The 144,179-nt window shown below is 47.2% G+C and overlaps 3 protein-coding genes and 10 non-coding genes across 13 annotated transcripts in view; 11 read left to right on the top strand and 2 right to left on the bottom strand.

Annotated features, from left to right (window-relative positions):
- Positions 1-30,659: 30,659 nt before the first annotated feature.
- LOC125944310 (ataxin-8-like) lies at positions 30,660-32,065 on the top strand (the record flags this gene model as incomplete). Its single annotated transcript, XM_049664673.1, has 2 exons — positions 30,660-30,674; positions 31,724-32,065. Coding segments are annotated over exons 1-2 (357 nt in total), but the record flags the coding sequence as incomplete, so codon positions are not given.
- An 11,681-nt stretch (positions 32,066-43,746) lies between these two features.
- LOC125944515 (transcription factor Adf-1-like) lies at positions 43,747-51,829 on the bottom strand. Its single transcript, XM_049665013.1, has 4 exons — positions 51,641-51,829; positions 50,516-50,681; positions 48,239-48,858; positions 43,747-43,878 (listed from the first exon to the last, which is right to left on the bottom strand). Exons 1-4 carry the CDS (start codon positions 51,807-51,809, stop codon positions 43,862-43,864), a joined length of 972 nt encoding a protein of 323 aa, XP_049520970.1. The 5' UTR covers positions 51,810-51,829; the 3' UTR covers positions 43,747-43,861.
- Positions 51,830-59,581: 7,752 nt separating this feature from the next.
- Positions 59,582-95,307, bottom strand: LOC119445644 (glutamine synthetase 2 cytoplasmic-like). Its single transcript, XM_037709919.2, has 6 exons — positions 95,067-95,307; positions 93,151-93,318; positions 72,602-72,754; positions 70,953-71,080; positions 63,237-63,439; positions 59,582-59,986 (listed from the first exon to the last, which is right to left on the bottom strand). Exons 1-6 carry the CDS (start codon positions 95,218-95,220, stop codon positions 59,701-59,703), a joined length of 1,092 nt encoding a protein of 363 aa, XP_037565847.1. The 5' UTR covers positions 95,221-95,307; the 3' UTR covers positions 59,582-59,700.
- A 35,711-nt stretch (positions 95,308-131,018) lies between these two features.
- Positions 131,019-131,090, top strand: Trnaa-cgc (transfer RNA alanine (anticodon CGC)). The gene has a single exon. It is a non-coding gene; the product is annotated as a tRNA-Ala (tRNA).
- A 10,061-nt stretch (positions 131,091-141,151) lies between these two features.
- Positions 141,152-141,223, top strand: Trnaa-cgc (transfer RNA alanine (anticodon CGC)). The gene has a single exon. It is a non-coding gene; the product is annotated as a tRNA-Ala (tRNA).
- A 301-nt stretch (positions 141,224-141,524) lies between these two features.
- Positions 141,525-141,596, top strand: Trnaa-cgc (transfer RNA alanine (anticodon CGC)). Its single transcript has one exon. It is a non-coding gene; the product is annotated as a tRNA-Ala (tRNA).
- A 301-nt stretch (positions 141,597-141,897) lies between these two features.
- Positions 141,898-141,969, top strand: Trnaa-cgc (transfer RNA alanine (anticodon CGC)). Its single transcript has one exon. It is a non-coding gene; the product is annotated as a tRNA-Ala (tRNA).
- Positions 141,970-142,270: 301 nt separating this feature from the next.
- Positions 142,271-142,342, top strand: Trnaa-cgc (transfer RNA alanine (anticodon CGC)). Its single transcript has one exon. It is a non-coding gene; the product is annotated as a tRNA-Ala (tRNA).
- Positions 142,343-142,643: 301 nt separating this feature from the next.
- On the top strand, positions 142,644-142,715 carry Trnaa-cgc (transfer RNA alanine (anticodon CGC)). The gene has a single exon. It is a non-coding gene; the product is annotated as a tRNA-Ala (tRNA).
- A 302-nt stretch (positions 142,716-143,017) lies between these two features.
- Positions 143,018-143,089, top strand: Trnaa-cgc (transfer RNA alanine (anticodon CGC)). Its single transcript has one exon. It is a non-coding gene; the product is annotated as a tRNA-Ala (tRNA).
- Positions 143,090-143,390: 301 nt separating this feature from the next.
- On the top strand, positions 143,391-143,462 carry Trnaa-cgc (transfer RNA alanine (anticodon CGC)). Its single transcript has one exon. It is a non-coding gene; the product is annotated as a tRNA-Ala (tRNA).
- Positions 143,463-143,762: 300 nt separating this feature from the next.
- On the top strand, positions 143,763-143,834 carry Trnaa-cgc (transfer RNA alanine (anticodon CGC)). The gene has a single exon. It is a non-coding gene; the product is annotated as a tRNA-Ala (tRNA).
- A 300-nt stretch (positions 143,835-144,134) lies between these two features.
- Positions 144,135-144,179, top strand: part of Trnaa-cgc (transfer RNA alanine (anticodon CGC)) — a 72-nt gene continuing 27 nt past the window's right edge. The window contains exon 1 of the tRNA in view: positions 144,135-144,179. This exon is cut by the window's right edge and continues 27 nt beyond it. This is a non-coding gene — a tRNA (tRNA-Ala).

Below are 144,179 nucleotides of genomic sequence, written 5' to 3'. Positions count from 1 at the left end.
CTTACAGTTTCTTAGGCGAAACGTCAAATTTGCGTCACGTTACGAAAGCAAAACGGGGCCATCGACGCCATTTTGTAAGCGTCACGCCTACGTCACGCCTCTGACGAAAATGGCGGAATGTCCAGAATAGAGCCTCAGGAAGCTGCACAGTTTCGTATTCATAAAATGCGTCCATTGGGGACGTATTGGATGCATCATTTTCAACAACTAGTGTTCTGCTCCACGAGATGCAGTCGCGCTTCAATCGCACCACCACAATTGATGTCGCTGCTCATTGGCTTGGAACAGCATTTCAACCTCACCTTTCGCGACCATGTGAATTGACCTTGGTTACACGGTTACACCACCACCGCCCGTACTTCGGCCGGCCGCATGCTGCTGACTGCACTGTCATTAGACAGTTTCAGTTGGGTGTCCGCAACCACCCATGTACGCAGCGCAGCGCTCGAGGTCGTGCGTACGTAGCGAAGCGCGGGCACTCAAAACGGCAATAGTTGGCCGGACGCAAAGTTGAGGAGTGCATTGCTGACTTGCACGTAGTGTGCTAGTCAGGGCCGCCATAAGCCAGCTTCTGAACTGTGCAGCCAATATGAGCCACCACGAAGTCAAACCACAAGCAAGTCAAGCCACAATTGCCTATCTGGCACAAAAATCTCGCAGAGTCACGCGTTTCGAGAATGGCAATGTAATCCGGGCACTCCGGGTGCGACTGTTGTCACAACAAATCCGCGCAAGGGCGCGGCCTCACCTCGATGACGTATCACCATTTCTTTTTTCCCCTTCCTCTCTGTTTGGCGGCGTTAGAATGGAGAACACGCTGGGCTGGTGGTGACTAGCACAACTGTGGCTGCTGTTAAGGGATCGATGGTGTTCCTAAATAAACGCATCACTGTTTGATGATCCAAATGTAATCTCACTATCAGGGAGGGAGCCGTCTACCTGACTGGAGCAGTATTTTTTTATTTGGGGTGATGCTACGCTGCGCTCCGCAATACCCCAACGACCGCCGCTGCGCGTCGGTGCCCGGCACCGGCGGCTTCCGCCGCGGCACCGGCAAAACAGAGAGACAAAAAAGAAGAAAATGGTGATACCACGCAAAAATCTTATTTGCCAAGGCGGGAATGGAACCCGCGTACCCCCGGTTTCAAAGCGAGCATCGTAACAACTAGGCCACACAGCCACACTTCCAGCGTATGCATTCGTGCGTTTAACCATATGATTGCGTTCGAGCGTCGTTACGCTCATCGAGGTGAGGCCCCGCCCCTGCGCAGACTTATTGTGAAAACAGTCGCACCCATGCAATTCAGGCCGGAGCCACATCGAAAACCGCGCTCTCAAGGACACATGAGAGGGCGTCCCGCAGAGCCCGCAGCAGAGGCTACACAGCTTTTGAAAAAACTGTGGGCGCACGCAAGAGATCCTGCGTGCTCCTGCGTATACTGCGTACGTGACGTGCACTGTCGCCTCCGCGGGTTTCCTGCTTACACAGAGCTGTTGCGGACGCCCAACAAAAATGTCTATTGCATAAGCACCTGTAGCACCTGCTGCGTTCGAGGCGAGTTTTTCACCCTCGCCAGAAACCGCCGTGGTTCCTGCGCGCGGCCAGTTTTGCATTTTGTAGCGTTAGCTACACTGGCCTAGCCAAGCCCGTTTCGCGCGGCACATGAAGAGCCGTGCTGCGCATATGCGCAAGGGTCAGTGATGTCACACGGCTTGCGCACCGGAGCCACCGGAGCCGGCACCTCTCGCGCACTCCGCCGCGCGCGACTCACCGCCGCCGGTCTGCGCATTCCAAAGGAGTGACGTCGTAGCCATGGTAGACGCACTGGCGCCGGCGCGCGCTCGCTGTGCAGTCGTCGTCTGACATTGCGCTGGAGGCGCTGCGCTTCTGACTGGCGTTTGCCAGTGTGGTATAGCCATGGAGAAGGAGAGCGCAAATGCTGCTCAACAGCGCAGAAGAACGGAGAAGCTTGACTCATCGGGATCCCGAAGTAGTTGCCTGGCAATTAGCGGTTGAGCGTAGGAGACAACCAGGAAAGCTAAGAATAATCAGCTGAACCTTTGCTAACGCTACGTATATCCTGGCATAGCCGAGCTAAGCCACTGCAACTTTTTTTCCTATGCCCTTAAGAGGAAGCTTTAGCTAGGGGCCTCTTATCGAAATACATGGGAAAAGAGAAATTGTTTTTCTCGACAAACACTGCACCAAATTTGATGAGGTTTGTTGCATTTGAAAAAATATAAATCTAGTTCGCTGTTGTATACAATTTTTTTTGAGGCCATCAATTTTTAAATTGTAATTGACTAAAATCACAAATTTTCAGAAAACGAAACTATATAGGTTACAACTCTAACTCAGCCATGAAATATTTTATCCCAATCTGTAAATTTCATCTAACAGTACATATAAAGCGGACAAAATTGTATGTTATACATGGCTTTCAAAACACACCACTAATTTGGGAGTAGCACTTTTGCAAAACCCCCGTAAAGAATGTAGCAAAGTCAGCTAAGATTAGGTTCACATCTCAAATTTGTCCGCTTTGAATGCGCTAATGGATGCAGTTTCCGGAACTGCGATATCCATTCTAGCTGCAGAGCTACAAATTTGTGAACATTGTGGTTCCAGTTTTTTAAATTTACCAATTTTTCAAAAATTGAATAAAACCATTGAGGCCCTATATGGAAATTACGCTTCCAAGTCACCAGAAGTTAACTTTCTCTCTCAAATGCAACAAATTTTATTAAAATCTGCCCAATATTTATCACAGAAAAGTGTTTCTGCGTTTTACATGTATTCGAATAGGCGGCATCGGAGTTGGTCCCGAGCTAAACTTCCTCTACATACTACCATTAACAACATCTAGGTGGTGTTAATATTCCTAGTAGGTGTGCCGTCACCGCAGCGCTTGAAACTTTATCGCAACTCTGCGAAGCATATACAGATGCCCTATTCAAGGGGACTCACAGCGGCATTTGGTTTCGATTATGGAAAATACAGGTTTTCCGGCTCAAAGTGATCCAACGCCAGTCGATTTAGTCCCAGTGCCAGTGACTTTAATCCAAGCAGAACGTCCTTTAATAACCTTCAAATTACGAGGCAAACAATATTCTTTGAAAATGTTGGAGGTTTTAAAAGCTTTGTTAAAAAGAAAAAAAAAGCAAGATGGAAAAACAAATACTTGGCTTACTACCTTCTTGCGCCGCTGACGAAGTCAGTGCCTCACGTCGAGACATGACATAGCGCATGAACGACTTTTTGTGCTCGTGTGCCTTCCAATACGCAATACCAGGCGCTTGCTTCGTCAGGGCGCGAGACATTCAGTTTTTGCTCGCGTTCGCAGATCCCGTAAAATCTTATCCCTATCATCATAATTATCATCATCATCATCATCATCAGCCTGTATTTTATGTCCACTGCAGGACGAAGGCCTCTCCCTGCGATCTCCAATTACCCCTGCCTTGCACTAGCGTATTCCAACTTGCGCCTGCAAATTTCCTAACTTCATCATCCCACCTGGTTTTCTGCCATCCTTGACTGCGCTTCCCTTCTCTTGGTATTCATTCTGTAACCCTAATGGTCCATCGGTTATCCATCCTACGCATTACATGGCCGCCCAGCTCCATTTCTTCCGCTTAATGTCAACTAGAATATCGGCTATCCCCGTTTGTTCTCTGATCCACACCGCTCTCTTCCTGTCTCTTAACATTAGTACTAAGATTTTTCGTTCCATCGCTCTTTGTGCGGCCTTAACTTGTTCTCGAGCTTCTTTGTTAACCTCCAAGTTTCTGCCCCATATGTTAGCACCGGTAGAATGCAATGATTGTACACTTTTCTTTTCAGCGACAGTGGTAAGCTCCCAGTCAGGATTTGGCAATGCCTGTCGTATGCACTCCAACCCAATTTTATTCTTCTGTAAATTTACTTCTCGTGATCAGGGTCCCCGTGAGTAATTGACCTTGATAAACGTACTCCTTTACAGACTCTAGGGGCTGACTGGTGATCCTCAATTCTTGTTCCCTTGCAAGGCTTACGAACATCATCTTTGTCTTTTGCATATTAATCTTTAACCCCAATTTTACCCCTTTTCGGTCAAGGTCCTCAATCATTTGTTGTAATTCGTCCCCATTGTTGGCTGAATAGGACACTGTCATCTCCAAACCGAAGGTTGCTGAGATATTCGCCGTTGATCCTCACTCCTAAGCTGAATGGCTTAAGTCTAATGGCTTGAATACTTCTAAGCATGCAGTGAATTGAATTGGAGAGATTGTGTCCCCTTGCCTGACCCCTTTCTTGATAGGTAACTGTCTACTTTTCTTTTCTTTCCTTTTCAACTTTTTTTCTTTTCTACTTTTCTTTCTACCCCACCGTTTTTACTGAACCGCGTGAACCGGCAACAGAAGCTGCCGAAACGAAAACAGAAATAGAGCTTAGCGCTGGAATGATGTATGAACACGGCAGTCATGACTTAACGCAATCCTCCCAGAGCCTACATTGCCTAAAGAAAGACAGCCTTTGAGATAGCCTACATATCTTGTAGCAGCAATGAGCATTGGGTTTTCATAAACCGGCGTTCCCGAATTTTGTCAGTGTTGACGTGGTCTTCGGGACGGGGAAGTCCTTAAGACAAAAATAGGTCAAGTATAGCCATGTAGCCAACTCTGAATTTTCGACACCAAGCCACATAAAAAGTAGCCCAATTTGGCTATTACTAGCCCAATCTGGCAACCCTGGCGGGAATTCCAGTAATGCGCCAGAGTCAACAGCGCAAACGCACATTCATACAAATACGCGCATACAATACGCGCTTTCAGCGACATGAATTCCAATATTTATTAACCAATTTTGTAACATAATGGTTGTGCTTAACAGTTTCGGCGGTTTGCAAGTGTATGAAAGTTTTCTGCTTTGCTTCTTTGAGGAACTATTTTCTTTATCGAGGTAACGCAGTACACCGTCCAGCCGCGTACTGAACGCTCGGAAATGTGAAAATTCAAGCGTCGCAAACGTCGCGCCCTGCGTGCGCGCACAGTTTTCTTCATTTGGATTTTCAGATGAAATATGTAATACGTGAAGCAACCGGTGCGAAGGGAACTTACACAATTGTCACTGTTTGGGCATCTTGACAAACCGTAGACGGCATGTCGTCCCATTATTTAAACATTTGTACCTTTTTCTGCGCTACGATTTGTCACCGGCAAAGCATAGCAGCGCAGATTGTTCTTGGTGGCTAAGCAGCTTCCCAGCACATTGGCCAGCACCTCGTCTGTGTTACAGAACAGACCTTGGCCTTCATGCAAAGTAAGAACACTACTTCGCAGATGTCGGGCAAACTTTTTGTTCATTCTATTTTGCGCTGAGGGCTAACAACCAAACGAAACACACTATTAAAAAAACATGTTCATCACTTTCTCTGCCATCTTGCTCATATTTAACATGGAGGCAATGCCGTTTTCTAACACACAGCCTGGGTACTGGCCCCTTACAATAGACGCCGATTAATCCAGGATGTGTCCGATCATCGGTCATTGGTCACTGCTTGTAGGGACGTTTGTCTTGTGCTCGCACTGTTAGTATGAAAAGTGTGTGAAAGATAAGTGCGTCAACTTTCTGTGAAAGAAATACACGTTAACGAGAAAAATACCGTTATTTTATTGACGTCTCGGCCGGTAGCCCGGCCTTCATCGGAATGAACGGGAATACAGAAGACGTTCGGTACCAAAGTGTCGGAAAGGAAAAAGGCACGTGGAAAGGACATTTGGCTCCAAATAAAATATAAGGGGACAATCTAAAGAGAAAAATAAACAACACATTTTTTCAAATAGGGGCTAACTCATGGACAGAGCACATACATTGATGGCTGCGATCAGTCACGGGCGAGCAAACGTGTTATATATATATATATATATTATATATATATAATATTAATATATAATATATATATTATATATCATCAGCCCATACTTATGTACACCGCAGGACGAAGGCCTCTCCCTGCGATCTCCAGTTACCCCTGTCTTGCACTAGCCTATTCCAACTTGCGCCTACAAAATTCCTGACTTCATCAACCTTTCTGCCGTCGAGGACGGCAGAAAACATCTAGTTTTTTGCCGTCGTCGACTGCACTTCCCCTCTCTTGGTATTCATTCTGGAACTCTAATCGTCCACCGGTTATCATTACGTGGCCTGCCCAGCTCCATTTTTTCCTCTTAATGCCAACTAGAATATCGGCTATTGCCGATATATATATATATATATATATATATAATATATATATATATATATATATCACCCGTTATCTCCGGTCTGCCGCAAGGCACTGTCCTAGGACCACTACTCTTCTTAATACATTAACGACTTACCGAAAGGCTGTTCTTCGAACATTCGTTTGTTCGCTGATGATCGCGTATATATCGTCCTATTACTAATGACGCTGATTCTCGTTCACTCCAGTCCGACCTTAATATCATTGAAACATGGTGTAATAACTGGCTAATGTCTCTCAACGTCAAGAAAACGTCACTACTTACTTTCCACCGTCGCCAATCATTTATTTCAGCTAAATACGTTATCGCTGGTGCTGAAATATGCGCCGTCACTTCTTATAAGTCCCTAGGTGTTAACCTATCAGTAACCTCGGTTGGTCTTTCACATATTTGCAACATTAGCAATGATGCCAATCGTGTTCTATGTTTCCTGCGCCGTAATCTCGTCTTGGTCCCCCTTCAGTAAACTACATAACATTTGTTCGACCCAAATTTGAATACGCATGCTCAGTGTGGGACCCATAGCAATCTAACCTGGCAACAGCACTAGAATCTATACAGAATCGCGCAGCAGGTTCATTCACTCCGATTCCTCTTACCACACTAGCGTCACTAAACTTGTCATCTCTGAACCTTCAACCCACGAGCACCACCGCAAAACAGCAAGGCTATGGCTCTTTTACAAGTTTATCACTCGTTGCCTCAACAGACCGACATCATACCTGCGCATCGAACTTCATCCCGTTCATAGCCATTCAAAGGCTGTTTTATCGCCCCCCCCCTCCCCCCCACCCCCCCCAGCTCGCATCGCCGCTCATCTTAACGCTTTCTTCGTACAGACAGCGAAAGACTGCATCATCTACCTGCCGAAGCGGTGAACCAATCCAATAATTCATCGTTCAAGGCATTCATCGAAAATGTAACCTACTAGCTATGCCCCACCCCTCATTAAAACCCCGAAAGGGGTATTTGACGGTACTAATAATAATATATATATATATATATATATATATATATATATACAGGGTGTTTTTACCTAGAGATGGGAAATTGCATGAAATTTTAAGGGCGTAGAATGGGTTTCGTTCACGGTTTTTCAGAAAATCAGGAAAAATTGAAACAATGACGATGGCGCACAGAGTTATGAAAAGCCCCGCACATTTATCTCTTTAACACTAAGAGGAATTTAATTTTTACATTATTCCTTCACACAAGTTTCAGCAGAGCTTCCAGGTTCAAAATCTAGGCATGATTTCACGTCAAGGCATTGATTTCACATGAAAGCGTCAAGACCGAGATTTGTATCAATCTGTGTCCGATTCATTACCGCGTGACGCGTCAACGTATCGGTTCGAGTACACAGTTTTTGCACGCGATCCCCTGCTAACCTGTTGCGTAGCGTGGTGTGCACATTTCGAAACTCGGACCAGTTTCTGTCACATGTCGCAGACGAAGGAGGAATCTGCAGTATGTGACAGGCGAGGGGGCTTAAGGGTTGCAAGGAAAGTCGTTGCAACCACGTGTATGGATTCAGGTGCTTCGCAGACTTCCAAACTCATTCTTTTGACCAAATTCCCTTGCAAAAGCCTTTTAAAAAGAAAGTTCCGAGGGGAAGCTCTGTTTTTTTTCCACTTTTATCCTGCTTGAAAAAAAATGAAAATAAAACCTGTTTTTTTCCCCACATTTTCAATGTTTTTTTTTTTTTTTTTAACCACCTCTAGTTTCACTAAACTTCCACCATAGGCGTATCTACTGCATGGACAGGGGGAGCACTTGCACCTCCACTCTCAGAAGGGGTGGGGGCAAGTCACATAACTTGAACCATAGTCGTATATACAGGAAAGGCAGGAGGGGCAAGCCATTCGGTGGACGCTTCTTGCCGAATCTGACAGTGTCATCTGTCCTATACGTCAGAGCGCGAATGTGCATGATAGCAGCACATTCGAGTCCGCGAGCTTTAACATAACAATCAGCTAGCGCAAGACAGGGGTAGCTGCAGATCGCACGGAGAGGCCTTCGGCCTGCTGTGAAGATAAATATAGGCTGATGATGAAGCTTAACTCGAGTTTTAACATGAAGTCCAGGGACTGTGTGTGTGCCTCCTTCTAGTCCTGCGTCTTGGTTGTCGCTGGTCCATTTTTCGCTTAGAACATGATCGACTAGCCATTTCCCGTCAATTCAACGACGGACGAATCTTTTGCCCCTGTGGTTCTGCTTCGCCGCATAGTAGCCGAACAATACCGCCCCAGGAAAAAAAGTTCTGCCTGCGGAATAAAACAAAAATGGACAGGCATATAGAGGGAAACCGAGGGTACATACCACTAGAGTGAAATTAGCGAATGGTTTCTCGCGGCGCTGTAGTCAGCATTATAAATATCCCCCATGCATTTCAAACGGGCCTACAGAAGTGTCACTGGAAAAAATACAGCTTGCGCAATCAAACTAGACGCGACGTATAGCGTGAGACTGTTGTCTGGATTATGTACCTAAAGTTCAATTTGTGAAAAAGGAGGCAATGCTCAGCAATCGATTCTTAAAAAATGCTTCCCATAGTTACACCGACCGCAACTCCCCAGAGTCGGCTTCGCTGCAGTAGTCGAAGTGCCGGATGCCTGGCCTTGCGTAAAAGTAAAATCAAAACAACGAAGACTGCTGGTGCTACCCGTTTCCACAGGGCGCAGCTGCCGCCACGGTTGTCACAGCTGGCACCTTCGTGGGAAGCCACGAAGCTGTTCGGTTCCACACGCGCACGAGAGTGGCTTACATTAATGTTCCTTGCGCCCACTGGATCAACGCGCGCATTCCATGTCGGTCTGCCAGTAGGAACTCTCGGCAGAAGGTTCAGTGGGGTCGGACGGTATCGACACCACAGTATCCCGCACGACTTGTTTCGACGGCTCCAATCTCTTCCATTGCGAGTGTGCATGTATTTGGCCCACATTGTTCCTTACAACCGTTTTGTGAACGCTCGCGTTCCATTTTGGACTTCATGTAGGAAAAACTTTAAAAGAAGGTTGACTGGACGAGTCGCACGGTACGGTAATCACAAAGTCCTGCTCGGTTTTACCAATAATCTTTCGGCGATTTTCCAATGTGGCAACGGTCGTCGAAGTTACCGCTCCGGCTGAGGTTCCACGCATATCTAGCTCGACAGAAGAACGAGCAGGCTGTGCAGCATGTCTGGTTTCTGGGGTCGGTTGCTGAAACGTGGACTTGGCACGCTTAGCACTTGGAGCGCCGAGTGAAAACACGCCTTGCTCTCCAGAAATAGCCGGGCTGATCTTAGCGGTTACGATGCAGCTCGAAGGAGCACTGGCCACATGAGCCACATGAGTGCGCCACTCCGGCAGAGTGACAGTCGATTTCCATGTGATAGTTCCACACAGGCTCCACGCTTCCTCGCGATCGAACTCAAGAATTTTCACGGCTTCTTCCGCCGCCGTTGTTAGCGTAAACACGCAAAAAGGCCAGATCAAAACCTCCTTGTGCTTCGGATACACTGAGTAGATGCTAATGTCTTTCATTAGAGAGGCAGGAATGCCTCGCAGCTTCAGGAGATGCACACCACGGCCAAAGTTTGACGTTTGCCGCGGACACACACTGGCAGACAGGAATTGAACGAACTGCGCTTCATTCTTTGTGTGAACAAATGTGTCGACCCCTCGAAACACCTCAGGCACATCGAAGTCGGGCAACAGATTGAACGCCTCGATGAGGAAATACAGGAGGCTTTTGAACGGGAAAGAATGCCAACTTTCCTTCGTAGGCATCGCGGCACGGCAGTGTTGGTTGAAATAACGGCAAATATTTGGCTTTTCCAGCGTATAGCACATAATGGCCACGAAATTCTCTTTCTTCATCACATTCCATCGATGCGAAGGGTTCTGTTTAAACCTCACCTCGTGCAAGGCATCAGCTTCTTTCCACGCCGCTCGGTAAGCCGCTCCTGCTGCACGTTCGAAGCTCAGGACCTCTTTCGCTTGGTCGTAATCGAGTCTGCATGCCTCTTCGAAGTAGTACCGCAGTCCTTCATGCTTCGGTGAGTCGCTGTAGTGGCCCATGACAAACGCCCTATGGCACTCGCACGCGAACACATCAACCAAACCGCGCGTCGCCCTCAGGCACGGTGCCCGCAAGTGTCTATAGTTTCGTTATCAGCGCGCGCCGCGTTGCGGCGGCTCTGACCCCCACATATGTTCCCTCGGCCTCTCCATTTCTCTCCACGTGTTTCTCTCTCCTCCTCCCACGGCGACAGTCGATCCGCATGCCTTTCTGATTGTGTCAGACGCCAGCCGTGGATATTAGTCGTCCTGCCCGCGATGCGATAGCTGCGATATGGTACGCAAGATCAGTATTTACCTGGGCTAGTTCGTTCATAGATAAGACGAAGTTTGAACAGCTCAACCGAAAAACAAAGGACTAAAGAATAAAGAAGCGTCATTGTCTGTCTTCCTTAGTCCTTTGTTTTAAGTTCAGCTGTTCAAAACTCGTTTTTGGTATGCAAGCTACGCTTCACGTTCAGAAGCTTGGCACACCGCTTCTTTACTACACTGTAACAAGTATAGTGCTTCCTTACGCGCAGCGCTACGTACAAATTACAGCATTAGGGCTGTATTCCGAAAAAAAAAAGAAAACATCGCTGGCTCGCTGCATCGTATTTGCGCGTCACGGAAGCTGTCGGGAGAAAGAAGGGGATAAAAAGAATGAGTGAAGGGTGAGAGCATGGAGGAAGGAATACACTAGGAGGGAGCGTCACCTGACACTCTTGCAGCCTAGTCGTAAAATACATATTGTAGAGGGTACGGAGGGCCGGCGTCCGAGGAGGTTGGCTTGCCGAGGCTAGCGGAATCATGTGACGCCCCCTCCTAGTTTTCTTCCCCTTCCTACATGGCTGAGAGTAAGTAGAGTGTACTAGAATACAAGCGCGCGTCGTCTGCTACTGAGTGTGTTATTGCGCGCCTTTTGTGTATAAAATAATTGGTTTTCACAGTGAAATCTGCAAGAAAATGATTCACTTATGTTGAGATAGTGCATAAAAGTGCGACGTTTCTTGCTGCGTTGAGTAAATTTCAAAAGCGGTCATTTGTATCATCTGTTAACACGCGATGAGGGCACGGTGCGCTGCGCTCGCAGTCACGATTGTTCTCCGAGTTGCTGTAATTTCCTGATACCTTTAAGGCGCGAAGTGAGGACTGCGGGTGATATTCGTAAATACCAAGCTCGTGAGACTCCGGGACAGAGTGAAAGTGAGAAAGTGAGTGAAAGTGTTCCTGCACAGAAGAAAACAAGCAGGATGGGCACCACTTGTTTGGCGTCGAATTGTAAGTTCGGCTACAAACATGCAAGCCACGGGCCAATATATCATTGATTTCGATGCTCTGAGAACCTGAACTTTCCGAGAGCCGTGAGCTTTCCCTTCACCGTGCTGACAAAATGCTTCAACCGCAGTGCCAGCGCCACTTCATGGAGCATATCATCCAGCGTATGACCGGCAGGACGATTGCGCAGATTGCGATTGCGTATGTGCGGCTAATGAGTGACAGTGTTCCTTCGATGCTACCTGATGCGGCGGCTTACATATTGAAGAAAATCCCTAGAAAAAGAACAAGCAAGGCTCCGACGGGATCCGACGAGACAGCGTGCCAAACTGACACGCGTACACTTCAATCAAATAGGTTGCGAATTAAAATGTCGCGTGTTCTACAGGTAGACAAGTGAAGAAATGAACCTGCTCAAACAAGGCCGACGAAACGATTCTGTGTGTGAAAATTCACCTTGAAGTGAGGCCGCAGTTTACAACAAAATGACTGGCAGATGCCCTCCCGCTGGCATTTTGGTTTTCCTTTCGCCACCTCAAGCATTCATGAGTCATCTGTTGCAAGCAGCATAAAATCTAAATTACGAACAGCATCATCAAGCTAATATACTGCTCGCCTGCACTTTCTTGTGACGACCAAGAACTTGGCTCCTGAGCGTACTCATGAAAAGAAAAAGCAGCTTACGCTGCACTACATGTATTGTGAGCGCTGTGATGCAGCACATGTTTCATTTAAAGCTATAGTTGCAGTATTCTCTGGCGTTTCTCCGTGTTACGCAGCGACAAGGACAACACTGAAGAGCGGTGGGACGCAGCTCTACGCAGTCTCACATTAGATGAACAGCTATGGGCAGTCCAACGGGCCCGCGAAGCGGCCGATAGGCTAGGCCTTTCGGTCCCAACGTGGGAGCGGCCCGCTTCGGGCTTGGAAACTAGCGCGACCCAATGGACCATAATAAAGTTTTTCCATCCATCCATCTATAGCTGCAGTAAAAGCGTTGTGCTGCTGGGTAGCGTGTGTGCCCAAAAATTACTGATATAATTATTGCATTCAAGTATACTTATATGTCACCAGCACGAGTCTAAAACTATTATTTTTCATACTACAAGCTACTCCTCTCATCATACGTCATCGAACAACGTAAGATGTTTTTTTAATCAAGAATATGCAAGTTTATTTTTATTGTCAAGAAATTTGTTAAATTATTATGCAAGCGTGTCTCCTTTATAATAGCCCCAATACAGGCAATTACAGGATTATTCTTTTGCGAATTTCAATATTTATGTCATTATATTTTACATCCCTTCAAGCCAAATCATTTCTCTGGCGCATTCCGTGGTACAAGAATTCACCCTGTGCGAATTGCCGTTCGCATATAGCCCCTACATACCATATATCTGTTCCGAAAGTAAACCATCGCATTTCTTGCTTTAGAAGAACTGACAGAAGGGGATGCAGTATATTCAGGAGTGCTAATTCAGGAGTACTTGGCAGACCAACATGAGTGGTTTCCTTCAGATATATTGAAGTGAAAGCACCACTACATGGTTCATTATGCAAGCATGCTGCTCCATTTTGGGCCATTAGTGAATGTTGAATTAGTGAATTCAAGAACTGCCTACGGTTGGCCCAAATCTTCAAAGCCATCTTCAAGACACTAGCTGAAGAACACCAGCTACTGCAGACATTTATGTACTCTGAATATTTTGGATCCGATATTTCTTTCAACTCCTGCATTCCATTTTGTGCTGCGGACTACAGTGCATGGATGCAAGAATTTCTTGCCCATCTAGATTTGTTGCCAGCATATTCTCTTATAATCCAGGCAGTTCTATGTAGGCATATTCTGTGCCTACATAGAAAGTAGGCAGCAGAATATGCAGTCAAAGATGTGGTGCCATATCTCTCAGATGGCAGCATTGTTTTGGCGAAATCAATGTCATAAGTGTGCAGAACAAAACAATTTTCTTTGTCATGAAACAATTTCATGCCAGCTTTTTGTTCCACCTCCACTGCTATAGCGTATGCGAGACATATAAGTACAATGAGTTAGACATTGATTACCTTGCTGACTTTTATCCCCGCCTCTTTATGAAACCCTCACCAAGAAAGTCGTCGTGCTCAGGCACAAGGTGCCTTTCCGACATGGAGAGTGTGCAACACAAATTGATTGTGGCTCTGCCAAACAGACGCAGCGAGGATGCGAAAAGTGATGGCCAAACTTGTGGACGTTGCATGGTGTCGAGTGTTGCAGCCACTTCACTTTTCTGACAGAACAGGATCCCTTGGAGGTCGTCAAACCAGTACAAGCCCAGAAGTTGATCATTTACTTCACGGAAAAAGGCGTCTTTTGTCTCTTGCAAGGTCATGAATGATAAATTTTAAGAACCTGCTGGTCTACATCGAACTATGTGACATCATCGTACTACGTCTACATCGAACTATGCCTCTTTTGAACACTGCGCACATCTCTTGATAAAAAAAGCGTCCAACATCAATGTCCCGACGCAAGATGGTCCGTTTGATAATGGATCATGTGCAAAAGGTTTGCCCAAGGCAACTACGGAAAAACCTTGTCATTATTACAAAAAAAAAGTTGTGAACACCTATCCTGATTCCTTCAAGGACATTTTCGAAGGTGCCTTATACCTCTGTCGCACGAGCACGCAAAAGAACTTTTACGTAAGCGGGCTTTTACCAAGTTGAAATACTTTTTAATGAAGACGTGTTGCGCAGCAGACACACGGCACGGATGATTTATTTTAATGTTTCCTTCTGGACACACTACCGAAAGTGTGGTGCTAGCGCACGAAACAAAATCGGCCAAAATAGACAGTGATGCAGCGCGAAATGCAAAGTGACAACTTATTGTATTACACGTTTTTAAAATAAATTTAACAACTCCAGATCAAGAAACGTTAACTTAAAGATTATTTATGTAAGCATCAATACGTGACATCCCCGACCCGTTCAACATGCTTAATTCTTTATTCAAACAAAACTCGCAGCGCCATTGGCATTATTGCGAGGGGCATAATACAGAACAAAACAAATCAACAGAGTTTTGGCTCACAACCTCAGCCGGTAACAAATTCCACTCCGATATGGTCCTCGGAAAGAAAGAAAACTTAAAAAGGTTAGTCCTGGGGGCATACTCCCGAACTTTGAACACATGGTCTGTTCGGGTGGATAAGTAATATGGAGGACGCAGATATGACGAGGCCTTGATTCCAGTTTGATCATTATATATAGTGTAAAAAAGCTTGAGACAAAGATTCTTGCGGCGTTCGCTTAGAGGAGTCCATCCTAGATTTCTTTTTCATTCCGTTGCACTATCAAACCGATTGTACCGCCCCAGGACATACCTTGCAGCACTAGACTGTATGCGTTCCAACGCTTTCATTCGTACAGAGTGGGCATAGGCCCACGGGCTTACGAGAGCATAGAAGAAAATTAACATTACTGGGTTCACTATACCTTCTGGGAGACATAAATTCATTTTTATGATGAATCTAGGCGACAGAAGAATATGCACTTGCTTATTTTCTTTAATATACAATATTTTCTGGCACCCACTGTTTTCGAGGCTACTCCTTTTAGATCGTAAAAGAGATCGAGAAACTCCGCTTCCAGAAAAGACCGTTTCTGAAAAAGAGATGCCTTCCTTTCGTATGTCTGCGGGCTAAACTCCCTTTCGGGAGAAGTCTTTTTGCTCAAAAGACTTTCGAGTGCCCTTGTGACAGGGGTGTTAATCAGGAGCGGCTACGAATCTCTGCTCAACCAGCTAGCATGCAGTCTGGACAACGTAAAAAGGAAGGACAGTCATTCTTGTGACAAGCCTGCTACGCATGATGTTCAAGAGAGGCAAAGCAATAGATGCAAGTAAAAGGTGATGTCAGCTGCGGATGAAGATACACAGAAAAGAGAAAAAGCTTCTCTTCAGACAATATTTAAGTCGGGAGTTCCATATGAAGACGACGTGCATGTACTTAAGGGCTCAACACAGACGCGTCAACAGCGAGAGATCAAGGCTGGTACATCGATTCTGGAGCTGAAGCAAAGCTGCCCTTATCTGTACACTCCCCGTAGTCTTCAAGGCCACTTTCAGGCACTGCCTGATAGAGTGCAATCGACTAATAACGATATCAAGAACGAAAAATCCGGTCGTTTTAACCGATCATCGCTATATCGGGACTGCCGCAAAAGAAGCTGCGGAACATACCTTTGTACCAACGAAACCAAATTTGCCTTTTTGTGATAAAAAAAAAATTGCGTTGTAGAAAGTAGGCTGTGAAAAATAAAACTTTACTTATACCTCTAAATAGCGTTTCAATTGTTAGGCGCGCTGAAAGAGAAATCCGCACTTGCTTTCGCGGAAGTTTCAGGTTCACAAAGGCGGTGTGAATCGCGTCCTGCTGCTGCGCGAACACTGGTGGCTATTATTGAGCGTGCATGAAATCAACTGCCGCTGCCGTAGTCGCCTCCGTCGCGCAACGCCGCCGTCTGACGCGACAACGATCACCTCGTCGGAGATCTGTTCGCAGAACGAGGCAGCACTATCTGCACTCCATCGAAGCGCCACGTATTTCATCGTCAGTAGCGACGTGCTCCCAGAGTTGGGTAATGTCAGCGGCTTCCACCATGCTGGTTTCATCCATGGGGGGTTTCGCCCTGCTGCAGAAAGCCCGCCTTTTCCGTTGATCAGCATGACTACTGGTTCTAGCCTTCAAGGCTTCATGATCGTGGCTGGCGCTCCCGGTTTTCACAATCATTGGTCTCATCGACTGCGCGAGCTCGTACTTCCTGTGAGTCTTGCAAAACTTGCAGCTTCGTCTCAAGCGACACAGCTATGCACTTTGACAGCGCGCCTATACAGCTGCTCCCGCAGTGCATTTGCGCGCTTGCTGAGGGAGAGCGAGAGATTGTAGAAAGAGAGCGCAGGCGCTGCTCGCTTGTCGCTTTTATTTATTTATTTTTTTACAGCGAAGCTGTCTTTTTCTCTTCTCTCCTTTGCATACTTCTCTGAACGTTCGAGCGACCGCCGGTAGAGTACCGCCGGCGATGCGGACGCGAAGAAGCTAGGGCCATCTTGTGGCACGCTGCGCCAACTTGCGATTCTTTCCGTGGCTTTCGCAATCGGCGCGCGGACAGGGCCACCAGGGCGCGCTGCGCGGTAAAGGCGGCAAATATCAACTCACGTAGGCAGACTTTTCGCCTCGTCTCGGTCAAGGGGAAGTTAGCAACGGAAATTTCATGATTACTCTGCGTGGAAAACGCCGCCCAGCTGGCAAGATTTCTATTGGTATATTCGATATGCGTTGAATAATATTTCGTTATTTACTGTCTTTTTTCTCATAGCCCTAATGCATAAGTTGATACTCTGAAGCCAACTAATTGTTATAGCCGATATATCATTATATGTGGTATTCTTATAAGTCGTCTGCCCTGTATAGACCTCAGTGAGGTGCAGCGACTTCTCAACAACAATAAGGAGACTGCTATTGTGCACTTCTCTGAAAAGTAACGCTGCAACAACGAAACAATCATGACTGCATGGAATTCAGATGTACCAGCATCGAGGCAATTAACTTTGCTTGGAATGTTGCTCCGCATAATTTCCCGGTTTTGGGAAGAGCAGGAAGGCCTGCTGCTGAGGAGAGAGGTCAGTCTGTTTGAACGCTGATGGGCATTAATGTGTGGCCAAAAAAGATACGCCTCTAACGTGCATACTGCAGATAGGAAAGCATCACTTCGCTGCTGCCTGCCTTTTCTTACCTTAAAATGCTGATGTCTGGCGTTTCTATGTGCTTTCAGGCTCACCTGACTCCCAACGAATAAGAGAAAGGACCCGACGCGCTCCTTTGTTTCCATGCATCATTGCATCAGGTACGTTTAGCATTCTCTGTGCAAGAAAAATTAACGTTTATTCTTTAAGTAAGAACCTAGAAATTAGTATTAAAATTATCCTGCCCATACACGGTACCTTTTTGCATGGTGCTGATAGCAAGGCCCAATTTCGGCGAATTTCTTGTGCATTGTTGAGCAAAGGAGTACCAGCAGAACGCTGTTCAATTATGGCGATTTCGATATTAAAAAGATTCCTTGCGCAATGCGTGCTTCGTAACTGCGTTATGCAGAAAAGCTTCCTTGCACAATGCGTGCTTCGTAACTGCGTTATGCAGGTTCCAAAAACATATTTATTTTAGAAAGTACGATTTAGAACAGTGAAACGAATAGGCTTAAATGGGAGTCATCTTGAATAAATCAGAACACTTATTTTCATGGACTATTATTAACATAAACCGAACAAACTTTTATTATTGGTTTCAGCATTCGATCGAAGGTTTCAGACATGAAGCACAACCTCAGTTATTTCTGTTGTGCCAGTTAATTTCTCCGTCTTACATAAAAAATGTGGAAAAAGGCATAGCTGTCTCCTGCTTATGTTTTATGTGATAAGTACGTAGACCTAGATGCTCTGAGAGCTGCTTTTCTTTGGATTTTGGCTACATTTACAACCGCTACACCATGGCACATAGGGCCAGCGTCGGCTCTGTGTCTAGCAACACTGCATAAACGATGATCGCTTAATGGCTATCCTAAAATTACGAGCATGCTAAACTTTGGTGATTTCAGTGTGTTTATGACAAGACTGATTGCAATGCATGTGGCTTGTCTTGGAGAGCTGTTGGAGGGAGTCTATTTGTCCGGACATGGTAGCAGGCAGTTGACATTACTCGGAGCATAGTTAATGGAGTTTCAAAGTTACAGGCTCCTTAATACCACTATGACTGTGAAGCTTGAACTACAATGTCATGGATTATTTCAGTTTTTGGTAAATTTGGAATAACAAATTGGGAATTAATGAGCTTCTACTGTTGAACATGTCTCTCATTTTGTGTGCTGTCCAGGAGACGACATTTGGTCTTCAGAGGAATACATGGTCTTTATTGATCGCCATGCTGTGGCAGCAGCCTAGGATTTCGATGGGGCCTCCTCGATGCTCCTTGCGAGCTACTTTTGCCTGCCATTTGCTGCGCTGACAAAGTCTGCTTAACCCTTGAGTTAGTCCAAAGGAATAAGCTTCAATTCAGTTCATTCACATGAAGATTAGATTTTTGAACTTTGGAAGGGTTGAGTTAGTGCTGCCCATTGGATCAGTATAGCAGGGAAAGTAAATATAAATGAACTTTGGTGTACTTTTGTTTCACATCTTTGCCATGTTTGGCATTTAACTATGAAGTACTTGATCATGGCTGTGGTGATGTGCAGATTCAGTACCTAACCGTACAGGCATCACTTTCACTCTCCCCTTGTTCATGTACACATTTTCATATTCATTTCTGTAAAAAAACAACCAGCTTTGAACGCTCCGTGCAATTTATTGCTTCACTTCTATTCATAGTTACTCACACATTATAGTTACATTTAGTACTTGCATTACCATCTCAGCCAGAGCCACCACCTCCCCTGTTGATCGTTGCAAGAATTGCTGATATGCAGTAACTCTAAACGCCAGACAAATAGTAATCCACTGTAAAGCAACACTTCTTTGTCACATGCCGCCTGGGGTAGAATTTGGTTATGCTAACCAACAACCGTCTGTTCAGAGCTTACTTAGGCCGTGCTCGCAAAGAACATGGTAAATGAGCCAATGTTCTGAATTAGATGTTTACATCGAACGTTGCAGTTATTTCCTTTATTAAGCATTATACAGGTTGTTGTTAATGCAAGCCTAATGCAATGTGCGCATATTTTAAGCGAAGCTTTATAGGCTTGCAAGTGTCGGCGGTATTGGTGGTGGCGATGTCACGCTGAAAAGTGGGCCGATCCTGGCGTTGGTGCAGAAAGGGTGCAAGCTCAATGGCACATACCAGGGACAAAAAAAGAGAGAGAGACAGACAGATAAAGAAAGGAAGAAAGTAAGAAAGAGAGAGCGAAAAAATAGAGAGAGAAAGAGAAAGAAAGTTACCAGGAAGGTCATAGAAAGAAAAAGAGAAAGAGAGAGGGAGAGAAAGAAAGAAATAGAGTTAGAAGAAAAATTCCTAGAGAGACAGAAAGAGAAAGAAAGTCACCACGAAGGTCAGAGAAAGAAAGAAAGAAAGAGAGAGAGAGAATGGAAGAAAGAGAGAAACAGAAAGAGAGAGAGATAAAGAAATAAAGATGGAGCAAGAAGGATAGATAGAGAGAAAGAAAGAAAATCACCACGAAGGTCAGATACACAAACGACCAAGCTTCGCTTACCCCGATTTTCTCGACAGGGTAAGGGCTGGCGATTGTTTTCTCTGTATTTTCCCGTGCACTGGTTATTTCTTGTATTTACGCTTTTACGTAAGTAGAGTGCTGTATCGAATCTGTCTGCTGCGGCTAAGAGATTGCGCCAGAATAGCGCGCCTTCGTCCATTCGCTGATGACTTCAACGGTAAGGTGTGAGGTGAACGCCTTCGCCGATACGACAATTGGAAACAAAGCGGTGCATGAGCGGAAGTCTGTCTGCAGCGACTGCTCTGAAAAGCGCCCACGCATCAATACAATGTGCCGCACACCACATTGTGCTCGCCAGCCACGCTACTCACAGAGTTCTCTTAACAATGAGCGGCGCAACCGGTGGAAGTACTTCGTCTGCCGCTGCTGCTAAATGAGCTGCCCGAGCAGACGCTCAGCGACACCAACGTCAGAATCCACAGGTTCGCGCCGCCAAAGCAGTAGTTAAGCACCACCACCGAGAAGACCCAGGAGTGAGCGGCGCCAAAGTAGATTCTAGGCGCACCTGCGTTCAAATATCGCATTACGGAGTATCGTAATCGTCGGTGAATCTTTTTTTCCTCCCTCTGGTTTGCTTGCATGTTGTTACATTCATTGCTCGTGCTATTTTTCCCACTCAAACAGAGCACACTCTATGTGTTAAACCCGGACCTTGACCGCAAGGAAAAAAAGAAAGAAAAAAGAAAAAAAGAAAGCCATACGGAGTGGACAGAAAAGCTCCTGGTTTGTTCTATAGGCACACCGGGATGTCTAGGTGAACACATCTTTTGTCATTGGTTTCCGTCTTTAGTTTCTTTTTCAAAGCAGCTCACTTGGGAAGTTTAGCTGCATGTGTAAAGAGTCTTGATTGCGGCGAACGTGTACGGACACTATGCAAAGCATTGTTGCAGAAACATTGTATGGAACAGGTGGTACAGCAGCAGTGTTGTACACGTTCCTCTAAAACAGGAATGAAAGCTCGTTCCTGATCCCTTCCCATTCTTGGACCGAGTTCCCATTACAAGTTCCTTTAATGCGAAAGGAACACGTTCCAGTTACACTTCGAACATTGGAACGTGTCGTTGCATTAACGTTACATTTGATTTTTTTTAATGTTAAAATATAGTGTCAAATAATCCTGAGGCGAAATAAAGTGAGCAATTTAAAACTCACATCGAACTACAAATATTATCCAAATTTGAACATCGCCGGCAGCAGATTATCTGGAGATAAAAAGAATCGAAAGAAACGCTCCTAGACGAATGTTTTTCAGGGATCACCAGACACACTCCGGACATGTCTAACTGTAACTTTGGTGCTCGTCTATTACAAGTGCAACACATATGACACTTTCCACTTCGGTCTTCAAATGCGCAGTCAGGATACTGAGTTTCGGATCTGCATATAGAAAGTTACTCACATGCACCCATATCCTCCTGAGACCCGAACACAACAACGGATCATAATTGCTCTTCAAGGTGGTTTTTATTGTCTACCGTTATGTGATGAAATTGAAAAACAAATTTTAATGTTTGAATACCACGGATAGATGCCAAAAGTTCCGTTTCCTTGTACGTGGAAAAAATGACTGTCTCCATTATCTCCTTATGTTTGCTGTGGTAAAACTGCATTTAATTGTTTAAACGCTGAGATGAAGATGGAACTACGTGTAGTACTTTGCCATGTTGCTACCACGTCCGGTATTTTCACGCAACCTAAGTGACTTCGAAACACGCCTGGAGGTTGCTTTCGGCCGGCTGGGACGACACAGAGGTCTAGATCAATTGAGTGTGAAATTTCTCGAAAGCGGATGACAAGAAAAGGAGCACATCACTTCTTTACAGTTACACATGCACCGTACTTCATACCCAGAATGAATATCTTGCGTAATCACATCCGAGTGAATTTCGAAAAAATGTTGAAGACAATGTGCAATTTATTCAAGGGGTCTTAGAAGGATATAATTAAATTTCTTACACAAGAAACCGCATCGAAAGGAACAATACATAGGCGTTTAATAAATGTTGATTTAATATTGTAGTATGAGTGGAAAAAATCCTCAGAATACATATTCGCAATTTAGTGAAGACCGTTGTTTTAGAACTCAGCAAGAGTTGCATCGCGATGTAGCTGTCTGACAGGCCGGCATTGAGGAACGAAGCTACAGGAGGGAGCGTCACGTGGCAATCTTGAAGCGTAAGTCATGAAACTATATAACGGAGAACTCACGAAAGAAATGCAGCATAGTCCCGTGGCAGGCAAGCGTTAGTTCTTTGCGACTCACGGGCTCGCCCATCCTCCCTGCGTGATGTGCTGCGTACGTCTGTTCAATGCCGTGGAACGTTTACAGAAGGAACGCCGTTCCCTCTGCCGTTCCTTCGTAACGCAACGAGTTACCGTTACAGTTCCCCCAACCCTTAAGGCTCTGTTATACTCCGACGTTCACAACACGCGCGCGCGCGCCGGGGTTCGTTTCGTCGCGTCACGTCGGCGATGCTACGCCAGGCGCAAATCCGCCTGCCCTATTGACCCTTTTTGCGGAGCAGTTTGTTTTAGAGAAACGAGATGGCGCTCGCGGCGTCGCGCCATACCTCTCCTCAGCGACCGTGCACGAATACGAAACCATTACCGTATTCGTGCACGGTCGCTTGCTTCTGTGCGATCAGCTGTCGGAAATGCAACCGAGTTATCGCTAACACACTGTGCTCCAATCATGCTAGATTGAATCATGTGGATTGAAGACGTGTGCAGTAGTTGGCTGCAAAAATAGTGACTGGCATGTTAAGGAATAGAATGAATCTGTGTGGCCAAGTTCGCGGACCGCTGCTGCAACCGTCCGAACGTGTTACCGGCACTTCGTGATGTATGGCTTTCCTCGAGGATACAGAAATTTGCTCATCCGTCAGCCTTCTAGCGCTAACCTTCAAAGAAAGGGCTTCATCCCCAGAACGTCGGCAAGAGTGAATACCACTCGTTAAACAATGACAGAGGGAGTAGCGCGCTTCCTGTCATAGTAAGTTTCGCGCACGTTATCTATACACATCTGTCCCAAATGGCAGGAAAACTTAGGCCCACTCTATCGCCGACGTATCAAGAATAAGTGAATGGGCGCACACTTAAATATATGCGCACTGTATACGCACAATAAATGACGGACTACACCTATGGCGCACGAATGGTCGAAGCTGAATGTTTCGTGATGGTCCACAAAAGTAAGCGAGTTACTAGCTGTAATATATATTTGCTACAAGGTATTACAATGTACAAAACAGCTACGTTTCATACCTTGTGCGCAGCAAGAACAAATCTATCGGAACTGAGCACACCCGCGAGCGATTAGGCAGAAAATAATCAGATAGTGGCCGCATCAAGGAACTTCTCTGAGTCAGAAACTGACAAGCCACTGCTTCAAAATATTTTCCGAATAAAGAACAAAGAGCAAAACACACTAATCCTGACTGAATTCATAATCGGAAAGCCTGGATAGCTTGGAATACATATTTAACCCCGCTTTTAGAACAAGCACCATATACGCTGCTTGCGCCGTTTGGAAATAGCTTAATCAGCTCCGAAAGCACTTTTGCGTGTTCTCTGAAGCTGTGATCAAAACTTCGTGTCGCCTACCTAGTCACCGTCTACGGTATCTCCGAAAACAGAGGTTTTCTAAGCCGCGCCGGCGTCATACACTTCCATTGTAAACAAGGAGGCAACGGAGGCAGTTGAGGCAAGCAATGGACGCGTCACCACGTGATCAAACATGGCGGCGCCCACGGGATCGCCGCGAAAACGGTCAATAGTCCAACGCGACGCGGCCCGACTATAGTGCCTGGAATATACTTACAAGTATATTCCAGGCACTATAGCCCGACGCAGCGGCCGCAGCCAAAGCAGCGCATGCTCAGTAGAGTAGAGCGCCGCGCGGAAAGCGAGCACGGCGTGGGAAGAAACGCGGACGCGGTGCAGTCTGGGTAACGTCGTCGGCGCGAAATGCAGCATGCTGCCTTTCACGCCGGCTGCCGCTGGGCCGCGCCGACGAACGCTGGTTGCGTCGGTCGCGCCTCGCGTCAGACCAACGCGTCCTATAAAAAGACTATTTAGGAGGCGTTGGTCAGACTATAGAGTGCTCGCGTTTTGCTAGCGTAGCGTCGCTGCGCCCAGCGTGTACGCGCGTCGACGTTACGTCGGAGTATATCGAGCCCGTTAATGGAACGGTGGCGTTCCTCCATTCCTCCCGAAAGGAACTATACTCCATCTCACAAGCCGGGGTCAGCACTGTAGAAGCTACACAAATTCTCACCCAATAGAAAGAGCGAATGCCCCTCGAGATGTGCTCGTCCGCGCCGCGTCATCTGCCCAGGGTCTGCTTGCCATCCTGTTACATGCTCCATGGTTGGTTGATTGACGCAAAAATGTTTTGATGCCGTGACCATAAGTTGCGTTTACATGCATGCGACCGCAGGGCTTCGCTTTACCTGTACGCTTTCCCTGCAGTTACCTCGAAGCCTGATTTGCAAGTAATAAGGACGAACGCCCTGATAAATGTTCACCTGCTGCACAGCGTCTGCTCGGCGTCTATACTTGGCGTTTGCTCCCTACCATCATCCAGTTCCATGCAAGAGCCGGGGTAGTAAATTAACTATGCAGTGAACAATTAGGCCTTTCTAGCGTTCCGCGTCGTCAATGCATCACCACTGCTAATGCTGTGTCGCCATCTGCTAACTGGAAATCACACCAGCTTTAGGGGCGGCGCTGTGTATGAAGTCCTATCAGCGTGAAAACAAACAGCCCATCTCAATAATTACGACAGAACATACCTAAAATTTTCACCTTAGCTTGAGAGGAGTCTGAGCGATGACGGATTTTGCCACTTGTTTCCTGCTGACAGGGCGGAGAGCCAGTAACACGCGCTACTTCGGATCGAAGCGGAGGGTCGGCGTTCTATGGGTGCTGCCATGTTGCTATAAGGGATCACGGATAGGGTGGCTATTACGGTTACCTGTGGTAACTGCCACAGTAATGCTTGGTATACGGCGCACATCCGCGTCGTATAGCCTGCTTGCTATCCTAACATGTCATATATAGCTGTACCGTATCATGTAGCGAGGGAAAATAAAACACTAGTTTAGCCAATAATCAGCCAGTTACGCCATAAACTATATACCGCTGCGCAAGGATATTGCCTGTGTACGCCTTATACCTTCGGCAGTGCTGACAACGGCTTGTGAGATGAAGTATAGTGCCAGGAACGCCGTTCCTTGGAACGCCGTTCCGTACAACACTGTACAGGAGTCGAGTTGAGAAAACATTTCACTTATGATAAATATTTTGAAGATAATCTTTTTAGGAGCGAAGCTCCTTATAGCGGCACCCGTTCCGTCCCCGTCATAGTAGTAGTAGTGTGTAACCAGTCTGAGAAAAATGAGAAAAAAATTCCGAAGTTGTGTCCGTAGCGCGGAATCGAACCAGGGACCCCTCGCTTCCGAGCGCGCGGCGTTAGCCCACTACGCCACGAAGCGCACATAGACACACGCACCACGATGGCAATAAATACCCAACATTAACGAAAGGCCGCGTTTCTAGCGCGTTTCTAACGCGTTTGTGCTAGCGCGTTACGGCCCGTGTAAGAAGCTGGTGTAAGACGCTGTGGCCTCTCCGCCTTACCTTCAACGCGTTTCGAACGCGCTGCCCAAGGCGGTGGCAAGTCAAGTTCAAGTCGAGGATCGTTTATGAATACGGGGGTATACTCTCTCAGCAGTCATGTGATGGCGTCGGCAAACGCGGTGCACGTTCCGGCATGTGTAAATGGCTGCGTAAGACGCTGTGGCCGCTCCCCCTTACTAGAGAGTACTGCACGTTTCTAACGCGTTTGTGCTAGCGTCCCCTTAAGCGGGAGATCCGATGATTCCCTCCGGAGCTTCGCCCACTCATCATCATTCACCCCGTGGATATGCTGTGATTTTTATTTTTTCCTGAGCAAACAGCATCCTTACCTCGTTCAGTGGATAGCAATTGCACTGGTGTACTACAAAGAATCGAGAAAAAAATCTAACATTACATATTAAAATTTTAACAATTGGTCACTTTGCTATTTCTAAAAGATAGAAGGCATTCATATTTAGAAAATAATTGACTGAAAAAAATTTCGAGGACACTTAAACTTCGCCTTTAAAAGTGGAACGTGATAGCATTCAAAGATCCCTGACAGCTACTCACACTTCCCGGCAACTGCAGCTTATGTAACCGTCATGTTTACTGGGAAACGCTGGTGGCGAATGCTATGCACTAACTTGCTGGCAGAAACGGGGCCTCTTGTGTGTGCCGATCTTCTGTTATTGTTTAGCACTTTTAGCATTTCAGTATGAGAAGATTTAACAAAAAAGGCATGCGATGTCCGTCTTTTGCTTCATGACATCTGTTTGTCGGCTGTCATACTCAAATTTCAGAGGAATAACTTTCTAAAGAATGTAAGACAAGGTATGAATCTCTTTAATCATAGACGAACTTTAGTGCCGTATAGAATATTTTTCGCTCACGGGACAACTACCTTGGCTATGACGCAGACACCATATTGTCTGCGACACGGGCGGTTAACGATATCGCGTTAAAAAATGAACTGGTCCTGCTAGCTGACTAGAGCAGAAGTATAACTTTTGATTTGCACGTTGGATGGCTCCGATTTTGCCACACTTTGTCGCCATGAACGAGTTTTAACACATGAAGACTCAGTCTACATATACTCACGCCATGGAGCCAGCAACACGCAGTGGCAGTTCCATGTTGCCAGCATAGCGTAGTTGGTCACCCGACTACCTTCATTTCCCGCGGTACTAGGTTCAAAGAAGACTGAGGCTAGATCTATTTACTCTTTATTGATTGATCTTTCTTGCTTGCATTGGTACCTACGGTTGTTTACTTTACTTTGTTAGCTGTTCGGAACTTCTCTATTTAGCCATGTAATGATGAGAATCATCGTTTTGTGCTGTTTAGGTGCGGCGACATCTTGACATGTCAACAGAGCTCACTGCCATAATCTAACGCCACTATCGTTTTTCACTAGGAGTATCAGCAAGTACTGATCATTTTCATTAAATGAGCATTGGAGAATAAAACATTTTGTCAGCTTCTCTCTTCTCCTTTGTACTAAATCATCTGCTGTATTAAAGGCATAGCAGCCTGCAAAGCTGACAGCTGTGTCATATTGAAAGTAACGAGTTCTATGTCGTAAAAGTGTACGAAATGAGCACGAAAACACTGAACTTTCTATTTTTAAGTGCGTCTTGTAAATTCTACTGTAAAAAATGTGACTCAAAATGACATGATCACGTTGATCTTACAGGACGACGTAAGTTTCACGCTAGTTGGCTGTAAAAAGTTTGCATATTTTCACAGCACAGGGCCTGTGATAGCGTAATATTACGCTATCATCACCACTGGCTCTGAAATAAAAAAAAAACGGCCCAGGGTTCTTCTTTCAGGAAAAATTTGGCAGCCAAATATGACGGATACATTCCTGCTATATTAACAGACCTTTTCTTACAGTGTAGAATAATGAAACAACGCATAAAGTCAAGTACAAACAAGGCGTCCTACTTATGCTTTGAACATAAGAAGTGCTAACTAGTATACCCTTCAAGCGCTGCGCGTGCTCGATTAGTTCTTTTGCGCGTATATAGCGTTTTATTATTTATAGAAAATATAATTTTTCAGATTCAAGTTTAGCGCCCTGTCATGCAGCTGCCACTGTGCTATCGTCCCTTGTTGCACTTTTAAATTTAAGTGAACTAGCCTGTCTTGCCATGTTGGCCTTCTTTTCCCGTCTTTGTGGTTATCTTAACGTATTGTTTTATTAGTAATGCCGCATCAACTAGCCCAGCCACAACGTTTAGTTTATCTCTCCACAAGCCCCATGCTGACAACAGCGCATTAGAAGGAGTGAGTTCTTAACTAACACTTTAAGATCAATTTGTACCTCTTTGAAGTCCCTTCACATATATGCACTTTCCCTGTAAAGCGTCCCATGTGGCATACCTCTCTTTAGCTTCGAGAGTTGGCGACTGCCTTCAGTCACTGCATAGGAGGGAAAGTACGTAGGAGGGAAATGCACCGTAGCGGCGTGCGCAAGACGCAATTATCTGAAGATGCGGAAATGGCTCTTCTTTGCGCACACCTACTTCAGGACGAGTGGGAATTGCAGGATTATTGGGAATGTGACGTGCGATCCGCCAGATAGATTTTCCCCCTTGTCGGATCAGTACTAAGCTGCAAACAACATATCGTGCTTTGCTCAATCGATTAATTGGGAAGCTTCCCCGGCTAGACGTGTCGAAGCGGCAGTATTGCCCTCAGTAGAGTTCTGTCCTCGCATTCAAGTGCTGATAGAACATACGCTTATCTAGCTGGCGGCACCTCTGCCGCCAGTTAGATGTGTTTTATCAGCACTTGCATGCGAGGACGCAAAAGAACTGCGATACATATTACCCTCTTCTGTAATGCCCAATTTCTGGCTGCCATTTATTCTTTGCTTCCAGAGAATAACACGAGAGCGAGGTGGGAGTCACTGCTATCCAGCTCTGCCCTCCGGGACCAGCTCAGGCTGGTCCCGGAGGGCACACTGCACTGTTCTTCTTCCAGTGCAGTGTGATACCTGAGCTGGTTTATCTGACACTGCGAAACGTTCTTAGAGAGAGAGAGAGAGAGAGAGAGAGAGACAAACAAAAGTGGCCACTTCAATTTCATGCAGACTTTCTACCGCTGTTTTATGAGTTCCCGAATTGGCTGCTTAGAATCTAGTAACAATAATACAAATTACGAGTGGTCCCTTGTGCTACAACTAAGACGACTTGAAGGCGAAATCCCGAGCGCTCCTAACTCAACGACATGACAACCACTTTTTTTACTGAGTCATCTTCACTGTGAACCCATATCTTGCAAAGTCAATTTTGCAAGTCATCTTTTACTCGCCAAACTCATGTCGTGACTCAGCACTTTTTTGCCAAGTCATCATCACTCAAATACCATAATTTAAGGTCATTTTTGCAAGTCATGTTTTTTTGCAAGTGACCCTTCCTATGATTAACCAAACTCGAACCATGACTCACCACTTTTTTTGCTTAGTCACTCTCAGTCCGACTTTCAAATCTCATATTTTTTACAAGTCATTCCCCCACTCTTAATTCACTCTTGATTCATACTATCACTGCTTGGTTCACCACATTCACGCTATCATCTCGGTTTTACTTCTATCATACTTGGTTTGCTCTATTACTCCAAGTTTCCAATTTTCGTCACTCTTTATTCATCCTATCACCACTTGATTTATCTTCATTCACTCTTAATTCGCTCTCATTACCTCTTCGTTATCATAGTTCACTCTATCTCATCCTCACCTTTCGTTTGACTCTAGCTAGATCACCCAACTAAACCCTTTAAATCCACCATCAATTCACCCTTCATTCACCATCACTTCACTCTTAATTCACCTCATTCACCTCTCTGTATACCCATTTTTTATCATTATCATTACCATCATTAGCCTTAGTATCATTTGTTTTCCGGTCTTGACCAACTTTCGCGTTTTTGACCCATTTTCCCACTTTGTCTTGCTAACCAAAATTAATATAATGACTGTCATGATTATTTATCGATAGTCATATTTCTCAAGTAATTTCCTATAGATTTGTATATAATGTTAGGGGGTTTGTAATTACGTTAAGGAGTTATCAATGTGTTGTACATATTTTCCCATTTTTGGAACCACTTTTTCAAGGTCACCTCAAAACAAGGCATAAAATTAAGAAGCTTTCGCTTTAATAATAATAATAATAATAATAATAATAATAATAATAATAATAATAATAATAATAATAATAATAATAATAATAATAATAATAATAACGTTTATATGGGTACCACAAAAGGAACAGCCGCGAGGATTTCGCTCCAGCGGGCTGGTTTAATTTTGTTCTACAGTACAAGAAAAATAATTACGACACATATGAAATGACCAAATGAACAACCCAAGAAAACCATGAGCAATATTTCAGTAGCACAAATCACAGTAGACTCACAGGCGGAGGTTGTAGATAGGACACGCATTGCAAGGCAGCTGACAGGAAAACATTATAAGAAAAAATTGAAAACAATTTCACGTATCTGTTAACGTCAGTTGACAGGCTAGTGCCATTTAAAATCAGTGCTGAGTGGCTTCACTAAAACTAAGCACGGTGAATTTTCAAAGATGTCGACATTAGGAGAATGTAGTTATAACATGTTCTCAGAAGTTGAAATACGGTACAGTTATTGCACGAGTTATAAACATATTCCAGACTATAGCGGCTGAACTATAATAAAATTTACTCTCTCTCTACTGAAAAAGTGCTACGAGTCCTCTTGGTCTTTAGTGCGAGCATTAGACACGAAATTGGAGCAACAAATTTTTCCCCGTAGGATCTTGTGGAGAAATGCAAGGTCTCGTTTAATGCGCCTAAAGCAAACGCGTTGGCGTTAAGGCTGGAGCAGAACTGGAAGCCTATGGAAGAAATACGGTGCGCATAGGCTAATAAAAACTTTATTTGCTCCTTCTAAACACTGAAACTATTAGTGTTGCTAAGGCCGTTCCATAAAATTGCACGGAACGGCCTCGGTTAGCCGTGGCGTATTCCAACACAACACGGCGAACAGTCATGTATAAGTTGAGAAAGCAATCGGGATTTCTAAACTCTCTCGACGATAGGCAGATAGTATCTAGGCACTTGAACACTGAGGACCTTAATGCGTGGAGAAAACACGTGAACGGGGCGTCAAAAAGGATGCAATGTCACTGATCTCGGCATGACATTTTCACAGGTGTGGACAAATACAAGCGGGTGTGTTTGTTTTGGCTTTGTTTAAGACAATTACGCTTTACAGACACTATTAATTAAATGCGGTGATGTCATGTTTCTAAAAGGTCATAGTCGCAAACACAAGTGACTGGCTTGAATATCTCGAGCTTATCCACGTGACTAAAAGAAATTGTTTATCAATCGCCAACTAATGACGGGGAAATGAGAGAGCATGCTTTCGTGGATCACTATAGCAGACTACTAAGTAAAATATTAAGCGATACGCAGGCGTTTAAATGTGGTTATTTGCCTCTGATGCCTAAATTCGATGACAATCTTAAGAAAGCCATTGAGATGCCGATTTTTGTAACAAAAATTGAAAAGTGGGCGACCTTAGCGCTAGAAAATTGCCTAGACCAGGTAGACTTTAGGCAAAGATTTATAAACTTTCCAAGGTTGAAGTGACAGAGGCTTTGTATCGCGCCATAACCAAATGATATGAATGAAAATGGATGCCTCCTTCCTACCGACACACATGTGGTACGCATGCCTAAATATGGTGGCCCCTATAAACCTTCAATCAATAAAAACCTACCCATCAATAGGTGTAGCTAATATGATTATAGAATAAATATGATTTGACCAACGCCTTAAGCATCTGGTCAAATTCCTAGCATGTACTCATCGGACATGTACCATAAAATGTGGGACTATATTCACAAATATACGCACATAGCGCAGTGTATACTTGAATGCTGTGATGGGATGGAAGACCATGTAGCCTGCTACAACTCGATTTGGCCAAAGCATTCGACAGTGTGTCATAGGAGATCCTGTTTTTGCTTCGAGAGTGCGTGAATGTAGCATCAGCTGTTTGGACGAGGTGAAAGTGGTTTACGATGGTTGTACAACAAACCTAATGAATAAGTCGACAGTCGCTTTCTTCTTCTTCTTCTTCTTCTTCTTCTTCTTCTTCTTCTTCTTCTTCTTCTTCTTCTTCTTCATCATCATCATCATCATCATCATCATCAGCAGCAGCAGCAGCAGCAGCAGCAGCAGCAGCAGCAGCAGCAGCAGCAGCAGCAGCAGCAGCAGCAGCAGCAGCAGCAGCAGCAGCAGCAGCAGCAGCAGCAGCAGCAGCAGCAGCAGCAGCAGCAGCAGCAGCAGCAGCAGCAGCAGCAGCAGCAGCAGCAGCAGCAGCAGCAGCAGCAGCAGCAGCAGCAGCAGCAGCAGCAGCAGCAGCAGCAGCAGCAGCAGCAGCAGCAGCAGCAGCAGCAGCAGCAGCAGCAGCAGCAGCAGCAGCAGCAGCAGCAGCAGCAGCAGCAGCAGCAGCAGCAGCAGCAGCAGCAGCAGCAGCAGCAGCAGCAGCAGCAGCAGCAGCAGCAGCAGCAGCAGCAGCAGCAGCAGCAGCAGCAGCAGCAGCAGCAGCAGCAGCAGCAGCAGCAGCAGCAGCAGCAGCAGCAGCAGCAGCAGCAGCAGCAGCAGCAGCAGCAGCAGCAGCAGCAGCAGCAGCAGCAGCAGCAGCAGCAGCAGCAGCAGCAGCAGCAGCAGCAGCAGCAGCAGCAGCAGCAGCAGCAGCAGCAGCAGCAGCAGCAGCAGCAGCAGCAGCAGCAGCAGCAGCAGCAGCAGCAGCAGCAGCAGCAGCAGCACGCCGCCGATCTTTTATGTCCACTGCAGGACGAAGGACTCTCCCTGCGATCTCCAATTACCCCAGTCGCTTTAGCATAAGCTAAAGCGGACGAAGGTGAAAACCTGTGTGCTCACGAGACATTCATTAAATTACTTGACATTCTAAATCGAATGCGTTACTTCCTATTGCTTTTCTCCCACAAAGCTCATGGGTTCCACTTCCATCAGTGGTCGTGGGTTTCACTCCCACCAAAGGTCATGCCCTCCAGTGCCTTAATTTTGCCTTTAATAATGTAGAGCTAATTCAGCCACTCGAACCCTTTGTTAGTGGCACCATGGGGGCACTAACACATGGTGGCACATGTCGTAGGGTGCCCCCGTGAATCATTCGAATGCGTTCTTACTTCCTATTATTTGTTTTCTCTCACCAAAGGTCGATGGTGTGAGTGCCTTAATTAACTCTATCTTCATTAACTGTGCCTCAATTAACTTCGCCTTAGCACCAAAGGTCGTAGGTTCGACTATCACTGGTAGCAGCATCAATTTTAGTGCCATTGAATTTTCCGGATGGTCAAATTTTTGACCCATGAGCCATCTAAGGCTTTAGCCTTAATAAGAGGCTTAGCCCACTAATTCCATTATGGTATAGCATAAAACAAGGCTGTCCGACATCGGCCTTGGTTTTCGCAATTTCCTTAGAACTTTTTGTTCAAACTTCCTTCATGATCATAGTATTAGCAGATACAGATTTTTTGGAAGGGAAATTAATGCATTATCTTATGCTGACGAGTTAACAGTGTTCTGTCGCGATAAGGAAAGTGTTGGAAAAGCAATAAAGGAACCCCGAGCTTTTTGTAGTGATTCTTGGCACACCATAAGTTGGCCAAAAGGTTTTTGGCACCGGAACTGGCAAGATATGCCAAAATTGTTTTGCAAAATGCAGTGGAATTTATTACCCGGCATTTATCGTGGGGTTCCACTCAGTAACAACTGCCAGCCAGTAGAATACTGGACGAATGAGAGCGACAGAATTAAACAGCAAACAGACAAGTGGGGAGGCGGCCATTTTTCGGTTTTTGTGAGGGCCAAGGTATGTAATACGATTTTAGCCGGAAAAGTGTTTTACTTCTTGCAGGTACTGTGCATGAACCGATCTTCGGTTCAAAAAATACATACCGTTTGCAAAACTTATTTGGTGTTCGGTATGGAAACGCACGGGCAGATGTAACTTATTTCACTCATCACGTAATTATTATTATTATTATTATTATTATTATTATTATTATTTGGTTTGAGTACATATAACACAAGGACACGAAGGAAATAGGGAGGGAGCAAGCTGACAACTGCCACCGAGAGGGGCACAATGCCTGCCTACTTTTTCAGGGGGAGGGAATACAGGAATTTAAAACATGAGGGAATAAAAGAGGAGTTGAAGAGATAACGCGGACAGACAGAACAAAACACAATAAAATTGTCGCAGTTTCACCTGAAAGGCGAAGCATCAATTGCGATAGCAAACTTGTAGAGAGCTATACGGAGTAATGATATTAGCTTTACCAGCTGTATAAACTTGGACATGCAGCAGCATCGGCAACACGCAGAACTGTTGTCGACGCCATCGGCGTTTTGCCCGCGTTCGCTCAAAATGCGTGCGGCGTTGGTGACTGTTGCCGGAGCCTCTGATATAAATAGGCACTTGGTGCCGCAGTTAAACGTCGCCTCCCTTCCCTCCCACTCCCCCACGGCCTCTCGCACGTCGGAAGAAGGCGCGTTTGCTCTACATACATGGTGATTGTAAAGGAGAACAGAGACGCCTACTTCTGCAGCCCTTAAGCGAGCACGGCGCAGAACGCGCGTTTGTTCTCCGCCGTGCGTTCACTCCCCGTGAAAGACGCGCCCCTCGCGCCCTTTCACTCGCACATACAGCGTTCGGCGCGCGGCGACGATTTCTTCTCCAAATGACGTCATACGGAACCTCACGGCGACGGCGACGGCGACGGCGACGCCGACGGCAGAAATCTGCTTTTGAGTGTCCATATAATTGCTATCGCAATAAAAGGCGAAGCATCAATTGCGATAGCAAATTTGTAGAGAGCTATACGGAGTAATGATATTAGCTTTATCAGCTGTATAAACTTGGACATGCAGCAGCACCGGCAACACGCAGAACTGTTGTCGACGCCCTCGGCATTTTGCCCGCGTTCGCTCAAAATGCGTGCGGCGTTGGTGACTGTTGCCGGAGCCTCTGATATAAATAGGCACTTGGTGCCGCAGCTAAACGTCGCCTCCCTTCCCTCCCCCCCTCCCCCACGGCCTTTCGCGTGTCGGAAGAAGGCGCGTTTGCTCTACATATATGGTGATTGTAAAGGAGGAAAGAGACGCCTACTTCTGCAGCCCTTAAGGGAGCACGGTGCAGAACGCGCGTTTGTTCTCCGCCGTGCGTTCACTCCCCGTCAAAGCGCGCGCCCCTCGCGCCCTTTCACTCGCACATACAGCGTTCGGCGCCCGGCGACGATTTCATCTCCATTGACGTCATACGGAACCTCACGGCGACGGCGACGACGACAGCGACGCCGACGGCAGAAATCTGCTTTTGAGTGTCCATATAATTGCTATCGCAATAAAATAATGACTATACACGGGAGGTCAAGTCAGTGTCTTTAAGAAAAGTTAGCAGGGCTCGATGGGCCTGGTCACGTCGGAGAGCGTACCCTCTTGGAAAGAGGCAATCGTTAAGGGTCGCACATTGCAGTCCAATAAGTCCATATTCCTTAATTAGCAATGCGCGCTGCTCAACGAATGCGGGACACTCTAAAACGAGATGTTCAAGTGTCTCACAGGAGCCACAAAATGTACACGACGGGCTGTCCACACGTCCTTGTTGATATAGGCGTTCGCGCACCAACACAGACCCAACCCTTAACTTATAGAGCAGTGCTCTAGCACCACGGGGCAAGCCTCGACCACGAACACGGGGTGGGAACGATCCGTCTGCAACACGCCGGTCTGGGTGCTGCTTTAGGAGGTGTCGGCGTATCAGAAGACGAGCGTTTTCAAGCATGCAGGAAATGTCAGGGCAGTCACATTCGTGGTGGGCACAACTTGAAGCGAGGCGATCAGCCTCTTCATTTCCAGAGATGCCCACGTGCGAGGGTATCCACTGGGCAATGAGGGACACTCCACAGGAAGTAATGTTGCCAGAAGTTTCTTGAATACTGCATAAAATCGGGGTATTGGCATCTTGTCTCAGTCTGCTGAGGGCAGCACAGGAGTCTGTAAGGATGACGAACTTCAATGCATTAAACTCTTCATGTACGTACTTCAGAGCAACATCAATCGCAGCCAGTTCGGCAGTTGTTGATGAGGTTGGATGTAGTATTTTAAACACCCGTCTGATGCCAGTCGAAGGGCAGAAGAAAGCTGCAGAAGCGCCTTGGGCGTCGCTGTGTACAGATGCGTCCGTGAATACTCTAATATAGCCTCCAAATTTTATTGCGATAGCAATTATATGGACACTCAAAAGCAGATTTCTGCCGTCGGCGTTGCCGTCGTCGTCGCCGTGAGGTTCCGTATGACGTCAATGGAGATGAAATCGTCGCCGCGCGCCGAACGCTGTATGTGCGAGTGAAAGGCCGCGAGGGGCACGCGCATTCACGGGGAGTGAACGCACGGCGGAGAACAAACGCGCGTTCTGCGCCGTGCTCGCTTAAGGGCTGCAGAAGTAGGCGTCTCTTTCCTCCTTTACAATCACCATATATGTAGAGCAAACGCGTCTTCTTCCGACGCGCGAGAGGCCGTGGGGGAGGGAAGGGAGGCGACGTTTAGCTGCGGCACCAAGTGCCTATTTATCTCAGAGGCTCCGGCAACAGTCACCAACGCCGCACGCATTTTGAGCGAACGCGGGCAAAACGCCGACGGCGTCGACAACAGTTCTGCGTGTTGCCGGTGCTGCTGCATGTCCAAGTTTATACAGCTGATAAAGCTAATATCATTGATCCATATAGCTCTCTACAAATTTGCTATCGCAACTGATGCTTCGCCTTTCAGGTGAAACTGCGACACCTTTTTTCAAATAGGTTGGACTGGGCCAATTAAAATAGTGCCGAAACAGGCTGGCTAGACTTTTTGTGTATTTCGGGAATTGACAGATGAATGGGGAAGGAATATTTTTTGTGCGTCATCACGTAACGGCGGACGCAGTTTAACGCATTTGTTTTTAAGCCACTTGTTTGAAGATTTGTTTTCTTTCGTGACCGAACTGATGGCTTTCTGCGCACGACGATCCAAGTTAGACCGCGCGATGCTTTGCCTGATTTAGTCGTGTCGTCGTACGCTATCACACCAATGACACCAAGTGGCTATCTGTGTGATGTTGTCACGGCAATTTGTATTTTAAACGCAGAGGTTTCGTGAGGCTACTTAATTGTAGTGTGAAGAAAAAAAATTATATAAGAATTTTATTCATGTTTTTGTACCTATATAGTGTAGATTTCTATCTACTACTTAGGACCTTAACGTGATGTTTTCAAAAGACTGAGAAATATGCCTGTAAGTGCTAACGCAAAATTTGTCTTTTTCAAGTTGCACACCGACACACTGCCGCTTAAGCCGTGACTAAAGAACAAAGGTTTGTTTGTCCCAAATCACATCAGCTGCCTAAAGCGCGAGACACACGATGCGATTTTGCGTGCGATCCGTCGTACGACGCGCCGCAGTACGACTTGCCGCATACGACGATTCGGGACACATGATGCGAACGAGCGTGCGGCGCGTCGTTCGCTGATGCTCCGCCCACATTGTCACTCTTTCATTGTTGCTTGACCAATTTTGGTGCTCATCGTATTGACGTCAGAAACAAGACTGATACAAGGTTGTTTTGCTAGTTGAAAACAATATGAATGGCTTCTTTTTGTGAACGATGATCCGTTTTGCCATGGTTATTCACAATAAAGAATAGTTTGGGAGTCCAACATAACTATGTCCTAAAGTTAGACGAATTCACATAAAGGTACCGGCAACTGTGGTCTACTCGCAGCGCGCGAAAACTAGCGGAAACCCTGTTGTTTCGCGAGTTGTGTTGGTCGTGTGTTCAGCGTGCTGTGCGTATTCCCGCAATGCTGCACCTCGACCGCCGCAGAAGACTGCTCCTACTTAAAATGAAGGTTCTTCTGATTCAGAAGAAACGGAGAGAGAAGCGAAAGTGGTGGGTGCGACCGTCATGGAGAGAACGGCACACCGAAAGCGAGTATTTTACGACGGTGAGTAGCGTTCTCTTCAGTTATTGTAACCGTAAAAGCAGGATTAGGCAACCGCATTTTTCGGCATTACATTTTTTACAGATAATGAATAATTTAGGCAACGCGATACTGATGGAATAGTTAAGTGCCGTCATTGCTGCATGCCTGACAAGTGTAACTTTACTATCGAGGATGTTGCCTTGACATTAAGAATGCTTGCACTGCACCAACTTAGATTTCCGTACCAAGATACATTTAACATGCAGAAATGCTGTCGTCAAACAACCGTTGGACCGATTCTACTGAAGTTTCGTTTGAAGGTGAAGTTACAGAAAGCACAATTTTGATGTAGGGCCTCATACTAAGAAAAATTGCCACAAATTGGCAAGTCTAAAAAAAAGGTGAAACACGAAGTTTACGAATCCGTAACGCTGCACCGAAAACGGATGTCGGAGCTCTGTGAGCTGTGTACCGTTTACGCAAGGTTCTTGCAATGCTTATGAGGGTTTTTCAAAAGGCCTACAAATTAGTGGTAAATTTGAGAGTGGTGTATAATATACATCACCTTTGCCCATTTCAGATGTCTCTTCACATGTATTTAATACGTTTATATCTTGATTTGCTTCTAAGTTAAAGTTAAACACTGTAGTGTTTTTTGCAATTTTTTGGAATATTTGTAAAATAAATTGATGACCTAAGTAAAAAACCTCATTCCAACATTTACAAAATTTTTCTTTTCGTGCAACAGACCTCGTAAAGTTCCGTGTTGTGTATGTCTAAAAAAAACGTATTTCCATTTCCATGTAGTTGCACTGCACCTCCCTAGCTAAAGCCATCACTTGAAATACTGTGCTGTTTGTTAAGACAACTTGCTGCAATCTCTAAAAAGAGAAACGGAATTAATGCGCATCTCTCTTCCTCAGATGCAAAGAATGCGTAACGGAGACGTAGAGTACTTTAAAAAGTACTACCGTATGACGCCACATCAAATTGACTTCCTTCTAAGCCTCTTGCGCGAAGACCTTGAGAGGAAGCATGTCATCAGAGAGCCGATATGCCCTGCTGAGCGACTGGCCATGACACTAAGGTAATGTATACCACATTTGTGTAAGGTGTTGCATTGTATAAAGTTTTATGTCCCTTTCAACCACTGCAGTGTTCATTCAGTTGATTAGGGCCTCTATTTGCATGTAATACAATGAAACAATAATAAAAACAGAATATGTTGACAGGTTAGTTGGTGGCTATAAGTAATAAATTGTACTGCAAACAGGACGACACTGATAGGAGACAGGACAAGGCACTAATCTCAACGAACATATCTATTACGTCATACTCCTGCTTATAAAACAAACCTAAGGAGCATGCTGAGAGGAATTATCATGAAGGACAGATTGAGAGCAAATCATACAAAATATACTGATAAGAAAAATTCTGTGTTATGCAGAACATGACAGAAGCAGTAAGGACAGGCGTGCATGCATGTCATCCCTTTGGTTGCGCGACACAATTGTATGAAGCAACAGAGTGATTAATTGGGCTAGTTGGTGCACATTCATTGTTATTACGCTATGTGCAGCACATACTAACAGGGGCAAGAGGGACACTGACTGGGAATAAAGACAGAAACTGACACAATAAAGCCATTATTTCCGGAATGTTTGCATGGTGTCATTAGAGCCAACTAGATTTTAGGTGTCAAGGTTGTGCAGCCGTGTATCACAAAGGAATAAAAGAGACCAGATTGTAAAAAGAAACATTCCAAGTTTGTAAAATGTACTGTTTTTGTAGTTTATAAAATTCCCTTGACATGTCACAATGCATCCATGGGACAAACTGGCCACTGTAGGCATGAGCACCTGAAAGAGCACGAGTGGCCTCTACCAACAGGAACTGGCTCGCATTAGTACAACACTGCAATATATGCACGTGTCAAGCTGTTATTAAAGAGACTGTGATATTGAAAAGGAGCCAGGATACCACTGGTCAAGAATTATGAGCATTTTTAAAAGGCTTATTTTATATGTTGTGCTTAACCAGTAACAAACAATTTTGAAATTGTCTGCAACAAGCTTTCAAACCTGCCATTCTCACCCCTGTTGCAGGTACCTATCATCTGGTGACGTCATGCAGGATATAGCCCTTTCATTCCGAGTGGGCATATCAACGGCACGACTGGCTGTCCGAGTCACATGCAGAGCACTTTGGAGCAGACCGCAGCCGCTATACATGCCGGTTGGTATACCTGTTAAATTTGTTACAGGCAATTGCTTCCAATGTTCAAGCTCTAGTTGCACTTAAGAAAAAAACAATTCGACCTCATGGTCGTACACCTCAAAATAGTGCAAGCTGTGCTTTTGCCAAAGTGCTCAGCACACCTTTTATTATGTGAACTAGTTGTCCTTTTCACTTTACAATCTTTATGCAAGGCTAAGTGCTGGGCGAATTGGTACATATTGAACAAGGAATTAAACAGCGAACTAGATTCATACACAGAAACAAGAAGTGCACAGGACGATGCTGAACTATCAACTGACTTTATTATGTACGAAAACCCGCACGCTTCGTACCAAGTGCATGCACCAGCACAAGAAACCGCAAAACCACTTTTTTCCCTGTCATGGGCACATGCAATCAAAATCATATTTCTATGTGTGAGCACTCCTTTTCAGTCACGATTGTGAGCGACGGTACACTAAAGGCTCAATCACACCGGCGACTTGAGGAGGTCGCGCGACCATTTGCGATTCGCGACCAAAAAGCGACCGATGTTCACACTGGCAAGCCCAGCTGAACGCGACCCGCAAGTCGCAATCCCGGAGATTATCGTTTTGAGCGAGAATTCTAGGAATCTACGCAGTTCACACGCACTTCACTGGCACTGTGTAAATTGGTTTCGCATTCCGGCAACAGCCACAGATTTTGATTCGAGCGAACAGAAAGATGTCCCTGTGCTGATGTGCTGTGCCATGGTGTCAGCTGTGGCAGCGAGGAAGCCTCCGAAAAAAACGCGATGCTGGTAGGTGCGCCCATGCCTCCGCTCGCATGAAGTGGCCGGCCACGCAAGCCACCTCCTGCCCGAACTTTGTGCACATGACGAGTATTATCGAGAGCAAGTTGTCATTTGCAATTTGCATTGCGTGGGATTCGGTACATAATATTAAAGCGAAGCCGTTCACCTGCTGTTCACCTTTGGGTGGCGTGCTCATCTAACGAATGGCAGCTGGAAAAAGGGTTTGTGTTGTGCTTTCTTTTCCAGCTGGTTTAGTTTCCAGCGAATGCGACCGCATACATTTGACACGTTGCTGCAACTGCTGCGTCCCAACATCACAAGTCTGCATATGGTGGCATGGACAACGCTGGATAAAAACCCATAACATCACTTTCAGCGCAGCGCCGATTGGTTAAGCAGCTTTGCGACCACGGTTGCGCGACTGAAAAATTGAGCAGCGAGCGACTGGCCTAAAATGGTCGCTTTTCGAGAAAAGCGACCATTTGTGACTGACTGAGCCTTAATACAAAGGTCACTGTGCTTCCTAATCTGAAAATATTTAAAAAATCTCCCTTGGCGTTCACGTTCTTCTCGTGCCAAGAATCGTTGTGGAGCTAAACAGAATAACAGAACCACATCTCCTGCAATTATGGGCTAAATGACCATCTGTTCATTTCATCGAGTTTAGCATGGTGCCAAGTTGGGCCATACAGCGCACTCACCAACAGTTGTAGCTTGAAGAAATTGCAGTGTTGACTTGTGCAACATGCCCACAGGGCATTCTGTATTGTGTTTGTGTTTAGAATATACAGTCGAGCCCCAATATATTGAATCTGAAGGGGATCACAAAAAAAGTTTTATATTAGGTAATTCGATATGTAGAAGAAAACTTTTATACAGGGGATTTTTGAGCTGTTCAATATACACATAATTCGTTATGTGGATTCAATCTACCTGGGTTCGACTGTAGTGGCAATCGGTCACCTGGCATGCATGGTGAATCTTAAAATGGTGTTTCTAAGCTTGCAGTGCACTGACAAAGTACTACCCTTCACTGTAAAAGCTGCTTCATGCTCTAAATTGTTTTTTTTAACATACAGAAACCCAATACTGCCACTTGGCTACATGTCGCTGAGGGGTTCAGGCACACCTGGCAGTTTCCAAACTGCCTTGGAGCTGTCGACGGCAAACATGTACATATCAAGTGCCCTGGGAAATCTGGAAGCATGTACTTTAACTACAAGGTGTGTATAATTTTGCAATATGCAACAAGTTAAAGCAATGCTTCAGGCCAGTTGGTTTGTGATGAAAAAACTCGTGGAACTCATGTACAACTATTCATATTCTGCCTTGAATAATAACACAGTGAACACAACAGGCAAGGAACCAGCTTGCAGTGCATAAGGAATTCTTTAAATAAAGGTCAGATAAGATGTGAATGTAGAAATCGGCAAGAAGTGCCAGAAAAGTTTGATTTAACATTTCAAATGTTTGCTTTCCGCTGTTCGTACGCTCTCCGTGATAGCGCGTATCCCCCGCGCACTTTCGCTCGCGCATATGGCACGCGGCGACGATTTTATCGCCCTTGGACTTTATACGGAACCTCACGGTGACGGCAGAAATCCAGTTGAAGTGTCCATATAATTGCTATCGCAATAATAAAAATGTGCTTGTTTATCATCTTTGACGCAGAAGTACTTTAGTTGGTCCTGCCTCAGGTTTTTCAAAGCTCTGAGATGGTCTTCCACTAACCTTGCCGCTCATTTTTCCTTCGTGGAAGCTTCTACATCCTTATGCACATTCCACGCACACAATACCCGAGACTTGTAGCTCCTCACTGCAGAAACCGACAGCTCAGATTTGTGGCACGCAGCGGCTTAGCTCAGTGCTTGGATGATGAGAATATAGGGGGTGGTTCCTGGGCGCGCATGAGCTGATCCTACACTTGTTGGTGTGTTATGCTGCTACTTGCTTTGTAAATATATTCTTGCGCACGTCTCTCCACGACAGTAGTCCGGTACACTCTCGTGGTTACTTGTTTATTGCAGGGCACTTACTCCATTGTCCTTCTTGCTGTGGCTGACAGCAATTACAAGTTTGTTGTTGTGGACGTGGGTGCCTATGGCAAACAGAGTGACGGGGGAGTGCTGGAGCAGTCCATATTTGGGAGACTACTTGACGAAGGAAAGCTGCAGCTTCCCCGGGACCTGCCACTGCCGAATACAACCCTGCCGGCTCCTTGCGTTTTCATTGGCGATGAGGCCTTCCAGCTCAGAACTGATTTTATGAGGCCATACCCTGGGCGAGTATTGGAGGCTCGCAAGAGAATATTCAACTACCGCCTGAGCAGAGCCAGGCAAGTTGGAATGCTTACTATGCTGCTTTTGTAAGAACTGAAAGCTCATGATTTACCACAAACATTTTTTTTACATCACGCAGAAGGTGCGTCGAGAATGCATTTGGCATCCTGGTGACCCGCTGGAGAATTCTGGAGAGAGCAATGGGAGAATGTCCTGAAAACGCAGAGGAGACGGTGAAGGCACTGTGCGTGCTACACAACTTCCTGATGGATGCCCGCACAGGGAGTGATGACTTTTACTGTGGGCCCGACTATGCCGACTCTGTAAGCCCACAGGGTCAACGGCAGAGTGGCCAGTGGCGGCAGTTAGTTGTACAGCCACCCATGCAGGTGGCCCGCACCAAGGCCCATAACTTTGCCTGCATGGCACGATATGTGAGAGATATATATCTGCAGTACTTCAACAGCGCTGCGGGGCGTGTGCCTTGGCAAGATGCTGTGGTTTGAACGTGCAATGCATTGCTGGTACCGCTGCGCCATTTTCGCCGAGAGGCGAACCCTGTTGTATGAGGGGGTACTCAAAAGTAACCGGGATTGTTTTTAAAAAGCTATGTAGTTATTTACTTTTCACAAAACAACCTTACCACCTTCAAAGTACTCTCCATTACACTTATTACATTTGTCCAATCTGAGATTCCATTTTTTGAAACATTTTTCAAACTCGTCTGTTTAGATGGTTGACAGCTCCTTTTTTTCCCCCTTCATCTCTTCTACATCGTGAAATTGCGGTCCTTTCATGTTCTGCTTTCACAAGAGGACAAAAAAAAGACAGTCGCACAGAGCAAGGTCAGTTGAGTAGGCGGCATGTGGCAAGGGAGTCGTGCTATTTTTTGCCAAAATTGCCGCACTGAGATGGCTGCATGAGCTGGTGCATTGTCGTCGTTATAAACACTGTTCCCCGACTTCCACAAATGAGGCCTTTTCTGTTGCACGCTGTTATGCAATCTCTTCAGTACTTCTAAATAAAAAGCTCAAGTAACATGACTCCCTTACACACTTGACCTAGCTCTGTGCGACATTTTTTGTTTCCTAGAATGAAGAAAAACACGAAAGGACTGTGATTGCACGACGCAGAAGAGGTGAAGAAAAAGAACAAGAAAGGGAGCTATCAACCATCAAAACAGACGAGTTTGAAAAATGTTTCAAAAAATGGAATCTCAGATTGGACAAATGTAATAAGTGTAATGGAGAGTATTTTGAAGGTGGTAAGGTTGTTGTTTGAAAAATAAATAACTATATAGCTTTTGAAAAACAATTCGGTTACTTTTGGGTACCCACTCGTATTTCACCAAACTATGATAAATCTGCACTCACCCTGCGCCGAAAGGGTTGTTCGGGCTGTGGAAAACGGAACTTAGTCCTCAAGTGCCGTATCTCCGTACCATTGAAAGCGGCATGGCCTGGACCATTAGCGGTGTTAACTCTGGTGGACTGGGTCAAGCCTCCCCAATTAAGGTTCGATCGTACCGCTGTTTTATCCTTGGGCTGTTGTCTATTTTCAATACATTCCACCCCACCGAATGCAGGTTGCTTAGGCAACATGTCAGCATCGCTTTTCAGGCAGCAGCGAGCGATTGCGCTGGCACCGAGCCAGAACCCACGCTCTTCCCCTGCAAGTTCTTGACTCCATATGGTGCACAATACCGTCCTTTCCTGTAAGCACTGATAGAACTCTGCCCAGCTTCCATAGTAGCGGACGTGTGCTGTTATCGTGCACAAGCACCATGTCAGTTTATCTGGGTTTGTGTCCATATAAGAGGTCGTGCTTATGACCGCTACGACTTCACAGCAAACATTAGAGAGGGCCTCGGTGTTGAGACTGCTGCGCCCAAGTGAACGTGTGAATGCATATTTTGTCAATCTGATGAGCGCCCCCACCAGCCTCCCCATCAGGGATCTCTATCTGCAATGAACTTCCTTTTGACCTTCGCCCTGACGATGCCACAGGCGTTCATGCTGCTCAATTCAGTAGGCCAACTGCTTCAGCTTGTTTGTTCTTGCTGAAGGGCATCATATCATGCGTGTTTCCTCTTCCACAAGTCTTGAAAAAGCAGCTTTGCGACAAGTGTAATTGGCGTTGAATACTCCAAAGGATTGTACACCCTTGCAAATGTCTGAAGCGCGATGCACTTGTTAAAAGGCTTGTTCGCTGCGAAGTCGGATGCTTCATGTGCAGTCAGGATAATCTGGTCACCTTCCCGTTCCCAAGGTATGCGATTTCGGGAATCTCCAGTTTCTTCTTTAACAGCAACCTTGTTGCACAGAAAGCATTTGCACAAAGCATCTGAATTGGAGGTGCACTTGCACAGTTCTGTGCTTGCTTCAGAGAACATTTTGCGCATTTCACTGTACACTGTTGCAGCTTTATTCACATTCGGAAGTCCCACGATGAGGTCGTCTACACGAAAGGCTTTTTCCAGCAAAGCCAGTTTCCGGATATCGTTCTTGACAAACCGCTAGGTGATGGCGAATGGTAGCTGCTAGCAAAAAAGGACTGGATGAGGCTCGGAATGGGACCCACGTCATCCTCGTCACCACAGGTGGAGATGGGTCACCATCTGAGGACAACCGGTCAATCTAGAGGAATCGCAGCATGTTGTAAACTTCCGGGCAAATAAGCATCTGCACTTTTTGATATCCGCAATTGGAACGACTGGGTGACATAGGAAGACGAGTAGCAGCTGCACTATGTCAATGCCTGGCTTTATACCCTTGAACATGATATCGTTCGAGCAGGGATGACCAAGCGCGTGCAAAGCAGCTTTGTCGTGACAGCATCTCGACGGACAACTGCATGATGCGGCATATAGTAGCACTTTTTCAACTTCCCCTGCGTGTTCTTTGTTAAAATACGCTCAGACTGCCGTGTCTTAGTGCTTCAGGAGCGGAGACTTGTGAAAATTTATTGACTTGGGCTTGCAAACGGCGCTCGACTAATCTTCGAGTTTCACTGCCTCAAGGTATCCCTGGAGCTTGTATCATCAGCGGTGCCTGGTAGCGTCCATCAAACTTTGTGATACTGTCTTCAAATATTATAAGTTCTGCATGAGCCTTGCCATTTTACACTGTAGATGGGTTAATTCCAATGACACCGAGACGCCAGGTTGCAGAAGGATCGCAGTCGGGAAGAGGAGTCGTGCTGCAAGTTAATGACAAAGCACTCGTAGGTGTTGAACCTTCTTTGAGTTCCGCCATTCCCTGAACTGGACGTTGCATTCACGTTGCAGGTGAAGAGTCGCTAACCTCATTTTCTGCTGAGATGCAAGATGTAGTGACTGTCGGCATTCAGTAGAGGAAAGTCCAGACTTGGGGCACTCATTGCCGTCGATTGCTTTGCAAGCTCCCAAAGAACAATGCTCTGGACACCGGATGCCTTTAGGTTGTATTCGGCCGCTGCCACAAGTTCTTCCTTGTAAGCGTAGTCGAATGTTTCCTTGTAAAGGCAGCTAACACGAGTCCAACTGGGAGGCATTGGGAACAAAGGCTGCAATTCGTCAGTCAGGAGCGTAATTGTTTTCATGATGCTGGCCTTGACAACGCCATGGTTCTTGCTTAGCTGCTCCACGGATGCCATTGAGGTTAAAACTTGGAAGAGCGATGACTGGGGGATTTTGGCACTAACAGACATGTCGCTTAATAAAGACCCTAGCCCAAGCATTTATTCTCATGCACATGCCATTCCTCTTGTTCCCCCTGTTGCCGCCTGTCGGCAATGATGTTCAATAGTGCTGCAGGTTGCCACGACAAGGTGGCCTCCTGTATGTTCAGACCAGTACCTTGGTGAATGGACGTGAGATCACGCGCTATAGACATTAGGACCCTTTTGGGACAAACAGCAGATTTATATATCGATGCTTTGTCATTACATTCCACAAGTTGTACCACTATAGATTAAATGCGCGATTCAAATTTGACAGCGCTTTATTGTTTAGAAGAAAAAAAGATTACAAGACAAAGAGAGGCGCAATATGGATGGTACCTACTGCAAGTTTTCAACTCCTGAACGCAATGCTTGTGCTACATGTTGTGTCATCTCAATAATTTATTCTGTTAAATGATATTTTTCTTGTGCTTCAAGCAAGTTACACTTCAAAGTTGTAAATTCGAGAGCATAATTTGATAGTATAGATACTTTTTGTATTATTATATTTTCTACCTTGTTACTTTAACAGTGTGATCTCTACTGTGTTTATATTTGATGCGATTTCTAATTTTGTCTCTGCTGCTGTGAACCCTTGTAATGGGGCCAGCGGGCTCATCAGGCTGCCAAATGGCAGCTTTTATTCGGCGCTCCTACCTCTGTGGGACAAAATAAATGGACTGATTGATGAATGGACCCGAGTTTTAAATATTTAAATGCATACAATTGTAAACACTGCAAGCGCAGCTACCTGTCATGTTTCGCTAGAAATGGAATCTGATCAAGTGCCTTGCATATAAACCAGCCATGTGCAGCTTTCTGTCTCAATCCATTTTTTGTAGTGTTCTGGCAATTAGTTCACAAAGATGTTTTCCTTGACCATCCCACACTTCTACTTTGGAAAGGCATTGATAGAAAAGTAGCTCAGACTTCTGTGCCTGAAAATGCAACAGTCGCATATTCTACCGAGGCTCATCACCACGTCGATCACAAAGCGCCACCATCTGTGAAAGTTGTGAATTGTCACCACTGCCATGCAGCTGCAGTAGTTTTAGTGCGATAGCAATTATATGGATACTTCAACAGGATTTCTGCCGGCGGCGTCGCCATCAGGTTCCGTATAAAGTCCCAGGGCAATAAAATCGTCGCCGCGCGCCATAAGTGCACTATCTTGGAAAGCAAATGCGACTCCCATCGCGCGAAAGGCCGTGGGGGTATGGGAGGGAGGGAGGGAGGGAGGGAGGCGGGGTGACGCTGTGTTGCGGCACCAAATGCTTATCTTGCCACCGTGCGCAAGGGGAACTGGCTACTCAATCTCCCACGCGAAAGCAAGAAAGCGGGAAGGCAGCGCGGGAGGGAGGGGGCTTGTACTTTGCCCGACTGTGGCGGTCGCCCGCACCGTCTCTTAAAAGCGATCTCCACACGGCTCTGACATTTGTACGTGCTGTCCATTCGCCGCTGTTTCCGTTGAAGCGATAGACCGCACGAACCTTTCGCTTGCTGCCAGCGTTTTGAGTTGTCTGTGGTCATTGAGTATGATCTACGTATGTTTGCTTGTGCGCGCTGACACCACGCTTGTTAATTCAGTTAGTAAGCGAATGTGTCCAAGTTTATGCAGCCGATAAAACTATCCCTACTCCGAATAGCTCTCTACTAATTTGCTATCGCAATTGATACTTCACCTTTCGGGTGAAACTACATTTTCCTTTAGTTCACATACAAATACAGGTTGATCCATAATACAGGGAGCCTTTATTTAAATGCACCAAATAAATAACACAGGCAACAAGCATAAATAAATGAACAACATTTGCAGATAAGATAGTCTCCTTTCCTTGAGGAGGCTTTAATGGCACCAAGTTCGTGGGAACAATTCTAGCTTCATAGTGGTTTAAAATGTCCAGTATATGGATCTTGCATAATCCTAAAAGGTTATCTGGCACCTTATCCAACTGGTCTTTTAGTGATAATAAAAAGTGTTCATTGTTCGACATAGGTATGTGTAGCTCATTGTTAATGTTTTCAAGAAGTCTGTCTCTGCTGTCTTTCTTGCGTTTTGTTTTTGGTGTCTTTTCGAGGGAAGAGGTGGGTGTGTTGAGTGAAAAGGCAGTAGAGACAGTCTGTGGAGAAGGCAAAGAAGGAAATGATCGAGGAGAGGAAGAATGAGATGCAGAGCCTGAAAGACCACTAGGGGTAGAAGGGAGAGAATTGATAGTGTTTGTGTGTGTCGTGTCTGTGTGACGTCCTTCAACCATGGGCAGAAGTATTTCCGATGGGCTTTCGGAATATTGGCTGAGGATTTCTTCCGCAGAGTCATCCCTAAAGATCTCCATGTTCGTGGTCGTTCTGCAAAAGAACACACTGTAAATTTCACTTTGTTGGTTTGGAAATTGTGCTTATACTGCACAAGTGTTTGATACATAATGCCTTTTTGACAAGCGGACTTGTCTTCACCAGGGCTACAGCTCAACTTGCTGCCATGATGTAGACAAGCCCAACTGTCGAAATGTTGACTCACTTGTTTCCCTACAGATACCTGCCAATTCTGTTGAACTTATAAAAATGCAAACAATAAAGAAATTGTGATGGTACCTGTACTGCCCTTTTCTGGCAATGTAAGGCACTATATGGAAGCACTGCGTAATCAAGGAGCACAGGAGGCATACATGATTATCTTTGAAAATATCTAAAGATTCTATAGCTACCTTGTTCCTGCATAACAAAACTAGAAAATTACCTATAAGAAGGGTCAGGCAAGGAGACAATCCAATGCCATTCACTGCATGCGTATAGGAAATATTAAGGCTTATGAGTGAGGATCAGTGGCGAATATCTTGACAACTTTTGGTTTGTAGATGACACTGTCCTGTTCAGCAACACTGGAGATGAATTGCAAGAAATGATTGAGGACATTAAACCGAGAAAGTGTTACTCACAGGGGACTCTAATCATGAAAAGGAAATTTACAGAATAATAAACGTATTTGAGTACATATAGCAGGCATTACCAAATCCTGACTGGGAGATTACCACTGTTGTTAAAAAGAAAAGTGTACAATGATTGCATTCTACTGGTGCTAACACATGGGGTAGAAATGTTGAGGTTAACAAAAGAAGCTCGAGAACAAGCTGACTGTGCGAAGTGCCATGGAATGAAAACGTTATACGTAATGTTAAGAGAGCGCTTTGGATCAAAGAGCAAACAAGGATAGCCGATATTCTAGTTGGTACTAGGAGAAAGAATGGAGCTGGGCAGGCCATTGCACTGCTATCTGAATTCCAACATGCACCTGCTAGCTGAGAGCTAGCAGGTGCAAGTTGGAATTATCTAGTGCAAGACTGGCAATTGAAGATCGCTGGGAGAGGCCTTTATCCTGCAATGGACATAAAAATAGGCAGATGATGATGCAGAGGACTTGCTTTCACCAAGCAAGTTTATCTTGACAACTTCCTAAAGCAGCCTATATTGGCAAAGGCAATGCCACTGATCTCAAAACACTATTGCTTCATACCCTCATATTCACAAATGCAACTTGACTTGAATACCATGGTCGACTTGCTCTAAATGATACCTGTTGTGAGCTCTCCAAAGAAAATGCAATGAGCGTCTTGGGCACGTTCGTGCCAGGTGTCATTTAGATCAAGCATGCGCTTAAAGATGCATTTCTCAATACAGGGATAGCCGAGCTTGCTGCTCACAGTGTAGTCTGCCGAGACATGAATAACTGTAAATAAAATGTGCATGTATCCCAAAAAAGTGTTTTCAGGGCAAAGAAAAATGCGCGCTGCTACCTTCCTGCCCTTGTTTGTTCCTTTCCTTTTTCATGTCCCTATTTTCATGTCGTGTCTTCGTGTATATTTTACAGAATGAAAATAAACTTGATTTTGAAACTGAAGGTATGCCTACTGTTCACTGCTTCAGTTTATATTCATGTGACCCCCTGACTTGTTTAGAACCATAATGCATTAAAGATAATGCTTTTAGTAAATATTTGTTTACATACTGTCGCGGCTCCAGAATGTCTCGCAGAAAAAGCATATCGTTAAAATGCTTCCATGTTGACGTCGGCTCTCCAGCGGCTGCACCACTCTTCTTTCTTGAGTCCCGGAGCTTTTTTGCAAAAGTATCTCGCAGATTCCTCCATCTCCTGCTAATTTTGAGGACTTTGTCTGCGAAGAGAAGACACAGTTGACACATATTCTCTAAATCAGAAGAGTTAGTAGCACTATAGTATAACCTGTACATAAATGTTCACATGCTAGTCCGTAAATTCTTTTTGACCCCCTACCGAAATTTTCTGGAGCACAGAATAAACACAAGAATACTTCACAACCGATGCATCTGCCCTGGACTAACCCATAGTTAAACATAATTATAGGATTTGTCGACAAAACCGATAGAGAATGTAACCTGTTTGTGAGCTGCATACTCTGAAATAGATTGTGACCGGCTCTGCATTCGATGACATCACTTTGCTATGTGAACATTCATTTACCCGGTGTATGCAACCGCTACTTTTTCGGTATTGGGACAGAATAATTTAACAATTCCCTTCACATGCCGTTCCTTTTAGCGCGTAGTAGTGGGAGCGGAGCTCCGCCGGGATCATAGGCCGTAAAAAGGGTAGGGTAAATTCGCACGGAAGGAATCACTACACACAAAAAAAAATCAAGCTCATTGCTAGGCTTATCTGTAACATCAACTTAACTAAATTAATGTCGTAAACGAAATGGATCTTCAAAACGAACAAACGTGTTTGCGGAACTCATGAAACGGGCATCCGATTAGAGGGACACATGCAGATCAAATGACAATTATCTGCGCGGTTACACCACATAAAAAAGAATTCACCTCGTTCCCGCGCACGTCCCGTCTTGACGCGTTGTAATTGTTTTATTATTATTACACAGTTTTCAATGCGGATCAGCCTGATTATGAGCCACGGATTGACCACGAAAAATGCAGCCACCGCGGCCCTCCCGCGATCTCCATCGAGCTAAGCAGCGACACGCGAACCGCGCTGTTCTGCTTTTTGTACAGGCAATTCGTCGTTAATCGGTTCTTGCTTGGTGCGACGCTACAAAGCATGTTGGCCATGTTTGGCAGTTTTTGCACATTGAGCACTTACCGTTCGTCCCCGATAGGCCTAGGGCCTTGGCGACGGCAATCCAGCTTACGTTGCGAAGTGATGCATTTCTATAGTCTTGGCTTGCTTGATCCCACAACGAGCGATGGCCGCGGACTAACGAAATGAGCAATTCATTCTCGCTAGCTCGATCTACGGCGGCGTTCATCATGTTGCTACAACGATAGAATAAAAAAACCAACTTCAACCAGCACTGCTCAATAAATCAAACGGGGAAATGGCGTCCTCCGAGAAGTCGCAGCATGCCACAGGTTGGGGGATACGTCATATCGATGCCGCGCTGTCATTGGCTGCGGCCGTCCGACCGTTCGCGTAGTCGTACGACTATATCCAACTGGTTGATCGCATGCGGCGGCGGCGATCCGCCGCCGCCTGCAGGAGAATATGTTGAAAACTTGTTGAGTGCGGCGGCCGATGCGGCGCGCCGTACGACGAATCGCACGCAAAATCGCATCGTGTGTCTCGCCCTTTACATGGAACAAGGAAGGAACTATTGAGCATACTTTGCTTGACTACCATGGTGCCCGCTTTCTTCGGGACATCGTGCAGCGAACTTTAAGAAAGGAGGTCCCGATTAACGCGTTCGGAATAAGGTTTTAGTCATATGCACAACCTGAAATTTTATTTATGCATAGCGTGCGGTGAACCCGAATGGTGTACCCAATGCTGACGTTCAAGCAAGGTCGATAAGACACTAGTTCGTTTAGAGGATTGTTTATACACGCGAAGTGAGAATGGGTGTGAGTGTTAGTTTGGCTTCGTGGAAGCCATTTTAGCATAATACTATAGTCTTATTAAGGACTGGTGGTTTTAAACTTGTCGCTATTTGTCATGATGTTTATATGTAGTTGCCAAGTCGGTAATAAGAAAAAAAAATATCCGCAGCTGTAGCTAAGAATTCGAGCACTCGCTTCACATGTGAGAAGTTACGCGTTCAAGTCCCGGAACCTCCATTGCGGTGAATATTTTGTACCGGCAGCTACATTGGCCGTATCCGCCTTTTGCATTGCGCTGTGGCGCCACCTTAGCGGGCTTCGCGAGAAACAATATGTACGGCGTCGGGGCCCCGCGGGACGCAGAGGCACGCTGCAAGAAGCGAGCTGAAATGGGTTTGTGCATTTGTCAGTCGTTGTAATTTTCGTTTTGTGTGAGTGACCGCTTGTTGGAGAAGATGCCTAGGTCGGCAATGACTCTGGTGCGACTTACAACCGCGAGTCGTCGAAATATGATGACGGGATTTCGTGCAGCTACGCCGACAAAACCAGTCACCGTGCGATGTGCCTCTGAACGAATACATCGCACCGTAACGCGATTGACACACCGCCTACGCTTGCATTCCTGTTATTCATATTTGTTAGTACCCAATGAGTCCAAACATGCTTCGGGAAGTCGAAATGCACGAACGTGAGCACTTGCCAGCCGCCCACATCAAGTTTAAGCTGGGGTCGATTCCGCTCAGCGGAGGTTAGCCGTATCGTATATAGCAGCAGAGTTCATGCATTTGCCACTGTTAGACCTGCACTGAACTTACGCTAATAGGATGATAAAAACTGCTTTTATAGCTGAGTATTGCACCACAGTGGCCATAGCTCTTTGAAGGGGCGACACTGCGCCCAGAGCATTTATGCAACGCAAGAACGGCGCATTTGTTTACATCGACACGCGTACGGCCACCGCTCGCTGTTCGCTTCAAGAGAAACCATGCACCACTCACACGAAATAATGAGCAAATGTTCAAAGCATATATGAACACTTATCATGCATCATATCAGACGCGATCACACTGAGGCGAGAAGGCATGAACGTCCCCGGCACATCGAAAACGGCGACAACGACCACCTAGCCGCACTGGCACGCGAAAATGCCGATGCCTGCCGTACTCGCGTGGTAACGAGCGGTGTTGTTGCTTTCGATGCAGTATCGAAAGGGCCATCACTTTTTGCCTGTTAAGCATAAGATGCAAACTATGTTTTTGGTAACTACTAAATCGGGCAGCATACAAATACACACAGATCTACCACTCTCCGTAGTTGCACTTCGTTCATGGAAGCGACGGCGACTGCGACCGGCAGCCTTCGTTCAGGTTGGGTGTCTGTACTGCATCTCGAGCACTGCGCCGTGTCGCCGCTTCCCACTATCTGTGTGTGCATCGTACTATGCTAAGAGTGGTTCACTTCAAGTCAGTAAGGTTAGTACCGAACTATATAAGCACTTTCCTTCGTCGTACTTGCTTATCCTACATTTCAGGACCGCCGGTAGCGGACGAACTCGTAGGCTGTGTTAGGCCTAATGAAGCTGCCTGAACGAGATCGACACCGCCTCAAACTTAATGTGGAGGGCTGTAAAGGGCTGGAAATCGTGCACAACAGCGTCGGAAGCACGTTTCGACTCAATTTGAGCGTCAATAAATACATACACGAGCGCATTTGCGACGATATTCATGTTGTCGGTGCGATGTTCTCACTCGGCGGTCGCTCGCACGGCGATCGGCGTCGTCGGCACGAAAGCTACACTACGATCACACTACGATCACTCGCTGTCGTCGGCCGCGTCGTCGGTCGCTTCTTCGTCATACTTGTATGGCAATATAGGTCTCCCACTGGCACAGTATGACAACTGCTGCCGTCCGAGCGTTGGCGCCGGCGTGCAGTCGACTTCTGACCGACATCGGTGTGGTGTCGGCATATATTCTGATTAGAGTGTACTAGACAATGGTCGAGTGGGCCGAACGGCGCTCTGCCGCTGAGGCGCCGCGTGTGGAAAAATAGTGCGAGGGCGCTGCGAGCGAACTGGATTGGGGCGGAGACGTGCTCCGCGGCATATTCAACGTACTTTCGCTGCGGGCGCCGAGGCCGATTGCGCATAGTGCGCTAATAAAATAGCGCTTTATTTAAACTGTAAATGTATGTTTAAACCATTTTGCCAAACATATATATTTGAGGCATGGATCATACAACGCGACGTCTTCAATTTTGCTGTCGTTGTCAAGCGCGTCGTCTGCTAGCGATCGCGCGTTCGCAACGCGGTCGCTGGCGGCCGCCCAGTTTTTCTCTCAGAACCTCTGTGCAGTACATTTTTTAATGGTTTAGTTGCTTTCGGTGCGCCCATGACTCTTGTCGGCCGGTGCCAAATGTAGTTTTAGCCAGGTGAACTGCTGTTCTTACCACTGTCCTCCAAAAGTAACTGGTATCTCCGCACCATGAAGGCTACGTAAGAAAATTCTTCTTGTTGGTGGATTTTGATCAGGGCCAATGATCGAAGAAAACAATATTAGAGTGAAATAAACCAGATTTATTAACCGCGTGGCGCGAAGAATGACCAATGTATTTCTAGGTAATTAAATCAAAGGGTACATGGACAGATATATTTACGATATATATAGGTAAGGGAAAAATTAACAAATATTCTAAATGCAGTAATTGAAATGAAAAAGTGAGAACTCGCGACCGGAATAAGCGCACGTGTTTGCAGTAACAAACACACTTATTAGTGAATACTGGAAATAAAACTCATTCGCAGCAATAATATTCATAGCAGGCAAAACCATCTTTATATATATATATATATATATATATATATATATATATACATATGTGTGTGTGTGTGTGTGTGTGTGTGTGTGTGTGTGTGTGTGTGTGTGTGTGTGTGTGTGTGTGTGTGTGTGTGTGCAAGTGTCATTGATACGACGCCAAATAGTAATTTCCGTTCGAATGTAACGGATGACAGCACTATTGAAATCTCAAGGGTGAGTGACTGCATGCAAGTGAGGACTGTTATTCCGGATGATTTTGCTGCCGGAGAGTCGTGGCTGTTGCGTAGAGGCGCAGTTTCTGAGAGAATTAACAGTCGAGTGTTAATAAGTCCTGCTTAACAAGTTCCTAGCTCTCATTCAATATACACGCCCCGTTTTGGGGCAGCCTGTAAATCTGCTAACTTGATTCAGACAAGGAAAACTTTGTTTGACAGTCTCACCATGTTTGCAACCCATTAAAACTGGGTGCCCCATGTGGTACGTACACTTCTTCAACGAACGCAACAGAACTGCACATATCTCTGCCTGTATGTGAGACATGCCGTTCCTTTAATTGTTTCATTAGGGTAGTTATGACAGTGCACCGGATAACTGAACGCAGCCGTTTATCTGCAGATCGAGTTGAGCGGTCATACATTTGGGAACGCCATTACATTTATGCATGCATGCATAAATGTATAATGCCGTTCCCAAATGTATGACCACTCAACTCTGCAGCTTGTATATTATAAACATGAAATATAGGATAAGCGTAACATGTTTTTCTCGGAAATCAGACTCGAGAATAATTTATGTTGTTTACACCCCCAGAAATAAGCCGAAGAACGCAGCCACCTGCTTTTTTCTTTTTTTAATATAGGCAGTTTAGTTTTTGCTACCTGGTTTTGCAAACCGGTTTAGTTTTTGCCACCTGGGGTTCTTTAAAGCGCACCTAAATAGAAGTACACGAGTCTTTTTCCATTTCGTTCCCACCTGGATTGAACCCGCGAGCTCCAGTTTAGCAGCGCAAAGCCGTATCCACGATTATAGGCACTAATTAGGCTACCGCGCAGGCTTTCTTTCTTTCTTTCTTTTTTTTTCTTTTTTGAAGTATCGACTGGAAAAAAAATTCCACGTACGGCTTACGGCCAAAGATTAGCATACAGAATGGCTAACTATAAAACCGTTTTCGGCACTCGAGGTCCGACTGCAATAAATAACCCCTTACCAATTACTCCGCATTCTGTTAAGCGAGAAAGGCGGAAACTTGAATGGAATGTTGCACTTCAGTTTACTCTTTTTTTTAAATCTATATCAATGCTTCCCGTAAATGTACAAGGCGCCGGATGGGGCAGATATGGTTTACTTCTTTGAAGCTGCAAGCAGGACGGTTACATATGTTGCTTCGTCTGCATTTCGCAAGACCTACTGATAGAAAACTATATGCGTAACAATACACACGAGAGATACATGCTGCTTGAAGAACGAGAAAAGTATTTTTTCTCCAAAGGGAGCCGCACAATAACATAGTAGAATGAAAGCCGACACTGCGGCCGCAATGCACGCGCAATCATCGAGCGGCATTAGAAAATAATAAAAAATAAATAAGAGAAAGAAAAGGAATTTATTCTTAAGGCATAACTACATGTCGTATGCAATTATGAACCCCATTTGATTGGTCTGAACGCAAATACCAGCGTGCGAAGTTCTACGAATGACCCTGCCGAGCAGTATCACCAGCAGTTTCCAACGGCGCGACCTTGATGCGGCCCAATCCACTTCGACCGCAGCCCCGCCCTAGTATTTTTCCACGTCGGGCGCCTCACAGCAAAGCATGCGCCGCCCCAGCCGCTCGTCCCACTCGACCATATTCTAGTACACTCTAATTCTGATGTAACGGACGTTAACCGAATATCGCTGTGAACAGCTGAAGTTTCTACCGAAACACAGCGCAAATACCGCGTGGTCGACCGGCACAGCGCCGACAATAAAGAGTTCGCGTCCTCGACGACTATGCTGCATACGCGTGCCTCGTCAGCTGCACGAACCGCCGACGCCGTACAAAACGCTTTCGGTGCTCACCGCTAGGGTACAGCGCATGCGCACTCGGGACATGCAAAAGACGGATTCTCGCCGTTTCGCTGTGGTCGGTGGCCGCACCGCGAGCTGAGCCATTGCCTAGCAACCGCCGCAGCTGGCAGCGCCGCTTGCCGCGCCATCTGGCACGACGTCCGAGGAGGAGCCGGTGAAACCGCGAGCTGAGCCGTTGCCTAGAAACCACCGGCGTTGCATCGGCGTTGCCGGCACTGCATCGGCGGAGGAGCTGCCGTTGCATCGTATATATAGAAGGGGCGGCTCGGTGGCATTCGTCGGCAGATATGGAAAGTGAGTCGGAGCGACTGAAAGAAGCCAGGCTTCGTCGTCGGAATGAATCCAAGAGGAGACAGCTAGTCGAGGAGACGGAGGAAGAACGAGCCGCACACCTCGAGAAGCGTCGTAAGTATCAAGCGGCCAGGCGAGTGCATTCAGATGAGGATGGTTCGCTGTCTAGTTCGGCATCTCGTCCCAGGGCCGCGGTTCACCGACGGAATGAAACCAGGAGGAGGCAACGAGTTGCGGGGACAGAAGTAGAACGTGCTCGGCGTATCGAACAGAGACAGCAGAGCGATGCAGATCTTAGAGTGCCGCGCCTATCCGCCGATACAACGCAGTTGGAGGACGTGAAGGCTCGCCGTGTGACGGACCATGTGATTGGGCTGGCTGAAAGTTCAAGTGCGACGCGCATGTTCCAAACGGACTTTACAGACTATCCGTTTGGATTTGCGTGTGACGTTTGCGAAAGACTTTGAGCATAACCGTACCTCTTGCTACGCACACCCAGGCATAACTGAGTTAAGCCACAGTCCATTTTATTTTTGCATTTTTATTGGAAAGCTGAATAAAGCGCTCAGTTCCCGGTAAAAGACAACACCACACAAATTTCAGGAGCGCCACATGCACTACAAAATGCCATGTCAGCCTTAACTAACTAAAGAAGGGAATCTACACGTTAGCGAAATTTCGTACAAGCCTTTACACGCGGAATTTGAGCGCATTCTCTTTCACCAAAATTTATCGACATACACATAACACCTTACATTGCAAAAGCAGTAGACCCCTTAAACTCTACGTGGCTTCCAATATGTAAACTTCAAATTTTCACGAGTCGAGAAATTTTCGAGAAATATGTAACTGCGCTTCAGGAGTGACAGCACTAAGCTGCCGAAACGCCCTACATTAAGCACGACTCGTGCGTATACTTAGTTCACTGTAGGAAGGGAGCTAGCGTGCGCAGCGGCCGAGCGAGCTGGAGCGATCGGCTTTGTTGCCATCACATCACTCGCTGGAGGGCGCCACTCCAACTTCTCGCCGCTAATAGAAATGTAGAATTACAGGCCGGCATCCATTTTTCCACACTGGAAGCGGATGCTGCGATCCAAAGTAAGTATATTTGTCTATCATTAAGCATCCGGGCCACTGTCCGCAGAAAACTGCTATCAGAAAGCCGAGAGGTGCGCGGCGCAAAAAAAAAAAAAAAAAAAAAAAAAAAAAAAAAAAAAAAAAGGTTTCGGTGGAACGTAGAAGGTTTGCAACAAGTTGCGTTTACCAACACGCGTAACCTTGGCGATTCGTTTCAGTAAGTTTTGCCAGCGATATTTTGTACACATCGGAAACCGGTGGCTGTGAAAAGGTAGACCACGTTCCACAATTAACGACGCCATTGACGTTATTGCGTGCACCAGCCGAAAGCACATTTATTCTGCAGAGATAGTCACGGCTCGTCGGTTGTACAGGTATGCGTACACGTGAGTATTATATAACTATGAATAACCGTACACACAATGCCTGCGTAGAGGATTCAACGCTTTCAGTTTAAGCTTTACATCACTCAGGAGATCGTGCCATATTTATTTACGAGAGCTGGGTTTTCACTGAAATTAAAAGAAAAGAAGAAAGGTAACATTTGAATGAGAGCATGAAGCAGAAAAACAAAAGCAGTCGCATCTTACTGTCAAGTATTTCGGTAGAACAGCACTCACTAGTTTCTGCCCGCACCGCATTAAATCGGTCATTTTTGTTGCTGTAACGCGTGCAGTGGAGACTGTATGCAACCTGTACGCTGATGCTTGTGTCCGCAGCAACCTAAAGGTTGTGGATGCGGCTATGAGAAGGTCTGCACAGCACTGAAGGGGTTTGAAAACGGGGTTCGGGGTTCCCAGGGGTGTCGAGCTGGGGCGTCATGTTTGTATTGCGTGAGGGCCAGAGTGACTAGCTGGGCGAGAGAGGCAGGAAAGAGGAAGTAAGGACAGATAACATTGCCAGCGCTTCAGAAAGGCATGGAGAAAGCTGCAGGGCAAAACATCCAGTTCATTATTAACATGCACCTTTATTGAACGTGTGCGAGAGATCGCCATAAAGCGCCTTCAAGCTCGCCGTATAAGCGCTTTCGAACGGCCACAAGTCCAATCGTGGGTCAATGTCAAAGTGTCGTTCACTCGAGGCAAATGGTCCTGACGAGTGTCTCGCAGACGGTGTAAGGGTCCGCGTTGCTTCCAGGTCTTCGGTCTTCGAAGTAACCCTTGCCGGCGTCCACCACTGCGCGCGGTATGCGCACGCTGACCTCCTTGGAGCAATCGTCGGCGGTGAACTGGTTGCGAGGTGTGGTCAACATGCCCGATTCTGTCCGCAGTTTGTTTCGCTTCACCCTGGCGGTGTCGTACTTGGCCAAATCCGCGTCGGCGTTGCGCTTCAGCTTCTCGATGGCGGCTTTGATGGCACTGCGAATGCAGAAGGATCGCGAAATTTAGTCAGTTTACGTTGTTTCGCTCATCGCAAGGACATTCAAGTGATAGTTCTTGTGGTATACGTTTGTCTCCAGCCGTTCGTAAGCCTGTTTTGGCGTGGCCTGAACGTTGTCATGGCTATGTTAGGTCGTTCCCGAAGTTGAAGTCTCTGACCTAAAGCTTTAACACGGCCTGCCGTTCGAGAACGACACCGCGGCTGTTTCCATAATGTCCATAAAATGTTGCGTAGAGCCATTTTGTCATTATAACCAAACACCAGCGCGTATATGAGGTGGTATTTTTTTAGTTTTACGGAATTATGAAAAGTCACCTGTAGCAACATAACATAATTTTAGTCCTTGAGCTGGATTATTCAGAGAGGTAGACATTACTCGCACGAGAAATCGAAACACATATTCAAGTAATTGACAAACATTTACGAATTAACTTCTTCAATAATTACTTTACTGTACATATGACAATTTATGAATAGTAGCAGACGAGATTGCAAGGCGTATCCACTTGGAATGAGTTTCCAGAATTACAGCAATTTGAAGATATGCGCCATCAAACACACCGCAAAAATGCACTGTTGTTCCACTTACTTTTTTAACAAAACGCTCTTTTACACATTGAAACACTAAAATAACTATATCAACCATGTATTTCATTCCACACTTTGGGAAGTGACATCTGTAAACTGGTTTGATACTGGGAATTCATTTCAACTGGATACTTCTTGCAAACTCGCCGGCTACAATTCGTAAACTACAATGTGCCGTAACTTAATTAATTAAGAAGTTAATTAGTGAAGTTACGTTAATTTATTGAATATGTGTTTTGGTTCATCGAGCTAGTAATGTCCTCTTCGAATATCACAGAGCAAGCGCAACAATTATGCTGTCTGCCACAAGCGATTTTTAAAAATTACGTAAAACTGAAAACTGATTCCCCCACATATTCGGCGCCTTTCAGTTTAGTCTTTTTTATCTTACATTTCTTGGCGGAAGGGTGACTTAATCAGCAGTAAACGGCCGACCATCGTCACTGATTAGAACAGAGGAGTGCAAAAGTTGGAGAAGGAAACATGCCAGGAAACACGTGGACTGATAGGATCTAATCAACCAGTATCACCAATCGGTGGATACCCACTGAACGTTAATACAATACTGGCGAGTCACAAGCATAAGCCTTCTTTTTGAACGCAGTGCCGCATTATTTGATTAATTAATTCATTCACTGACTATGATAAATTTCAGTGCTTCGATTACCGGCCGCGGCGGCTGCATTTCAATGCAGGCCCTTGTACTTAAAGGGTCCCTGAAACGGTTCAGACAAATTTTGGAGACGCGTAGGGTGCAGGTACAGTAAAACATTCGCGACACAATTTAAGTGAAGCGTCTCATATTAAGAGAGCTACGGACGATTGCAAGTTACCCTCTTCCCTAGCCATGCATTTCCTCTTCAACTCGCTCGCCGAGTAATCGGGGTTAAGCTCCGCCTGCGCTGGCTTTACGTCATGCTGTGACGTACGTTGTCGTCCATTTCCGGTCGTCTTGGAGCCAGTGCGCGAAGGCTCCCAACCTCTCCGCTAGCCGCCCGGCTAGCCCGGCCGTCGATCCCCAGCGAGAGCGATCAAGCAGCGCGCGTTGCGAGCGTTCTGTCACAGCGCCAAGCGTGTCCACTATTCCGGTAACCACAGGCGAGCTGGGTGTTTTGATGGATAGCCAGAGGCGTAAACTAAAGCCCCTCCATACTGCTGTGATGAAGGAGCTTCGTAGACATACGTGAGCGGCCTGATCGGCATGCGCGGTCCAGCCATCTGGTGGTGCAGAGCTTAACCAGCCAAAAACAGAGCTAATATTCCTGTAACCAAGTGTAAAACATTTTAAACATGACAACGTGTTCAAGATTATGCTCCTGCCAAAAATTTGAGCCATTAGCAAAGTAGAAAAAAAAAACTTGGTTACTGCTATATTAGCTGTGTGTTTGGTTGAGCTTTGTGCCACCAGGTGGCTGCATCGTGCAAGCAGTTCATGTTTGAACCTCCGTTCATCACGTAAAACGTGGTAAAGCGGCCAGTACACTTGCGCTTGCGTTTACTTGAATACCGGACACGCTAAACTCTATTGTGGCAAACCTTCGACGTTAAGCGACGGCCGCAAACGCTCCCGCCGTTTGGATTGGTTTGGATATCGTAAGTTCGATGTGCTGCAGCCACTCCGCTCGTTTGCTGCCTTGCAGCGGGGCACGATGTCGCAGCGGCGCACGATGTCGCAGCTTGCCAACTCGCCGATCACTACGTTTGTAGCCCACAACACAACAAGGGCGAACCGTGGTGTTCGCGAAAAGAAAGAACAAGACCAACACTGACCGCGCAGCTCTCGTCAACACGGAGCACGTTGTAACACAAACAGACGACACTTGCTGTGGGCCGGAAGTGCTTTTTGTATAGTGATACATGTCCTTGTGCATTCTCTTTCTGTTACTTTTTTTTTATAGAAACAAATTAACTAACGTCTAAACTATTACGAAGAACGTTTGTTCACCATAATGTTGGAAAAATTATCGATGACGCGCCCTGGGCAGCCAATCGGATAGCTGGCCCAGTGACGTATTCTGGGCAAATCACGTCATCAGGGCACAAAAACCAGCCGCTTGGCGTGCTGCAATCGGTAGCGATGTACATTTTGAAAACCTTATAATAAATTAGACGCTTTACGTAGAGAGCTTAGATGCGTCAAGTAATGATCAAAAGGACCTACTCTAACGACTCAGTACGTTTGTACAAAAGCGTCAAAATCGTGTCAGGGTCCCTTTAAGTGCACGTTAAAGAACACTGGGCAAGTAAAATTAATCCAGAGCCCCCCCCCTTACGGCGTCTCTGATAACCCACTTTGCAGTTCCGGGGCGTTAAACGCCACAAAAGTATTTTTTGACAATAATGATGTCCCCATTCCACTGCATTAAAATGGGCATTTTATTGTAGTGGCGACCACGCAAACAGCTAACACTTTGGCTTCAATGCGAACGAAACAGGCAAGAAATGCTCGCAAAAGTGCAATAAGAAAAAAGAAACCCACGCCAAAATTATAATTTTCTGCAAAACTTGAGGAGCAATTGGCAAGCAGTTTAGCTGCAAAAATCATGTAAACAGGGCGCTCCTACTACGCAACACTTAGTAATACTTATCCGGTTGGCCGAGTGATGTGCGTTTTAGACCAGTGCTCTATATTTCACTTACTGTATGCCACCGTCACTGCGCATCGCCTTGGTGCTAAAGTTTGTGTGGGCAGCAGAGCCGAGCCACTTTCCCGGCGGATACGGCATCGGATCCAGGTTGACCAGCACGCCGAAGTCCTCGGCCACTCGGTCCAGTATGTAGCGTGACATCCACAAGTGGTCAGCGGCATTGATGCCTTCCAGGGGACCCACCTGGTACTCCCACTGCGTACAGACAGGCCTTCAATTCGTTTTCAAGGAGTTTGAAAAGGAAAAGCAGGTCAGCGCGATTACGTCGGCAGCGAAGTAAGGGCAATGGCAATAATTCAACAATACTAGAGCAGGGCCCAGAGTCCGTGTTAGCAAAGCTGTGATGATATATGCTTAGAAAATTTTTCTGAACCCGATCTATAATGTCAGTGTTGGATCTAGAAATGCCGTTCCAGACGACCGACGCGTGTTAGAGTTGAGGAAGACAGATTGTTGTGTACAACTTGCGGAACGGTGTAGGAGAATTTAATTCTCTAGACAGTCTGCAAACAGAGCCAAGAGTGCGCATGCCCCGCATTGCAACGCGTTTAGTGTGAACTGAAAAGTGTAAGGTTGTATCAAAAAGTACACCGAGATCATTGATCTCACGGACCTTACACAATGGTACAGAATCTACTGAATAAGAAAAAGAAACGCTAGCTGTTTTGCGGGTGAAAGTCATGACTTTGGCCTTAGCAGCATTCAAGGTGAGGTGCAGCATTTAGAAAAAGAAAGCAGGTCAGACTGCAGGATGCGACAGTCATCAACAGTGTGAATTGCCCTAAAAATATTTATGTCATCGGCATATAGAAGGAATGAAGAACGCCGAATAGCAGAAAAAACGTCATTAATAAAATTAAAAAAAGGAGTGGTCCTAACACTGATCCTTGAAGATCGTCGCTGGTTACCATGTAGGAAGAAGACGTTTGGCCGTTGACATTAACAAAACATGATCTATCAATAAGACAACTCCGCAAGAGATTTACAATTGACAAGTCAACACCAAACTGCGTAAGCTTGATGAGAAGCAGTGAGTGGCTTACCACATCAAAAGCTTTACTGAGGTCGCAATATATGGTGTCTACTTGCCCCCTTTGAAGTACCGGCGCGGAGATATGTGTCATGAAGCTTGCGAGATTTGTGATAGTGGAGTTGCCGGTGTGGAATCCATGCTGATTCGGAATCAATGTGTTCTTCACCGTACAAGACAATAGGTTGTGAAGAGCAAGCTCAAAAAGCTTAGACGTGGCACAGAGAAGAGAAATCGGGCGATAAATTGAGACATCGGTTTTACAGCCAGACTTAAATACAGGAAAAACACGAGCAGTTTTCCACATGCGAGGGAAAGTGGATGTATTCAGAGAGCTATTAAATATAGATGTCAATGCTGGGGCAAATATACCACCGTACGCTTTTAATATTGCGGAAGGGATGCCATTAGGACCGCAAGATAGGGAAGACTTCAAGCGCTTAAGGCATTCGCTGATCAGCTTTGCATCAAACAACACAGGACTAGATGTAGGAGCCGTTGTGCGCTGCTGACTGACACCAGCGTTGGAACCTGAAGGTTTATATCAGGAAGAGAAATGGGCAGCAAAACAATCCGCGACTGCTTGGACTTCTACTCCACTAGAGTCGAGCAGGCGAAAACACTCTCCGCGATTACAAGTACGCTTGCGGATATAATTCCAAAATTCCGCCGGCTGGTCGGAGGCGCTCTTCTCCAAGAATGCAATATATGAGTCATGATCCCGCTTATAGAGGCGTTTGCAGAGAGTTCGAAAAAAAGCGAAATTCTTTACTGCACTCATTAGGCACAGGAATTCTGGATTTACGGTGCGCGCGATCTTTATGCTTTAGGGCAGTTATAAGTTCGGATGAGAACCAGTGGGGATATTTTGAGCGCCTAGGACTGTACTGAGGAATGTATTGGCGCATACCGCTCAAAACAAGCTCCGTAAACTGATCTATTTGGTCATCAACATTGGTTTTATCTGTGACCAGGGACCAATCTCTGGTGGATAAGAAATCATACAAGCCAACATAATCACCCCACTTGAAAGCAAAGCGAGAAGTTTCATTAATGCCAGTGGGGAAGCTCTGCCTAAGGCTGACACAGAGGCAGTTATCTTAAGTGAGGGGTGAAACTTATCGGGACGGACAAGGGAAATGTCAGAACGGGAGACATCTATAGCTTGAGCATTCGAGAGGCAAACGTCTAAAACGTTGCCACAGCAATTGGCGATCAAGTTGTGTTTCTGAAGAGAACTGAAGGACAGAAAGTCTAACAACAGGCTGCATTTGTTCTCTATGTAATGATTATAATGAGAATATGTAAGCGTGTTCCAATCAATTCCTGGTGTGTTAAAATCACCAAGAAGGATTACTCTGTGCTTGCGATAGGAGGGTAAGACACTTTCAATAGAAGAGATGACCTCATCAAACAAAGCAGGAGAAATATTCGGTGGAACGTAGAAGGTTCCGATTAACAATTCTTCACAGCGGCTAGGCTGACATCAAGCCAAATCGATTCCTGTACACTTTCTATGTCGCTGCGCCTTACACATGTCAGTGAGCTGTCAACGGCAATAAGTACGCCACCACCTTTTTGTTTAACTCCACTGAAGTCCCGGTCACTGCGAAAGGGGTTATAATGTGGCGGAAAAAAATCTGGGGAGGAAATTTCACTGCAGAGCCAAGTTTCCGAAACAACAAAAATAGGAAAGGAAGACGAAATGACATTGGCGAAAAATTCACGTGCCTTGGTGCGAAGTCCACGAACGTTTTGATAGAAAATGTCCAGATTACACACCACTTTGATCGTTTGGGGTCTTCCCTGAAGCATGAAGCATACCGTCGTGTAGCATCCCACGGAACGGCTTGAACAGGCATCCCATTGGCCCCATAGACGGGTCGTTCAGGCATTTAAGAGCTTCATCGTCGACGGCTTCATCAGCGCAGACGAGAAATGAGGCATACGAATTATGCCTCGTCTTGAGACGTTTGCATGCAATCGGTGGTGCTCCAACGTTTGACAGGTGAGCAGTCAGATCCGCAGACGTCGTATTATGAGAAAGCCTGGACACAAGAATCGCTTTCGGTCGCGGGGCGCGTTTCGCTACAGATATTGCCTTGCTCTCCCCAGCTCCAAATTAAGCAGGCCGACGTTCACTCCGAGTTGTCTTGGAGAGAGGGTCAGTGGTGGCAGCACTCGGCGAAGCCGTCTGGACGGTCGCAGCATACGTTTTCTTGGACGCGTGGAGCGGCACCACAGCAGGAGAAATGGGCGGCATCACAGCAGGAGAAATAGGAGACCGCTTGCCAAGCGCATCACGCAGGGAACGCACCTCGACCCGTAGTGCACCTATAGTATCGGCCTGCTGAGCGGATGCCAGCGCGTTTTCCCTGTGCAGACGCTCGTTGTCACTCCGCAGTCGCGCCACCTCATCGCTGAGGAAGGATATTCCCTCGAGCGCCTGAAGGAGAAGGCCACGGAGGCCCGACATGTCACCAACCGCCTCAAAACCGGTCCCGACGAGAGCGAGGCCCTGGGGAGGGGTCGCCGATGGGGAAGCAACGGGCGTGTTGACATCGCTAAGACTAGCCGCTGGAATGTCGGCGTGGTCGGCGTTCTGGCACAGGTTACACGTGAAAGCATTCTCACCAGACTTCAAAAGCTCAAAGTCCTCGTCGGGCCATGCAATACGTACACTTCACGTGTGCACGTAATTCGCATGAAATACAGCAATGAAACTGCTGTTTTCCGTAAAAAGGCTGGGAGCACAGAATACAAACGTCCGTACTAGGCGCCATCTTGCGATAATAATAATAATAATAATAATAATAATAATAATAATAATAATAATAATAATAATAATAATAATAATAATAATAATAATAATAATAATAATAATAATAATAATAATATATTGCGCTCCGATGCCGCATTTTCGCACGAAATGTGCAGAGCGTTTGTTTTTCCTTGAAAGAAGCGCAAGCTGTCGTTAAAAGGGGGACTGACACTAAGCCAAACAATCTGCGTTTCGGCATTTCCTTGGGGCTTTCTGTGCATGTTTCGCGGGCGTTGTGCCTACTATGCGGAATGTTTTGCGCAATTGAATTATGACCTTATTCCCTGCGAATCTTACACTGGTTATAAAAAAGAATGCATGCCTGTGCAACAAAATTAAATTAGCATGTTATTGCACGCGCCATCTACATCAGCAATTGTTGGCGTAAAAGTCCGTTTCTTCTATTTCTTGTTCTTTATTCATTTGGTGTGAAATGCAAGCAGTTCATGAGTTCAATTAAACAGGCTAGGCCACTATGAGGTAGGCCAATAGATTGGCAGGTTGCCTCAGGCGAGATTTTTTTTATCGTAGTAACACTTAGAACGTGTTCTTTAAGCACAAAGCTGCCTTTGCATGGTTACAGGAAAAGTTGTAATCATTTCAGAAGCTAAAATCGTCGCACTGCTTTATTTCAACTAATAACTACTGTCATTTTCCGTCAAGCAAACAACTCTGCCCTGAAAAGAAAAAAGGAAATTACAGCAACCGTCTTCCAACTGTGCTGTGTTGACGCCCTGTATCTAGAGACTGTTTACATATTATCCTGATTTAACACCATATTTTAGATTTCCCTTTGTAGCAGCGGTTGAAAACACAAAAGCCCATGACTTACTTTTGCGGCTAAATGAATTCACCCTCGTGGGATCAGAACCACATATTCTAAGAACACCTTAGGCCATCACGCGTAGCTACTGAGCACGAGTTATGCAATTACAGCAATTATTTTAATGCAGTTATTGTAATATGAATTGCATGACGCAATACAATATTTGTACATGCTAACAATTTTTCTTTTATTTTGCTGAGTGATATTTATGGCACCTTGTTCATGTTGTGTAGTATGATAGAAGTTGCGGAGGGATCAGCAAACTGCGACAAATCGCTAAAGCACTCCATTCACGCATCGCTGCGACCACTTGTGGTTAAAACGGACTAAAACGCTTTCTGTGGTGTACTCGAAACACATCATCATGATCATCATCATCATCATTATCAGCCTACTTTTTATGTCCACTGCAGGACGATGGACTCTCCCTACGATCTCCAATTACACCTGTCTTGCGCTGGCTGATTCCAACTTGCGCCGGCAAATTTAATAATTTCATCACCCCCGAAACACAACAAAACCGTAAAATTGATATGATTGTGGCGATCCGAAGTTCCAACGGTCACATATTGCTCGCTCGGCATGGCCATTCACTGACCTTCCTACAGTGGAATAACGACAGCGCAAGGCTAAATGCTTCGGTACGTCGTCCAAAAAATGCAGACCAGCATTTACGCCTGTGCTACAGCCATGGAAGAAATGGTCTTTAAAAGACATGCATGCCGTCTATGCCCATGTAAACGCGCAGGTCCTAGCAGACGACGCGTGGTGCAATCCACACTATGCGTTGTTCAGCCAGTGCCCGCCAGGCGGCGGCTCTGTTCGATCTCGTGGCCAATAAGGGCATGCTTAAACAAGAAGGAAGCGGATGAATAGTTAGGATCACCTCTCTACTGTTCTTTTACCATGGTCATGGCTGTAGAAGTCTCACTACATTTACAGTGACGGCAGGCGACGACATGAGGTTGTATGCTTGCAAGTCATTTTGTATTTTGTTTTACAGCGAAATACGACTAGGATCACGGGATTTCTTCGTCTCTGTAGCCAAAGAGTCAGCCAATCAGAACGGAAGGTGCGAGTCGCCTGCGCTGCTTGGTTCCTTGCAGCACCACCGCATGGCGCTCACTTTCGCGCATCCACGGCAGCGGCGGCGCCGGCAGTGCAGGGTAAAAAGTCATCCACGCAGAAACTCCTCTGGGAGTCGTCTAATTATGCGCAAGCATTGTGCCACTTGCTCTTCTCTACGCAGCCCGGTGTCATTGCCAATGGTATGAAACTTGATCCGACCGGTATAAACGACAGTGCGGTGGCGACACGAACTGCTGCGGACGGTGGCGCCAGGTGCGCTGATGACGTTCCGATCATTATAAGATGTCATCGCTCTGTAGCGCCTGATCCATCTGCCTCGAACCTTTATGAACCGTGGTCAACCGTACACGGGTGGCGGCTGCGTATGGCGCGGTCGCGTGTGCCCTATCTTGAAAGCGATCTGCGAGGGGGACCGCGTGCGCCAAGTGCTGATAGCTTCATGTGCGCTGTTTTCCGTCGCTGCTGCGGGCCCTATCTTGAAAGCGATCGTCTTACGTGAAGGACGGACGGACGGACGGACGGACGGGTTTCCTCGTTGGGTAGGCATAGAAATGCTTCCGCATTTAAAGAAGAACAATAAAGAGCGCCTTCGCGCGTTGCGTTCGCTGCAAGCGTTTCCCGGTAAAGGTTGCGGTCGCACAAGCGGCAGTTGCTGGAGAGCGCAAACTGTATCATACGAAGCAGGGAGTGACATCACTACACTTTTACATGTAAAAGAAGAACCCGCCTAGCAACTGATGTCATTTATGTTGTGATAGCGCCATCGAATGGCCACGCATAGTTAGGACTAGAGCACTGCACGGGCCGATTTTTTAGCCCGGGCCCGTTTTTACGTTGGGCGGCACGCCCGAGCCCGATCAAAACTTTTATGGCGAGACCCGGGCCCGGCCCGGGCCCGGAAATAATCTACGTTACCCGCCCGGCGCAGCCCGCCACCCCTTTACCTTAGGCCCGAGCCCGGCCCGAGCCCGGCCCGAGCCCGGCCCGAGCCCGACTCGAAACCGGCCCGAACCCGGCCCGAGACCGAAAAATAATGTTTTTCAGAGTTGAGACTCCCGAGAATAACTCGCTGCACGTTTCATGCACACCACCAGAAAGCCCGAGCCCTGCCCGGGCCCGCGTCGAAAAACCCCAGCCCGGCCCGGGCCCGGGTCAAAAAGCACACGCCGTGCCCGAGCCCGGCCCGAGCCCGTGAAAGAGCTGTTCTACCCGGCCCGGCCCGCGGGCCGGGCCGGGCCCGGGCTTTCGGGTAAGCCCGAGCCCGTGCAGTGCTCTAGTTAGGAATCCCGAAGACCAGCGTGAACACGATGAGCGACGATGGGAAGAGCAACGTCAATGCGCACAATGGCGTCGTACTGAGGCTCGGCAGGACCTCGTTCAAGTCAAAGTCACATTGATCGATCCGATAAGGTGATACCACAGCTTCGTTGGCCAACCACCTTCACAGCGTGGATTAGAGCCCATTTTTTTTTTCATGGAGACTACTGACATTATCAGCGTATTACGGGCACGCGTTGCAAGTGCGCGTGGGATTTTATTGCTTCTCCAAACACATTTACACAGAACGAGCTGCAGGACGCTGACTCACATCACATAACGCTACTATTCTTGCTAACGTCTACAATATAATCATACTATTTGAAAAAATAAAGAAGAGGAAAACGCGTCGAGCAGTGGCTGGCACACCTTCTCGAATAGACAGGCCGTCGGCTTTCCAAGATAACTTCATGAGGTGACATTACACAAAATATAGCTCGGTAAGTTGTCTCACAGGCAATAGCACTAATTCTAGGCAACTATTATTAGCCGTTGCTCTTGTCCAGTCTGTGCGTATTTCGTATCCATCCTCATTCTGGTATAGAACAGCACAGGCTTAGAATAGCCCCCCGAGTAGCATTCATTAGAAATCGTAAAACTAATCGTGCAAAAAAAAAGTTTTTACCTGCGCTAGGACACCCTCGCAGTTCGTGCCAGCCATTTTGACTCCGGCATAAGTGCATGCCTTGTAGTGAGCGTCCGATACATATCTCCCCGAAGCGGCATCAGCCCCGACGCTGTAGCAGTATGGACCTGAATACGAACAGATGCAGTTAGTGCTATAAACATATGTCTTTAACATTGTTACGTTAATAATTAACGAGAGACAGACAGAAATATTTATTTACATCATTATGATGACGATGGAGACGCTGAGAAAAAGTGTTTCACCGGCTTGACGAGTGCCTACGCCCCCTACAGCAAACTTGGCTTATACGAGCATACATAATAATAACTACAAAGTGGCAATTTGTACAGCAACTACAAAGTACAAACCTGTAGAAAAAAATTTAAACGAGAAGTATTATACAACTTGCTCTCTAAGGTTGATTGTACATGCGAAAGCAAACAAAAATCACTGGGCTATAGGGCAAAATCATTGCATGAATTTAATAGAGAGGGTAGTCGATAAGAAATGATGTGTCGACCATAATTTATACGTATTTTGGGTGCAACGCAATCTCCAGCTACTCGGGAATCGCATGTGTACGTTTTGTTTTAACTTGGATAGCTTAACAAGAACGACATTTTCTGGTGAGGCTAAAAGGTAATAACTTTGAAATAGCGGTTGAATCTTGCCCGTCGCCTGAGCATTTTCTGATACTTCTTCTTCTGATACTTTTTACCGGCCGTGATAATGACCCAAGAGGAAGTTAAAAAGTGCCGTAAAATTTACCCAACTCATAAAACCGAACAGGGGGTGATGACAAACATCTATACAAGGTGCCTTAACCACCTTTCCCTGATACCGCAGAGGGCTCACTTCATTGTTAAAAGTTGTCAACAGCGCACACCAGTGATCGTCACTGTCAGCATGGTAAATAGAAGCACCGGTCTCGCACATAGGAAAGTCGGAAAAACTGTGATAAGACCTGCTGCCTTTCCGAGACCTTAATTGTAAGCAGTCTTGCACCGAAAGCTTATTGTTAGAACTAAGCCGTCCGGATTGGTCCATCTTTGTTGAGGAAAGGTCCTATAAGTATCATTGTTCCAAAGAAAACGGAGACATATTCTATACATATGATTGAGACGCCCATCGTCACTTTGCTTCTTGTGTGCATATACAGCGTTTGACAGTAGACAGTACCCTGACACTGAGTGGAAACTGCGCCTGGAGTCGGCCAATCAGGTGAGCGCTCATGCAATTACACTGCAACTGCGCCGGTTGCCTCTCCGCGTCACAGCGCAGTCTGCTCAGACGCAAACTCAGCATCTAGCACCAGAGCACGCCTCGAATCTATCAGTGAACTCCTTACACAACCTCTCCTATTCTGTCAAAAATACCAGTCTGGTGCTTTGTCATGAGTGCCAACTCTTACACGGGGCTTACTCTGAGCGAACACGGCATCATTATTTTCGCAAGGAATTATATGACTCCTGGAGTAGAAGAGAGTAAGCACTAATGCGCTTTATTACGCTATGTGTAGCGCAAACGAGGCACGCAAGACGACAGAGAAGACGAAGACACGACGGTTGTGTTTGTCTTCTTTGTCACCTTGCGTGTACTGCTTATGGCGCACGTCGTAAAGGGTGAGAAGATATTCTATGACTTGCCTAGAGGCTTTATTTGATGGCTGGCGTGTCTTGGCCAGTCTAGTGGATTCCCATCTTTTTCAGTTAACACGTACTCTTGCTCGATACCGAACCAGGGCTCCTGATCGTTTGCCTTCTGCATTGCTTCAAGGCAACTTCGGCGGGTATTGGTCTCTGAAACAGAAATAGAATGCATAATGAAAGCGAAAGCAGTATACTGGCAGTATAGACTATTTTATCATATTGGTGTGCGAAAGATCCAGATGTGAAAGCTAAGGTTTATGAAACACCTTTGCGATGTACCATGTGGTCAGAACTAGAAGAGGCACAATTGTGTAAGTGCAACCGAGATACTGTTAAAAGCAAAGCTTTTTTTCTTTCTTTTGTCTAGTCCCACTGGGTTTGGTGTATTTAAGTGAGTAACGTTTCTCGCCGAATAGACAGTTCATATAGCTGTGAATGTTTACCGTTAAAGTAGTAGCGGTGGGCGCTCCCCCTACCGTGTACTATAATTATAAATCGCGAACAAAAGCTGCGCATACGGACAGTTTTAATGCGATTAGCATTCCTAAAGCACATTGCGCACTTTCCAGGGTCTGTCTGTTATCTGACTCTTTGTTTCTGTGTCTAACCGTTTTCCCGCCAACTAGCGTCACTCGGGTATAGATGTCACATTTATACTTGGTGTCACATTACGGTGGAAGCCCTGAGAACGCACATCAGACATTTTGCACGTGCCCCCTATCACCACCTTGCAACACTACCTTCAGACCAGCGCCAAGCATCGTTCTCTAAAACTATCATCAAGTACAACGACAAACTACCCTCGGGCTTCACCGCTGCATCTAAACCATCGATACCCCCTTGGTGTCTTATTAGCCCCACAGTAAATCACAGTGTAGCAGGAATCAAGAAAAAATCTGAGCTGTCGTCACTTGTGCTGAAACAACTGTCTTTGCTTCTTCTACACGAGCGGTATGCGGACAGTGTACTTAATTATACTGATGGTTCCACAAACCTCCAGTGTTCGTGCGGTGCTGTGGTTGTCCCAGCAAGAGCTATTACCATTAGCTTCAGGACTGACCACCCAACGACATCGACATCTGCGGAACTAGCTGCTCTTCGTGCTGCACTTCGTTTCGTCAATCGGGAGTCACCTCGACAATGGTCAATCCTCAGTGACTCAAAGGCATGCAGCCCTACAATCTGTGCTATCAGCTCTGCGTCGCGGGCCATACGAACAGCTCGTATTCGATATTAGATACTTACTTCATACATCACAGGAGAAAGTAGGAGAAAGGACACCACGTGACGTTTCAGTGGCTTCCAAGTCACTGCGGCGTCATAGGGAATGAAAACGCCGATAATGCCGCTCGGGCAGCTCTTGACGACACACAGGAAGAGGTCATACCGCTCTCACGGTCCGACGCAGCCAGCCGACTTCGAGTGCTTGCACAGGAGATCACGCTCTCTCTATGGTGCACACCAAGCAGCCAGACCAACCGGAGCAATCGTCACTACCACCTGCCCTCTTGGATGCATCTGTGTATGCCAACTGGACTCCGCCGAAAAGAGGCGACTATGCTTTATCGCTTATGGCTAGGGGTGGCATTCCACGAAATCTTATTCATTCCTCATTGGAATGGCCGACAACGCTTTTTGCAATGCCTGTCTTTGCGAGGAGATGCTAGAACATATTCTATGCGACTGTCCTGAATATAATGTTCCGAGACAGTCCATGGCGTCCGTTCTAACACACCTGGACAATCGACCAATGTCAATTGAAACCATTCTCACGTGTCGTCGACAGAAGACATCGGAGCTGAAGGTGACGAAGGGACTACTTAGGTTTTTAAAGGAAACGGGCTTGGACAAGCGGCTGTGACAGTGATGTCACGTACTACGCAACAGTGACGGACCATAGAGAAAGAAATTCAACAAGAGGGGACACTCGGCAAAAACTGGCAACAGGAAACACGTCACCCTACGTCACGCTATACTTTTGACACCGAACGTTAGCTGCCGCGAGCATCGAAAAAAAAGAAAGTGAACTTAAGTTAACAGGCATTGATTTATGTTTTTTTAATTCTTTGCCGCGAAAACTAAAACGTTTTGCGTATAAATGAACTTAAGCTTTGCGACTTATTTTCCATGCCTTACCTAGCCACAGGTCAATGACGCGCCAGATGCATGCGTCATCCACCAGACAATCCCCCGAAGCCAGCAAGGACGGCTGCGCGCGCGTTTGAGCGCTCGCGCGCGGCGACCCGTCTTTTTTTTTTTTCTCCTTTTTTTTATGTAACCTGGTTTATTGGGCTCTCGGCGTATTCTTGCGTTCATTCTGCACTGGGACAAGACACCACTGCACTATTGGACTACGGCAAGGTGAGAAATCTTGTTTCACAGTCTACGACGCAATTAGGCTTACGGCACGGGACCGAGACTTAAGACGCAGTTAGCGAAAAACAGCTCGGCCATCCTGGCGCAGGTAATTTGAGTAAATGAATCGTGCTGAGACATGTTTCCGACGCTTCCTAGGGGATTATTGTAACTTATTTCGGTTTTCGAGCCACACTGGCCGCACAGGGCGCCGTGTCGCAGTTAGCGAGAACTCAGCCGTGGTGTGTAGTCTAGTGCATCTTGCTAGAAGTTTGTGCCGCTTTCTCTGACGCCAGACATTACTGAAAAGTAATTTCGTTACTTTCTGTGGTACTTTTGAGGCACGCTGGCCGCACAGCGCGCTGTGACGCAGTTAGCGATAAGCAGCTTGGTCGTGGTGATAAAGTTAGTTTGGCGTGTAATGAATCTTAGAGGGACAAGTCTGTGACGTTTTTGTGGCTCCGCAACAACATATACCTTCTTTCGGCACTCACGCCTGTTGAAAACGCGATGGGCGATTGCCAAGAGTGATAACATGGGGTGTGCTGCTGGCGCCGGCAGAACGCGCGAACGACGAACAAATCAGAAACTTGTAATTCGAAAATTACGTCTTCTAAAGGACTGAAAAAAGGCATTGCACCCACGCATTTGTCTTGAGTGCCTGTTGCGCCCGTCTCTGTGTATGTCACGTACCGTCGCGTCGCCCGAGGCCAAGTTTTGGAAACGCGAAGTCGCTCGTATATTTTTGCTGCCTAAGTGCTGGAAATAATGCCCGGAAATTGGGGAACGCTTGGAAATCAGATGTTTTCATTTATGTTTGGGATGAGTCGGGTATTTTCTACGCCATGTATGTAAAAGCGAATTGCTTTTGTTTGTAATGCCGCCCATTCACCGCTTTCGCACGTTTCGCCTCGCAGTATTCCTATGTCTAAATACCAAAATGACTCATGCTTGTAACATGCTGTTACGTGCTTGCAAATGTAACAAGCTTGTAATTTACTTTTTTGTTCAGCTGTTGCCGTCCGGTGGAGCTTCATACAGGAACTACTGCCTTACCTGCTGGTGTCACAATGTTGGATGAACGCACAAAAAGCGCGGAACGAGCTTTTATATAGAGCAAAATAAATATTTCCTCATTGCACAAAAGGTCTTGCGTCTACTTTGTGAAATTGCACGTGGCACAGATTCGATGGGACTTTACAAGATCGTTCGCAATCATTTTTACTAAATAATAAACCGATTCTGCACGAAGACCAACAAAAAAAGGAAAAAAAAAAGGAAGGGGGGGGGGGGGGGGAGCGCAGCCGGCGTGCTAGCTTGCGTTCAAAATACGCGCGCCCAAAACCGAAACCGGAAGTGATGTAAGTGATCGACACCGACCGCTTGGCACGCTGCAGTCAATTCGGCCGCTGGGCCCTATGGGAATGTCCCTTCTTGTTGAATTCCTTTCTCTATGGACGGACTGTGACTGACGATGAGTGTGCTGTTATGTGCTCTCTCTCTCTCCCCCTAATATTTCATTCCCCCTCATCCCGCTCCCATGTGTAGGGTAGCAAACCGATTGTGCTGAACTGGGTAACCTCCCTGCCTTTCCTTCTCCACTCTTTCCTTCCTTCCTTCCTTGTACATGGTATATAGGATCGGGCTGCTGTGGTGAGGGAAACGGGTTCGAAGCCAATTAGGGTTGGCAATATCGATGCATGATTATTCGAATAATCGATGAAATGTATCACACAAGACAATTATTCTTCATCGATGTCCGCCTTTCATTTAATCGGCTTAATTGATTAGACCTGTTCGATTAATCGCTTTCGAGAGTTTGACAAGAATGGCGCGAAAATATTGAAATCGTACTGGAACGGCGGCGCACGAGCGATGCCGAACCGTGAGCTTCCCCTCTCTTCCCCCACACCACACACGCTACCACGCCGCCGGAAGCCGGATGCTTCAAATACCCTCGCAATTCAAGGCATACTATAGCAACCCAGTTGTTGATCGTAATGCCATTCCCAGTTCACTAAGGACGTGGTATAGCATGCGAGCCGGTTTGGAGCATGTATTTGATATAGCGATCGAGTTCATGCCAATTCCAGTCCGAGCGTCTATTCCCGCATGCTGGTTGAGTGGCCATTCAAAGAAGGTGTCGGTTTCACCCATACAACCCAGCCAATTGGCATTCCTTCTCTCTGTAGAAAAGAGCATGTGGTATAAAATCCTAAACCAGTAATATTCTTTTGCCCTGTGAATATTGCCGCTGCTTGCATATTAAAGTTGGACTTCACCTTTCACTCTTGCCGTTTTTCTTAATTCTTCTTGAACTGTACTGTACAGGGTTCCACTAGTGCCATGTATCTATTTAATTCTGCACTAAGTGCCATTTTGTATCACATTTTGTTTATCTTTGAAAAGCCACTAGTGCGGACTATATTTAGCCTTTTCCAAATTAAAAATTATCTTTTATCAAACTTTTATACACTTGTGTTTCAAACTTGGTTCCGTGGCACGTCTCCAACGTTCAAATGGGGTCCTACAAAAGTATAGGTAACTGTGTTTGAAACTTTTTAAAATTACTTTAAAGAAGTTTTTTTAGGTAATCAATTAATCGATGAAAAACCCTTCATCGAAAGTGATTAATGTATTACCGGCTAAAATGATGAATGATTAATTGTTATTCGAATAAAAAAATTAATCGACCATCGCTAAAACCAATCATCGGGCCAACTTGGGTCAACTTCGTCACGCCAACTCGTGTTACTGGGTATATGCGACGGCTTATGTGCCGCTATTCAATCGGCTTCGTTCACCCCAACTTGGATCACTGGGCGTGGGAACTCGGTACGTGCCACAATTCAACGCACCTCTTTGATGTCAATTTGGTTCACTGGGGTTGTGCTACAGGGTATGTTCCGCCGTTCAATGAGCCTATTTACACCAAAAATGGATCACTGGGTGCCTTCCACTGAGTATGTACGGCAAGGTATGTACTGCTTTATAATAAACCTGTTTCACGCAAAGTTGGGCCACTGGGTTGGGCCACTCTTCAATGTTGGGCCACTCTTCAATGAACATCTTTGATGTGAACTTGCATCGCTGGGTCTAAGCTCCTTGTCGTTGAACAAAAGAAATCTTTAAAAATTTAATTTTAAATTTAAAATTTAAATGACGGCGGCGCTAGATGACGCAACGGGGGAAGTGGGAAGCGCAAGGAACACGGCGGCATTACACGTTTCGGCGTTATAAATACGGTGTCGCTACATTGCTTCCATGCAAATCAGATTGACGTCAAGATTCACAGTCGGATGCGTTCTGCCGGAATTTTTTTCATACTATACAAATTAAAAAAAGAATAGTCTGTCACAGGTTAGACAATTCGAGTCCTCTTGATGGCAGAAGCCCGCGAATACACGCAGAACTGCCGCGCGACTGGTCGTTCGAGGTACTTTGCGTGTATTCGCGGGCTACACTTTCACGCTCGGTATTCAGCAACAGAAAGCTGTATCGGGAGTTTTTCATGTTGCTCTACAACTTTCTCATTGACACTTTGAAAATTAGGGCAGTACTTCTGGGGTTACATAATTAATTGAAATTAGCTAATTAAATCTCAACAGCGAAAAAATTACTGGTGGCTATTCCACTGCACTGGAAACAATACGCACTAGGTTTGCTTCGCGTAACGCCGTTCTTCCTCTTTTTTTAAATCGTGCTGCGTGATAGCTAGGAAACCCTGTATATATATATATATATATATATATATATATAGGCTCCGAATGTATATATATATATATATATATATATATATATATATATATATATATATATATATATATATATATTATATATATATATGCTCCGAATAATGAATACCTTCTTCAGGAAGCGCAGCAACAGGAAGTGGACCTGGAAAAGCCCTAATGGAGAAACAAGGAATGAAATAGATTTCATACTCTCTGCCGATCCAAGCATAGTGCAGGATGTAGAAGTGTTAGGTAAGGTTAAGTGCAGTGACCATAGGTTAGTGAGGTCTAGGATTTCTCTCAATTTGAAGAGAGAGAGAGTGAAATTAGTCAAGAGGAAACAGGCCAACCTAGAGGCAGTAAGGGTAAAAGCAGACCAATTCAGGCTGGTGCTCGCAAACAAATATGCAGCTTTAGCACAGGAAGATGAAGATAACATAGAGCTAATGAATGAAACCGTAACTAGGCTGATCTCAGAAGCAGCAATTGAAGTGGGAGGTAAGGCACCAAAGCAACCTGTAGGGAAGCTCTCCCAAGAAACAAAGGAGCTAATAAAGAAACGGCAAAACATGAAAGTGTCCAACTCAAGAGATCAGATAGAATTCGCTGAACTGTCAAAACTGATCAACAAGAAGAAAGTAAGGGATATTCGAAATGATAACGTGGGAAAAATTGAGGAAGCCGTAAAATATGGACGCAGCATGAAATCAGTAAGAAGAAAACTAGGCATAGGACAAGGCAAGATGTATGCACTGAAAGATAAGCATGGTAATATCATCAGCAATTTCGATGACATAGTAAAAGCAGCAGAAGAATTCTATACTGACCTGTACAGTAGCCAAAACAGCCAAGCTTCTTCCATTCGAAATAGTGATGAACCGGATACAGAAGCTCTTTCTATAACTAGCGATGAAGTTAGAAGGGCCTTGAAAGATATGACCAGGGGAAAAGCGCCTGGAGAAGATGGAATAACAGTAGATTTAATCAAAGATGGAGGAGATATCATGCTTGAAAAGCTTGCGGCCCTTTATACGCAATGCCTCACAACTTCAAGTGTACCAGAGAGCTGGAAGAACGCCAACATTATACTTATCCATAAGAAGGGAGACGTTAAAGAATTGAAGAATTACAGACCCATTAGCTTGCTTTCAGTATTGTATAAAATATTCACAAAGATAATTTCCAATAGAATCAGGACAACACTTGACTTCAGTCAACCAAGAGAACAGGCTGGCTTCAGGAAGGGGTATTCTTCGATGGACCATATCCATGCCATCAATCAGGTAATCGAGAAATCTGCGGAGTACAATCAACCTCTCTATATGGCTTTCATAGATTATGAAAAGGCATTCGATTCAGTAGAGATATCAGCAGTCATAGAGGCATTGCGTAATCAAGGAGTGGAGGAGGCATACGTGAATATCTTGGCAAATATCTACAAGGATTCCACAGCTACCTTGGTTCTCCACAAGAAAAGTAGAAAGATACCTATCAAGAAAGGGGTCAGGCAAGGAGACACAATCTCTCCAATGCTATTCACTGCATGCTTAGAAGAAGTATTCAAGCTCTTAGACTGGGAAGGATTAGGAGTGAGGATCGATGGCGAATATCTCAGCAACCTTCGGTTTGCAGATGACATTGTCCTATTGAGCAACAATGGAGAGGAATTACAACAAATGATTGAGGACCTTCATCGAGAAAGTGCAAGAATTGGGTTGAAGATGAATATGCAGAAGACAAAGATAGTGTTCAATAGCCTGGCAATGGAACAAGAATTCAGGATCGCCCATCAGCCTCTAGAATCTGTAAAGGAATACGTTTATCTAGGTCAATTACTCACAGGGGACCCTGATCATGAGAAAGAAATTTACAGAAGAATAAAATTGGGTTGGAGTGCATACGGCAGGCATTGCCAAATCCTGACTGGGAGCTTACCACTGTCGTTGAAAAGAAAAGTGTACAATCATTGCATTCTACCGGTGCTAACATACGGGGCAGAAACTTGGAGGTTAACAAAGAAGCTCGAGAACAAGTTAAGGACCGCACAAAGAGCAATGGAACGAAAAATCTTAGGAGTAACGTTAAGAGACAGGAAGAGAGCGGTGTGGATCAGAGAACAAACGGGGGTAGACGATATTCTAGTTGACATTAAGCGGAAGAAATGGAGCTGGGCAGGCCATGTAATGCGTAGGATGGATAACCGGTGGACCATTAGGGTTACAGAATGGATACCAAGAGAAGGGAAGCGCAGTCGAGGACGGCAGAAAGTCAGGTGGGATGATGAGGTTAGGAAATTCGCAGGCGCAAGTTGGAATACGCTAGCGCAAGACAGGGGTAATTGGAGATCGCAGGGAGAGGCCTTCGTCCTGCAGTGGACATAAATATAGGCTGATGATGATATATATATATATATATATATATATATATATATATATATATATATATTGTAATGCGGTTTATTGACGAGTCGGAAACGCGACCGTCTCAGTCGAGCGTCGGACACCGAGAGCGCGAGCCCATCTTCGTCGGCGGACCGATGATGATAGTGCGTCCATAGGGCGCGCCAGTCTTCTTCGCTACAACGGCGCCCTGGAGAAGAAGGAGCCACGCTGGCGACTCAAGGAGAGGAGAGGACAAGGGGGTCGTAATAGGGTTTAAGTCGCTGGATGTGGACTGTCTCGCGTCCACGACGTCTCAAATCAGTAGATGGCGTTAGCGGCTCGACGACGTAGTTGACCGGCGTCGTCTGTTGTACGACGCGGTAGGGACCGTGGTATTGAGCGAGGAGTTTGGAGGATAGACCAGGGGTGCTTGAAGGTATCCACAGCCAGACTAATGAGTCCAGCTGGTAGGTGCAGGCAGGTCGGTCATCATGGCGACGGAATTTTCGGAGACTCTGGTCTTCCGCCGTGAGCGAACGGGCCAGCTGACGCCATTCCTCGGCATACTTGGAGGCCTCAGACAGAGGCGTGCCCTCTGATGGGTCAGGCCGGTAGGGGAGAATGTTGTCGAGCGTACATGTAGGTTCATGGCCATATACGAGAACGAATGGCGAAAATCCCGTTGTGGCCTGTGAAGCGGTGTTATAGGCGTATACGTAACATATGGCAAAACGAGGTCCCAGTTGGTATGATCCGGTGCCATGTACATGGATAGCATGTCGCCCAAAGTACGATTAAACCGTTCTGTTAGGCCGTTCGTTTGCGGATGATAAGCTGTACTGGTGCGATGGACGGTATGGCACGCGGTCAGAAGGGCGTTAAGAACTTCGAAAAGGAACGCACGCCCTCTGTCACTCAGAAGTTCCCGCGCTGCCCCATGACGCAGTATGAAGTGATGCAGGAGGAAGGACGCAATGTCGCGGGCTGTCGCTGTTTGCAGTGCCGCAGTTTCTGCATAGCGGGTGAGGTGGTCGACAGTGACAATAATCCAGCGATTGCCAGCTGATGTGCAGGGAAGAGAGCCGTAGAGATCGATGCCGACGCGGTCGAATGGTCGGGACGGACAAGGAATGGGCTGCAAAGAACCAGAAGGACGAGGAGCAGGAAGCTTGCGTCGTTGGCACGCTGTGCACGAGCGAATGTACTTTCGCACAAAATTATACATGCCACGCCAATAAAAGCGGGAGCGAAGCCTGGCGTAAGTCTTGAAGAGGCCGGCATGGGCGCATTGCGGGTCTGAATGAAGAGCGGAGCATACATCGGTGCGCAGATGGCGGGGAACGACGAACAGCCATTTGCGACCGTCGGAAGCGTAATTTCGACGATAGAGAACACCATCCAGCACCTCGAAATGAGAAGCGAGGCGGCGGATAGCACGTGAAGGGCATGTTGTGGAAATGTCAGAAATCCAGGGATCTTTGCGTTGCTCCACAGCCATGTTGACGGGCACAGGCGACGAAAACGCCGATTCGATGGCTGTAATGCAAGTCATGTCACTTGGTGTAGGCGACCGAGAGAGGGCATCCGCGTCGGTGTGTTTACGGCCAGACCGGTAAATGACGCGTATATCGAAGTCTTGTAACCGTAGAGCCCAGCGCGCAAGGCGGCCTGACGGATCTTTTAAAGTCGATAACCAACATAGAGCATGGTGATCTGTAACGACGTCGAAGGGGCGGCCGTACAGGTAGGGTCGGAAGTTTCCAAGGGCCCAGATGATAGCCAGGCACTCGTTTTCGGTGACGGAGTAGTTGGATTCCGCTTTTGTTAGTGTTCGGCTGGCGTAGGCTACTACGTATTCATCATGCCCACTTTTTCGCTGTGCAAGCACGGCACCAAGTCCTACGCCGCTGGCGTCGGTGTGGACTTCCGTGGGGGCCGTGGGGTCGAAACGGCGCAGTACGGGAGGCGAAATGAGCAAACACCGCATAGTTTCAAAAGCATCGTCGCAAGCTGTGGTCGAAATAGAAAGTCGTGTGTCGCCGCGAAGCAGCTGAGTCAACGGAGCAATGATGGAAGCGAAATTCCGGATAAAACGACGAAAGTAGGAGCAGAGCCCGATAAAGCTCCGAAGTTCTTTCAGGGATGTGGGTTTCGGGAACACGGCAACGGCGCGAAGTTTCGAAGGATCAGGGAGTATGCCATCTTTCGATACGACGTGTCAGAGTATAGCAAGCTGCTTGGCTCCAAAGCGACATTTCTTCAAGTTGAGTTGGAGGCCTGCCTCGGTGATGCACTGCAGGACTTGTTCGAGACGGTACAGATGTGTGGGAAAATCTAGAGAAAAGACGAAGACATCATCAAAGTAACATACGCATGTCTTCCATTTCATCCCACGAAGCAGATTGTCCATCATTCGTTCGAATGTAGCAGGGGCATTGCAAAGCCCAAACGGCATAACGTTAAATTCATATAGGCCATCTGGGGTCACGAAGGCTGTCTTCGGGTGATCGGCAGGATCCATAGGCACTTGCCAATAGCCTGAGCGTAAATCGAGCGAAGAAAAGTACTCCGCGCCTTGCAAACAATCCAGAGCATCGTCGATGCGCGGTAAAGGGTAGACGTCTTTGCGAGTTATCTTATTAAGACGGCGGTAGTCAACGCAAAATCGAATTGAGCCATCTTTTTTCTTAACCAGGACTACAGGCGACGCCCAAGGACTATTAGAAGGTTGAACCACTCCACGCTCAAGCATTTCGCTTACTTGGTGTTCAATAACACGGCGCTCCGCGGGTGATACACGATAAGGCCTCTGGCGCAGTGGTGTGTGGGTGCCGGTGTCGATCTCGTGACGTACAGTCGATGTGCGGCCTAATGGGGCGCGTTGACAGTCGAACGTAGATTGGTATTTCCGTAGAATGCTGAGAAGCTGCGAACGCTGCGTAGGGCTCAAGAGGGCAACTACTGAAGTATGGAAGACGTCGTGCGTAGGCTGGGAACAAGGCAAGCTATAAGTCAACGAGTTCACGTCTGGACAGGTGTCGTCAAGAGGCGCGTAAAAGATGGTTACTGAGTCGGCAGACTGAAGACGTCCAAGGAACTCGCCACGACGTAAGACGAGGGGCGTGGCCTTAGCGTTGGAAACGAGCAGTCTCGTGCAGCCACCAGTGACAGTTACGACAGCGAAGGGAAGGGAACATTGTCGGCGAACAAAAATGTCCGATGGGACAAACAGGGCAGTAGTGTCAGTGGCGAAAGTAGAGCAGGCATGCGCAATCACTGAAGAGTGCGGAGGGATCGTTGTGTCTTCTGTAACGACCAGTTTGTCGCCGAGATCGTCAAGGTCGTGTGAGCGGGTATCGGGAAGCGGAGAAAATTCAATTTCGGCGCAAGAACAATCAATGATGGCCTGATGATCGGAAAGGAAGTCCCACCCCAAGATGACGTCGTATGAATAGGATGAGAGGACGACGAGCTCGACTGTGTACGTGTATCCTTGAATGACGATGCGGGCGGTACATGCGGCAACAGGGGTAATGCACTGGGAACTTGCAGTCCGGAGTGACAGCGCAGATAAGGGCGTCAGTTCTTTTCGAAGCTTGCGGCAAAGTTATTCCGTAACGACTGAAACGGCGGCGCCTGTGTCGACTGTGATGTGTTTTGTCACCGATCTTGGGGGCGTGCGGGTGTTAGAAGAGTTGGAGAAGGAAGACGGATGGCGACACAGCAAACAGATTTTTAATAACATGCACACTCAAAACTCAAACTAAAAATCAAGCACAGTACGGGAAGAAATACTAATAAAGATACAAACTAAAGCCTACTGTACACAACAAGTTCTACTTGGCGCCTACGCGCGTCCGTGGCGGCTAACTCTTCAAAGTCAGGCAACCCTGTCTTATCTCTGAGACGCTACGAATAAGAGTCACCTTGCTGCGTTCGTCGTTGCACGTTTGTCCGAGTCCGAAGCTCGTCGGCCCTTTTTCTCCAGCAGTAGGTGTTCTCGTTGATGCTATAGTCGCCTTTGCCTTGCCGTCGGTGCGTCGTCTCTTTATCGGTAGGGAGCTCGCCGGTACTTCGTCGGAGATGAGCTCGTCAGCTCGTCGGCGATGGCGCTCGGCGTTGCTTAGGCCCACCTGGGTACACTCTAAAAACAGTTGCACCCTTTGGGGCGTATTTTTGCCACAGAACAATAATCGTCATCTGACTTGCGTGGCTTTCCTTTCTTTAACGCTGTGCGCCCAGCACTTCTCGGTCACAAACGACAAGAGTGTTATCAGCGTGACACAGCGTTCTTGACAGGAAAGTAGCAAGTGCAGAGTTTTCAAGATAGGAAACGCAAGCAACACAGATGACGATTATTGTTGTGTGGCAAAAATGCACCCCAAAGGGTGCAACTGTTCTTAGAGTGTAGGCCTAGCGTCGGGATGCGTCGCTACCTCTTCGTGAGTGCCGACGTGGCGTCCCGCGGAGAATCGAACATGCCGGTTTGCCGCAGAAGGGGGATCCTCTCTGGGGTGCCCGGCCCTGCCGTGAGAGGCTGCAGCCAGTCCAGGAGCCTCGCTCGAACTTGCCGAGGTCGACGGCCACACCTTGGACGGCCAACGTCACGGACTCAACCAGACCCCCAAGTCTCCCATCGCCAGAGCGGAGCTGGCGATGCGACCTTCCTGGCCCGGAGCCACGTCGATAATCCACCGACCGCGCCGTTCATCCCCCGATCACGCCTCGGCTCACGCGCCTCGAGAGCTCGTGCCGTTCCGAACACCGTGCTTCACGTGCTCTTCTTCTTTTTCGCGCCGCAGGCGGCCTCTGACATATGACATGGGTCCCCTTTTAAGAGTTTTTTCTCAAAAAACTGCCTACTGTCCGTGTTCTTTTTTGGTGGTGAACTTGACTATTGTTACTTGGGTGCTTCTCTGTGCTTCGTCGGTGCTTACCGATTAACACCACACTTCACTGCACTGTCGCGCACATTTCACTGTTTGCACTGTTCACAACACTCATGAGTTCATTGTTCGCACCACTTCAAATATGTACATTCGTTTTGTCCGCGTTATGTTCTCACTGCTTGGTCAATTCATCGCCCTACTCATGTAATCTGCCCCCACACTCTGTGGAAAGTAAGGCTCCCTCTGATTATATCTGTTATACGTCGCCTTAGCTTTATATACGCGGGCTCCTCTGTTAAGCACTGCATCTCGCTCCGCCCAACTTCTATTTGCTCGGGTAGGTCTGAAAATCCTTCCTCGACCTTCTTTCTCCGCCTGGGGCCTGCCCACTGTTTGCATCTTATCTCGTGTATCCTTATTGGGCTCGACTCGTCCCGTTCCCAATTTGTGCCCCACAAATTCCTAGTCTTGTAGCCTATCTCACACTTGGTTGGCTCTATCGTCAACGCTATGTCCTTGTCATCGGCAATCGCCAAACAAACACCAGTCTTCTCCTCGTTTTCCCCCTTAGCCATCGTCTTTTGGCATACGTCACATGCTTTTACATATCGTTTCACGTCACTCTGCACTCCCAGCCAAAAGAACGCTTCTGTTATTTTTTGTAACGTGTCTTTGATTCCCTGGTGACCTGCCGTTACACTTTCATGCCCTAACTTCAGTACTTTATTCCTCAGTTCCTTCGGGACCATCAACTGTAATACTTCCCTACCTGAACTAAATATACATTTCCGGTACAATAAATCATTCTTCTTTATAAACTCTGCTACTGTCCGACTCTTTTTCCTTTGCACCCGTTCTCCTATCTTCTGTTCACACTTTCTTATCGACTCATCCTTGTTCTGCAATTCTCTAAATTCTTCTACAGTTATATTTAACCCCTTAACGGCCGTAACCTGCAATGCTGGCAAAGGTTTGGTACCCTTGCTTCTTGCTCGCGTTTGCACTGCAGCTGCTACGTCTGTGTCTTGCATCTTCTCCTTTTGCGCTTCTGAGCGTTCCTTCTCTTCCACGTCCTTCTCGGTCCTCTTACAACTTAAGTCGGGGTCATCTGCCTTCCTCACTCCCGGTACATTTCCCACAATCAAATCATAAAGGGGATCGTCTACACATCTAGCTGTGACTAGTCCTGTATAGAAGGGTGTCGATATTTGGATCTGTGCCTCTGGCAGATACTTGACTGACTTGTCTACCAAGATTACTGGTTTAAAGTATCCGGTCAAGCTTTCGTGTGGCACTAAACTTTTCCTCACTATAATGGTATTTGCTCCTGTGTCTCTCAACACTGTAACCTTGTGCCCTTCTACCTCGCCTTCCGCCACAGGCATGTCCTCCTCTCTCTGTCCATCTTCTCTTGAGCTCATAATGCATGCAGTCTTATCCATGTAACTAGTCCTGCATTCGTCTGCTCTGTGACCTTTCTTGTGGCACAACTGACAAACTACCGGTGCTTCGTGACGATTATCTCTCACTCGACAGTTCATCGCTACATGACCCAACCGATTACATAGGAAACACCTCTGCGGTCCCCTTGGTCTGTTCATTTGTCCTTGATTCCTCACCTCTTCTACCGCTGCTGCGTGCGTATCTTTATCACTCTTTCCCAAATTCTTCAACCCTTGTGCCTCTACGAACTGTTCTGCTTGTTCGGCCATCTGCTTTACTGTTTGTAACTTTCTTTCTTTGAGGAATATTGCCAAGCTGTTACTGCACCTGGCCAGAAATTGTTCACCTACGACTTTGTCACGAACTGCTTCATATGTTTTGTCAGTCTCTGAAAGCTCTATCCACCTTTCAAAGTAGTTAGTTAGTCGGCACGCAAACTGTTTGCCTGTCTCTGAGTCTTCTGGCTTGCATGAGCGAAACTTCTCTCGAAACCCTTCTGCCACCAACCTGCATCTCTGTAATAAAGTTTTCTTCACCTTGTCGTAGTCTAGTGATTCTTCAGCTGACATACGCTCATATACACTCAACGCTTCACCCACTAAACATAGGCTTAAGGCGTTAGCCCACTCGCTCTTCTCCCAGCCTTGCCCGACCGCTATTCTCTCGAACCGATGCAAATATGCATCCAAGTCGTCTCTTCGCTCGTCAAAAGGAGCCATTAATTTTCTAGGGCAAATTCGTTTTGGTCTGGAAGCAGCTGAGTCGGATGACGCCGATCCGGGTGAACTCGTTCCGTCGCGAGAACCCGCGCCCATCTCCGCTAGTCTTATCTTGAGTTCCAAAATTTCCTTTTCGCTTTTCTGCTGTTCGCATGCCCATTCGTGTTCCTTCTCTTTCTCTTGACTAGTGTACTCGAAAAATGTCATTGTCTCGTCCTTTGAGAGGTTTAAATCCTTTGCTACAGCCGCCAAACGTTCCCACTCCATCTTTGCTGCTCCCGAGTATCGGTGACTGGGCTAAGATAGAATCCGGGACGGATCCTGGCAGGCTCGCCAATTGTGATGTGTTTTGTCACCGATCTCGGGGGCGTGCGGGTGTGAGAAGAGATGGAGAAGGAAGACGGATGGCGACACAGCAAACAGATTTTTTAATAACATGCACACTCAAAACTCAAACTAAAAATCAAGCACACTACGGGAAGAAATACTAATAAAGATACAAACTAAAGCCTACTGTACACAACAAGTTCTACTTGGCGCCTACGCGCGTCCGTGGCGGTTAACTCTTCAAAGTCAGGCAACCCTGTCTTATCTCTGAGACGCTACGAATAAGAGTCACCTTGCTGCGTTCGTCGTTGCACGTTTGTCCGAGTCCGAAGCTCGTCGGCCCTTTTTCTCCAGCAGTAGGTGTTCTCGTTGATGCTATAGTCGCCTTTGCCTTGCCGTCGGCGCGTCGTCTCTTTATCGGTAGGGAGCTCGCCGGTACTTCGTCGGAGATGAGCTCGTCAGCTCGTCGGCGATGGCGCTCGGCGTTGCTTAGGCCCACCTGGGTAGGCCTAGCGTCGGGATGCGTCGCTACCTCTTCGTCAGTGCCGACGTGGCGTCCCGCGGGGAATCGAACGTGCCGGTCTGCCGCAGAAGGGGGATCCTCTCTGGGGTGCCCGGCCCTGCCGTGAGAGGCTGCAGCCAGTCCAGGAGCCTCGCTCGAACTTGCCGAGGTCGACGGCCACACCTTGGACGGCCAACGTCACGGACTCAACCAGACCCCCAAGTCTGCCATCGCCAGAGCGGAGCTAGCGATGCGACCTTCCCGGCCCGGAGCCACGTCGATAATCCACCGACCGCGCCGTTCATCCCCCGATGACGCCTCGGCTCACGCGCCTCGAGAGCGCGTGCCGTTCCGAACACCGTGCTTCACGTGCTCTTCTTCTTTTTCGCGCCGCAGGCGGCCTCTTACATATGACATCGACTAATGCCAGTGTGACGACTCCTTCAACAGATACTTCGATGACGTTCGTCGGAAGAGAGCGAGGCCTTGTGTGGGTCGACTGGAACGCAGTTCTCGCCTCTTGAACTGCGGTAGCTAGTTTTCCTGCTCCGATGGGGCCGGACGCCGCCGCATGGGGGAAAGTGAGCGGCGACGAGTAAAGTCCCTAAAAAAAATAAAGTAGCGCCAACCGCACCCCTTCGCCTCTGCCTCCTCTCTCAGCAGCTGCAGCAGCGCCCCTACAGCGTCCAGGAGGAAACCACGGACGCGAAAGCGAAAGCGGCGCGCGGCCGCGCTCGGGCAGCCGCTCGGCGAACGGTACGCCGGTGTCGTCTGTGGAACGCGCGCTCGTTTCGCGGCTCTTCGGGTCGGCATCGCGTGCCAAAATAAACAACGCAGTGGACAGACAAAATGGCGCCTTCACTACCTTCAGAAAAGCTAGTGCGTCATGCTTGCAGATTCTTAGTGCCGCCGAGTTTACACGGCGATAGTGGCGCTGCCATCGAGAGCGTCAGCGCCGAGCGCGTCCGCAAGCAAACGGTCGGCTCTCGCATCGAGTATTGCTTGCTTGAGGTGATGTTTTTTGCAGTGCCAGCGTTTTTATTATTTCACTGGTCTGCAAAGCATGATACTTGCCGTATTTATCTCTCGAACACTCTTCCAATGAATCGCTTTAGACCGCAGCCCTCTAGTCCGCTTAGCGGAAAGATTTGAACAAGCCCATCTTTTCGGCCAACAGCCATGCCACCCCTCAACTGGCTCCATTTACAATCTGCAAGACACGCGGGAGAGGAGGAGCCTGCATGGGCGACACGAATGGCGCTACTTTAGTTTTTTTTAGGGACTTTAGCGACGAGGGGATGGCGAGCGATGATCACGGGCAGAAGGAATGACGTTGCGCGTAGACGGCAAGTGCGAATCACGTGGCGATGAGAAGGACGAAGCTGGCGAAACGTAGGAGGAGACAGGTTGGTCATGACTTTGAAGCCATAAGCGACGGCGACAGAGCCGTGCCACGTGACCAGGGATGCCACAGAAGAAGCACACGGGGCGATTGTCGGGTGTACGCCAGGTTCCCGTGCTAGCTGGTGATCTGGTGGTGTACACTGGAGGGATTGGACGTGGTGGTGCAGCAAACGGTGGTGCTGAAAAAGTCGATGGAGGTGGCCGTGCTGCAACCTCGGCGTAGCTGAGAGGTACAGGCAATGGTGGCGCTGCACGAGGGGACTGTATGGCTTCGGACACTTGTTCCTGGAGCATTTGACGCAACGGAGGAGCCAAGGACGGCGTGGGTCCAGGGACGGCGGTAAGTAGGGATAGCTGGCGGGCAACTTCGGAGCGTATAAATTCCTTGATTTCGCCGAGGAGATAGTCGTTGTTAGTCACAGTGGCTAAACTTGCAATCGAAGTATCGGGAACAGAAGAACGTCGAGTGAGCAGACGTTGCCTCCTGAGTTCGTCGTAACTCTGACAAAGTTCAGCGACCTCCACCACGGTCCGCGGGCTTTTCGAGAGGAGCATTTGGAATGCGCCGTCTTCGATTCCCTTCATCACGTGACGAATCTTGTCAGACTCAGTCATCGATGGATCGACGCGCTTGCAAAGGTCCACAACGTCTTCTATGTACTTGGTGAAGTTCTCACCGGATTGCTGGGAACGGCTGCGCAAGCGCTCTTCGGCACGGAGCTTCCGCACCGCAGGGCGACCGAACACTTGCGTAATGCGCGCCTTGAAATCTGACCAGGTGCGAAGGTCGGATTCGTGGTTGTGGTACCACACGCTAGCGACACCCGTGAGATAGAAGTTGCGAAGCTGAGCTTCGCAGTATCGTCCCATTTATTGTGGGCACTCACCCGCTCGTAGATCGAGAGCCAATCTTCGACGTCGTATTCGTCGGAGCCGCTGAAGATGGGAGGAATCGCGTTGACGCTTTGAGCCAGGACAAATCAATTCTGGCGATGCCGGAGGTGTTGTTTGCCTGGCGTCGTCAGGCATGATGGCCGGCAGTGTCCGATTGCGTAGTTCCAGGGTTGGTGGAAGTAGTACCCAGCACAGCTCCACCAAATATGTAATGCGGTTTATTGACGAGTCAGAAACGCGACCGTCTCAGTCGAGCGTCGGACACCAAGAGCGCGAGCCCATCTTCGTCGGCGGGCCGATGATGATAGTGCGTCCATAGGGCGCGCCAGTCTTCTTCACTACAATATATATATATATATATAAAGAGACGGTATTAAGGACTACGGTGTTTGGTCGTCAGGCTTCTGACCACCGAACGCCGTAGGTCTTACAATGGTATCTTGCACCATGTATATATGGGAAAAAAATATTTTTTTTTTGTTGAGCAGCTTGGCTAACGTATTTGCTTTTCTTTTTCGCTTAACGTTTGTTAGTCTTCTGGGTCCTTATACCTGTTACACCCTGTTCTTATTCCAGTCTCCAAACGCTCAATTTATGTATCAGCCGGCGCAAGCCTCGGGCGGTAATCCGCAGCGCTGTTCGGACAGACCAATCAAATGCTCTCTTCGTTTATAGGAGGTCATTTTTGTTTGCTTCAAAATGAATGGCATTGCCTAAATTGAGCGCTTTTTTGTATCTAATTGGCGTACAGACGGTTAGGAGCACGCTGAAGTGGACAGGGATTCGGTGGGGCCGAGCCAGCGCAGTGAATGTAGATAACCGGAAGAGCAGGTTGGTGCCGGCGTCTGCGATTGGTCCGCTCCTCTTTGCTTAGCCAGTGGGGGCTGGTCGAAAATCGCAGCGGCGTGCAACGGGAGGTTAAGAATGACGCTAAACGGATCCTCAGGCAAGATGCGTTGGCAGAGCGATGTCGTATACGTGCCAAAAGCGCTCGATAACGTTACACTGCCCCGACAAGAAATGTCATTATACGCAAATAAATAGACGCTCCCTGCAGCTCCGAATCGCCAATGCCAGAGGGATCGGCGGACCGCCATCTTCTATTCCTTTAGGAACGGGCAGTCTCCGGCTATCCCCCCAAGAAAGTTCAGTTTTGTTTCGCATATTGATGCACCTTCAACGCGTACGCGTCACTTGGACGCTTTGAGTTTTCGCGGTTTTGTGGCATCGCATGACAGACAGGCAAAGTAGGCGCAGCCCAAAGGAATGGTTGAGGGGCTAAAGGCGAAAAAGGCGTTGAATGAGAAATAAATATTTTTATTTTGTTCAGTCTGATCGTGCATAAGCAGTGTGTAGACGTCGTATGGGATAGGGAGTTTTCGCGGTTTTCGTGGCATCGCGTGACAGACAAGGGAAATGGGGGTGAGTGAGTGAGTGAAATAATTTTATTTAGGTCCAAAGAAGACGCAGGGGAGACCCCGTGTCACCCGGCTAGTCCCACATAGGGACCGCCAAGCCGAGCTTGACGGCATGATCGCGGGCACTCTGGACGGCCAGGGTTTGGTCGTTGAGTTCGGGGCTGCCCAAAAGCGCACCCCACCTATGCTCGCTGAAGGCGGAAAGGGGGGTGACCCGAAAATTCTTTCACCAATCGTGGTGGGCTGATTGCAGAATTGGAATAGAAATAGTTTGGAATACCGTTACGCTATAGCGGCCCTGAGTACAATAAGCCACCGGATGCTCCGGACTGGAGTGTTACACAAGGAAGCAGTGCTAGTGAGTTCTCATTCTGCGTGATTAGACAATACATCACGACCTAAAGCCTGTTATCTCTAGTTACAAAACCTTTACATATTCTTGCCTAATCAAACAGGGTAATGCGGATGATGAAGGTTTACTTATGGGTGTGCGGTCGTGCTGTAGTACTTCGCAGAGGACCAGCTTGTTGCGGCCCTTGAGGAACGGGTCCCTGAACAGGGCAACTGGTGACAGGTAGGCCTCGGACTCGGGGCCTCCATCCGGCCATTGGTAGGATAAAAGGGCGCAAAACGTCCATTCCGGGCAGTCTGCAAATGAATGAATCAATAAATGAAAGGAGGAATAGATAAACTACAGGATATGAGTGAGTGAGTGAGTGAGTGAGTGAGTGAGTGAGTGAGGGAATCGGGTCGTCGCTGGAGGATCACGTTTCAGAACGTAAGGGACCTTAACACTTACTGAAAGCATCGCAGAATATATGTGGAGCCTGGCGCAGAGCAGAAAAAGCAAGTATGACGCCGTCCCTATCCGAGGATCTGTACAATATGTGCTGGCGCTATCTGAAGCTTGAGTGCTTGGCACTTGAGAGTGAAGTGTGGGAGGGGGTGTTCGATCTCGCTGTCGGGCGATGTGGCTTCCGCGCTGATGCCCGTGGCTTCTCTTAATCTTAGGTCACCTTCGCGTGTGCAGAGGGGTCTACGTGCAGCATTATTGCATCACGAAAAGCCATATTGGATATTGTGACGAGAGTGTCTATTCAAGGGCGTTTCGCCGTTGACGCAAAAGCTGAGCATCATTGTGCCATAAATTTATGCCCGATAGTTTCACAAGCTTTCACCATTATGCGTCTCTGTAATAAATGTGCGCTCTTTGCAACACCCTTCACATGGTAGTATCAAGCTTGCTCCAAGGAAATCCTCTTAGTTCTTATGCACTGAGCTGTGGTTTTCTGAGTAATAAGGTCTTTAACTAATATGTACACGTACTGCAGTTTGCGGAGACTTACACGTGAGCAACAAAAGCACTGGTGGTCAGTTCAACCATAGCGCACAACCATGGCCTCTGAGATCCGGCGTTTTCTCGGGCCTCTAACTGCCCGACTTACGAAGATTACCATTGCAATGGCGGGCGAAGTGCTCCTTAGGTGAATGCATAAAAGCCTTAGCAGTAACCCAGTCATTGTTGTTTAGCGGTCCCTTTTGTTTCGTTTGGCAGGAACAATCTTGCAAAAAAAAAAGAAAAACGTTATGAGCAACTTGTGGCACAAGAAAGTGCCACAAGATTCCGCTACCTCAAATACCGCTGTGGTTCCTGTATTCCGTATGTCGCAATACATCTACGCACAAGCTGTTGCTCTCTGATATTCATATCATTAATAAACAGAAAGAAGTAAGGTTATTTAATTTCTTGCATGAGATGCGAGAGAGAAGCTGAGGACGTAATTTAACATTAATGTTTTTATATTATCATGCAACGGTTATACCTCACAAGCTCATTGCGTTCTTCTCCTGCGATTGGGGCAAAGCCGGCACTGTCGCCTCTTTTCGCACTTATCATCTGCCTCTACTAGGCCACTCAGTCATGTGACAAATTGTGTTATGGATATAATTTGATTTGTTTTTCCCGATTAGACAATAAATATAGAGTGCTGAAAATTTCATTGTCTCGGAAGCTTACGAGCGATATCGTACGGGGGTGTTGTGAAAATTTCATAACGAAAATTTTAGGTAGGGCTGTACACATATCAGGGTTGGCCCCATAGTTATAGCGGGAAAATAATAGAAACACCTTAAATATCATTATCTCTTGTCAAAATGCGTTGCGGCAAAGTGTCGCACCTCACTGCCTTCAACGAACTTTTTTTAGGGTAACCTTTAAACTAAACGTGGCCATTAAGCCATCTAGGTCTAGCCATTAAGCAATTAAGATTAAGTAACTAGGATATACATAGATAGGCAGCTAGATCTTCCAGCCAGCTATTGTCGTTATGGCTGGCACCAAAGGCCTTCTTTAAAAGTGCCTTCGAGCATATTTTTTCTTCTATCCTTTCACATACCTTCTGCGCGCTTCGGCTCGAAGTCCAGAGTCCTCGTCTTGGCGCGCGTTTTCTCCAGAGTTCCATCGACGAAAACGTAGGTGCAGAAGACAGCGTCGTCCGGCTGCTCCAGATCCAGGTAGCGTTGCAGCACCGCCGCCCTGTCCGTGGCCATGTTCGCGTCTGCGTCGCCCGAGTAGAGATGTCAAAATGCTGGCCGCTTCCGAGATAGGCCCTTAGGAGCCGAGTATCTTCCTGCATCAGCACCTGGCGCTATCGTCGCGCGATAACTAAGCGATAGCGGCTTCTTCGCTTTAAGGCGATGTTGGAGGGCGGTTAAAGGCTCATTCACACCGGCGACCGACAGTGGTCGCGCGGCCAAGTTGGTCGCAAAGCGATCAGTCGCAAATGGTCGCTTTTCTCGAAAAGAGACAATTTTGGGCAGTCGCTCGCTGCTCGATTTTTTCAGTCGCATGACCGTGGTCGCAAAGCTGTTCAACCAATCAGCGCCGCGCCGAAAGTGATGTTATGTGTTTTTATCCGGCGTCGTCCCCGCCAAATGCAATGTCCGCGCCACCATATGCAGACTACAGCCCGCTAATTGGTGTCTTGTCTTGTGATGCTGGGACGCAGCAGTTGCAGCAACGTGTCGAATGTACGTGGTCGCATTTGCTGAAAGCTAAACAGCAGGAAAAGAAAGCGCAAGACAAACTCTTTTTCCAGCTGCCGTTCGTTGGATGAGCACGCCACCCAAAGGTGAATAGCGGGTGATCAGCTTCGCTTTAATATTATGCACCGAATCTCACCGCAATGCAAGCTAGAAATTACAAGTTGCTCTCGATAATACTCCTTGTAATGCGCCCAAAAGTTAGGGCAGGAGGCTGCTTGCGTGGCCGGCCACTTCACGCGAGCGGAGGCACGGGCGCAGCCACCAGCGTCGCGTTTCTTCGCAGGCTTCCGCGCTGCCACAACTGACACCACGGCAGAGCACATCAGCACAAGGACGACGTCTTCGTGTTCGCACGAATCAAAATCTAGCCATCGCTAGAATCAAAATTCGTGGCTGTTGCCGGAACGCGAAACTAATTTACACACTTCCAGCGAAGTGAGCGCGAACAGCGTACATTCCTAGAGTTCTCGCTGAGAACGATATCTCCGGGATTGCGACTTGCGGGTCGCGCTCAGCCGGGCTTGCCGATGTTAACGTCTGTCGCCTTCGGTCGCTTTTTGGTCGCGAGTCGCAAACGGTCGCGCGACCTCGTCAAGTCGCCGGTGTGAATGAGCCTTAAAGCGGTGCGATCTGGCGTAAGTCATATGAGGGTTTTTACATATGGCGGCATGGGCACGTGAGTATGAACGGATGGGAAAGCATTACTTTACATGCCTTTTATTCGTACTCTAGTGATCTGAACCAGTGTTGGCCACTGCGACGTTGGCCTTCGTGAGCTCTTCAATTAGCCTCAAGACACTGTGGTCAAGGCGAGTGCTCTCATTCTTGCTGCCTTTCGTCTTTTGTGCTGTTGTGCCACTACCCTGGATTATTATTGAATGTATAGTCTAACAATTCATGAGTTTGCAGTGTTTGCAGCATACCTTCCAAGTTATGGGCGATATAATGCTAGCGTTGCTCGCTTGAAAATTAGGCCACTTACGACCAATTATGCAACGCAACAGCTTAATTACCACACTAAAATGTTTTCACACGCTTCCAATTATCATGAACATTTAGAAACAAAGTACGTGATTTGCCAGTATAAAAGAATGCAGTAAAATCCAACCTCTTGACTTGTCTCATGCAATGAAAGGAAGCAGTGCCTGTTCAAAGCATGAATTATAATATTCTTAAAGTTTATACCCTATGTGACATTGGACTTTGTTTATCACTTGTGTTTGTGTTTGTGACTGTAACTACTCATAAAGCTAAAGACAACATCTGCAACATCCACTTGAGCGTCACGGGTGGCAGTGGCATTGAGCAGTGCACAGGTAGCAGATGCATTGTAAGGCAGAGATAATGTACGTTTAGCCTTGTCATCAGAGACAAAGTTGTGCCTGAAACAATGTTGTAAATAAACGAAAAATTGGGCAGAATTTCTTTCACGATGACTGTGGACAGTAATGCGTTTAGCATTGAATCAATATAGCGGCACAAAGCATTGTCACCGTCGAAAGGAGTTATGTATGAGGCATGTACTGCAGCGGGATTCCTCTTTCGCTCTTCCCCAATGACACTCGGTACCGTACAGCGGTGCCACCGCAAAGTGGTGCCACCGCTTTTTGTCCGAAATGCACAGCGTGCCAGTGCGTGCGAACCCTGAGGAACGCGTCGAGCTGCAATTGTGCTCCTCTGTCACGCTTCTTTCATGACTTTTCTCAACTCGGATGCACAAACAAATGGTAACTATGGTAGTTTTCTCGAAAACCAAATGCGCAGTTCTAGACGAGAGCATGACAAACCATACTGCGATTCCATAACCAATCTTGCTTTCTTTGTACATCCGGCGTCCGCTGGATAATCTCAACTACACAACGAAAAAAAAGCCAGCGTATCCCACGCACTGCGAGAATCGATGTTATGCAAAGCAGTGTGCAGGGAGCCTACCAATTAACCAAACGACCATGAGAGCGCCAAGACGCAGGTAGCTTTTTCATGACCTACATGACACGCATGTCATGACATTCACGTCATGAGTCCTCAGGAGTCCCTTAGCAACGCCTAGGAGACCTTGAGGCGAAAGCCTTAGCCATGCTCATGACTAGAGCACTGCACGGGCTCTGGCTTACCCGAAAGCCCGGGTCCGGCCCGGCCCGCGGGCCGGGCCGGGCCTGGTAGAGGAGTTTTTTCACGGGCTCGGGCCGGGCTCGTGCATGGCGTGTGCTTTTTGACCCGGGCCCGGGCCGGGCTCGGGTTTTTTGACGCAGGGCGGGCCGGACTCGGGCTTTCTGCGAGTTATTCTCGGGCTTCTCAACTCTGAAAAACATGTATTTTTCGGTGTCGGGCCGGGTTCTGGCCGGTTTCGAGTCGGGCTCGGGCCGTGCTCGGGCTTAAGGTAAAGGGGTGGCGGGCCGGGCCGGGCAGGTAACGTAGATTATTTCTGGGCCCGGGCCGAGCCCGCGTCTCGCCATAAAAGTTTTGATCGGGCTCGGGCGGGCCGCCCAATGTAAAAACGGGCCCGGGCCGGGCCCGGGCCCCCAAAAATTGGCCCGTGCAGTGCTCTACTCATGACTTTGACTTCAACCATTGACCTTTAGCTTTTTCCTTCACTCAGTACCACATCCGAACCCATTCCATTGGTTTTTCAGTGTTAATCTTTTTTTCGCTGAGTAATTTTCAGTTTGCTGAGTCATGGTCATGAGTGACTATGGCTTATACCATCATCCTTTAGTGTTTCCTTCAGTTAGTACGCACGTCCGAACTCATTTCAGTGGTTTTTGAGTGTTAACCTTCTTTTGCTGAGTCACTGTCATTTTTTCTGAGTCGTGCTCATCACTATCACTTCTACCATTATCCTTTAGTGTTGCCTTGACTTAGTACGCACGTCAGAACCCATTTAAGTGGTTTTTGAGTGTTTATATTTTTACGCGGAGTCATTGTCATTTTTGCTTAGGCATGCTCACGACTATCCCTTCTACCACCATCCTTTAGGGTGTGCTTCACTTAGTACCCAAGTCGGAACCCATTTCAGTGGTTTCTGAGTGTTAATTTTCTTTCGCTGAGTCGTTGTCATTTTTGCTGAGTCATGCTCATGACTATCACTTCTATACCATTATCCTTTAGTATTGCGTTGACTTAGTACCCACGTCAGAACCCATGTCGGTGGTTTTTGAGTGTTAATCTTTTTTCGCTGAGTAATTGTCAAGGCGGCTGTTTCATGACCTACAGGATGCGCATGTCATGACATTTATGTCATGAGCTATCATTTATGTTCGTGATACACTGTTATACTATGCTAATTTTGGTACCTACCAAGTTAACGATGCGGCCATGAGAGCACCAAGACGCAGGCGGCTACATAGGTAGATAGATAGATAGATAGATAGATAGTTGATATATCATCATCTTCATCATTAGCCTATATTTTATGTTCACTGCATACAGGACGAAGGCCTCTCCCTGCAATCTCCAATTACCCCTGTCTTGCGCTAGCGTATTCCAACTTGCGCCTGCAAATTTCCTAACTTCATCATCCCATCTGGTTTTCTGCCGACCTCGACTGCGCTTCCCTTCTCTTGGTATCCATTCTGTAACCCTAATGGTCCATCGGTTATCCATCCTACGCATTACATGGCCTGCCCAGCTCCATTTCTTCCGCTTAATTTCAACTAGAATATCGGCTATCCCCGTTTGCTCTCTGATCCACACTGCTCTCTTCCTCTCTCTTAACGTTACTCCTAAGATTTTTCCTTCCATCGCTCTTTGTGCGGTCCTAACTTGTTCTCGAGCTTCTTCGTTAACCTCCAAGTTTCTGCCCCATATGTTAGCACCGGTAGAATGCAATGATTGTACACTTTTCTTTTCAACGACAGTGGTAAGCTCCCAGTCAGGATTTGGTAATGCCTGCCGTATGCACTCCAACCCAATTTTATTCTTCTCTAAATTTCTTTTTCGTGATCAGGGTCTCCTGTGTGTAATTGAACTACATAAACGTACTCCTTTACAGACTCTAGAGGCTGACTGGCGATCCTGAATTCTTGTTCCCTTGCCAGGCTATTGAACATTATCTTTGTCTTCTGCATATTCATCTTCAACCCAATTCTTACACTTTCTCGATTAAGGTCCTCAATCAGGATAGATAGGTACTGTCAAAGTGTCAAATGTTCGCCAAGAAATGCTTCGCACTTAAGAATGTGCAGATCCCACGCATTGTGGGAATCGATGTAAGCAAAGCTTTCTGCTGTTTGCGTTCATTGACGTTATTTGGCGGTGATGTTGACGGCCTTTGATTGTGGTGATGTGAAATGTTACTTTGCGTGCACCACTTGTGTTTAGCTAGGTAGTATATAGAACACACAGAGAGGCGTGTTTGCTCAAGGTGTTGTGGTTTGTCATTGTTCGTAGCAGCTAAGAAACAACGGGGAAGTAACTGAGACCTTGACGTTATGGTCGCTCTCAGTTCAAAGAAAATAAACTTTTTGATACTGGGATAAAGCATCCATGAATAGAAATTTGAATTCAGTTGTCGAGGTTACAAACTACATCCGATCTAACAATTATCGAGAAGTAACTGCGATTACACGTTGTTGAGCTAGGCGGCTTCCACTCTACGATAAAGATTAGTGTTTTTGAGGAATGTACGAAGAAGGTGCAGTGCTTCCTTGCGGGCTATACCAGATCCTTTTAGAAACACAAGTTGTTGCAAGTACGCATGTGAAAGGCCTTTTTAACAGCCAAGCTGTTTAAGCCAGCCGTAATTTGTGGTTCGTACCAAGAAACTGCCGTGCCGTAGTTATGGCGACCAGGAGGGCGGAGGAGGGCGGCGCGGCACATGAGCACGCGGTCTCCTCCTCGCCACTTCCCTCCCTTCCCGACCCCCGCCTCTCTTCCCTCCGCGGCACGCTGAGCCAGGAGGGAAAAAAAGTCGAAAGCTTGCACTAGGCTGCGCAAAGCTCAAGACACAGCTAAGCTGACCGACTGATATCGAGCGGCTAGCCTCCAACGCATGTGGCGTCATCAAGCAACAGCGTTCTTGGCTCTGTGCCAACCTTGGTTAGCCTGCCTGCATTTATGGCATGTCAGGAACGCTGTCGCTCGTACGCGCCGACGCGTCCAGCGCTAGTCACGCGAAATGTCGCGAAAGGGAAAGTGTCCTCCGAAAATGATCGCTCGAGAATACCTTCCTATATGCGTAGTTAAGTTAAACCAAGGTAACACCTAGCAGCAACCAAGTTATTGCATTGCAGTAGCAACCAGTAAGGCTGGAGGATCGACAGCAGTTGCGCTGTGCCTAAGCATTGCACGACCGAGTGCAAACTTGCCCCGTTTCTTTTTTTAGGGGCGAAGCTCCTTAGGGTGTGGGTGTGTCCCTCCTCTGTAGTATGTAGTAGTAGTAGTAGTAGTCGTCGTCGTAGTAGTAGGTAGCCACGTCTACTTTTATGAAAAAAAAATTCCGAAAGTTGTGTCCGTAGCGCGGAATCGAACCAGGGACCCCTCGGTTCCGAACGCGCGGCGCTAACCACTACGCCACGAAGCTTTTTCTTTCTTTATTGCTACGCCACGAAGCACACATGGACACACGCACCACGATGACAATAAATACACAACATTAACGAAAGACTGCGCGTTTCTAACGCGTTTGTGCTAGCGCGTTACGGCCCGTGTAAGAAGCTGGTGTAAGACGCTGTGGCCTCTCCGCCTTACCCCCGTATTCATAAACGCTCCTCCACTTGAACTTGACTTCCCACCGCCTTTGGAAGCGCGTACGAAACGCGTTGAAGGCGGTGGCAAGTCAAGTCGAGGAGCTTTTATGAATACGGGGGTTATACTCCCTCAGCAGTCATGTGATGGCGTCGGCAAACGCGGTGCACGTTCCGGCATGTGTAAACGGCTGCGTAAGACGCTGTGGCCTCTCCCCCTTACTAGAGAGTACTGCACGTTTCTACCGCGTTTGTGCTAGCGTCCCCTTAAGCGGGAGATGGGGAAATTATAATGAAGGGCGCTGTTATAAAATAGGAATGACGTCACATATGGCGCGTGTCATTGATGGAAGTCAATCGTTCGATTTAGTGCGGCGAGACTGGGCGAATTACACGGAAGATTCACAGTTTACCGATGATTCCCTCCGGATGTTCGCCCACTGATCATCATTGACCCCGTGGATATGCGGTGTTTTTTTGGTTTGAGAGTGAGTGCTAGCGCTATGACCACCTCCTCTGCTTCTAGGGTGAGCGCTGATCTTACGGATGCCGCAGTTCGGACGGTCCCGTCTGTAGTCACTGCACAGATGATGGAATTTTGGGGGCCCTGTTTGGCCGCATCTACATAGACCACTTCAGTCTCAACTTTAAGTTTTTCGTCAAGTGCCTCGGCCCTTGCTTTGCGTTGCGAGGTGAAGAGGTTTTGCGCTCTATGAGAGCGAGGGAGAGAGAGAGACGCATTCACGGAGCGGGTCTGCTGGAACGCGTTGTCGGCATTGCAACGCGGTGCCGGTGTTGCAACACGCAATGATGGGCGTAAGTCCGAGACGCGCGAAAAGAAATTATGATCATCATGAGTAATCAGATGAAAAGTTCGCGCGCACTTCCGGATAATGTTGAGCTATGATCACCCAGCTTTGCGGTTTCAAGCGTTGCGCGGCCGAGTGCAAGGTTAAGCGTTTTTTAGGGGCGAAGCTCCTTAGTGTGTGGGTCGTTCCCTCCTCTGTAGTAGTAGTAGTAGTAGTAGTAGTATGTAGCCACCTCTAGTTTATGAATTGCTCAATAGATGGCGTTGTGTGTCCGTACGTGAAAGAGACGCCGCATGTAGTTTTATGAAGTGTTCACTATAAGTTCGTAGCTCTGGTTGGCATGGAGACCGCTATGTACAGTCAACCACAAAAGTTTGCGGACCACGCGAGCGCGTGGCCAAGAGCCTCTTCGCGACACTTCCGCTACGTCACCAGCGATCGACAGCAGCGCTACGTTGAAGACGCATCCCTCCTTAAATCTATGGCCTGTCTATTTTCGCACTGTGCGCAAATATTTTCTACCTATCTCTTTCAACGTGACGCGCTCTTTGTTAGCCAGGGCTACTAGCTTATATTTTGAGAGCAGAATATCAGTACAAGTAATCAGACAGCGTATTCTTCGGCTGTTATCAGTTCTATTTTCGCGTAGCCACGCTGTTTTTTTTTTCGTGAGTGCGTGAGTGAGCGGTGAGGCAGCCATGGGACACAGATGCTTAGTCAGTAGGCAGAATTTTTCCGTTCCTCCCCCATCGCTAAGTGACAGTAGCGGCCGGGATTTGATCGCCTGCGCCCAGGTTTTGCTGCGCAAAGCCCGAACCACCGCGCTGCTATAGTGGTTACATTTAGAAAAATAAGAAATAATCGGGTGCGATGACTCTTTTTATAACCCTTTGCGACACGGCGTCCTCGTTTGGGGACTCGAACTTCGGAGGCGCGTCCCACGCCACGTGTTTCTTCAAATGACCTAAAACTCAGTGTGCACATTCGTGTCCGCTTCCTGATGGGACAACTAGCGGTCAGTTAACTTCATTGTCCTGCGTATTGCTGCAGATGATCACTTTGCTGGAGACACTACCATGTTAGACAATCGTTCGACGTGCCGCGTTCCAAGACCAACGTCAAGAGTATTTTTTTTCTCCGGTCGACACGAATACAACCGAAAAAGCAAGTGTGCATGCGTTTCGGGCCTAATAGTTGATTCTTTTTATGCAAGCATTGAAGCTGACGGATTTCAGAATAATTAGATAATGAGTTATACGCTAATTAATTTTTTTTACTGAAACTCGCACAAAACAGCACATTGCTTCGTCTTCTTTCTTGGAATGTAATAGTGAGCGTCTTGAAATGATGCCATGCGCATTTGACGCATTTGCAGACAGTGCATCATAATTCGTGTCTGAAGGGGATGAATTTATTCACAAGACATTTACAGAAGTGTCATGAAACATAGGTCTCTCAATGATCTAGTAGGAAGTGAAATGTCCGCCGTTTTCTAGCACCTTATTGATGCGTGTGGGCATCGACTCGTACAAAGATTCAGTAATCTCCGGTCGACCGCGCAGGCTTTCCCATTCTTGTGCGATCGCTTGCCACAGCGTATCGGCCGTGCGGCCGCGGTTGGCTCGTGTGGACAGCCGTTTCTTCAACATGCCCCAGACATTTTCTATGGGATTCAAGTGGGCGCCACATGGAGGCCACTCAAGCTGGCAAACAGCATGTTCTTCTAGCAATGACTGGACGATACGTGCTTTATGGATCGGGCTGCGGTCGTGTTGAAAAAAATAGCAGCCGTCGTTGAAGGGACCGTCCAGCGCATACGGAACGAGGTGTCTAGTGATGACGTCGCAGTACCGTGACGCAGTGAAGGGCCCTTCCAGACGCACAAGGGGACCAAGGCCATCTTTGCTGATTGCTCCCCACACGCTCACGGAACACTGTCCACTGGATAGAACACTCTGTGTGTAATTAGGCAGATATCTGCAAGAAATAGCATACAATTGGGTTCCAGCGGCGCGTCTAAAAATGTTGTGATTCCTCTTGCGTATGAACTTTATAATGCTGTTATAGAGTTGCAATAGAAAACGTGCAAACATCATTAGATAGTACTGAAAGACCCACTGGCAGCTTTTAATTAGCTTCAGAGTAAGTAGTACTATGAAACAATCGTTAATGTTTTCAACATAATACCACTACAGAAAAATCTCGTAATGTCCAAAAGCTCATTTTACGTGAAACATGTTGTGATGCAGAATTAGCTTCGTGAATTAACTGCCAATACACTGTAAACACACCTGCAGTTTAGTGGACGCCAAACCCGCTTCCGTTGGTCCCAGCGCGTGGAAAAAGTTGACTCGTCGCTAAAGATGACATCGCCCTATTTCTCTGTTGTCCAATCTTTCATTGCTGTAGCGAACATGAGTCGTTCTTGTAGCTGGCTGTCTGAGAGGCAGGGCTTCTGTGCTGCTACGAAAGACTGCAGGCCAAGCTCACTCAGCCTTCTTCTTACAGTCTCAGACGATACCGTGAGCGAGAGCGCTTCTCGGATATCCTCTGCACTTTGAAAAGGATCAGCCACGATGGCGGCCGTAATCAGGCGCTCCTCTTCCTCAGTCGTGGCCCTTGGACGCCCACTGCGCTCCATATCTGTGAATCTGCCATGGTCGCGGAAAGCTTGAATAATCCTATTCACGGCAGTATGGCTCCTGTTGGTTCGGCGGCAGATTTCGCGCTGAGGTATTCCCTCTATAAATAAACGCACAATGTGCCTTCTTTCGTCAAGTGGAACACGCAGCGGCATCTTTCCAAATAGGCAATCACCACGTGGCCTGAAGCAAGTCTACTACGTTTTCAGCGACTGATGCGAAGATGCGCCTATGTGTGAAAGAAAATTTTCTATGCATCCGCTTTTTCTTTATTTTTGATGACAGTGAAACACCTCCCTACCCTTTCTCTCAAGACGCAGAAGCAGCAACACTCATTGGACCAAGATGCTGCCAACCAAAGTGCGCCAGTATAAACGTCGCGTAAAAAAATCGTCGCAGCGCTTCGTGAAACTTATCTACCCACTGGCACACCAGTCGACAAAGGCTGCAGTGATTGCTCCGATACTGCTATCAAGCCAGATATGTGGCGGTCTTATCGCAGACAGCGCTCTGCGTCAGCACAACGAACTAACAATGTCATGCACGGGAATAAAAAAGTAACAGGCAGGCGAGTACCAAGAGGGCTCATATCCGGGAGAGCGCCCCTGTCGCCGCTAGGTGGCGTACCGCTAGGTGGCGCGGATAGGCAGTCTGGCACGCGCTCGCGTGGTCCGCAAACTTTTGTGGTTGACTGTACGTATGTATACGCATATATACATATATATGTATATGTATAGTATAACTGGAAGCCGACTTCCGCTTCCGTTTCCACTTCCGGTTGCGCTTCCGGGTCCGGAAGCCAGCTTCCGGCTTCCGGAGAACGCTTCCGGCGTTTTTCTATCTCGTCCGTAGCTAGTAGTAGTAGAGGTTCGGGGTGGGAAAAGATGCATATTTCTGCAGCCCTTATAGGGAGCACGGCTCAGCATCTGAGGGGAGGGGAATGGGGGGGGGGAGAAAGAAGGAAATAGTGGGAGAAGGGTGGAAGGGAGAGGGCAGTCGTCCTCGTCTCGGGCAGGGTGTTCCCTACAGCCGGTCAGCCAGCATAGTGTCCGTAAGGTAGCCGAGGACCACCTTGAACACTTGGCTGGGATTGCGGGCTGGATGCAGCAGGTCCGTGCTGGTACCAGAAGGTAGGCCCATGCGGCGGAGTTGAGCCACCATGGTGTTGCGGTGTTGGTCGAGTGCGGGGCAGGAACATAGGAGGTGCTCCAGTGTTTCGTCTGCCCCGCACATAGAGCAGGCTGGGGAGTCTGCTCTTCCCAGGCGGAAGCTTCGGGCGGCTGTCCAGCAGCAGCCAATCCGAAGGCGTAGTAGGAGGGATCTCTCCCTTCTGGTCAGTCCCCTGTCAGGCAGCCGTGTCGGAGGGCTCCGCCTTGCCACGCGTGCGTCGGGGTGGCAGCTCAGCAGCAGTCGTTGCAAGGTGCTCCTGGAGTAGTCTGATGACACGACCGCCTGGCTGGGTGCCGTGTCCGTGCCGTGTGCCTCCTTGGCCAAGGCATCTGCCTCTTCATTGCCCGGGATCCCCACGTGAGCAGGTACCCAGTGCAAAGAGACATCAGTACCACTGGCACGGAGGGCGTGAAGCTTCGTCACCAGGAGGGCTGCACTGAAGCCAGCCCTCTCCGGGAGGCACACAGCCTGGAGAGCAGCTCGCGAGTCGCTGGCCACTGCGACCGGTACCCCAGGAGGCTCGGCTGCCAGCAGGTTTGCGGCCAGGTGGAGGCCCGCCATCTCAGCAGCGGTGGAGCTGGCCGAGAAGGGAAGTCGACAGGTCTATGCCCTGCCGAGCGCGGGGGCCACACAGGCTGCAGTGGCTGAGCCGCTGTCGGGGAGGACGGAGCCATCCGTGAAGACGAGCAATCTCCCCGCCAGCTCTTCCTCCAGCTTGGAGGTAGCCACCTGAAGGAGTACGCAGCTGGATGATCGCCGCTTGCTGTGTCCTTCAAGCGAGGTGGTGATGACCAGGGGCCTCTCGTGTGGTGGCGGGAGTCGTGGTGCTGGGGGTACCTGGCCGACCACTGCCAGGTAAGTGTCGACGAGGCTCCCCATCCTGGAGGAGGGACGGCTCGCCAGGCGGGTGAGCAGGCGTTCTCCGTCAGGGGCGTGGGCCAGCCTGTCGATGTGCAGCAGGCCACGTTGCTGCAGCAGGAGGGACAGAGGCCATGCCCCCGCCTCTGCGAGCGTTGCTGCTATTTGAGAGGTCCGGGGCAGCCCCAGCACGCTCCTACCGTAGCTAGGTGCGCTGCGGTGCACAAGGGCGTTCGTTCCCGACGCGCGTTCTCTTTCTCTTGTTCCCGACGCGCGCTCTCTTTCTCGTCCGTAGCTAGGGGCACTGCATTGCCCAAGGGCGTTCGTTCGCGAAGCGCGCTCTCTTTCTCTCTCGTTCCCTACGCGCGCTCTCTTTATCTCTCGTCCGTAGCTGTGGTTTAGCCGATGATCCCCCGGTGCTTCGCCCACTCATCATTATTCACTTCGTGGATATGCTGTGATTTTTTTCTGCAGCTTCTGTTCGACAGGGGGTAAATACACCAGTGAGACTGCAAGAGACACTCAGGTGGAGCAATTCTCGAGCGATCACTCAGCTAAACCCGCCTGCAGCTACAACACACCAACACCACCATAACCACACTAAAGGTAAATAAGGTAAATTCTATTGTCTTATTGACTAAATAAGTTCCAATTATAAGACGAAGGCCGAGGTAGAATATCACGTTAATACTTCATTTTGTTTACTGCATTGTACTGTGCCCACAAAGGGATGAATAAACAAATGACGCGGCCGCACAGGTGTGCGTGTCCGTTTAATTTATTTTGCCCTTTGTGTGAACAATCTAGGTCAGTAAATAAAGCGCCGTCACAGCAACTAGCCTCCGTAGAAGCCTTCTTGCATATTTACTTATTTCTACTTTGGTTCACGTCTTCGAACTAGCTCTCATTGATATTCATGTAGCTGCGACTCTGAAGCTCGTGTACTGGTAGACCCTAGTGTAGACACTTGTTTTGGACACATTCCTTGTACAACCACGAGGAATCCATCTACTTGTGGAGGATTTCGCCTGACTAGCGCTGGACGCGTCGGTGCCTACGAGCGACAGCGTTCCTGACATGGAATCCATCTACTTGTGTGGTTATAGTTATCCATCGAAAATGCCACTGGGCGCTAAACAATAGATTTTCCAATGTTCTTCTTGCAGAGCTCGTCGTACCTGCTTAAGTTTTATATAAAAAGTTGTCGCAGTTTCACCTGAAAGGCGAAGCATCAATTGCGATAGCAAATTTGTAGAGAGCTATACGGAGTAATGATATTAGCTTTATCAGCTGTATAAACTTGGACATGCAGCAGCACCGGCAACACGCAGAACTGTTGTCGACGTCGTCGGCGTTTTGCCCGCGTTCGCTCAAGATGCGTGCGGCGTTGGTGACTGTTGCCGGAGCCTCTGATATAGATAGGCACTTGGTGCCGCAGCTAAACGTCGCCTCCCTTCCCTCCCTCTCCCCCCTCCCTCCCCCACGGCCTTTCGCGCGTCGGAAGAAGGCACGTTTGCTGTACATATATGGTGATTGTAAAGGAGGAAAGAGACGCCTACTTCTGCAGCCCTTAAGGGAGCACAGCGCAGAACGCGCCTTTGTTCTCCGCCGTGCGTTCACTCCCCGTGAAAGCGCGCGTCCCTCGCGCCCTTTCACTCGCACATACAGCGTTCGGCGCGCGGCGACGATTTCATCTCCATTGACGTCATATATTGACATCTCCATTGACGTCCATATAATTGCTATCGCAATAAAACACTGCTGCGTTTGCCTTTTAGCCTTGCCGCTTGATTTCCTTATCAGTACTGTTGATGTATCTTTTTTACTGAAGAATCACTTGTCTTCGATCACCAGCGAAGCCCGACTTAGTGCCTCTTCCAGATTACACTGAGAAAAGATAGCTTCATTTATCAATGCGCTAGCATTCTTAGGGCGCTTCACGCAGTATGCATGCATGTATGCACGTATGTATGTATGTATGTATGTATGTATGTATGTATGTATGTATGTATGTATGTATGTATGTATGTATGTATGTATGTATGTATGTATGTATGTATGTATGTATGTATGTATGTATGTATGTATGTATGTATGTATGTATGTATGTATGTATGTAACCGTTTTGCCGCCTACCTGGTTTACAGGCTAGTCCGTGGTCGAATGGGTAGCGATCGGGCTGCTGTGCTGAGGGAACAGCCCTCAGCAGAGCAACCCACCGTCGAACCAACTTTGGTCATTATGTATGTAGCAATGTGTACAGGTGGGTCCATTGTTAGAGGGAACACGCGAGCGCGTGGCTCATGCTCCGCGCAGCGCCAAGCCCGGGAAGCGGATGAAACCAGGCGCATGCCCGAACCGACGCGGGGGCGGCGCATGCCGCACGTCATCTGCTGTAAAACAACGCCTTCGGTTTGCTCGCGCCGTGCAACCGCATGTGCAGTACGTATCTGCCGCTCTTCAACCAACCTATTTCATGCCGACATGGGCCGTTGTAGATGCTGGACTGGGTAGGTGCCACTGTTCAATGAAACTATGTCACGCCGACTTGCAGCACTGGCTAGGTGCCTCTCGGTCTGTGCTGGTCGTCAAGGAACCTCTTTGATGCCAACTTCGCTCACTGCATATATGCCAGAAGGTGTGTGACGCTCTTGAATGAACGCCTTTGATGCCAACTTGGGTAACTAAACATGTCCTTAGCGGTAGGCAGCGCTACCCGGACTCATACCCCAAATTTGCCCACGCAAACCCGTGCTTAAAAAAATTGAAATACCGCATAAAAACGCTTAACCTTGCACTGGGCCGCGCAACGCTTGAAGCAGCGAAGCTGGGCGATCGTAGCCCAGCATTTTCCGGAAGTGCACGCGAACATTTCATGTTATTACTCATGATGATGATAACTATTTTTCGCGCGTCTCGGACTTAGGGCCGTCACTGTGCGTTGTATAGCGCAGCTTGCAACACCGACACCGCGTTCCAATGCCGACAACGCGTTCCAATGCCGACAATGCGTTCCAGTAGATTCGCTCCGTGAATGCATCTCTCTCTCTCTCGCTCTCATAGCGCGCAAAACCTCTTCTTCGCCTCGCAGTGTACAAGCGTGCGAACGCGCCAGCTGTGGACGAAGATGACGACGCTAGAACGCAATCCTATGGTTCGCATAAATGCATGTTCTGAAAGCGTGGCTGTACAGCCTCTTTTAAATATATTTGTACTGTTCGTTTTTTCCCATACAGAGGCTCCAAATTAAGACCGCGAACATTAGTGCATCTGTATGTAAGACAACTTGTCGGTCGACTTGTTTTTCTCCGAGATGTAGATGGCACGTTTCTCAGATACTTTATTCAACTGAGGCTGGGTAAAGTGCTACCGGAATTTGTTGTGTCTTCGGTATGTGAGCAAGCACCAGTACGGGGATATCTAAAAGGAGTAGTTTCATATTTCCGTTTCTTATCCGTACGCTTTTCTTTGCAATATTTGACCGAGGTGTCACGTAAGAAACTGTACACAGACCTCCTTGATGTGTTATTTCCTGTGCCATTGTACCGTGAATTATACTGTGTAGGCCCAGGAAAAGATGTTTTGAAACGCGTTAAAAGAAGGCTCGTTGCTCCAGGGATTAAAACCTTTTTTAAGCTGCACACAGGAACCTTGCCCGTTAAAACATGGTTAGAAGATAGTGGTTTATTTGTTCCGTGGGCTGCTAACTGTTTATTATGCAAAAAATATAGACCTTTGAACACGTGTTTTTAGATTGATGGAGCGGGGTGTTCTTCTGGGACATCTTACAGAGAACTTTGAAAAAAAGAGTTGCCATTAAATCCGCATCGAATACGTTATCTCACGGTTGTCATGCTCCTGGGCCTGCACAGCATATGGCGAACGCGGATGGCTGCACACAATGCAGATATTGATGTTAGACCCGTTCACGAACATTTTTGCGAATCTGTGTCCCATTTTGTTGAAGTGCAGAAGGTGCAGACGTATGTGCCGGAGTGGGTTCCAAGATTGGAACTTTGGTTGCACATGCCGAAATACTGATGACATGTAGTCAGCAAACAGCTGACCGTTCACCTGTATATGATCTTGTTATTCTGTTCGTTTGAGCTCCTAAGATCTGTGACATGCGAGGCAATAAAGAAAAAAAAAGTGGCTGTATAGCCTAGTGGTTACGACGCTCGCCTTGGGACCGTGGGTATGCGGGCTCGAATCCCGCCTCGGCAAGAAAGTTTATTCTTTTATTTCCTGATAGTTAAAGAAATATAACCACAAATTACGGCTGGCTTCGCTGTTAAAATGGAAACCAAATGAACCGTGAGATTGCAGAAGCCTACTTCATGTATGTTCGCGTCAGCCAGACCTCGATCTGTCCGTTTTTGAACTGCAGCACAGGCTGAGACCCTTTCACCACTTGTACGCTTCACATTATCCCATTTTGTGTATTCACTTGTTCGAAGAACATGTCCAGTTACCAACTCGCCCAGCTTCCTGTGTAAATTCGGCAACTAGATCTGTGTCACGGGGATGTGCAGCTCTACAATGACGAAAAATATCCCTTAAATTTCTGCGATGCTGAGCGGATTCGAACTCACGCCCCGAAGCTACCTCGAGGACAACACGACGCTTTAGCCGGCGATGCTGCAAATCCACAGGGTGTATGTTCCGTTTTTCAATGAACGTCTTTCATGACAACGCTTTAGCGAGCTACGCCATGAATGCACTGGGTATGTGCAGTGTTCCAGTGAACATCTCGCCAACTTGGGTCACTGAGTGTGCGGCAAGTGAGGGACCGATTCTCAGCGTTCACAGGCACCAGCGCGCCTCGCTTATCGTGTCAGAGGCCTTGCGCAATCTCCTCGGCAGCACCGCTAGACGGCGCAGCGTGAACGAAGCGCGACAGAAAGAAAGACGTGCGTACTAAGTGAAGGAAAATTAAAGTATGGTGGTAGAAGCCATAGTCATGATCATGACTCCGCAAACTGACAATGACTCAGCGACAAAAAAAATTACACTCAAAAACCAATGGAATAGGTTCGGATGGGGTTCTAAGTAAAGAAAAAAGGTCAATGGTTGAAGTCATAGTCAATGAGCATGGCTAAGGATTTCACCTCAATGCCTCCTAGGCGTTGCTAAAGGGACTCCTGAGGACTCACGACGTAAGTGTCATTACATGCGTGTCGTGTAGATCATGAAAAAGCCTCCTACGTCTTGGTGCTCTCATAGTGGTTTCGTTAACTTGGTAGGCGCCCCACACACTGCTTCCCCCATCATCGATTCCCAGAGGGTGTTGGATCTGCTGGCTTTTTTTTTTCGTTGTGTGGTTGAGATTATCCAGCGGACTCCGGATATACAAAGAAAGCAAGATAGATTATGGGATAGCAGTATGGCTAGTCGTTATGCTGTCGTGTCGAGCTGCGCATTTGGTATCTAAGGAAACTACCATAGTTACCGTTTGTTTGTTCATCTCAGTTGAGAAGTTCGTATAGAACCAACTTGTTCCGACCCTTCAGGAATGAACGTGTAACAAAAGAGCTACTGGGACATGGTATAGTTCAGAGTTGACGCCCGCATCTGGTCACTGGTCAGCACCTAAACCTCAAAACGTGAACTTTGCACATTCTTGAGAAAGCAAACAGATGAAAAAATGCAGGTGGCAAAAACGTACTACCCGCCGTGGTTGATTAGTGTCTATGACGTTGCCCTGCTAAACACGAGGTCACGGGATGGAATCCCGGCCACGGCCACCTCATTTCGATGGGGGCGAAATGCAAAAATCCGGGTGTGCCGTGCATTGGGTGCACGTTAAAGAACCCCCTAGGTGATCGAAATTAATCGGGAGACTCCCACTGCGGTGTGCCTCATAGTCAGATCGTGGCTTTGGCACGAAAAGCCCCACAATTTTTTAAACACGTAGTAAGCATGAAACAACGATAGCGTAAGATCTGATTATTCTTATCTAAAGAACAACAGATTCATTTGTGGGCCAATGCCAACAGCCGCAGCACACTGCGCGTGAAAACTGAGCGTAAATGCTTAAGATACAAAGTGCTCACATGATGGTTTGGTGCCAGCTATAAAGTGACAACTCTATAGCATTCAAGTTCGAGAGTGGTATAAAAATATTACGGGGTTTCACGTGCCAAAACCTACGATCTGATTATGAGGCACGCCGTAGTGTGGGAGTCCGGAATAATTTGGACCACCAGGGGTTATTTAACGTGCACCGAAATCTAAGTACACCGGTTTTTTTTTTCGCATTTTGCAGCCATCGAAATGCTGCCGCCATTGGAGGGATTTGATCCCGTGACCTCATGTTCAGCAGCCCAGCACCATAGCCACTAAGCAACGACGGTGAGTTCGAGAGTGGGATGAACACTTCGAAAGTTTAAGACATAATGAACGATTACGCCAGTTCTGTGAGTAGTGACAAAGTAGTACGTTACCACTTGTTGCGAACAAAATCGCGTATATGACGAAAATGTAAGAATTACCTGAATTCACTCGCAGAAGTTGTCGCATTCGCCCCCGAATTCCGGCAAGCGTTCTAGTTCGCGAGCTGTTGCGCTCCCGGTCCCGTTGCACTATATTGGACACCCCGAAGACCGATTATGTATGTTGTAATTTTTCCCTGAGCGAACCTCAAGAACCAGGTCGCAAAAGTGAAATTGCGTTCTTACGAAAAAGCGCACAGCTTAGGTAGGCGCATAAGCACCGGATCAAGTTCAGGAAATGGAAGTTCTCCCAACGGCTGTGTGTTATGACATCGGTAAGGATTCATCAAGTGCTATGAGGGCAACGTTGCACAATGTAGTGCTCAACACTCCCCACTGCGGAACTCCTCGGTGAATTTAATGTGCCGAAGTTGGGCAATTCTTAGTCTTCTGGAAAGAAACACTTCTCAGTTGAGCAGTCATGTATCTATAGACACATGCGACCGCCAACTCCCACAGCCTCCAGTACACTTTGAATGGCTTCAAGGACGACTTTGTCCTATTGTCACGTTGTCTTTACAACGTAGAATAATGCATTGTCAAAAGCATGACTTCAAAACGTGGCGCAGGCAGGCCCCGGAAGTTAAAGCTAGTATCGGTTTCAAGGAACATGCGCGCGCCTAGCGGTTGCCGGACATCCTGAGTTATTTTTTGTTATTTCTCTTTGTGTGAATTTTAAATCAGACGAAGCGTGGGAAGTGGTCGCCATCGTGCGTCCGTCGATTGCCTCCGCTCCCCATTGCTACTCGCTCAGCGATATCGCAACTCAGATCACGATTGGTCATCTGCTTCGATTGTCGTCCCAAGTGTGAAGATAGGAAAGATAAGACAGAGAAGGTTGATCAGGTGTGCAACGAACGGAAGACGCAGGAAACAAGGTCGACCAAGCATTAGACGAAGATGGCTAAATCGAGGCACCACATGTGTTGCGCGGCTCTGTGGCATTCGAACACCGGTAATTCCAGTTCTGCGAAGTTTTTTAGGTTTCCTAATGACCACGGACAAGCACAAGTATTTCACTCTATTTTCCGAGCAGGTATTCATTTTGCATGACTAAACCAGTTCTGTGCAAGCAAGAGTGGGCTGATATAAGAGCAGTGTCGCTCGAATCATTCGTCATGACGGCAGCCCATTTGTTGCCGGTGAAATACTTGTCATGAAGGGCTTGAGGATTGTTTTGGGGCTATACAATTTGTTCACTCTCTGTCAACATGCACAGCCAAGGTTAAATAAAATGGAAAAGAAAAGGCGATGCTAATATCGTCAGGTATTAAGACTTTCTTTTTTAAGTTACACACAGGAACGCTCACTGTCAAATCACGGATGGCCGAAATGGGTTTTTTGTTCCCTTGGGCACCCATTGTATAATATGAATAATAATTGAGCATGTATTCCTGGATTCTTCGGATGCTGTTTTTCTTTGGGATGTGCTCCAGCGCACAATCAAAAAAGAATTCCCCCTCTATGCGTATGGGATTTGCTACTTGCCAATAGAAAGTGATGACGGTACCCCATTCGATATGATAATGCTTATGGCCCTGCATAGCATTTGGAAATGCAGAATGGCAGTAAGGCACGCTGATCTCGATGGAATTGAGCGCCTCGCCAGTATTTTAAAGAAAGCATAAGGGACTTTGTGGAGGAACAAAAGTTGCTGGAATGTATCCCACAATGATTGCCTCGTGGGGAGTTATTATTGACGATGAGTCAATTTTAGCATATGCGCGTCCCCACAAGTTAAGCGGTCGTTTTTAACTGGTATTGTGATTGTGATTGTGTTTAGCGATTCTCTGTTAATTTGTATATTTTTTGTGTGGACCAAAGACCGCCAATAAAGAAAACAAAAAGCTTGCGTGGCTCAGTGGAAGATTATCTGGCTCCCACGCAGCGGGCGCGGTTTCGATCCCGGCGGGAAACGCGGACTTTTTCGCATTTCCAGCGATAGCGGTTACGGCGGCTAAACGCCGGCAGCGGCGGCATCATCGCAAACCGAAACGGCTATTGGAATGAGCCCATAACAGCTTACGCTGTAAAACGCCACGTGCCCTTCGCTCCATCGCCATCTTAGAAATAATCTGTATGGTCTAAAAGAAAAAAAAAAATCGAACAGGATCTTCACGATCGGCGAATCGAACACCTCTTTATTGAGCTCATCCCGCACAGAAAACGAAAGGAAGGAATCTTTATCCTCAACATCTAGAATACCTCATCTCAACGCCATAGCCGATTTCTAACCCTCTTCAAGAAGACCCTGAACATCGCAGGCAGCAGCCCCTTCATCATCGGAGGCGACTTTAATCTCCCGCACACATGATGGTGTTACAGACACAGCTCTGCGACGGGTCGTAACTTATGGCAAGACTGCCATGATCTCGGGCTTACACTCATTACTGACCCAGCTTTCCCCACTCGCCTCGGCACTTCCACTGAACGAGACACGACACCAGACCTCACTTTCACCAAGAACGCAGACAACGCGCAATGGCGCGACACCCAACACGACCTCGGGAGTGATCGCTCTATCATCGAAATTGCTCTCCCACACCTAACAGCCGTTGCGATAAGTACAAGGGACTTTACTTGGACGGACTGGGATGCCTTCCGTAAACGCCGTGTAACAGCAACAACGAGCACTCCCATTACCGACATAGACTCGTGGTCATGCGATCTACAGCCTGATACTAAATCGGCCACCCGCACTATCATAACAGATGCCCTGACTGAGCGCATGGACAGCAGACCCGCCCACCTCATCGAGGCCAAAACATCCATCCTCTCAAGATGGAAGGGACAAGGGCTCAATGTAAGACTCAGACGAAAGGTCGCACTTCTCAATAAGGAAATTGAAGCACAATGCCGCGTTCTTAGTCAACAGCAATGGTCAGAGCTCTGTAACTCTCTAGACGGGCAACTCCACCACCCCCGCGCGTAGAAAATCCTCAAACATTTACTTGATAACACCACCACCCGCTCATATCAACAAGATCGCCTCACCCATTTACAGAAATTTACAGAATTTACAGAAATTTACAGAAAGCAAGAAGCATGGCCAGTACCATGTTAAGAATACCTTGTGTCAAAAGTACATCCCATCTGGGCCCACTAAACCTCACGGGCCATACGCGGGGATCTCCAAACCTACCCTTGATGCGGATTTCAGCGTGGCAGAGATTCATGCTGCCCTGCGCAACCTGAACAGCCGTTCGGCCCCAGGGCCAGATGGTGTTACGAATAAAACACTAAGAAATCTAGATGACCCCTAGGTGAAACAACTCACCGAATACATCAACAACTGCTGGTGCCAAGGATCCATTCCTACCACATGGAAAACGGCCAAAGTAATTCTTATCCCCTAACCCGGTAAGCCATGTAGCCTCGCCAATCTCCGGCCCTTCTCGATAACTTCATGTGCAGGCAAAGTCATGGAGCACGCGCTCCTAACCAGTGTAAACACTCACCTCGAAGACGCATCTGCTTACCCCCACTCGATAATTGGCTTTAGAGCGAATCTTTACACCCAAGACGTTATGCTCCAACTTCAGCATCAAATCTTAGATGGCAAATCCAGTCACACAAAGGCGATTTTGGGCCTCGACCTCGAGCGCGCCTTCGATAACATCAGCCACTCCACCATCCTCGAACGCATCTCCTTGCTCAACCTTGGCGAACGCACTTACAACTACGTTGGAGACTTTCTATCCAATCGGAAGGCCTTCCTCTCGGTCGAGATATTCGATCGAAGGAACTCTCCCTCGGCAGCGCGGGCACACTACAAGGCTCTGTCATTTCTCCAATACTGTTTAATCTGGGTATGCTTGGATTATCACAAGAACTACAAAAGCTCGACGGCATTGAACACACCATATACTCCGACGACATTACTATCTGGGCTGCAAAGGGCAGTGACGGCCAAATTGAAACTGCCCTATAAGACGCCATTGATATAGTAGAAAATTATCTTCAAGGCACGGGACTCCGATGTTCCCCTGAGAAGTCGGAGCTTTTCCTATACCGCCCCACAATACGTGGACGCCCCCCACGGTGCTCCACGAATAAACGCTATTACGAGGAGATCCAACTCCACCTGAGGGATGGCAGACCCATACCCGTGGTCCCTAGCATCCACGTTCTTGGTATGACCAGAAAAGCCAACGGCGCCAACTCTACGGCTATCTCCAAGATCCTTCGACAGACGGCTAATACATCCAGGCTGCTGAAACGAGTGGCCAACCGACGAATGGGTATGAAGGAAGAAAGCCTCATCCGCCTTGCCCAATCTTTTATCATTTGTCACATTACTTACGTTGCGCCCTTTCTTAACCGGTACAAAGCTGAAAAGAATAAACTGGACGTCATCATCAGATGAGCCTATAAGCAAGCCTTAGAACTACCCAACCACACCAGCACGGAACTTCTACTACAATTAGGTATCTACAACACTCTAGACGAGTTAATTGAAGCGCAACGTCGATCGCAACTGGAGCGGCTTACCCTCACGGAAACAGGCCGCAGCATTGTAACCAAGCTTGATATCACCTACCATCGCGAACATGGAGACAAACACCCAATACCACGCGACATTCAGCAATGGATACACGCAGACCCCTATTCCCAAAAACAGTGCACCCAGACCACAACAGAGAACACAGAAGGCACGAGCTACCTCCCTCGTCAAAGCTTATGCCAACACCGCGGCTTTCACTTCGTCGACGGAGCTGAATACCAAGATGGGTGTCGCTTTGCGTCGGTCACCATAGCAGGCGGCGTACTCCAACATGCTGCCAGCATCGTTACCCAAAATACCGAGACGGCTGAGGCAGTGGCCAGCGCCCTGGCCACTCTTCACCCAGCCTGTCAAACGATAGAGAGCAATTCTCGCACGGCAATCAACTACATCAAGGGTCGTATTTGTCAACAATTACTGCGTATCTTACACCAAGCCCCGCATTCATCTGAAAATCAAATCACCGTCGTCTGGATCCCAGCACACGCCGGCGATGTCCACCCGCACCTCACCAACCTCAACGAAGTTACACACTCCGTAGCACTAGAACTAGCTTACCGTGCCAGAGACGGTGCATGCGCACCCGCAGGACACGACCTCCTTACAAGATACAACGACCTTGTGAAGTCATTTTACCTCACAAGAAGAATCTTTCCCACCCCTCACGGCAAGTTAAACAGAGCACAGGCAACCACCCTTCGCCTGTTACAGACCAATCCATACTCCTCCCTCACAGGATATCATATCATATACCCCGACATCTACACAAGCCACATGTACAAGATATGTACAACTCATCCAGCAACACTCCCCCACATGCTATGGGAGTGCAAACATCAATACACAGACCTTAATTCCTTGACCCTCGTGTCGAGATGGCACGCCGCCCTGCGCAGCTCCCATCTCCACGACCAACTCTGGGCTACCCAGCAGGCCTACGAAGCGGTGAAGAGGCAAGACCTCGACGTCCCATCGTGGGAGGTCTAGGCCCAGTCGACTAAACTGCTGGTTCTAAATAAAGTTCACTCTCCCTTTCTGTGAGCAGCAGTGCGGTAAACTGGGGCAGGTGCCTGGGATTCTGGCACGGGGACTGGCCGGAGGCCCCGGCCACCTTTGCTAACATGAGTTTCATAACGACTACGGTTAAATACTTGGGAGCTCCCCTGCAGTGCTATAAAGATAGTGAATCGTACTGGAGGAATGAAGTGGGTAACCTGCGGGACAGGGTAAACAAATGGAATGGCTGGAATTGGTCTACGTTTTCCAGAGCTACAATTTGTACCATATTTTTGGTGAGCAAACTTTGGTATATCCTCCAAGTATTGCATTGCTCAAGGGTAAACATTAAAAAAATTCACCCTGTATTCACTGTGTTCATGGGGTCATCATCTTGGGAAAGATTAAGTCGCACCAATTTATTTCTTCAAGTTCGAAATGGAGGACTTGGTTTGTCACATTTGTTTTTGAGACAGGTAGTCAACCGGTTTTCTTTCTTCAGGGACGTAAAAAACCCGTTACTATACAATGTCTGTCAACTTCGCCTGGGGAGACACTTGCCCAACATGGTTGTCTCAGCCGGCAGTTTGCCCGGTGGTGTTTATGGTTTTCTTCGTGAAGTCATGGTTTCTTGTAACAAGAGGTTTTTGTCAGCGCGGTTTTCACTTGAATACTTAAGTGAAGTCAACCGGAAAAAAATTGTACAAGGACATTTGTGATGTGGTTCTACCCGTGCCTCTATATCGGTCCCTTTACAGTGCAGGCCATGGGCACAATGTTCTAAAGCGCTTTAAGGTGCTGCTAATACCGTCAGGTGTTAAGACTTTCTCTTTCAAATTACACACAGGAACGCTGTGTGTAATGCTGTTTTTCTTTGGGATGCGCTCCAGCGCACAATAAAAAAAATGACCCTCGATGCGTATGGGATTCGCTACTTGCTAATAGAAAGCGATGACGGTACCCCGTTCGATATGATAATGCTTATGTCCCTGCATAGCATTTGGAAATGCAGAATGTCAGTAAGGCACGCTGATCTCGATGCAAGAGCGGCTCGCTAGTATTTTAAAGAAAGCAAAAGGGACTTTGTGGAGGAACAAAAGTTGCGGGAATGTATCCGAGAATGGTTGCCACGTGTGGAATTATTATGAACAATGAGTCAATTTTAGCATATGCGCGTCCGGACAAGTTAAGTGGGCGTTTAACTGATATTGTGATTGTGATTGTGTTTAGCGATTCTCTGTGAATTTGTACATTTTTTGTGTGGACCAAAGACCGCCAATAAAGAATAAACAAGCTTGCGCGGCTCAGTGGTAGATTATCTGGCTCCCACGCAGCGGGCGCAGTTTAGATCCCGGCGGGAAACGCGTGCTTTTTCTCATTTCCAGCGATAGCGGTTACGGCGGCTAAACGCCGGCGGCGGCGGCATCATCGCGAACCGAAACGGCTATCGGAATGAAGCCATAACAGCTTACGCTGTAAAACGCCACGTGTCCTTCGGCCCATCACCATTTTAGAAATATTCTGTATGGTCTAAAAGAAAAGAAAAAAAGAACGGGCAAGTTTGCAGTCAGTCACGCAAAGCTTAGGCACAGTGAAACCGTTCATCCTCAAGTCTTACCTGGCTGCTATTGCTAGGTATTAACTTTGTTGCTGCTAGGTCTTAACTTCGTTTAACTTAACTACGCATATATATGGAAGGTACTTTCGAGCGATCATTTGCCGAGGTACCTTCCCTTTCACGACATTTCGCGTGACTACCGCTGGACGCTTCGGTGCCTACGAGCGACAGCGTTCCTGGCATGCCACAAACACAGACAGGCTAACCAAGTTTGGCACAGTGCCAAGAATGCTGTTGCTTGGCGATGCCGAGGGCGTTGGAGGCTAGCCGCTCGATATCTATCGAAAGTTGACTCGACTAGGCGCAGCCCTTTTATGGCAAACTCCGAGGCCAAGCGCATGCACACTTGGCGAAAGCTATGCACAGTCTACGGGCGGCGCGCACCAGATGACACGCCGGGATGACGTCACGGCGCATGCGCAGTAGCGCGCATCTGGAGGGTGCTCGGAGGAGCCGTGTCAATGTCGGGCGAAACGAGCGCGCACAAGCGCCGGCGGTTACTAGGCTACGCTAGGTGACGTCATCGCTACTGCTTCGGCGCATGCGCGGCTGGGCAGCGTGGGCGGCATCGGCAGCAACTCAGCGCGTTGCCTTGTTGGTGCTGCTACAATTTCTATGTCTCTATCTCGCTCTCATATTCTGTTTCCCTCTCCCGAGAAATGCCCGTGCCGCACGCATGCTCTCCTTCCCTCTCCTTAACGTCGCATCTCAAGGCAACATGTGCACGGCACGGAGAGGAGGTGAGGCACACGCCGCTCTGCGAGGTGGTCGCTAGGCAACGCAGTGACGTCATCGCTCGCGGAGGTTTTGCGGCAGCAGGCGGCACTTTTTACGGTTAGCTAGAACAGCTTCGTTGGTAAAACGCTGTATATATTTATTACGAGGATCAGGTGGCTTGCCGCTGACCTTCAGCCTTAGGCCCTGTACATGCCAGCCACACTCAGAAAACCTCTTCACACTAGTGTCTCTCAGGTATAGTAAATAAATAAATAAACAAACTTGACCGTGCGAAGAGCGCTGCTGCCTCGGGCCCGTAGCAGATGTCCATGAGCGACGGGTTAACGGCTCACCATCCGGTGAGCATGAAAAAACTTGCGCCTGGCGAACCTCTGCGCGGTTCTAAAAACCGAATATTGTTACTAGCCATCAGTGGTCAATGCGACCCAGGATTGCCGGCAGACGTTATAGATTAATCATACTGTTCTTTGAACGAATACCAGCTTACAAATACTAAATACCCTTCTTAAAATGCGGGCCCCAGCCCGCTCATGCGCACTCTAGACGAGGTCGAATAAGAGTATTGGCAAGATGTTTTTTTCTCTGAAGTTGCGTTATTTATTTCATCTAAGAAGTCCTAGTTTTCTAGAAGTAGTTGAACAAACGTCATCAATATGGCTAGCCCATAAGTGTCGATTAGTAAACATGACTCTGAAGTATTTACTATTGTCCACTTCAATCAAGAGATTATTATTTTGAGTATAACTGGATGTCAATGGACTTATCTTAATTGTGGTTCGCATAATGACTGATTTACTAAAGTTTCATTCCTTTGACTAGGTGGCGCACCAAGCTGAGACATAATTTAGGCGGAGTTAATAAACGTCAGTTTATAGCGGAGGTTTCTACTCGTGAAACAATGTCATTGATGAAGATCACAAAGATGACAGTGCCAAGGATACTACACTCAGAAACTACAGAAGTTTCAGGCTTAATTTCAGCGCTGCAATCTTCGACCTGGAAAACCCGTTGCCGCTTAGGCAGGTAGGGGCGGATCCAGTTAATTAAATCATTAGCAGAACAATGCTAGGTAGCTTCATGAGTTTACCGCAGCAGAAGGCCTTTCTAAAATTTAAGAAAATTGCATCTATCTTGTAGGCCTTATCAAGTGCTACTGCGAAGTCATAGTCGAGAGGCTTTTCTAAAACACCCGCCGTGGTTGCTCAGTGGCTATGGTGTTGGGATGCTGAGCACGAGGTCGCGGGATCAAATCCCGGCCACGGCGGCCGCATTTTCGATGGGGGCGAAATGCGAAAACACCCGTGTACTTAGATTTAGGTGCACGTTAAAGAACCCCAGGTGGTTCAAATTTCCGGAGTCCCACACTACGGCGTGCCTCATAATCAGAACTGGTTTTGGCACGTAAAACCCCATAATTTAATTTTTTAGGCTTTTCTAAAACAATGCTTCAGGATAGTCAAGATATTGTCTTCTTTTATAAAGGTCACTATGTAATGCGCGATGATATGCTCTAAAAGCTTACAGGGACCTGTTATCGATACTACATCTTACAAGTCGTTTGCAGCACTGCCGAAGGTACGAGGAGTACATAACCGCCATATTGACACGCGCACTTCTTTACCTGTATCCGATGGCGGCATTTCAGCGGCTAACAAATGTTAAACGTTATCACTAGGCGCTGGAACCGCCTGAATGTATCGGAAATTTCGCGAATGTTGTCGATGGTACTATACGTTGTCTGTTGTCGACGAACCTTGTATTATCGGATTGCATGTGCGACTGGAATTATGTAGTAGTTTCTGAAAAACACGCGGGCAACAGTGATTGCACTAGAACCGTTCGACGAATGACGTATAAAAGCCGACGCGCTTGACTCGCTGAGCAGATATCGACGATCGCTGACTGCGTTCGCCGCTATCGTTGTTCTTGGAATGTAACTTGCTTTTGTGGGCACTGGTTGGACGAATAAAAAGTCAGCTTCGTCATTCGCACTTTTGTGTCTGTTTTCTTCACCATCACTGTTACGAGACAATATCCCTGCGCAGCAGAATATAGTTTTAGGCGTAACCGTCTGATCATTGGCAAGGTTAGGGAGCTTTGTTTTTACTTTGTACATAATACGTAACAGCCATACAAGAAATATTAGGATTTTTGCGCATGCGCGTCATGTACCGCAATTTCAGCCGCTGCTGAGCAGACGACCAGGCGCGGATGCACACATCTGGAGGGGCAGTCGGCCTTCCTACTGGCTAATGAGTCTTGCAGGATCCACAGTGCTGCGCACGACTTGTGAGATATGGGTGATATAGCTAGGCCTGTAGTTTTACACTTTCAGGACATCAGATTTCTTAAAAAACTGAACTTCGCGCACCATATGCCAATCATCAGTAAAGAATACAATCAAATGGAAAATGAGACATCCACCCTAATCGTAGCAATTGCTACAAAGTAAAGCCATTCGGGTTCCTCGAAAGGAAAGCCTCGCAGTTGAAGAAAATTCGTCTCGGTCCAGGACACCAACCCGGCACCACCGTCTTTACGGGCAGCCGCTCTACCATCTGAGCTAGCAAATGGCAGGGCAATTGTAGCAAGTGTAGCTTTGGTGTAATTGCTACGAATGGGTGGATGTCTCACTTCTATTTAATTACTTCTCTCGACCTAGCGGGTTTCCGCTAAACTATTACGTCAAGAATAGAATCATTGAAGTTTGAACGAAAGACGGAAAAGTGAAATAGCCTTCAAAAGGATCAGTATACCACTGCAGAAATACTTTAGTTATGCCATTTGGATTGACAGAAGATTTAGCCTTAAGATTCAGTAACAAGAAATAGACACCTTCGAAAGTTATGAAATTGGCAGATGTGTTCAGAAGGCAATTACTACTCATTATCGGCAAGGTGGTCCTGGGTGAATAAGGAGTGGAAATAGTGATTGCAGTGGTTTGCTATTTTGGTTGCATAACTTACAATGCCACGGTCTACCGATATCTCGGTCAGTTTTTTGTGTGTTTCGTTGAAGTACAACCAGAATGTAACAGTGCTATTTTTCAAGAATAACGGAGCAAGTGGTGAAGTATTTCACCTTAGCTTCGGATAATGCAGTCGCGAGTTGGGCTTTCAATTAAATAAGCCTACCGTGTTTATTTTTCTAACATACCTTGATTTGCGTTGCAAATGTATTATAAATCTGTTAAGCCATGAGTTATTTCTGTTCCTCCGAAGAAATTTGCTAGGCTCAAACTTATAAATACAATAATGTATGACATGCTGCAAGTGAAGTGTAAAGAACAAAAGAAGAAGCAGGGTACAGCTCATGCACTAACTTAAACAAATACTATTATTTGAAAGAGGGTGCGAGTATATACAAACACACAAATGTTGCTGAAGTGGGTTAGATGCCTTGCGCAGAATAATCAGCATTAAAAAAAGACCTATAGCTTTTTTGACAGATGTAGGGAAGAGATGCTCACGCGCTCAGAACCACGATTATTAACTTTTGAGGATTCAGCTATCAGTCTAGTTAGTGTTTTTATTTTTTTTTTTGTCAAAATGACGCAACTTTCAAAGAGCGGACGACGCCCAAACGCTGCTACAGTACAACGACAGCCAACTATGACGACCTTTTTTTAGCTTATAGTCGAAGCTATGTCACTCCCTCCCTCCATCCCTCCGCCATGCGGCGTCCACACCCCTACTTCGCATGCGCATCCTCTTCCCCCTCCCCTCCTCTCCTTGTCTCATCTCCTCTCCTCTCGGAATTCCTCCCCTCTTCTCCGACGCTCCTCTCCTCTCCGGATTGCACACCTGCGGCTCCGCGCGCGATAATGCGAAGCAGCTTAGGTTAGAGGCGCGACGGTAAGCTCTGCTAGAGCAGTGCAGGGGCTCGGGCTTACCCGAAAGCCCGGGCCGGGCCGGGTAGAGCAGTTTTTTCACGGGCTCGGGCTGGGCTCGGGCACGGCGTGTGCTTTTTGACCCGGGCCCGGGCCGGGCTCAGGTTTTTTGACGCGGGCCCGGGCCGGGCTCGGGTTTTCTGCGAGTTATTCTCGGGCGTCTCAACTCTGAAAAACATGTATTTTTGGGTCTCGGGGAGGGCTCGGGCCGGTTTCGAGCCGGGCTTGGGCCGGGCTCGGGCTTAAGGTAAAGGGGTGGCGGGCCGGGCCGGGTGGGTAACGTAGATTATTTCCGGGCCCGGGCCGGGCCCGGGTCTCGCCATAAAAGTTTTGATCGGGCTCGGGCGGGCCGCCCAATGTAAAAACGGGCCCGGGCCGGGCTCGGGCCGCAAACATCGGCCCGTGCAGTGCTCTAGGCTCTGCATACTACGCTGGGGGGCGCCACTGTAGCTCGCGGTATAATGACGCGCGCGCGCGCGCTCCGCTCCTCTCATTCTCCTCCCGCAACGCACGGTAAATATAACGGTAGCTACGTACCTCAACCTAACGGAAACGATGAACTGAAGACTAATGGGAACTTGAGTCGACACCATGGCTGCTTCGCATGCTACTCAGGGTTCCCCTACGGGAAGATGGTGTAATTTTTTTACGTTATTGTTACGTTCTATGAACCTCAAGTTTAGGCAGAGACCGGTCTGCGCTACGTTGTATTTGCCACAGGAGAGGGGGTTGTGATATGGTACGCGCCTCTCTACAGGTCGTTTATCTAGCTTTGCGCTATTTGTTGCACTTTCCCTCGCAAGTATACCACCCGCCTTGCTGATTTTGCAAAGCGCACGCAATTTACATGGGACAGAAAACATTAATTTCATACTTGCACGTACTGCTACGTTCTTCAAGCTGGGAGAATATTAGTCCAAGTATGGCAGAAAGGCAATTGCATTCAGGGACCCTAGGACTGCTTACAGCACTAGCATGTCCATGCGCAAGCGATTGTTTCAGCAAAAATTCCGCAACGGACAAGGACGCACGCACTCACACACACATACAAACATAGAGTACGCACGCACAGAAACGCATACACATGCGCACACGCACGCATTCTGCATTGACAAGCGTATACGCATTTACGCACGCAAGCACACACACATCTGGCGCACACACGCACAAAAAGTACGCCTACATCCACATAGATGTATAAATGCAGGCGCACGCGCATGAACACACACACATACACACGCACAAAATGCACATGCACATGCACATGCTGACACGCGTTGACACGCACTGGTGCGTACCAAAATACCAGCACGCAGACATATGCACGGGCACGCAAGCATACACACGCACGCTCAAGATGTTTACACGCTTAATAACTCTCTCTCCCATACTGCTACTTGTGAAAAACCAGACTGAATAATGCTAGCTCTGCGACTACCGTTGGAAGCCAGATCTCTAATAAATCGCTAAATTTCGCGCCTCTTGTTCAAGTCAACCTGCCCTCTGGCAGGATGGTCCAAAACAATTTGCTCCTGTGCTGGAACTTCACCACAAATACCTGAATAAAACACTGCTTTAACGAAGCTAGAATAATACAAGAGTGGCATAAATACACATGTTGTGAGGAGGTTCATTCATTCATTCCACTCGAGCACCGGCATGCTTGAAACGACCCTTCTCCACGTCACACAGGCTTCATATTCATTTCAGCTATGCCCAAATTTACGGTTCTACAAACGCATTCTAATACTCTGCTATTCCTCGTGCCGTGAGATTTCGGAATTCTCTCCCGGATAGCATCGCGTGCCTGTCCAACCATGATACATTCCGTGACGCCTTGACCGACTATATGTCTAATAAAGTGTGAGGTTTTACGGTTGTCGCACCATGCATTCTTGTATTTACATTATGGTTTTGCACCTTATTGTAGCGTTCGTACCGTTATGTCAATGCGTTTACCGCTATCTCACTAGGTCGCGTTAGTACCTCGGTTGTGGGTCCGATTGTGTTATGTATATTGCTACTGTTTTATGCATGCCATATATTCTATATGTATTTTCTATGTACTGGCCCCCTTACCCAATGCCTCAATTGAGTTTAAATAAAAATAAAGAGGCAGCGCCTCCTCGGCGCTATTAGTTGAAACTTGTTTAAACTCAGAGAGATATATATATTTTAACATAATTGCCCCCTTCAGTTACACTGGTGCATTCTAGTGAAGTTCCACAGTATAACGAAGTGACAATGTCCAGCATTCCTGACATGGTGCCGCAACGTCATATTGTGGACGAAAGTGGACATGAGTGGACGAAAGTGGACGAAAGAGCCCTACATTTGCCGTTGCAATGCGAGGACTAATGAAGCGTCGACACATGACACATCAATTTCAGAAGAGCAAGGAATAACAGCATTTGTACAGTCACCTACGCCTGAGCGGCGTAATAAGCGGCGTTTCTTTAACGACAACGCTGAACATTACAGCAGCAACATGAGGCGGGAGGAAACGGCACTGATAGGAAGCTGTATACATTTTCTAATGGTTGCTATACTTACGGAGAACAAAGTGTTGACACATGACACTGTCTCATATTCCTGGGGTGTAGCTCAGAGGTCTTTCTGCTTCCGGCCACTGAGCCTGACGGTTCGAAGGATCATGACCTCTTCCGGGGCAACGACAGTCGTCACTTAATTTTGGCCGCGGAAACAGGACCAACGACGAAGAGAAGGAATACCTGTTTATTTTGCCGCAACTGCCTAAAGGACGAGCGGCTATTAACACAGTGTACGTGCGAGACCATACAGGCTCGATGACTTCAGAGACGCCCTATGCCGACGGGCTTGCTGCCTGACGTGGTGTGCATAGGGGCGTACCAGATCAACCATGTCTGGGCGGTAACCCCTAGGGATGCGACCGCCATGAAACGGCTGGTGGCCCTCAAGGAACTTCAAGTGAAAGGGCGACGATGCGTAATCGTCGACCCACAGGACCAGCAGGTGAAGCTTCGGCGTCACTGACTGCGGTATGGTGTTGCCGACGAGGACGTCCGGATGGCGTTCGCGGCTTTCGGCAACGTGGACGAGCTAACCGAAGATAGGTGGCGTGTCCAAGGCATGGGGGACAAGACCTGTACCAAATGGACCGTGCTCCTCAAGCTGAAGAGCGGCGTCAAGGTGGAGGACCTTCCTTATCAGGTCCGCATCGGCGGACCAGATGAGATCGTTCCCGGTCGGCCCATGCAGTGCTTGCGCTGCCAAGGCACTGGGCACACCCGGCGAGAGTGTAAGAGGCCGCGCTGCTCCCGTTGCAGACGTTTGGGGCACGTCGAAGCCGACTGCGTGAAGACTTACGCTACCGCGACACACCCAGCAGTAAGTGAAGTGGAAGCCGAACATGTAATGGACGTAGTCGAGGCTGAAGAGGCCGCTAAGGGAGCCGGAGACTAAATGCCGCCTGCGAAGACAAGCACCGCGACAGTGCCAGAGGGCGCTGAAGCCAAGGTGATCGAAGCTGCTGAGCCGGCACGGGTCGAGACGGAAGCTGTCCCTTCAAAGCAAAGTGCTAGTGAAGGCGAAAGCGATGACGACGAATCAGCAATGCAACAGAGAGAGGCTGCTAACGACAGGGACCCGGCTGCTAGTCTCGGTGCCACCTTCAGGCACCCCCGAGACGACGCCGGAGACAAGCACAATGCAGCATCCTGCACCGGGAACGGGCCGCCGCCGAAAGTGCCTCATGAGAGGCGTTTGGGTTTCAAACCCAAACCGAATTTTCCGCCTGCTAGAAGGCCTGGGGACAAAGTGCAGCAGACCACCAACAACGCCGGGAAGCCGGGCGGCTTCGGAGGCGGCTAGCCGAGGGCTCATCGTAAAAGGTAAGCACCATGCTCCGGGCCTATCTCATTCTTTAGTACAGCATGGCTCCTGATCCGTCACTCAGTATTGCCACACTAAACGTGAGGCTTGACGGCTAGCCGTAGGCAAAGTTAAGTCCTACGGTTGGTCACTGACCACGACATAGACGTTCTAGCTGTCCAGGAGACCAAGGTAGACGGGGAGGAGGAGACCGGGAGCATTGTGCGGCGTTTCATGACTAGATTTTATGCGGTCGTGAGCCACGTGTTGGGACGTCCACTATATTTGTCGTGTTTGTGAAGTTACCTGACCTTGTGGTTCAAAGTGTATTTTCATGTCAGTCGGGAAGGATTGTTATTTGTGATTTTGTTTTTTTGTGAAGTCGAATTCCGAATCATATGCATATATGCGCTGAATGCTGTAGAAGAGCCTGCTTTATTTTTTTAAACTTCTTCAGTATACTAGCAGTGATAAGTGCTTTGTTTTGGTGGGGATTTTAACTGTGTTTTGAGTGATCGGGATAGAGTCAATAATGCTGGTATTCGCGTTAAAAGCTGTGATATATAATCTAAACTGATTAGTAAAATTTAACTCCACGATGTTTGTGAGTGTCTGGAAGGAGAACGGGAAGTGATGTACTATCGCGCTCAGTATGAACTACACCACGCGAGCGCTTGGCCGAGCGCGCTGCAAGGTTGTATAGTAGCGCCGATCGTGGCATATCGTAATGCTGTTCAAAAGCTACACAGAGTGATGGCAGTATTTGTGTGGGCTTCTACATGGGAAAGAACGAGTCGCACAAATTTGTTCCGCTCTGTGCGCAGTGGCCTGGTCCATCTGTTCTTGCGGCAGATCGTGGCTAGGTTTATTTTTTTACGCGATCAAGGCGATTGCTTCTTGAGAACAGTGTTACATGTGCGGTTGTCAAATTATTTGCCAGAATTTATTGTTTCAATGGTCCATGTCGAACAAAGACGACCAAGGGGTTATATGCGCGAGATAGTTGGGGCTTTCGAAATCCTAAAAGTACGCTTTTCGATGGAATATCTCTCTGGAGTTACACGAAAGAAATTATACAGGGATCTTATAGAAGCCATGTTGCCATTGCCTGTTTACCGATAACTGTACCCAAGAGGTCCCGGAGACGATGTTTTAGGCAGAGTCAAAAAGATGCCTGTGCGAACATCAGTCAAAACTGATGCAGTCAAACTGCATCATCTGCAAAAAGCCGGAGACAGTTGAACACATATTTCTGGATTGTAGTGATGCAGTCTTTCTCTGGGACATCCTTCAGAGGACCTTGAAGAAAGACTTGCCCGTAACACCCTAAGGCATCCGTTTTCTGCCTGTCAAAAACGTAGGGGGTGTGCCCTATGATATGTTCATGGCACTCGTACTCCACAGCGTGTGGAGGACGTGAATGGCTGTGCGCAACGAGGACCTGAATCCTCGATCGGCACGAGAGAATTTCATCGAAAGTGTAGAATACTTGAGGGAAGTGTACAAAGTTCAAAATGAGAAGCCGGAGTGGTACCCCCTTTTGGGGGAATTGTCTTTGATGAAGCGATTGCGTTTTTAACCCCTCACGTGCTGAAAGTTATGTGACAGCACTTTTTTATGTGACAATGCACTGTACATGATTGTTTTATATGCCAAGTAGGCAAAAAAGAAAAAAAAGGCGGTGTAGCTCAGTCGTAGAGCTCTCGCTTCGCATGTGAGAATTCCCGGGTTCAAACCCCGGCACCTCCAGTGTTGAATATATTAACTTTTTTTCATTTTCTTTTGCAATACAGAGTAAACAATACAGCTATTGGGAAAGGAGGATACTACATCAATTTCAGATGAGCAAGAAATAAGAGCAATTCTAAGCCACCATCGGCGCCTCTATGTCGCAATACACGGTGTCTTTTTTAACAACAACGCGGACGATGACAAGAGGAACATAAGGTGGAAAATAACAAATGTGACTGAAAAGAAGCTCTTTACATTTTCTAATGGCTGCTACTTACGAAGAACAATAAATTGTTTACACATGACACTGTCTCACATTTCGGGGGTGTCGCTCAGTGGTAGAGCGCTCGCTTCGCATGTGAGAAGTCCCGGGTTCAAACCCCGGCACCTCCAGTGTTGAATATTGTAACAAGCTCGCACATAATAAACAGACAAAGTACTCTTCATGTCGCCATTACTAACTTCTTCTTTATTCTCCCCTGACCCACGGCCCCTTTACTACAAATTCTGTCTTTCTTCTACAACTGCTTGAGCACGCTTCACTCTCCCTGCCATTGTTTTCATCCCTCCTGGGATGGTATTTAAAAATGTCACAGTTTCGCCCTAAGGGCGAAGCAATGAATGCGATAGCAACACAGCAATGTCATACGAAGTAAGGTGAGCGGCTTTGGTAGCAACAACACGCAGAACTGTTGTCGACGCCATCGGCGTTTTGCCCGCGTTAGCTCAAAATGCGTGCGGCGTTGGTGACTGTTGCTGGAGCCTCTGATATAAATAGGCACTTGGTGCCGCAGCTAAACGTCGCCTCCCTTCCCTCCCCCTCCCCCACGGCCTCTCGCGCGTCCGAAGAAGGCGCGTTTGCTCTACATATATGGTGATTGTAAAGGAGAAAAGAGACGCCTACTTCTGCAGCCCTTAAGCGAGCACGGCGCAGAACGCGCGTTTGTTCTCCGCCGTGCGTTCACTCCCCGTGAAAGACGCGCCCCTCGCGCCCTTTCACTCGCACATACAGCGTTCGGCGCGCGGCGACGATTTCATCTCCAAATGACGTCATACGGAACCTCACGGCGACGGCGACGGCGACGGCGACGGCGACGCCGACGGCGACGGCAGAAATCTGCTTTTGAGTGTCCATATAATTGCTATCGCAATAAAACGTTTGCTATAGAGGCTGATTCAACGGCGCCATTGGGGCCTACATACCAGACAGTCTTTAAGATGCCCTGTTGGATTGCTGTTTTGACAACAGAGAATTGCCCTGTGTGATTTGAGCATGAGTTCGACAGCCCTTTTCTTACTAGCACCAAATCTCCAGCCTCTATTCTTGGTATGGTTGTGTTTTGTCTTTTGTCAAAGTTTCTTTTCATTCTTTCACGGTACTTAACTTCGCTCTCTTCATTTCTTCTCTCTTCTGTCAGTTGCAGCGCTGCTTGAATTCCTAGAGACGTGTCGGCTGGTAGATAGGTTGGGTTCCCGGTAGCAGCAAAGAGCGGTGTGCATCCCAGAGCTGTTGTATAGGATCGGTTATGATGAGCTACCGGCGCTTCAAGGCAGCACTTCCATCCACCTGGGAAGTCTGGATATATATTTATGTACTGTTTGATGTCCCGAATAGCTCGCTCAGCTAACCCATTAGCTGCTGGGTGATACGGTGCTGTGAACCTGAGCGTAACTCCACGTTGCTCAGCCCATTCCTTAAGGTGATGACTCCGAAAGGCAGGTCCGTTGTCTGACACTACTACTTTAACGTTGTGAAACACCTTTCGGCTTAGAAAGGAAATCACTGTTGGCGTCCTCCTTCCCCGGTTTTGCTGCCACCATCCTGGTGCACTCATCCGCACACAACAGGAATGCTTGCGTTTTTTTCACGCCTTCTGATTTTTTTTTCGGAGTTCAGCGAAGTCCATGTGAATAACTTCAAATGGTACGCTTGAGTGCGTGGGTAATGCCATCTGTTGGGTTGGTTGCTTGAACTTTACTTTATTCACTTGGCATTTGTGGCATGATTGCACGTATTTTTTGTGTCTTCCTTCATGCGGGGCCATGTGAACCTTTTCGTCAGTTTCATGTAGGTCCGCCAAAAGCCATCATGACCACCTGAATGGGGACTATTGTGGTAAAGGTCCAGAATTTTCGGAGCCAGTGTAGGAGGCACTGCTATTTTGCCTGTCTGGGTCAGTTGCAAAAGTTCAGTTCCTTCCCAAATTTTGGCGGTACCTATTGCTTCGTGTTGCACATCAAGAACTGTTACCCCCCAATCTAGACATTGCGTCCGCATCTTTCATAGAATCTCTGGGACGGTGATTCACTTCAAAGTCGAACTGTTGAAGCTCGCTGACCCACCGTGCGACTTTTCCTTTTGGCTCCGCCATTTTCAAGAGGTGGGTAAGTGCCTCATGATCTGTGTACAACTTGAATCTGGTGCCTTCCAGGTAGGAACGGAATTACCGAATTGCCTTTAAAACGGCTAGAGCTTCCTTCTCTGTCGTCGTGTAGTTCACCTCCGCTTTGTTAAATGTGTAGCTATGGTAGCCAATTACGCTTAGTTGGCGATTGTTCGGCTGACTTTCGTCTCACTGGTATAGTATCGCACCCGTTCCGTAGTGCGAGGCATCTGTATTGAGTTTAAATGGTAGAGCAAAGTCCGGCAGTCTGAGGACTGGATCAGACGATATAACTCATACTAGCTCTTGGGAGGCCACCTCACAGTCACGCGTCCAACAGAATGGTACGTCTTTTTGTGTTAGTCTAGTCAGACATCTAGTTTTGAGAGCATAATCTTGGATAAATGCTCTAAAATATCCTGCCAACCCCAAAAACACGCGTAATGAGTGAACATCAAAAGGTTTCACAAGTTTTGCAATGCGTGCCACCGATTCTTCATTTGTGTTTTTTGTAGTGCCATACAGAACTCTGCCCAAGAAAGTCACCTTGTTCTTGAAAAATTCACTCTTCTTAAAATTGACCTTTAGGTTGGCTTCTGACAAAGCGGTGAGGACATGTGCCAGGTGTTGTTCATGGAGACGCTCGCTTTTGGAATACACAATAATATCATCTACGTAGACATTGCAGAAGCGGCCAATGAACGGATCCAGAACCATATTCATCATTTTCTGAAACCAGCTGGGCGAGTTCTTCCATCCGAAGGGGAGGCGGTTGTATTCGTCGATGTCAAACGGAGTTATGAACGCCGTATACTGCTTTGTATCCTCTTGAAGTGGTACTTGCCAAAAACCTTTACAAAGGTCTATCCTAGAAAACCAAGTACATCCACCTGTGTCATGAATAATTCCATCTATTCTTGGCATAGGGAATGGAATTAGATGTGTCTGTTTGCTAATTGCTCTGTAGTCAGTGCAGAGTCGGAGGGTTCCATCTTCCTTGGGTGCTATGGTTATAGGCGATGCATATGGTGATACGGACGGACGGATAATACCTGCGTCCAACATCTTCGCAAGCTCTTCTTTCAGCCATGCCTTCTTTTCTCTGGTGAGGTTGTAAGGTTTCCTCCGTACTACAGTTTCGTCATGTAATTTAAGCGGGACTTCAAACTTCGTATCATCTGGAGGATAGCCTCCACAGCAGTATAATTCAGGATAGATTAGAGGTATGTCATCTCCTTTCTTTACAACGTGAATTTCATTTTCTTTTCTAACAGGTTGCGGTTCCTACCCATCTTGGCTCACAGACACAGTGTCATCCCAGTGTATGTTCAGCTTGAGCAACTTCATTTCCGGACGGGAGAGTAGAAAGTCATACTCAATGCCTTCTATAACCAGTGCCAGTATTTCTGCAGTTTGTGATTGGTATTTAAGCTTTAGGCGCATTCATTCGCAGTGTTCCTTCTCACGCCCGTCGTAGCCTCGTACAACCACTGTTTTTCCTGTGAATATCTTCTCAGTTTTAGCTCTGCTTCTTTTTATAATTGAAACCGAAGCTCCACTGTCCACAAGAGCTCGCATTGTCTCACCGTCCACTTCGAGTTGTATATGCAATAAACTTGATGACACAAGTTGAACTGTCTCACTTGCTGTAGAGACATCTTTAGAATTCTCCTCGGCTTCTTCTTGCTCTTCATTGTTTAACTCTGTGGGTTTCTGTACGGGAGTTATAGGTCTTGTGGTGCTCGCGCCAAAGTTAGACCTGACACCGTCCAACACCAACGAACACTTCTCATCCAAGCGATTGACGCTTGGCGTCCCTGAAAAGTCTTGTCTAGCCTTGTAGCTTCGCTCAGTCCAGCTATGCGGAAATAGTTTTAGCAGTTCCAAGAGCGCTTCGAGCGTTTTCGAGCCTTGTGCTAAAACCTGTCGTTGCAAATCGCTAGGTAAACCATGGATGATAAGGGCAAGAAGTGATGACAGCGACAGTTCAGGTTCAGCGCGGCGAAGAAGTCGCTGTTTCTCCAGAAAATACTCGAGTGGCATGCTGGGCTTGAAACGGTAGAATAGTGCTTCATGCCACCGCTCAACCAGATTCTTACTGAAAGTCGGAAGGAAACTATCCTTCCATTTAAACCAAGGTTAAGGCTCTCGTTGCGAAAGTCGCCACTCGTGCCACTTTCTTGCTATCCCGCTAAGGAATTGTCGCATGTTGATCACTAGGTCTTCATCAGACAGCCATCCATTGTTCTTCGCAGCTCGTTCATAGAAAGTTATCCACCCTTCTGGACTTTCGGATGAGCCGTCGAACGTTTCAGGACGTACTATTTGTGATGTATGGTTCGCCAGTTTGGTTAAAGTAGAAGCCAGAGTCTCAATAATGGAGCTTTTCTGCGAAATTTGCTGTTGTTGAATTGATATGGTTCGAAGAACTGTCGCTAGATCATCAGATAAAGTATGCCGAAGCGTGAAAGTTCTTTCTATCGGTGTCAACATCAGCTTGTTGAACAGACGCAGCGGAATATTTACTTTCACTGAATGTTGCTCCAAAAGGTGAGCTTCTGAACGAGATTCAGAAGCTCATCTGTAGTGACGTGATCGGGAAGGTCAGTGGCGGCTTCGTCCTCGACTTGATATTTCTTGAATACCACAGAGTTGCTGCAGTTCTCCACAAAGAAACTCACCCACATATTGGTTCTTGTTGTCGACTGCGCCAAAGTATGTAACAAGCCCGCCCGTAATAAACAGACAAAGTACTCTTCATGTCGCCATTACTAACTTCTTCTTTATTCTCCCCTGACCCCCGGCCCCTTTACTACAAATTCTGTCTTTCTTCTTCTTCAACTGCTTGAGCCCGCTTCAAATATATTAACTTTTTTCATTTTGTTTTGCAATACAGAGTAAACAGTACAGCTATTGGGAAAGGAGGATACTACATCAATTTCAGATGAGCAAGAAATAAGAGCAATTCTGAGCCACCATCGGCGCCTCTAGGTCGCAATACACGGTGTCTTTTTAGCAACAACGCGAGCGATGACAAGAGGATCATCAGGTGGAAAATAAAAAATGTGACTGAAAGGAAGCTCTTTACATTTTCTAATGGCTGCTACTTACGAAAAACAATAAATTGTTTACACATGACACTGTCTCACATTCCGGGGGTGTAGCTCAGTTTCCACTTCCGGTCACCGTTGTGTACGGTCGTGGGTAACATGGGCTCCGAAGGAGCGGATTCAGCGGCCCATTCAAGCCGCGGTAACAGGTCTTTTGCTTCAGTCGACCAGGACTATCAAGTTATTCTGCCTCAACTTCCCTCAGGTCAGGTTGTGATGAATACCATCTTTCTTCGTGCGGATTTGCGGATGCGGCCATACCGCGTAGAAGACTTTCGTGATGCCATGGAACAGCTTGGTGCGCTCCCCGACGTTATCGCTTTGGGGGCGTACCGGATGAACCACGTTTGGGCTGTGACATTCAAGAACGCTGAAGCCACAAAGAAAATGTTGTCTAACGGAGACATACAAGTCAAGAATCGCCGATGCCTTGTGGTTAACCCAAACGACCAAGGATTACGACTGAAGTTGCACTGGCTTCTTTATGGCGTCAGCGATGACGAAGTGCGTACGGCCTTGGCACCGTATGGAAAGGTTACAGAAGTCACGAAGGAAAAATGGCGTGTGCGCGGCATTACGGACAGAGCATCTACAACCCGCCAAGTCTCCATGAAACTCAAATCCGGCGTCACTATCGATGACTTACCTCACCAGTTGCGAGTAGGAAATGAACTCGCTCTGGTTGTTGTGCCAAACCGAGCACCATTATGCCTCCGTTGCAACACCACCGGTCATATGCGACGTGACTGTCGAGTGCCTCGCTGTTCGCAGTGTAGGCGCTTCGGTCACACCGACGCGGAATGCGTGACCACGTACGCAAGCATCAACGGAAAAGCAAAGAAAGACGTGGAGACTGAGCTCATAATGGATGAGGCCGACGCCGAGGAAGCCGCTAGTGACATGCGAGATCAGACAGACTCGAAGGAAGCAAACGAGGCCGTCCCTACCGACGCGTGGAAGGGTGTTTTTCCTGACAACACCACACCCCAGACAAGCGAAGTCTCTTTGACCCGGGAAACGCAGGAGAAGGACGAAGGCAAGGTAGTGGAAGCAGTGTTGGCTGTGGAAGCGCAAGCGGACGCGCAAGTCATGGAAGTTGAATCTGGGGCTTCTGCCAAGAGACCGCGCGACGAAGCAGGCAACGAAGTGGTCAAGCCAAGTGAAAGCAGCGGTGACGAACCGCCCACCAAAACAATCATGAAGGCCGGCCCTCAAACGAGCAGACGACCGAGCTTCAAACCGAAGCCCACCGTCCCTCCTGACCGCAAAATGGAGGGAACTATGCCCTCGTAACGAGGGACAACGCATAACCCAGCGACTCGCCCCGTTACGATTTCCAAGCACCCACCATGTTTTCAAGGCACCTAGCAGCTCAACCACAGCGCTGTAGACCCGCGAACTGCTTGCTGGACGCGACGTTGCCCAGCGAACCAACGATTCAACCGAATACCAGCGCTAAATATCGAGGTAATTTCCATGCGGTCCACCTGTTTTCGGTTTAACCATGGCACTTAACCTTACGAAGCCCCTTCGTCTAGGCACTTTAAACGTTCGTGGTTTGGCAAGCAGGAGACGCCAATACCAAGTAAGCCGGCTTTTCCAAGAAAATAATTTAGATATAGTGGCAGTGCAAGAAACAAAGGTGGAAGGCCAGGAACAGACGGATCGCATGGTGCAGCCATTTAGAGCGCAGTATAATGTGTGCGTGTGCCATGCGGTTGGAACTTCGGGAGGCTGCGCTCTCTTCATTCGTAACAGCGTTGGTATTGTAGAGGAACAAGTGACTATATGTGGAGCTGGCCGATTTGTTATACTTGATTTTTGTTTTGCCGCCTTTAAGTGGCGCATAGTGTGTGTGTATGCTCCAAACGATGAATGTGCACGTAGAGCGTTTTTTGAACAGCTAGAAGAATACCTGAAGTGCGAGCGATACGTAATTTTGATGGGAGATTTTAATTGTGTGTGCAGACCACAAGATCGCGCAAAAAAACAGCAACGTAAAGATACAAGCGCGCAGTTTTTAAATGTACTTGTAAACGATTATGATTTGGAAGATGTCGGTAGTCTTTTATCGACGGGGAAAACATCCGTTTATACACACTATCAAGGTGAAAGTCATGCGCGATTAGACCGAGCATACGTTGCTTTACAGCTTGTGCCACTGTGTCAGAGTTACGAAATTAAACACGTCTCATTTTCTGACCATAGTCTAGTAATGTTTAATTTAGGGGAAAAACGAAAAGAAACGAATTTTAACTGGGATCTTTGGAAATTTAATGCGAAACTGCTTGATGATGAATGCTTTGTGAATGATATAAAAGAAATTATTTGTTCCTCAACGACAGCGCAGACCAATGACTGCATTGAAAGCTGGGAAATTCTCAAAACAAACGTTAAAATGAAAGCGATAGAAAGGGCAACTGTACTGCGTCGCAAGGAAAAACAAAAAGAAAAAGAATTAATTAGCCAACTAGAATTCTTCATGTGTACAGAGTGTGAAAATGCTGGATCTTGCATGAAGCAGATAAAAGAAATAAAAAGTAAGCTCGAACTTATCGACCAAGAACGATATAAAGGAGCTATGGTACGAGCGCGGGTGGAACGATTATGGAATGGGGAAACGCCCACTAAACGGGCGTTAAGTGACGAAAAGAGATACGCAACAAAAAAAGACATAGAAGCAATAATATATCAAAACGAGGAAACTTCCGAACCTACCATGATAGAACGAGCATTCGTAGCTCATTATCGCGAACTGCTTGGAAGCAAGAAAAAACTAGAAGAAGGATTTGAGCGAGACTTCCTTAATCTCATGCCACGTTTAGAAGAAGACATTAAAGCAAACCTTGAATTACCAATTACATTACGAGAGATTGAAGATGCCATCGATGGACTAGGTGCAGGAAAAGCTCCCGGGCCAGATGGCTTAGGAGCGGCCTTCTACAAGGCTTTCAAACATCAGCTTAGCCAATTACTACATTGTGTTTTCGAGGAAATGTATACAACACAGCGAACGTCACCATCTTTCCGAACATCTCATATTGTGCTAATCCCTAAGTGCGAAGACCCGGTTAAACTGTTGTCAGTAAAATCATACAGGCCAATAAGCCTTACAAACTGCGACTACAAAATATTTACAAAAGTGCTAGCGAAAAGACTTCACAGTGTCGTAACACAGCTAGTGGGACCACATGAAACATGTGGCATCAAGGGCCGAACAATTTCTACGAATACGCATGTAGCTCGGTGTGTGCTTGAGTGTTGCGATGCCCTCTCCAGTCGGGTTGCAGTGCTGCAACTGGACTTGGAGAAAGCGTTTGACAATGTATCCCATCAAGTACTCTTTTCATTATTGGAATACGTTAATGTCTGCAGAGTGATATTAAATGGAGTTAAAATGGCCTACTCAGAGTGCAGCACGCGGATCATTATAAACAAAAAGTTAAGTGAACCAATCCAACTTCTCTCCAGTGTTCGGCAAGGATGTGCAATCTCATCATTACATTTTGATCTCTCTTTGGAACCTTTCTGCTTGAGCCTAATTAATAGCCAAAAAGTTCGCGGTTTTATGCTTGAAGCGACAGAAGTCAAGGTACTCGCATACGCTGATGACATTGCTGTCTTTTGTCAGGACCAGGAAAGCATCAAAGAAGTGGTTAGGCTGACGGGTAACTTGTGTAAGGAAGCCGGATGCAAGATTAACTGGGAGAAGACCATAGGGTTTTGGCATGGCGAGTGGAGCGAAAAACCTGAATCATTCGCTGGCGTACAATGGACAGCAATGCCAACAACGTACTTAGGTGCCCCTCTACAATGTTATGATGATCCCGAACAATATTGGAAAGAAGAAACAGAGCGGGTGAAAGATAAGATACTGGGATGGCAGGGTCGGAATCTGTCAATGTTTGCACGTGCGACTACTTGTAATCTCTTTTTAGTTGCCAAGTTATGGTATGTGTTGCAAGTGTTGTTCATGTCCCGGGCTAACCTACAAAAATTCACAGAGTCTTCGCAGTGTTTATTTGGGGTGGGAGTTGGGAGAGAACTAGTCGCACTAACCTGTTTTTGTCTGTGAAGAAAGGTGGACTTGGTCTGTCGCACCTCTTTATCAGACAAATTGTGTCACGTTTTATATTTTTAAGGGATCAGTGCAACCCATTTTTGCGCACGGTTATACAAGTTCGCCTGCACAATACACTACCAGAATTCATTGTTTGTACAAACAAGACCGCGTTACGCGGTATAAGAGGTTACTGGCACGAAGTTGTTGTTGCTTTTAGCATACTTAAGGCGCGTTTTTCTTTTGGATATTTGAGTATAGTCAAAAGGAAAAACCTGTACAAAGATTTATTGGATGTTATGTTACCTGTTCCCTTGTACAGAAACATATACACTGGAGGTACTGGACAAGACGTCTTAAAACGAGTCAAAGGAATGCCGATAAAACCCCATGTAAAATCATTCTTCTTCAAGCTCCATACGAATACTTTACCGGTAAAGACGTGGCTACAAGACAAAGGAATCTTCGTACCGTGGACAGTCAACTGCATATTATGCAAAAACCAGAAACTATGGAACATGTATTTATCGATTGCTGGGATCCAATATTTCATTGGGACATCCTTCAGCGAACTATTAAAAAGGAACTGCCGATTACGCCACATGGAATCCGATTTTTACCAGTTGAGAATCATGGAGACATTCCTTATGACATGATAATGGTTCTGAGCCTCCATAGTATATGGAAAACTAGAATGGCAGTAAGAAATGCCGACGTTAACCCTCATACTGTAAGGGAAAATTTTATCGAACATGTAGTGTATATGCGAGAGATGTACCGTGCACAGCCACAGCCACCTGATTGGGTGGGACTGCTTGATGAGTTGATCGCTTTCAAAAAGTTTTGAAACCTTCCGTGTTGTTCCCTTCTGTATCATGTAAACAGGCAATAAAGAAAAAAAAAGGTGTAGCTCAGTGGTAGAGCGCTCGCTTCGCATGTGAGAAGTCCCGGGTTCAAACCCCGGCACCTCCAGTCTTGAATATAATTACTTTTTTCATTTTGTTTTGCAATACAGAGTGAGCAATACAGCTATTTGGAAAGGAGGATATTACATCAATTTCAGATGAGCAAGAAATAAGAGCAATTCTAAGCCACCATCGGCGCCTCTACGTCGCAATACACGGTGTCTTTTTAGCAACAACGCGAGCGATGACAAGAGGAACATGAGGTGGAAAATAACAAATGTGACTGAAAGGAAGCTCTTTACATTTTCTAATGGCTGCTACTTACGACGAACAGTAAAGTGTTTACACATGACACTGTCTCACATTCCGGGGGTGTAGCTCAGTGGTAGAGCGCTCGCTTCGCATGTGAGAAGTCCCGGGTTCAAACCCCGGCACCTCCAGTCTTGAATATAATTACTTTTTTCATTTTGTTTTGCAATACAGAGTGAGCAATACAGCTATTTGGAAAGGAGGATATTACATCAATTTCAGATGAGCAAGAAATAAGAGCAATTCTAAGCCACCATCGGCGCCTCTACGTCGCAATACACGGTGTCTTTTTAGCAACAACGCGAGCGATGACAAGAGGAACATGAGGTGGAAAATAACAAATGTGACTGAAAGGAAGCTCTTTACATTTTCTAATGGCTGCTACTCACGACGAACAATAAATTGTTTACACGTGACACTGTCCTACATTCCGGGGGTGTAGCTCAGTGGTAGAGCGCTCGCTTCGCATGTGAGAAGTCCCGGGTTCAAACCCCGGCACCTCCAGTCTTGAATATATTAACTTTTTTCATTTTGTTTTGCAATACAGAGTGAGCAATACAGCTATTTGGAAAGGAGGATATTACATCAATTTCAGATGAGCAAGAAATAAGAGCAATTCTAAGCCACCATCGGCGCCTCTACGTCGCAATACACGGTGTCTTTTTAGCAACAACGCGAGCGATGACAAGAGGAACATGAGGTGGAAAATAACAAATGTGACTGAAAGGAAGCTCTTTACATTTTCTAATGGCTGCTACTCACGACGAACAATAAATTGTTTACACATGACACTGTCTCACATTCCGGGGGTGTAGCTCAGTGGTAGAGCGCTCGCTTCGCATGTGAGAAGTCCCGGGTTCAAACCCCGGCACCTCCAGTCTTGAATATATTAACTTTTTTCATTTTGTTTTGCAATACAGAGTGAAGCAATACAGCTATTGGAAAGGAGGATACTACATCAATTTCAGATGAGCAAGAAATAAGAGCAATTCTAAGCCACCATCGGCGCCTCTACGTCGCAATACACGGTGTCTTTTTAGCAACAACGCGAGCGATGACAAGAGGAACATGAGGTGGAAAATAACAAATGTGACTGAAAGGAAGCTCTTTACATTTTCTAATGGCTGCTACTCACGACGAACAATAAATTGTTTACACATGACACTGTCTCACATTCCGGGGGTGTAGCTCAGTGGTAGAGCGCTCGCTTCGCATGTGAGAAGTCCCGGGTTCAAACCCCGGCACCTCCAGTCTTGAATATATTAACTTTTTTCATTTTGTTTTGCAATACAGAGTGAAGCAATACAGCTATTGGGAAAGGAGGATACTACATCAATTTCAGATGAGCAAGAAATAAGAGCAATTCTAAGCCACCATCGGCGCCTCTACGTCGCAATACACGGTGTCTTTTTAGCAACAACGCGAGCGATGACAAGAGGAACATGAGGTGGAAAATAACAAATGTGACTGAAAGGAAGCTCATTACATTTTCTAATGGCTGCTACTCACGACGAACAATAAATTGTTTACACATGACACTGTCTCACATTCCGGGGGTGTAGCTCAGTGGTAGAGCGCTCGCTTCGCATGTGAGAAGTCCCGGGTTCAAACCCCGGCACCTCCAGTCTTGAATATATTAACTTTTTTCATTTTGTTTTGCAATACAGAGTAAACAATACAGCTATTGGGAAAGGAGGATACTACATCAATTTCAGATGAGCAAGAAATAAGAGCAATTCTAAGCCACCATCGGCGCCTCTACGTCGCAATACACGGTGTCTTTTTAGCAACAACGCGAGCGATGACAAGAGGAACATGAGGTGGAAAATAACAAATGTGACTGAAAGGAAGCTCTTTACATTTTCTAATGGCTGCTACTCACGACGAACAATAAATTGTTTACACATGACACTGTCTCACATTCCGGGGGTGTAGCTCAGTGGTAGAGCGCTCGCTTCGCATGTGAGAAGTCCCGGGTTCAAACCCCGGCACCTCCAGTCTTGAATATAATTACTTTTTTCATTTTGTTTTGCAATACAGAGTGAGCAATACAGCTATTGGGAAAGGAGGATACTACATCAATTTCAGATGAGCAAGAAATAAGAGCAATTCTAAGCCACCATCGGCGCCTCTACGTCGCAATACACGGTGTCTTTTTAGCAACAACGCGAGCGATGACAAGAGGAACATGAGGTGGAAAATAACAAATGTGACTGAAAGGAAGCTCTTACATTTTCTAATGGCTGCTACTCACGACGAACAATAAATTGTTTACACATGACACTGTCTCACATTCCGGGGGTGTAGCTCAGTGGTAGAGCGCTCGCTTCGCATGTGAGAAGTCCCGGGTTCAAACCCCGGCACCTCCAGTGTTGAATATATTACTTTTTTCATTTTGTTTTGCAATACAGAGTAAACAATACAGCTATTGGGAAAGGAGGATACTACATCAATTTCAGATGAGCAAGAAATAAGAGCAATTCTAAGCCACCATCGGCGCCTCTACGTCGCAATACACGGTGTCTTTTTAGCAACAACGCGAGCGATGACAAGAGGAACATGAGGTGGAAAATAACAAATGTGACTGAAAGGAAGCTCTTTACATTTTCTAATGGCTGCTACTCACGACGAACAATAAATTGTTTACACATGACACTGTCCTACATTCCGGGGGTGTAGCTCAGTGGTAGAGCGCTCGCTTCGCATGTGAGAAG

This window comes from Dermacentor silvarum, chromosome 3, assembly GCF_013339745.2.
Source record: "Dermacentor silvarum isolate Dsil-2018 chromosome 3, BIME_Dsil_1.4, whole genome shotgun sequence".
Classification (NCBI taxonomy): domain Eukaryota; kingdom Metazoa; phylum Arthropoda; class Arachnida; order Ixodida; family Ixodidae; genus Dermacentor; species Dermacentor silvarum.
This window is presented reverse-complemented; position numbering and strand designations above follow the sequence as displayed.

Bases quoted from the DNA above. Each gene is read 5' to 3' on its own strand.
- LOC125944515 (XM_049665013.1), bottom strand. From the start codon at position 51,809: ATGATGAACGCCGCCGTAGATCGAGCTAGCGAGAATGAATTGCTCATT. The intron at 50,682-51,640 runs GTAAGTGCTCAA...TTCTCTTCGCAG, and splicing joins AGGCCTATCGGGGACGAACG to ACAAAGTCCTCAAAATTAGC. The intron at 48,859-50,515 runs GTATGTAAACAA...GTTCTTTTGCAG, and splicing joins GACATTCTGGAGCCGCGACA to AACGACCACGAACATGGAGA.
- LOC119445644 (XM_037709919.2), bottom strand. From the start codon at position 95,220: ATGGCCACGGACAGGGCGGCGGTGCTGCAACGCTACCTGGATCTGGAG. The intron at 93,319-95,066 runs GTATGTGAAAGG...ATTCATTTGCAG, and splicing joins CGAGCCGAAGCGCGCAGAAG to ACTGCCCGGAATGGACGTTT. The intron at 71,081-72,601 runs GCAAGTCATAGA...GTTCGTATTCAG, and splicing joins CCATCAAATAAAGCCTCTAG to GTCCATACTGCTACAGCGTC.